Genomic DNA, 144,179 nt, shown 5'->3' with positions numbered 1-144,179 from the left:
AATTTAAGCTCATAAAGACTTATCTTTGATTCTTGAAAAACATTGAAAAATGTATTGAAGTAGAATTCACAGAACATAAAATTAACCAACAAGTGAACAATTCAGCAGCATTCAGTGCATTCACAATATTGTACAGCCACCACCTCTGTCTAGTTCCCAAACGATGCCATTACTCTAAAGTAAAATCCCATGTCCTTAAGAAGTTTCTCCCCATTCCTACCTCCCACTAGCCCCTGGTAACCACCAATCTGCATGGTCTCTGGACTGATCTATTCTGGTTACTTCATACAAATGCAATCAAACAGTTTGTGACCTTTTGTGTCTGGCTGCTTTCCGTTAGTTTGTAGGTCGATCTGCATTGCAGCATGTATCAGTACTTAACTCTTTTTTATGGCCGAATAATGTTCCATTGTGTATATACACTACTCAGGTGGTTTCCCTTCTTGGCTGTTTTGAATAGTGCAGCAATCCACAGAAGTCTGCGTGTGTTATCTGAGTGCCTGTTTTTAATTTGGAGGGGAGATATGCCTAGAAGTGGAATTGCCAGTTCATGTGGTAATTCTTATTTGACCTTTTTTGAGGAACCACAAAATGGTTTTCTATAGTGGCTGAACCATTTTTACACTCCCATTGCAGTGTCTAAGGGTCCAAAATTCTCTCTAGCCTTACCAATGTTTGCCATTTTCCACTTCTTAAATTATAGCTCATCTTTGGTTCTACATCCTGATTTCTACCCACGTCTCCAATCTGGTGATCCTCCTTTTGGTAATTCTCTCCAATTAGTCCTGTAATTAAACCAGATAACCACTTCCCAGGTTATCTCTGCTCTTACTGAGCCTCCACCCTCTCTAATGTGGTAGCCCTCAAAGAAGCCGTTGGCAACTTAAGATATTTTTCATTCCTCTTCAAAGTTTTTATATTCCTTTTGTTAATCTCCTTGCCTCCTTCCCACAATAATATCAGATAATAATTTCCTGATTAGCAGACAGCTCCATACACATAAGTAATACCAGGCTGTAACCTGTACTTAGCACATTGTGTCTGCATAGCTTTGAAGGTGGGAGTGGTTAGCGGTGGCTGTCAGGGGTGGGAGATGAGTAGGGACTGACTGGTATCAGTCAGTATCATCTCTCAATGGTGGGGACCATGTCTAACTCATGTTTGTATCCCTTTCACTTCCACAGCAGTTTGTTATAATTGAAGATCTCTTGAAATCGAAGACTTTTAAGGGTGACAGTGGTATTGGGTTGGTCAAAAAGTCCATTTAGTTTTTCTATAAAAGATACATTTTTAATTTCCACCAATAACTATTGATTTGGATATTTTGAGTATGTCAGCTACCTCCCACTATTTGCTTCCAGTAGGTAGAGGACAGGCGTGCTGCTGAACATCTTCCAATGCATACAGCAGTCCCACAGCAAAGAATTATTTGGCTAAAGTGTCAATAGTACCAAGAAACTTAGCAAACCACTTATGACACATTCGGTCAGTCACAGCACCTTCTTCATACACTGCCCAAATCTTTTTTTTGGAATTCCAGTTGCATTTTTACCTTTCTTGAAATAATAAAGCATAATATACCGAAAATGTTGCCTACTTTCTTCCTATTCAATATTAACATGGCTGCACAAAAATTCACCAATTTTGATTTTTTTTAACATGCATGCTGATGTGACAGGTGTCACAATGCAATCTAACAGAATTTTTTCAAATGAAGTTGAAGACAAATAAGCATTACTAGAGCCATTGTATGGAAAAAGCTAAACGAACTTTCTGGCTAACCCACTACAATATTTCCCTCTAATTATCCCTTCCCATACACTGACATTTAAAATTTAGCTCCAGTTTGTCTGTTAGTCAACATTAGGAAATCAAAATTTTAACTAGGAATGAGTGGATCAAAGGATGAAAGACCATTTAGCGGGCAGCTAAATGCCTACAGGTGCTGCCTGAAAGGTCAGGTTCAGGGGTGATATTCATGGCACACTTAGAAATTAACGTTCTGCATTTCATACTGAGCCCTGTGTGGCTAAAGATGATCTGACACACCTCCATAGTGGAAGTACTAGAAAACTCTGCTGAGGATGTGTGTGGAAATGTGGATGTAATCACCAAATTCTTTTGTCTTTACCAGGAATAAATGCCACTTCTCAGATACACCTCAAAAGATGTCACAGTATTAAAAGTAATCAGAGATGACAATGACATTTTATTTAAGGTTTCATTTTTATTTTCAGAGAGAGGGGAAGGGAGGGGAAAAGAGGGGAGAGAAGTATTGATTGGTTGACTTTCATGAAACGTGCAATCCAGGCATGTGCCCTGACTGGGGATTGAACCAGCGACCTTGAGCATTGTGGGACGATGACCAACCAAGCCACACTAGTCAGGGCAACAATGAAATTTTAGGTTTAAGAAAAATTTGGAAATGTTCTTATATTAAAGATTATATAAACTTGGGTTTTCTTTACAGGTGCCAAAGAACGTTCTGAGATCTATGAAGCATTTGAAAACATCTATCCTATTCTAAAGGGTTTTAAAAAAGCCTGAGTATATCATTCATCTCACAGTATATTGGTTTGAGTATGTGCATAAACCCAGTACAGAAACAACTGGATATTTCTACCTTTAATTGTAGATGTTCCACGCATATTTTGACTTTACTTATTAAAGAGTGATTCTATGTGAGTAACCATGCCTATGAAGAAAAGTTCATATTTAAACTGACTTATATGTTATTTTTAAAACTCAACAAGTAAACGTATTTCAGAATGTGAGAGATTTAGGGCCTCGCTAGAGTGATTTTGTAGCATCATTAAAATTTAACACCCTGCTCTTGTTAAAGATGTAGTGCATGAAGTGTCCTCTGAAAATGCACAGTGCTTTATAGAAATCGCATAAAACAGATACTATCTGTAATATCTAGGATAGAAATTAATATGTCTGTTTTTTTGCCTTTTAAAATACTGAATTAGATGAGCCCAGCTATTAGGTGTAGGCACCGTGAAGGGTCCTGTCAGAATACAAATGAAATATGAAAGTCTGAAACCTTAAGAAAAATCAAATTTTAAAAAAATGATCAGAGAAAGTTATTTCTCTCACTTAAAAAATTAATCTTAAAACTTCCAGGACCCATTCAGGTTTAGTGTAATCTGTATTTTAAACCAGTATGGGGAATTTTTGTTTTTTGTATGCCTTTATAATCCTATGTAATTGTATTAAAACAGAACAGGTAAGACTAAGGGGATGAAGCAAAGGGTTTAGATTCAAAACCTAATTAGTCTGTGGAATCATCAGCATTTTACCGAGAAGTGGAGGTTAACAAGGAAGGATGAGGCTAACTTGACTTGTGGTCCCAAGTGGTAGTGATTCTATCTTTCACCAAGAGGAGGAAACATTTGTGAGGAGGGGGAGTTCTGTTTCCAACACGCTGAGCTTATGGTGGCCACGGTACATCACTTGATGCCTAGCAGGCAGTTACGAATCTTTAGGTATGAAACCGGGGGAAAAAGTCCCTGCTAGAGAGAGAATTCAGGGCAGGAGCCATTCATTGACACCCTACCAAAACAATCTTGAAAATCACTGGTCTAAGTAATTTGACCTATACGCCCACTTTTCTCTTTCCCTTCTGTGGGTTAGAGGCGTATTCAAACACTGATTACTCTGACGAAATCTTCTGTCAGCCTATTTTACCCCTCCCTGAAAAAGAAACTGGGATAATCCTATCTACGGTATATCCTATCCAATTCAAATTCTTCCTCAAGAGCGTGCCCCAGAGTAGTCTGGGGTGGGAAGGGAGGGCAGAGTGTTGGCCATTACTTTAACTAAAATTCTCTTTTCAGAAAGATACAAAATTCATTTTCACATTCAGTAGTATGGTTGTTCCCACTGGTTAGCTATTAAAGTATTTATTGGATTGCTATTCAACTATTTGCTCAGGAATTCTCACGACGTTGGCTAGGTAGGTACTTCCACACTTAACAGGTGAAAACACGGGCCAAGAGAGGTTAGGAACTTGCCCCCAATCACTCAGCTGTTAAGGACGTAGGTGAGCCAAAATTAAACTTCATTCCAAAACCCAGCTGTAGTTCTAAAGAAATTTTAAAGCATCCATAGAGAATCAAAGAAAGTCCCTTCTTTTGTTCCCAATACGTTTTCCCGGAATCCTTGAGGCACAAGATTAGAGGCGTTAACCTGTAGCCTTGGCGTAACCCAGAGGTGATGGCATTTTGTTTGGCTGTCTGGCCCTCTAACAAGCTTCGCCTTCGGGACGCGCGGCCCCTGCGCGAACAGATACAGCAACGTCGCCGCCCCCCCCCCCCCAACCCCCGGAGGGGAGGTGGCTCACCAGGACCCCCCGAGCCCGCGCGAGCTCCCGCCGCTTCCCCAAGCCCCTCCTCCTCGCCCAGGATGCATCTGGTTGAAAACAAAATCCCACGTGACTGACTCTGTTCTCAGGCTATCATGGCGTCTCCCAGTGGGAAGGGAGCCCGAGCGTCGGAGGCTCCTGGTTGCGGGCCTCGGCCGCTCGCCGCAGACCTGGTGGACTCGGTGGACGACGCCGAGGGGTTGTACGTGGCGGTCGAGCGCTGTCCGCTGTGCAACACCACCCGCCGGCGGCTGACCTGCGCCAAGTGCATTCAGAATGGCGATTTCGTGTACTTCGACGGCCGCGACCATGAGAGGTACGGGGGCCGCCACGGCCCTATTGTTTCTTCCCGGGGTGTCTCCTCCGGCTCCGCGCTGGAGGCTGGAGGCTGGAGGCTGGAGGCTGGAACTTGGAGGCCGAGGCCCAGGTGTGGACCGTGGAATCCCGCGAGAGGAGGTGGAGACAGCGTAGCTAGTTTGCTTCCAGGGAACAGGGTCGGAGTTGGAGGCTAGATTAAGTTGCCATTGCCTCATAACCTTCTCGAGAAGAGCCTGACCCCACCGTGCTCCTGGGTACTAGTGAAATTGGATAGATAGTGACTCTAGACAAGTTCCCCCCTGTTGCCGCCTTAGAGTTGAGTTCTTGCCACTTTGCTGCACACCCATTCAAGGCTTGAGTTAACCTTTCCCTGACATGGAAAACACATTCATTCTCTAGAGGAGAGACCAGAAGGGAATCAAGAGGGACTCGAGCCCCAGGGCCCTGTGCCCCAGCTGGATCTTGTTATCAGACTTGCTTACTCTGTGTGAACTGGGACGAGCCAGTTCCCTGACTTTTGGGGGGATGTTAAGGATTTTGGGGATGCCTTCTGGCTTTGTTTTAAACTTGGGACGAGGAGCTGTAAGCCCTTAGTTAAGAGAATTGAATTTACGCACCTGTTTCGGCCTTGTTTGGGAATCAAAACAGAGCTGTAAGTTAAGATAGTTGAAGAGTTAGTGTGTCAAATTGAAGGGTCTCTCCTAACTTTTGTTTCAATAACTTAGCGTCAATAATAGTAAGATAGCTAAGTTTTTGATCGCGAAAGTTCAGGTATTAATTCACTTACAGTAACCCAATAAATTATCCCCAATTTATTGCTGAGGAAACTGGTCTGTAAGTGCCTTTACCTAGGTCACAGAGATAAGTGTAGAGGGAGAATTAAGATCCAGTCATCCTGAACCCATATACAGTGCACTTAACCACTAGTTTGTACAACCTCTATATTTGGAAATGTTTTGAGTTCCTAGTATTCCTCTAATTATGAATGGAGTTTGCTTCTTTTTTTCTCTTGAGATTTGTAGGATATAATCGTTGGTTTGTTGTGTCTCTTTAATGCACTCGATGACTTTAGAAAGTAATAAGTGGTAGCTTTAAAAATTAAACCAGTTTTTTCATTTAAAGAATACTAGGTATGAGATGGAAATGTCTACCTGATGGAGGTTTTCAGTTATTCATTTCTGGACCCTCTGTCTATGTTTTCCCACATCCGTTCTCATGACTTAAATAGCATCTACATGCTGAAGACTGCCACACTGTATCTCCAACCCAGACCTCTCTGGAATCTAGAAAAAAGCTGCCTGCTCAAAATATGTATTTAAATTAGTAATAAGTATCTCTGTCTTGGCAAACTGAGCTTACTATTTTCCCTCATACATCCGTTCCTCCCGTGCTCCTGCCAACCCAATAAATGGTAACCTCATTCTTTGGTAAAGTCAAAAAAAACAACTACCAGTCTTCTTGACGACTCTCTTAAAGTCACCCTAACTAAAACAAATTCTGTCCACTCTTCAAAGCCTAAGTCCTTTTCATCACCTCCTGGGCTGATCCACCAAAGGAATATTGCCTCTTGAGCCCTCGCTTCCACTTTTGCTCCCTCCTGCTTTTACTTCCATATTGCAACCAGAGTTAACAGTTCACCATCATTCCTCTTTGAAATCTTTCATGGGGTTCCTGAAAATTTTTGCCAAGAAGTAAAAAAGCCAAAGCCCTTAACCAGAGTTCTATATTACCTGTTCTCTGGTCAATTAAATAATAGTTTGTATTTACTCACACTGCTGTACCACCTTGGCCTCTTTGCCAGTCCTCAAACACACCAAGAACACTTCTGCCTGGTGGCATTGCAGTCTTGTTCAGACTGCCAGGAGCTCTTCTCCCAGAAATCTTAAGGGCTGCCTTCTTTGTCTCCTTTAGGCCTCTGCTCATTTATTAAAGAAACTCTTTTTGACCATTAAAAATAGTTACCTCCTTTATTGTCTTCCATAGCATTGATCACCATCGATGGCTTACATATTAATACGTCTAACTGCCTTCCACTCCAGTAATGTAAGTTCTATGAGGGCAAGACTTTTATCAGTTTTGTACTCTGCTGTATCTTCACATAGTAGGTGCTTATAAGTTTTGTTGAATGATTGAATGAATCTCTCCCTCCTTCCGAAACTTAGCCTGATCCTGAAGCATTTCATTTTTATTCATTGTGATCCCTTTGTTACTAAGGAGTTCACTTTAGATTTTCCTCTTCTCTTATTCCATGGGATCCAAATCATAGGCAGGTCTAATTTGATTTGCTCCAAAATAGATCTTGAAACTACTTTTAGTCCAGACTGCCATCCTTTCTCTCCTGGCCACTTTCTTGGTTCCTTTTATTTATTTTTTAATGTTTTATTGATTATGCTATTATAATTGTCCTGACTTTTCCCCCCTTTGGCTCCTCCACCCTATTCCCTCAGCAATTGCTCTGCCATTTTCATGCCCATGGGTCATGCATATACATTCTTTGGCTACTCCATTTCCTTTACTGTACTGTACATCCCCACAGCTGTTCTGTAACTACCTATTTGTACTTCTTAATCCCCCCCCTTCTTCACCCTGTCCCTCCCCCTCCTCATTCTGTCCCTCCCTCCTCTTATGTGGCAACTATCTGGTAACTAACTTTTCTCTTGCTGCCTTTAAGAGTCTCTTTATTTTAAACCTTTGGCCATTTAAATATGTGTTTTGGAGTGAGCCTCTTTGCATCATCATAATTGGGACTCTGTGCTTCTTGAACTTGCATGTCTATTTCCTTCACCAAATTAGGGAAGATTCCTTTCACTGTTTTTGCAGATAGATTTCCAATTTCTTGCTCTTTCTCTTTTCCTTCTGGCATCCCTATCATACGAATGTTATAACGCTTGAAATTGTCCCAGAGACTTTTTAGAATATCTTCATTTTCTTGGAGTCTCTTTTCTTGTTTTGCATGGTTGTTTTTTGCTTCCTTATGTTCTAAATCATTGATTTTATTCTCAGCTTCATCCACTCTACTGTTGTTTCCTTGTAAATTGTTCTTTATTTCAATTAGTGTATCCTTCATTTCTGACTGGATCTTTTGTGCTGCTGAGGTCCTCACGAAGTTATTTGAACATCCTTATAATCAGTGTTTTGAACCCTGGCTCTGATAGATTGCTTATCTCCATTTCGTTTACCTCTTATTCTGGAGTTTTGATCTGTTCTTTCATGTGGACCATGTTTCTTTGTCTCCTCATTTTGGCAGCCTCCCTGTGTTTGTTTCTACATTTTTAGGTAGAGTTGCTTTGACTCCATGTCTCAGTGGTATGACGTAATGTAGTAGGTGTCCTGTAGGATCCAGTGACACAGCCTCTCCTATCATCCAAGTTGGGGACTCAAGGGACACCCTTCATGTGGGCTGAGTACACTCTTCTCTTGTAGTTGAGCCTTGGTTGCTGTTGGCAGGTCAATGGGAGGGATTAACCCAGGCCAGTCAGCTGCAAGGATTGGCTGTGACCACTGACCACCACCCTCTGCCCTCCGTGGAGGATCAGCTGTGTAGGGGCAGGGTGGTGGTGCTCCGACGTGGTCTGTGGCTGTCCACTGGGTGTGCTGGTCATGGGGTTTCTCAGGTGGTGCAGGCTAAGATCAGCCCCCAACTCTGTTTAGCCTGGGATGCCCTGTTTGAGCTATAAAGCAATCTGAGATAGCTGCTACTTGTGTTGGGTTTGGAGATTCCCAAGTGAAGCTAAACTGAGACTCTAATCTGGCTGCCTCTGGGGCTCACTTAGGCCAGCTGTTACTTGTTTGATAGGACTTAGGAGCCAAGATCAGCCATTCTTATGGAAAAGCAGCTTGGGTGGACCTGTAAGTAGGGTGGGGCATAGCCTCTGGTGATCTCCAAGGCAGGTCAAACAATGTTAGCCAGGTTGATGGAGTCTCAGATATGGCACTAGCCTGCCAGCTCTATGGGGAGAGGGTTTAGCAAAGGGACAATGGCCTCTGCCTGACTTGATGCCAGTTTCTCCCTGTGTACCACTGGTTTCTTTCAAGCTGCTACTGTGGGACTGGAGCTCAGAGGGAGTGAGTCTGAGTAGGTGAGTGTGTGGGTTCTTTAACAGGAACTCTTGGGGCTTCAGCAGTTTCTTCCACTGACTCAGTCTCTGCTGGTTTTTGCAGCCAGAAGTTGTGGAGACTTACCTTCCTGGCACTGGAATCATAATCTGGGGGACCTGGTGTGGGGCTGGGACTCCTTGCTCCCAAGATGTTCCTCCTGGATTTTTATCCACCACAAGTGGGTGAGGGACCAGCCCATTCCATGTCTGTGCCCCTCCTACCAGTCTGGATGGATGTGGTTTCTTTAATTCTGTAGTTGTCAGACTTCCATTCAGCTCAACTTCTGACATTCCTGAGTGATGGTTCTGTATTTTAGTTGTAATTTTGATGTGGTTGTTCAAAGAGGGGAGCCATGTCTGCCTATGCTGCCATCTTGACTGGAAGCCTTCCGCTCCTTTTTTTAAACCCGTCCATCTCCTCCCCACCCTCCCTTGGGCCTCCACACGGCAGCCACTGTAGAAATGTAAATCAGATGATGTCATTGTTTTGCTTAAACCTTTTAATGACTTTACAGTGCATTTAAAATAAAACTCAAAATTTAATTAATAAAAAAAATTTAAGCTCCTTACTATGGCATAATAAAGCTACGTGTGACTGGGCCACTGCTTACCTTCTAGCTTTGGCTATAAGGTTGAGTTAAAAATGTCAGCTTTTGGATTCATACTGCATTCAATTGATTCCAAGCTCCACCACTTGCTCTGTGGTTTTGAACAAGTTTGTTAACCCTGTCTATGCTTGCTGATTGCATTTGGAAGATGGCAGGGTATCTAACCCCATAGGCACCTGGTAGTGACTGCGTAAGAGCATGCATTCCAGTCCGTAGGATGATGTCTGGCATGTATTAACTACTCAAAATAAATTGTTGCCATGCGTTCTCCCTCATACTCATTCGCTGCTTCATAGTCAGGGCCTCCTCTCAAATCCTCAAACACATGAAACTTTCCGACCACTGAACTTTTCTCCTTTCTGTTCCCTCTGCTGGAACACTGTACCTCCTGCCTGGCATCTTGTCTTTCTGTCTTAACTTAAATGACTTCTTTAGCTAGGCTTTCCATGACCTTCACTAAGGTAGGTTCACACTTCCACCTCCTCCCCACTATTTCTTACTGCATTACTCAACTGCTTCTGGTACTGAGCACGCTGTGTAATGTTATTTATTTCATAAAGAAGATCTCCACGTCCAGAATGTAGTTTCATGAAGGCATGAATTCTGGTTCTGTTCAGTCAGATCACCAGTGATTCATGTAGTGGGCATATGGCTGAAGGAATAGCAAAGGTAATAGACCTTTAAAAATACAAATTCTTTGCTAAATCTGAGCATTAGAGGGTTTTCAGAATAGGGATGTGTTCTGGTGGATTTCTTTTTCTGACTATGAAAAAAATAAAGAACAAATACCAGGAACATTCAAAATTGAGAAATAAAAAAGAAAATCTAGGGTCCAGGACAACAAAACTGCCCAAGTGCGCTTGCCCACAATGGTGTTTCCCTTTTCATTGTTCCCTTTTCTGAACTGTCTATTCTTTGAGAAGAGGTGTTCGTTTCCATCATTCCCAGAATAATGCCAAGCATCTACTAGGAAGAAAGAATCTCTCAAGGCCCAGGACCGTTATCCTAATAGCCAAGTCATTTTTAATGAACTCTTCACTGGGTGCAGTTTTCTGCGTAGTCTTACAGAGGAGAAGGGTTGGTCTCTGCTCTCAAGGATTTATACTGACTTACTCATAGGCCTTAAGTTCTGTGGGTCAGAGAGGTACATTGTGAGGTATTTGGTCTGTATTTATGAAAGTTTTGTATGCTGTGTTTTGCTTTCAGACTCTATGAAAAGCTGCTTGCTAATTGGGAAATCACTCTGAATAAAATATGGAGACTTAATGGCAGTTTAAAAACCCTTGTTTATTCTCTTCAGTAACTTAGCCAGGTCAGCTGTGCCTACATGGGTCGTGAATGTGGCAGTGCACATGCAAGTTCCTGTGAAGGCATTTTCTTACAGGTTTCATTAGTGGACTAGCTGAATATATAGGTTTTAATGGTTTAACACTTCACGGACAATTAGATATTAAAGACTAAATCTCTCTTGCAATCATTAGTTCCTTTGCTCCTAAGAAAGGAGCATGTGTCTTTATATAATTTTGTGAAAAGTATGCGTTGACAGATAGACTGTTTGAAAAATATCTAAACTCACTACTTCGTTGTTCTGTGTTCAGTAGTGGGAAGACTTCCTTATATCATGGTATCCTCACCAACGCTTTGTTTTCCTTATCTCCCACTTTGGGTCCAGTTCATACACAATGCCCACTTCTCCACCTTTTCATCTGCCTTTTAACTTGTGTGCTTCTTTAAGAGATGAAGAGGAGTGATATTAAGCAGTACTGTCAACACAGTCTTTGGATCGTGTACGGGTGAACATTTTAAACTTGCAGCTCTTTTGATAGGAACATAATTCTCTGCATTATACATTTATCTGACACCAAAAATAGCATTGTTACTCAGTAGAGAACTGACAGGTTGAAGTCATCTTTCCAGTCAAAACTGGAAATCAGTCGGTTACTGGTTTATAGTAGGCGTAGGGATGGGATGGGGAACATCACCTGAGGACACCCAGGAACCGCAGCTACAGGAAAATCAGCCTCCTGGTTTTGGAACCAGTTATTTTATTATTTTTTAAAGATTTTATTATTTATTTTTAGAGAGGGGAGAAGGGAAGAAGAGAGGGAAAGAAATATCAATGTGTGGTTGCCTCTCACACCCCCTGACTGGGGACCTGGCCCTAGCCATTTCGGAAGCAGTTATTTTAAAGTGTGGATTAAAAAGGCAGACACATTATTATCAGCATATGGATATTGCTTTTATAGATACATTTTCAGGAATGAGGTACCACTGCCTTCACTGATGAGTTATGATTACACTTTTACCCAAAAAAGTAGAAATATGGCCACTAAACAAACTGAAGTGGGATAAAGGATGAGCAAGAAATTTAGATGTTAGTGAAGATTTCAAGAGGAAGACATCCAAAAAATTACCTTTTAGATATTTCTGTTCTGCCTGTAGTATTTTGGTTGTCAGTAACTATAGCCTCTTGAGAATTGAGTTCCGGGGCCACCTTCGTCTGCCCCAAGCAGCGGGACAAAAGCTCTGGGGGGGGGGCTTTAAACACGAACTCATGGGCCTTACTGCTCTTTGACTGTCCGGGAAGAACCCCCATCCCGTGCAGTTACTGATCACACACCTACATTTGTGGGGCGCCTAAGAAAATGTGACTTTTGTTTTTAGTCAATATCACTGGCTACTGTCATCATTATACCTTTTAGAATTTATAAAAGGTTTTCATATTTATTATCTGCCACTTATTCCCTACCATAAACCCCAGCATTATTAACCTGTTTTGAAAGTAAAGAAACAGAGGAATATGTCTTAGTCCTGGACAACACTAATTCTTAAATTCACTTCCAGATCCAAACTCTGTGTGTGTGTGTGTGTGTGTGTGTATAGTTCAGTTTAATTCATTAGTAAGATTAAGTGGTAAATCACTCATTACAATGGAGAAAAGGGAAATACGAGTATGTGCTAAGTGCCTTTACCTGATGCTTTTGCGTTTATCTTGTTCAATCCCCGTAACCAAGTCACATTCTTCCCATTTTACAAGTGAGGAAACCAAACAGTAGCTCGTTTCTGTTTTCTGTTAATGACTTAACCTTCATTCCTGCCAGGGGGTATTTTTCTGCACTTTCTCATATTCTGAATATTCTGACAAAGAACCATCCTGGTAAGGACCATGTTTTTTCTCTATTGCATTTGTCCATAAACATCACACCCTTGTATCCCTAAAGAATTTAAGGGAGAAAAATTTGATGGAGAGTAGTTTTGTTAGTATCCTAATTTAAGAAATACTTCGTTTTTTAACTGTCTCTACCGAAGTAGGGAGATTGCTGTGTCCTCTTCTCCCGGGAGCATCTGTGTCCTCACCTCCCTGAGAAGCCTCACTGCCTTATTTCTGTATTTCTATATGATGTCTGTCTGATGAAATTGTGTGTGCCTGTTACAGAAGGAAAAACCTACAAGATATTTTGTGTGATAAACTCAGCGTGAAAGTGCCTAAAATATTCCTTCCCCCCTCCTTTTTTTAAACACAAAATACGTGTCGTTAAGTGTTGTTTGAATATCATGGCTATGATGAATCTTTCCACTTGTGGGAAACCATATTGAGATAGCACAGACTTGTGGAAAGTTTGATCGCCTTTCCGGGAGTGGCGGGGTAGAGCATGCTGAGGATGGATGAGCGCGGCTGAGCAGTTGAAGTGCTGCCCCAGCCACATCGCTTGCTATCATCTGTGTAGCTTTGTTAACGCCACTGAATTTTAACTTCCTTCGGGAAAGATAATGTGACTCATGAAGTGTTTGGTACAGTAGGAATTTCATCTGTTTATTATTCCTGTGTCCTCTATATATTTGTTTTAAATTTTGATTCTTCTGTCTGTTGTTTTTAACAAGGCCCAGGAGGATCAGCCAGCTCTCTACAGAGCTGGACAGAGTTCGTCACCATCCCAGTTGGTTTGAGTGCAAAGTGGAGTGTGTTTTTACGACAGGTCTGAAAGGAGGTCCTTTATAGCTTCTGAAAGCGAGGTTTGATCCTGTCAGTGCTGTGTGCGTCTGGGTTGATGAGTCTTGTCGGTCTGTCATCAGGGGATGGGAATGGGAATGTGAATCACCACACTAAGTAAAATATCCCAGAGTATACAGTCAGCTGCCGAATACGTCATTAGAGTCTTAATATTCTTCATACTACCTCATTAATTCCTGATATTGTGGAAGATCCTTTGCTGTGCAGGCACATAGGAAAGGTCTGATAAGCTGACTGATGAATATGTGAGTTACTCATCGGCAACTCACTGGTTTCTGAGTTTTCTAATACCATTTCATGCAGTTCCCACCATACTGGCCACGGCCGTGCTACCCAGTAGAACTTCTGCGGTGATGTTCTGTAGCTGCAACTACACTGTAACCATTTGGGGCTAGTGAAACAGTGGGTAGTAAAACTAAGGAACTGAATTTCTAATTTAATTTTAACTCAGTCATATAAGTATATAATTGTGTCACATATAACACTGCTTCATTTGCTTTTTTGTTTAATATATCACGTATTGTACCTTTTCAGTGACTGTTAAATGATTATAATTAGACCGTTTTAATCCCTTCCACTTAGAAGTAGATATTTTTGTGTATGTTTCAAGCATGGGGTTATAGAAATAGTATTTTAGAGAGACTTCTAGATCAGCAATTTTCAACCTTTTTCACTTCATGGCACACATGAACTAATTACTAAAATTCTGCACAACACCAAAAAATGTATTTTTTACTGACCTGACCAAAAAAAATAGGTATAGAGTTTGAGTTATCCACACCAACAGCTACTGATGTGTTGGCTATTGTCATTTTTTATTTGACAATCCAAGGGAGAGAGATCATGCCCTGACTGGGTAGCTTAGTTGGTTAGAGCATTGTCCCCATACAGCAAGCTCGCAGGTTTGATGCCCAGTCAGGGTATATACAAGAATTGACTGATAAATGCATAAATAAGTGGGACAACAAATTGGTGTTTCTCTCCCCCACCCCCTTCCTCTCTTTCCTTCAAAGCAATAAATAAAAAAGAAAAGGGGTCAGTGCCTCTGAATATATAAATAGGTATTGGATGTTTTAAACATTCTTGCAGCACACCAGTTGAAGATTGCTGTTCTAGATTATTATAAGGAAGAGATTTTTAGGTTCTGTTAAACTGTTTTCAGTGAGAGAGAAATTAAGGAGACGGGTGAAAGCTTGCTCTCAGCCTCCACACCCTGTTACTGTGGCATGTGGCGTTACCCTTGTTTCCCTGTAAATAGTGGGCCACTGTCAGCTTGGTCAAAGATCAGTTGCACAGTGTTAGCCCTACAGTTTTTTTAAATCGAACCCTTATTAAGCAATAAGCCACAGTTTAGGTGTTCAGTAGCCACGTGTGACCAGTGTTTACCACATTGAACAGCACGGATCTAGTCTGTTCGCCTCCATTAGCTGGACAGCATTTGTAGAACACTTCCCAGCAGCTATGCAATACATGTTCTTTCGAATGTACATGGAACTTTCACCAAGGCAAACCAAATTCAAGGCCATAAAACAGTTTCAAACCGAAAGACTGAAATCTCATAGTATATTCTGTGATAACATCAGAATTAAATAAGAAAATAATAACATTAAGTTATCTAGCAAAACCAGTATATCTGGAAATTAAACAACACACTTCTAAGTAATTTGTGAGTCAAAGATGGAATCTTTGGAAAAAGAAATCTCAAGCTAAATGGCAATGAAAATACATTGTATCAAAATGTTCAATTTAGCTAAAGCAGTACTCGGAAATTTATAACTTTTTCAAAAAAGGTTTTATTTATTTTTGGAGCGAGGGGAAGGGAAGGATAAAGAGAGGGGAGCAGAAAACTTGACAGAAAATGAGCTGCAGTATGAGATCCCTGCCCTTTGATAACTTTTACAAAGTATCCCGTTAAACTGCAATGACCAGCAGTAAAATCAGTGAGAAAAAATAGTACTTTAAAAATTATAAGGAACAAGTTGGTAGTTGAGAGCAGGATTAAATTAAGCTTTAATTAAATTAAATTAAATTAATTTTATTTTTTATAACAAGCCTCGGTTTCTTTTAATTCGGATTCGTGTTAGTGCTCAGATGTGCCCATTTGGAAAATAATTTAACCTAGGGGTGGAAATCTATAGACAAATTTTATAAACCCATGAAAGAATTTTAAAGCTGAGAATTTGAATTTAGTTTTGAAATAACCAGCTGGTACCCTGGCTGGTGTGGCTCAGTGGATTGAGCACTGGCCTGCAAACCAGAGGGCCACCAGTTCGATTCCCAGTCAGGGCACATGCCTGGGTTGCGGGCCAGGTCCACAAGAGGTGCACAAGAGGCAACCACACATTGATGTTTCTCTTTCTCCTCTTCCTCGCTCTCTAAAAGTAAATAAATTAATCTATAAAAAAATAAAATAACCAAGTGGTAAGCAGCTGTGTGCATCCCATTGAGAATTGTACAGTACTTACTTTCAAGACAGACATTCCCAGGTGAGTCACAGAAATGATTGGCTCCCAGGAGTTTATATAATTTCATTGAACTGAAAAAAAAAAGAATATTTAAATCATTGAATTTTTTTCTTACAGGTTTATAGACAAGAAGGAGCGGTTAAGTCAACTTAAGAGCAAGCAAGAAGAATTCCAAAAGGAGTGAGTTTTCATTTTGCTTTTTAATCTGTGGAGGTATCTAGTCACCATGTGGATTAATTCAGTGCTATGGTATACAGATATATGGATTACTAGCTCATTAAATTTAGTAGCAAAATAGGAGAGTTGTGAGTTTCTAGGAAATACTGGGATCAGTCTGGGGCTGGTACACAGTAGGTGCTCAGTGATGGGGTGGGGTGTTGAGTCAAGGCCCAGCCCTGACCCTTGACGTGTGGCAAATGGGCCCGGGAGAGTAGGCGGCTTAGACGTGAGTTAATGGCTCCTGCAGGACGTCACTGCTTTCATTTATCTTCTTCTCTGTCAGTGCATTCGCAGAGTGCGGTCATCTACATCAGAATTCAGTAACTGAGGTCATGGTTAAATGCAGATTCTTAAAACCCCATCCTCAGATATTCTGATTCAGTAGGTCTTGGGGGAGGCCTGGAAATCTGCGTTATTACCGAGCACCCCGATGCACCTCTGTCACTCTAGGTTTGAGAATTTTCATTTAGAACCTTCTGTCCCAAACTGACCCAGTCACTGTTCTGCAGGCACATACAGCCCAAGTCCAATAACACATTAGTACGTGGATTAAATATCTGAGATGCCTTGGCATTAGAGAAACCTACTTGGATTTATTTAGCTCAGTTATTTCTCTAATTGATTTGATCACGGAAACTTTTATGTTTCCAGAATACTTTACTCCACGAAAACAAATTTTTAAAGATACTGGCTTGTGCCTTTTCTTTGGGAGATGATCATAGCATTTTCAATCATGCATTCTCCTGTAACTGTCATCATTGTTAATTGTGACTGATGGGAATTCTTGTGACTGAGGACAAAGGCTTTGGCTGTTACGGAAGTTTACCATGAATGTATATCGAAAACTCTGGGCTGTGTCAGAAGTGCAAAAGGAAGGAGGTGAGAAAGAATTACAGAGAACGGTATTTGGAACATACTTTGGTATTTCCAGCCATTTACCAGAGCTTATTTTAAAAGTTGTTGATTTTACATTTTTGAGCTTTACAAAATTGAGTTATTTTAAGAGCTTATTCTGTATGTCTCTTTGTCTCTTCTCCATACAGAGTGTTAAAAGCTATGGAGGGAAAATGGATAACAGATCAGTTGGTAAGCTGTAAGAGCTGTTTCAATAATATTCTTTGACTTGAGGTTACATATTTTTAAGGTGGCAACATGTTTTTAAGGTGGCAGAGCTTAAAAAATCATTGTGAATCTAAATTTGTTTTTGCTCATTTTTCAAAGTCCTCTCTTTGAGTATATTTGTAGTGTGGGCTTTTCAAATATTTTATCTAGATACCAAAAATGGGTATTGACAGCCGAGTAGGGAGCCATCATCATAAAGGTTAGTTAGGAAGTCTGGTACTGACTTAGAAATACAAGAGCAGTGGGCTGTCTATTTTGAGAAAACTTAGGCATCGTAAGCACAGATATTTTGGGTGGGTTAATGATTAAATGTGAAAAAAATAAACTCAAAAATATTAAAGTATGGGAAAGGTTTATATATTCTGGGGATGGGAGGACTTTGACAAGCCATAAAGGAAAACATTTTGACAGACTGTGTAAAAGGTGTTTTATGTTAAACACTCCAAGCAAAATTAACATAAACTGGGAAAAATTGAGTACAACATATGAAAATAAGGAGTTTGGTTGAAAACATTTTTATTCACTGTCGGTGGGAAATACACATTGACATACTTGGGGGACAGTTTCGGGGGGGTTCCTGATGCACGTGTGGTGTGTCTAGCAGTCTTCCTCTTAAGGAGATGCACACGAATGCAGAGGTTTATGGATAAAGACGCTGACTGTCTGCAGCATGAGGAGTCAGGTTATGTGTAAATAAACTAAATGCTAAGCAGGAGGCACTAAGTATGACAGTGTGTAGCTGTTAAAATGAGTGCAGTCAATCCATGTGTATTGATGCAGAGTGATGTCCAAGGTAAACTTCTTAATGAAAAGTAAAAAAAAGTAGGCCTAAGTGTGAATCCGTATTTCTGAGTACGTGCTTTAAATATAAATGTGCTCTAAAAAGTCTGGAATTTCCAGACTTCGATCCCTTAAGGAACAGAAGGAGTTAGGCTAGCAATCACTTTTTTTTCCTGTGATATCTAATTTTTTCACAATAATAAACATCACTCATAGTTTTTAACTTAAAAGAATATTTTTGATAGAAGTAAATTCTATTCATGCGCTTAATGTTATAGAAACAAAATATTCCATAGAAAAAAGATCATAAAAGGCCATTTGTAAAGAATCCCATCCCCATTTTTCTACATTCCTCATACCATTTTCTAATTTTTCTATCAAAAACTTTAATATCGATTCTTAAAGACTAATACCTTTTAAAAGTGAAGGCATTTTATTGCCAGTTCTCCCGAATCCACCAATTCCTAGGAACCTGTGTGCAGATATCTCTCACCCACTGGGGAGGTTGGCATTTCACCCACTGGGACATCCCTGTGACCTGCTGTGTATCTCATACTATCAAGCACCACAAACCTTTGAATGTTGTGTGAAGTTTCAATTGGCCACATTTATGGAGATATTATAGAATAGATAGTTATACTTTTTAACTGATTACTAAGTCACGTTTTTACTGATGATCCTTTATTTACCTTGGGGGAAGTAATACCTAAATCCTGGTAAGGTAAAGAGGAAATTTCAGGTTTCTTTTTTTGTGGTGGTAGGGGGGTAATTTCATGTTTTGTATAATTGAGACTTTTCAGGAAATCTTATATGAGTTATATACTTGTTAAAAAACTTCTGTTTTACTGAAGTTTTAATTATTTTAAAAATGTTTGTTGATTATGTCAGAGAGGGAATACAGGGATGTTCGTGGTGTCCTCGGTAACTAGCACTGAGGGTTTAGGGCAGGGCATTGATAGAACTTTCTGGGGTGATGCCCATGCTGTGTCTGCACAGATCAACATGGTGGCTGTTAGCCATGTGTGGTGTTGAGCACATGACATACAGGTAGTGTGAGTAAGCAGCTGAGTTTTTTTTTTATTTTATGTATTTTAATGGACTTTTAAATAGCCATGTGTGGCCAGTAGCTATACATTAGACAGAGTATGTTAAGAGAATATCCTTTAACATTTTTGTCTGTGATTTTTTTTTCTCTCTTAATTTTCTAGCAGCTTCTGCATGGAATCAAATAACTTTTTTTTTTCTTTTTGGTAATCTACCATAGTTACAAAACTATAATAAATATAATGGTCTTTTTTTTCATTATGTTTTCTAAGATATACCTAAAAATAGGTAATGATTACATGTAGATAATCATTAATTATGAGATCAACATTTCTGATACTTATTGTATACTTTTTAAGAGATGGAAAATAATGTCCTGCAAGATGAGGATTGAGCAGTTGAAACAAACAATATGTAAAGGAAATGAGGAAATGAAGAAAAGTAAGTAATTTGACCCCCTCCCTCCAGCCCTCATAAGGAGCTCCTGAGGAATTTCATGGGATTAGTGAACTAGAGAGCCAGAGAGAGGGGCAGGGTGGGGGCCATAGCAACCTGGGAGGTTTACTGCTTGCCTTTCTCTGCTTATACATGTTTGTGTAAGGAATTCTTATCTAAGGACCTTTAAATAACCTGCTGTCTTTCTCATTTACTTCGAAAAGTTAAGGAATGCGCCCTGACGGATGTGGCTCAGTCGGTGGGTTGGGTCTGGCCCGGTAAAGCCAGTGTTTGCCAGTTGGCTTCCGGTCAGGGCCTGTGCCTGGGCGGGTTGCAGGTCTGGTCGCTGGTTGGGGAGCAAGCGAGAGACAGCCCAGTGTTTCTCGCACATCAATGGTTCTTTCTTGGTTCTTTCTTCTCCCTACCTCCCTTCCCCCTCCTCTCTAAAATGTCTTTTTAAAAAGAAATTTTAAAAATCATTAAAAAAAAGGTTTTTTTTAAGTTAAGGAATGTCTGTTTTCCATTTGCCTTAGCTAACAGGAGACTCAGAGTCTAACTTGGTAACCGTTTATACTTATTCATACCAGAAGCACAGAATATTGTTCTTTTTCTTCTGTAGTGTGTCTTATACATATTTAAATCTGTATTAATCTTACATTATATTTTTACAAATACTCTGTCGTGGGTGATTAGCAAAGTTTAGGAGAATCCTCTTAGAAACCCCGTATCCTTAGAAAAACGTTGTGTATTTCTGAAGGTCATTGTTTAAAGTTTACAGTGAGTCACCACCACACCTTGTGAATCCCTTTCCTCTCTATGCATTGCTTTCAGAAGCAGTGCCCTCCAGTGGTGTGCAGTGGTGTAAAAGCTTGAAAACATTTGTCCTCTACAGTACCCCTGGGAGTCAGTCTCACGGAGGTCACGAGCTAGAGAAGCAGGGCCACCCGATGGAGGGGCGCTCAGAACGACAGGCAGCCGGTTCTCCACTGAGTTTTGCACGCATTCTCCAAGGACTCGGGTTCAGCAGCAGTGCAGTGACTTGTCACTTCACCTTGGTTCACCCTCTTTGCCCATCCTCCCATGGTGTTTATACCAGGAGTTTGCTCCCAGGCATCTGAGAACCTCCGGAAATTGCTGAATTTACTGAGCTTGTACATGTGTCTGATGAGCAAGTTTAAACTTTGGTCAGCTCTAATAGATTTGTAATACCAGAATACAAAAGCAACCACAGAAGATAAAGAGACGTGGTTCTAAAGCAGTGGACTTATAACAGTGGCTTCCATCCCTAGCAGAGTGACCTGGTAACCTTTTAAAAATCTATGGAGAGAATCTTGGGACCCACCCTAGGTTTGGGAAATTACAGTCTCATTCAGAGGGGACTGGGTTAGTGGTTCTTCAACTGTCTGTAGTGGAAGGCCAGTCTTTTTCTCGTTGATTTCCAATCTGTCATAAACCAATACCAGTACCTTTATAGAGTACTATAAAATTAATCACTAGAAAAATGACTGCGTGCTTCAATATTATGACAACGTCAAAAGAAAAGTCCCCAAACTTAGTCTGTGTTTCTGTACTTCGTCTGGTTGGCAGAAGTCGGCGGATGGGCCATCATACCCAGTGCACAACTGTGGGAGGTTCTGGTGGCCTGCGGGTTGGGAACCCTGCTCTTCGGAACAGAAACGCAGGCTAGTTGCTGTGCCCGTGACCTTTTGCAAACAGATCTTAAGGAAGTTAATGGATTCCAGAACTGTTTTTAGAGATAACTGTTGGGTGTGATTTATTTTAGCTTCTGAAGGCCTTCTCAAAACCAAGGAAAAGAACCAGAAGCTTTATACTCGAGCAGAGCGGCATCAGGAGAAAAAGGAGAAGATCCAGAGACACAACCGCAAACTTGGTGACCTAGTAGAAAAGAAAATCGTTGACTTAAAAAGTCATTACGAGCGTCTGGCGAACCTTCGGCGATCTCATATATTAGAGCTCACCTCTGTCATTTTTCCAATCGAGGAAGTAAAGACTGGTGCGAGGTACAGTAAGCAACTCTTTGGACTCTAGAGCAAATCGGGTTCCAAAGATCAAGTATTTTTCAAGTATGTCAGCACCTCATTCATTTGAGCTCATTCTGGGGCCACTGGTTTTCCTGGTAATTAAACTGAATGAAGTCTTATCTGCTTCAGCAAACACCGCACACTGCATGACGCAGGAGGCAGCCAAGGTCGAGGGTGGAGGCCTCAGAGTGGGGCCTGGGCTTGTGTACTCTTCCAACTTCCAGTGAGGTGCTGACTCACTCCTGATCAGAAACCGTCTGCTGGCCGGTGTTGGCTGCAGTCCCAGTTGGGCTGTTTATTAGTTATCTGCTGTGAGGCAGGTCCTTAAACCTCACATTTCCTTGTCTGTTTGGGGTCATACCGTCAATGCCTACTTCCCAGGGAACTCAGTGCACTAAACTGGAAGAAAACATCTGGTGCTTGGCGTCTCTTACTTGGGGACAGCCTTTTCTGGGTGACTAGCTGCTGCTGAGCACTAGGTGTCCTAGGTTTGCTCTTAAGCAGTAGTACGTGGACACCCTCAGGAATCTGTGGGTGGCAGCACCGTGGTTCCGCCCCTGGCTGTTCCTCAGAGTCTCCCAGGAGCTTTTGAAAAATGTAGGTCCAGAGGACACACGTTCGGCCCCCCAGTCTGTCTCATAATACTTTTTTAAAAACTTAAAACTTGGCCAGACGATGCTGATGAGCAGCCAGGGGTCTGGAAACGCTGCTGAAGAGTCTCATGTTTCCCCTCGCTCACCACTAGGCTGTCTCAGCTGGGGCTCTTCCTGTCCGTACCGTCACCCTCGCTTCCCAGTCCCCGTTCCCCGGACAGTGGGTGGGCTACCGCCAGCTCTGTGACTGTTCTTTCTGCCTCTGCTTCAGTGGTCCGCTCGTCTGTTGCCAGGCTTAGCTCCCTAAGCTTAAAAGTCTGTTGCTTCTAGTTTGAAAACCTCTCTGAGCTCTTACCAAGTAATACATCGTTCATAATAGCTGGTAGTAAACTAAAAAGGCGCATTCAAAATGCAGTAGAATAGAACTTTCAGAAATAAACTTGTATGGTGGCTTTTTGGATGAGTGAGGAAAAGTTGGATTACCCCGAAATTGGTGTAGACAATTGGCCAAGCAAAAGGGGATAAAAAAAGCTGACAAAGTAGAAACATTAGGCCCAATTAAACTCCTAGGCCGGGGCCTGCTGTGAGAGGGTTGGGAGAGGCTGTGGATTCCTTTTGGAGTTATTTTTGGATGCGCTGAGTGGTCACCAAGAGCAAAGCTCACCCTCCCGAGTTAAAACATTTAGGGACAAGAAGTTACCATTGAAATTAAATGGTGGCAGACACGTCCAAGGACTACTGTGGGGGGGTTGGTGGCCCCTTTATGAATCTTGTGACACACGACTGTGGGGACGGCCCCTCGTGGGCTGCAGCACAGTGTTGGAGTGGGGTGACAGTTCACATCGTCGTGTCAGGGGCCCAGGGATGGCTGTGTTCTCCAGAGAAATCAGCTGCTGCCACACGTCCCCTCCGCACAGCCCCCGTTTTACTACAGGGCAAAAATAGAGTTGTGTACATTTGCACATTGACCTTTTGTTAAATAAACTTTGGTAATGGGCAGAAAAAATTCTCACGGGCCAGGATATCAGTATTAAGCATTGTGGCCAACAAAGACCAGTGTCTGTTGCAGATTTTAGGGCACTGACACCAACAGCTGCTCACACAGCAGAGGAGCAGCCATTGGGGAAAACTCCCTCCTTCCTTCCTGCGCCGATTGAGTTTCTCTATTAGAACATAATCACGTGGTATTAATTTTTCTAAGCTGATGGTTTTGAAGTTCACCCTATAATAAGGTTTCTTGTTCACTCACATTTCTCAAACTTCCTTCAGTGGGAGAAGAAAGGAGTAGCGGGACAGCTTAAAACTGGCCGTAGCCCTCACCCCGTCTTGTCCGTGACAGGCGGTAGGAGTGATGCCACATGTGTGTTGTGGCAGAAGGAAAAAGGGTCAAGAACCACTGGGCAACAGAACAGCGTCTGGACGTAGTGCAGCACAGCAGGCCCCGGCCAGCCTCCCATTTCCTGCCTGCCTCGCCACCACCGTCGCCGGGCGCTTCCTTACGCACGCTGCACACAGCCCCTCGCCCATCTCTGCTTCCAGACACGTTGCGTTCTCCCTCCTGCGCATGTGCGCCCGCCCTGACTTCTCGTTCCCATCCACTCTCTAGACCAGCACTTCCCCAAGTACAGGGACTCCGGTGGGCCTTTGCAGCCTTTCAGGGGGTCCCTGTGCGGGCAGAGCTGTTTTTACAGTTCTGTACTAACACTTGATTGGCCCTGGTGGCTCACAGGTCATGGTGGGTGAAGCCTGTCCGCCTTGGCACATTCAAAGGCAGTGATACCCAACTACAGTAACAGTCACGGTATTCCACCACGTGCTTGCTTTAAAAAGAAAGCAGTTTTGCAACAAGAATGTTCTTGATGAAGCAATAGAAACTATTTGTGTTATTGTCTTGGCCCTGCACACACATCTGATGACGTGGGAAGTGTGCAGAGACTGCTTCTGCTGCAGACTGACGTGTGTGGTTGGCTCAGGGAAAGCACTTGATGGGTGAGCTGCAGGCAGGAGTAGGTGTTTTCACAGGACACTGTTTTTCCTTGAAAGAACAACTGAAAGACTTGGGTACCATAGAGATTTTCAAAAAAAATCTTGATCAGTGTTGCATTTTACTGTGTGACTCAGCCAGTCAGTATTGTCACTCTTTACTAATGTTCTTGGTTTGAAAAATACAGATTTTTTTCATAAAGACATGCTATGTTAACATTTAATAGATTTATTATTCTTGAATAAGTTAATAATTTAAAATGTTCTCATTATTTCTAATACAGTAAATCTCAATAGATCTAACCCATATACACAAAAGCTTTTTGGGGTTCTCAAGTGGTTTTTTTTTTAATCTATTTATCTTTAGAGGGGAAGGGAAGGAGAGAGGGAGAGAAATATCAGTGTATGGTTGCCTCTCGTGAGTCCCCTGCTGGGAATTGGCCTGCAACCCAGGCATGTGCCCTGACTGGGAATCGAACCGCGATCATGTGGTTCGCAGGCCCTCGCTCAATCCACTGAGGCACACCAGCCAGGGCTGGGGTCCTCAAGTTTATAAGCACATAAAGGGACCCTGAGACCGAATCATTTGAGAACCTGATATTTGAGGCCCTGACTCTCGGGGTCACCTTCCTTATAGTCGTTGGGCTTCTGTGCCACTGCTGACTCGATCTTCATCTCTGATGGCAGTCACTTATCTCTACATATTCCAAGTGACTCTGGTCCTGTTTCCAGTGTTCTGCATATTGGCAGGTACGATACTGTGCACTCCTTAAAATCCAGTCCCTTGAAATCCATACGCATCTTCTGATTTTCAGAGATCCCGCGGATGCGTCTTCAGAGAGCGACAGCGCCATGACCTCCAGCACCGTGAGCAAGCTTGCCGAAGCCCGGAGGACGACGTACCACTCGGGGAGATGGGTCTGTGATGACCACAACGGGGACACCAGCATCAGCATAACAGGGCCCTGGATTAGCCTTCCCAACAACGGGGACTACTCCGCCTACTATAATTGGGTGGAGGAGAAGAAAACCACGCAGGGTCCTGGTGAGAGGCAAAGTGGTCTTTGGAAACTTTTGTAAATATGCCCTTTTTAGTCGAGATCAGTCTTACATAACAAAGCGAACAATTTTAAAGTGCACGATACTTAGTACACTTACAGCATTGTACACCTTTGTCTAGTTCCTAAACATCTTCATCACTTCAGTTGGAAATTCCAAGGCATGAAGCAGTCACTCCCGCATTCCCCTCCTCCAGGCCAGACCCCTGCTTTCAGTCTCTAAGGTTGTGTCTGTTCTAGACATTTCATATAAATGGGATTGTGTAATATGTGGCATTTTGCATATGACTTTTTTCACTTAGCACGTTTTCAGGGTTTGTGTATATCCAGCATCTCATTCTTTTTATGACTGAATAATCCATTGTATGGATAGATTATATATTGTTTATCCATCTGTAGATAGTACTGAAAACATATTTTAGACATCTCACATTTTGGGAGTCAGTAACTTCTTTATTTACATAAGATCCCACTATGTAAAGAAGTGTATCTACAGCTTGGATAGCAGTCCTGACTGGAAATTGAATACCAAAATTGCAAAACTCTTTAAAACTCCTGTGGCTTTTCTTTGGTGGAAAAGGACTGCTCAATTAGTCATTCAGCAAGTATTTTGTGAGTATGAGCTTTCTGTCGTGCACAGTACTGTGTGCTAGTGATACGGAAGTGGTGTCACCAAGACGGGTGCAGCCCTTCGCCTTTCTGTGGGGAGGGCAAGGGGCAAGCAGTGATGAAAAGCACCCACACGGAGTGTGCCGTGGGTGAGTCCAGCAGGAACGCAGGGCAGGGCTGAACAGGATGGGACTGCTTTTCCACAGGGAAGCTAAGGGAGGTCTCTCTGGGCATTGATTGTTCAGGTAGATAATACATTATCAGGTTCGAGCAGTTCAGACTTTCATTATGCTGGGCCAGATTAATTTCATTTATGCTGGGCCAGTTTAGGCCCATTTACTTAAGTTATATTTCACTCAGTAAAAAGCATAAACAATGCAACATGGACCTTTTATTAGTAAGGAGTAAAACATAACCATCAGTGAAGTAATGATAGAGCTAGAAATCATAAAGTATAGGTTCATTCGTATTTCCATTGAAATTAAAGCTGTTTGTGTGTGTGGTTGTTTTTACCCCTTAGACATGGAGCATAACAACCCTGCATACACGATCAGTGCTGCCCTGTGCTACGCGACTCAGCTCGTCAACATTTTGTCTCACATACTCGATATAAATCTTCCCAAAAAGCTGTGCAACAGGCAAGTAATTGAAGGCGGTGATGTCTGTCATGGATCTCTTTTGTTCTTACTGTCTTCTCATTCATTCCAATTAAATCAAAAGAAAAATGTAAGTATTATTGAGACAGAAGCAGTCCAGCCATAGATATTGAGATTAATTTCAGATAACACAAATAACACTTGTGTTATCCTGCAATTGCACGTGCAATGTTTGGGAAGACCACAGAGAATCCTGCCACTTGTAAAAAGAATTGAAGGAAAAAAACAGGTTATTCAGAGGGTATACTCATGTGCAAGAACTAGCTAAATAGAAACACTTGAAATTTTTTTGATTTTCTTAACAATTAAAATATGTGTTTAAAATTTTTTTAAATGTAAAGGTTTACAGTCTACCCAGTTCCTACTAAGACCATCCTACCGCCCTCTAGTTATCCTTGCATTTCAAGCAAATATAAACATACATGGTTACCATCACATGCACTGCTCCCCCCAGCCCCCGTTTTAAACACAGAAGGTATTAATACTGTACTAAGGTGTTTTGCACCTTCCCTTTAAAGCTTTTATTTAACAAATATTTACTAAGTGCCTCCTAAAGTGTTAGGCACTGTTCCAGGTGCTAAGTGGGTACAGTGGTGATACAAACATAATCCCTGCTCTCTTGCCACTTGATTTTAATGAAGGGACAAATAATCACAGTACATCAGATGGTGACAAATGTTGTAGAGAACATTCAAGCAGGGTGAGCGAAAGGGGACGTGGAAGCAGGGAAGGGCTTGCTGTGTCTGAGTGGGCAGGTGTGTGGTCACGTGTGAACCCGAGGGAGGAAGGGAGCAAGCCCAGGGGACCCTGGGGAAGGAGGCTGTGGCAGAGGACAGGCCAGTGCGAAGCCCTGGGAAGCGTGAGCTGCGAGGAGAGCAGTGGAGACCGAGGGCAGCAGGGAAGGCAGGGGTGCAAATCCCACGGAGCCTTCCACTGTCATTCTGCATAGAGTGGACAGTTGCAGGGCTTCCCTCTGTGTAAATGTTCTAGGTCTTAACCAGTCCTCTGTGGATACTTCAGGGCATACCCTATGTATTCATCATGTTATTAGTTTGCAAGTATCTTTGTGGAATGAATTTTCAGAAGTGCAGTTGCTTGGACAAAGAGTATGTGCACCTGTGACTTTTGTAGATGCAGTGCAATTGCCCCATGAGGGAACAGTTCATTCCTAGAAAGTTTCTAAGGACATTTAAGAGGCAAAGTCCACAAGGTAGGTTTTATGCTGAATTGTAGTTTAAAGTGTACTCTTCAAAATAAACATCTTAACATAGAATTTCCTTTAAAAAACACAACTTTATATGTTTGTTTTACAGTGAATTTTGTGGGGAAAATCTCAGCAGACAGAAATTTACTCGAGCAGTAAAGAAGCTAAATGCAAATATTCTTTACCTGTGCTTTTCTCAGGTATGGAAAATGTGCTGTGAACTAATTTTTAATTTCTTAACATGGTTGAAAATAGTAATCAATTTTTCACTTTTTCTAGCACGTAAATTTAGATCAATTACAACCACTGCATACCCTCAGGAATCTAATGTACCTGGTCAGCCCGAATTCTGAACACCTAGGCAGGTAAGGAGGGTGTTTATTGGGACCACCCTAAAATGGGGTTGTTGTATGTGTTGGCAGTATACAGGGCCCAGTTCCTCATCACCAAATTCTCACACGGGGACAAAAATAGTGCAGTTCTGAATAGAAGGAGACGATGGTTAGTCATACTTGAACCATCGTGGTCCTTACATAATCATTTCCCAGAGAAAATTAATAGCAAGCATTTTTTTTAAATTTTATTCATTTACCTTTAGAGGGGAAAAGAAGGAGAAAAGGAGAGAAATATCAATGTATGGTTGCCTGTCATGAATCCCCTGCTGGGAACTGGCCTGCAACCCAGGCATGTGCCCTGACTGGGAATCGAACCATAATCGTGTGGTTCACAGGCCCGAGCTCAATCCACTAAGCTACACCAGCCAGGGCATTTAGCAAGCATTTTTAACACCTACAAGGGAGCAGAAGAGCCCAGGTGTTCCTGGAGTGGGGCCTGTCTTGTGCTGTCTTGGAAGCTCACATACCATCTCTTTGAACCACATTTGTTTCCTCTCTAGCCTCGTCTGGTGTCAACCTGGTTGCTTGTGCATTTTTTTTGTGCCTGCTTATTCCTTCCCATCATAACAGTTCTTCACAGTTCACTTCTTGTCACCGAGTCAGTCTGACTACCAGTTGGACAAAGGCTATGAGATGTTTATGGGATGAAGTGGTTTAAAATCTCTAGCTTAAAAACAGGACTCGGTAACAAAAAAGACCATCCCCGACTGGTCTGTGGGATCTTTTCAGTTTCTCAGCCCATAAACGCATGACCTTGACGAGGCTTAACTTTTGTACTGTCCAAGGGCCCCTTCTCTGGATGTCTACCTCTTTTCCTCATTCTGAGCACTCTGCCCGTACATTTCTAGAGGTACGGCTTGGTTAGTATATTTGCACTTTGAAAGAAGACAAGAAAGTTAAAAGGTGCAAAGATTTGGGGGGTTCCTCCCCATCATCCACTTGCGTTGGCACTGAAACCAAGGCTCAAGGGGAGTCCCCTTCACGACCAGGGTGCCTGGCTTCCTTCACATTGCAGTACATTTTCTGCGACAGTCTGCCCTTAACCGTTGTCTTCCGTTTCTCCCCTCATCCTGCTGAAAACAGTGGTTAATTTTGGAAGAAGTTGCAAACTTTCTCCAGGAAACTGCATATACCCCCAGAATTCTGTGCCATTTCATGGGGGGTTCATGCCCCTCACCCCAAATCCCATTCCTTAGTTTAGGAGCCACAGAAACCCATTGAAAATCTACCCCAATTTTAGTGGTCAATGCTGTAGGTTGGCATGCCATCCTTTCTGTACCTTATCTGTGAAAGGTTCAACATTAGGAAATTTAATACTAATAATAAGAACTAATATTTATTGAGCCATTATTAATTGACATTGGGCTAAGTATTGGCATGCCTTCAATCCAGGTAGGATGATGACTCTTCCTTACACAGGGAGTAACTGAGGCTGAGCATGGCCAGGTAGCTCATGCCCGTGACCGCAGGGCCGGGAGAGGTGCTGGGGCCCAGGGCCCAGCACACCCCCGGCTGACGACGCCCCATAGTGGATGCTCGTGCTTTTCACCAGCACACATCGCTTTATCACATGAACGTATTAAAGAAGAAAAAACAAAACATCGACCCGCTAGATGCCAGAAATCAATGAATAAAATTGTTCCCATTAATTAAAGAAAACTATCAAGTTAAGAGATTATTAATAAAGGATATCTGCCATAAGCATAAGGCCAAAACTATACTTAGTGACGTATTACTTAAATAGATAATAGAGGCAGTCCCGGCAGCAGGGAAGACCGAGGGTGCCCTACCGTCACTGCCGTGTTAACCCTGCTCTGAAGGCCCAGCCAGGGCAATAGTACATTTTAACAAAGAAATAAGGTGTGCTTTATGTTGGAAGGAGGGGAGCTAAGGAGACACTGTTGTCGTTGGTACGGTTGTTGAACTGGAGAAACTGTTAGAAATGATAGTTCAGGGCGGTGGCCAGACATAGGATCCACACACGTAAAAGCAGTTGCTTTTTTATGTGCCCACAACAACTTGCTGGAAGACGAAGTGAGGAAAACGCCCCATGTACTTCAGCAACAAAGGCTATAAATTCTATATAGAGGAGTAATCCTTACAAAATACATGTAAATCTATGTGAATAAAATGAAACTTTTTTAAAGGATTTTATTTTATTTTTAGAGAGAGTGGAAGGGAGGGAGAGAGACATCAATGTGAGAGAGAAACATCAATGGGTTGCCTCCTGCATGTCCTCAGTGAGGAACCTGGCCCGCAACCCAGGCGCGTGTCCAGACCAGGGATCACACTGGTGACCTTTTAGTTTGCGGGGCGACGCCCAGCCTACTGAGCCACACCAATGAGGGCAAATCATGAAACCTAAAAAAAAAAATCAACGTGTAATTCTTGAAAGGCCACCAGGCACCATATGAGATGTGGCATCGAATGAAAGAAGGCCCAACGAAGTGAAAACCCTTTTGATTTTCTAGGAGGGGAAGGCTCAGTTGTAAAAATGCCACTTTTCCCAAAAAGGAAAGCTGATCAGAATTTCCATAGGTACGTCATGGGACTTAGACAAGCTGATTCTAGTGTTTAACTAGAACAGTCTGCAGAGAAATTTGGTAGAAGAGTAACAGGGGATGGTCTTTGTCCCTTTAAAGCAGTATAAAGGTAATTAAAATAGGGTGCTGTTAGCATGCAAATAGGAAGAGTCCAGAAACAGACTCGTGTACGTGTGGGAATTAATACATGATCGGGTGACATGTCGAATCAGTAATAGCAGCTCAGTGGTGGTGGGCCAGTCGGGTAGTCATATGGGGCGAAAAGTTGGATTCATACCACATTCCACATACAAAAATTAATTCCAGATGATATAAGCAACCATAATTTAAAAAAAAAAAGAACTAAGAGAAAAGACTGTTTTATAATCATAGGGTGGGAGGGAATTCCCAAACAAGCCACCAAACCCAAAAATCATAAAGGAAAGGAGTTACACATTTTAATGTGTAAAAACTCTGTCTTTGTTAAATGATACTATAAACTGTTAAAAGACAAGCAACCGATAAATTTTGCAGTACTTGTAAGAGACAATGGATTAAAATCCAGACTTAAATCGGGTCAATGAAAGAAAGGCAAACAGCCTCAAGAAAATAGAGAAGTATTCAAGCAGGCAGTTCACACAAAAGAAATGCAAGTCAGAATTCAAATGGAAAAGACTTTAGTCTCAATCAAGAGGAAAGAAATGCACTTCAAACCGGGTTTCTGTTTTCCATCTATCAGTTTAGCACAAAGGGAAGGACTGATGATGTGCGGTGTTGATGGCTTTTACTTCCTTAGAGGATCTGCCGTTTTTTCCCTGGGTGTGCCCTTGAGTCTGCCCTCCATCTGGAGGGCTGTGCTCTGCAGGAGGACACACACACACACACACACACACAGCCAGGCTGTCACCACGTCCACGGCCTCCGAGCCTGTGAACCCGGTGGTCGGGGCTTTTGGTGCCTCCCTCAGTCCGGCCTGGAGAGATTGGTAATGGAGCTTGTATGGGACGTCTTGTTTCCATTGAGACTGGCTGAGCTACAGGTTCTATCCTGAATCCAACATGGCCTTATTTCTTTCTTTGAAATAAATTAAAACTTACAGGAAAATTCCAAAAGTTAAAAATAGTATAAAGATGCATTTATCCTTTACCCAGATTCACTTTGTTAGTGTTTGACCCCATTTGCTTTGTCATTTGTGCTCCCCTCTCCCTCTCCGTATTCCACTCCTTAGATACACAACAGTATGTTTCTCTGAACTCTTTGTGGATAATTACATATATCGTGGCGCTTGACCCCTAAGTATTTCAATGTGTATTTCTTCTAAATAGGGAGTTAGTTTCTTATTTAACCACAGCAAGTTAGCAACGTCAGCCGATTTAACACCAGTGTGACACTCTACTGCCCATGTGCACATTTTGTCCATGCACCAGGTGGACTCTTTCGCAGCGTTTCCCCTCCAGGATCCAGTCCAGGGGCTGCTGTTCCATTCAATTGCTGTGTCTCTTTAAGTCTGAAACATCTTCACAGCCTACTTTGTCTTTCCTCTTACAACATTAACATTTTTTCTTTTTTAAGTAGAATTTTCATTTTGAGACTGGGTGTCCCCGTGCAGTGAGAATCAGGCTCTGTGTTTCAGGCTGGGCAGGCGGGTCTCCTGGTGTCACATCTGGGGACCCACAGTGGCCCTTCTTATCGGTGACGAATTCAGTCACGTAGGATACTGTGTAATCTCTCCGCTGTATAATTCCTCTATTTCTCCTGCCAGGCTGTGTGTGGGGAGACACCCTGAGACTGCAGTTATCCCTCTAATCACGCGCCCCCACCCCCCCGCCCCGGGATTTATTAGTCTCTCTGCTGCGATGGCAGCTGCATTGACACACTGCTATCATTCAAAGTCCAGAGGTTACAGTAGGGTTCACTCTTGATGTTGTATATTCTATAATATTTTTGAAATAAGCTGTTTTGTGAAATGAGACTTTTAAAAAGCCAAAAAGATCATTCTGTTGCCTTAATAAGGGTAAGTCCCTGTATCATGAGAAAATAAGTTCTCTGGCTTTGTTTTATAATCTGTATTCCCCAAAGACATTACGCAGAAAGACTTAATTTTTATGCCAGCTAATTTTGTGGGGGGGGGGGTAGCACAGATGTGCTGGGCAGGTAGTAGATGATGCTGGAAGTGACAGGGGAAAGGCGCAGAGTGGAGGCCTAGTTTGAGGGGCTGTCTGGAATGTAAATTGTTCACTAGCAACCGACAGAAACCCTGTGGCACATCTTCCAGTTTAATTAATACTTGCGAAGCCTTAAAATCATTGGCCATTCCTGTTGCTGTGTTCCAACTGGGAAGGAGCGTGGTTGTCTTGGAGGAAGGAGGCTACTCGACCCTGGAAAAAGTGAGTCAGCAGGTGCAGGTCTGGTGAGGTGCACAGGGGGCGAACACTAGGCCTTCATCACTGTAAAGACTAAGAAGTTTGGACCAAGGACTAAAAGGGCAGGCTGTACAACTCTAGGACATTTCTCAGCTCTCTTATTTTTGTTCTCCTCTGTCATTTTCCTCAAAGTAGTTACTAGCGAAACTTTTAAATGAGCCAAGGCATTGGACCATATTATATTGGGGGCAACAGTGGATAGATAGGGCCTGCTGGAGGGACTGGTGGCAGGGAACTCCCCTGGAGGGACTGTGGTGGGGGGTGACTGCCCACCTGAAGGAGGTGCAGCCTGGCTCCTGTGAGGCAGGAGCTAGAGGGCACTTGAACAGGGAGAAGCAGAAGGCCTGTGACAGGGAGTGAGGCCTGAGACAAAGGTTATTGAATTTGGAGCTGAGGACATTATAAGGAACCTTTGGGGAGAAAAAAAAATTTCCTGACAGTATAGAAATACGCACTATTCCAGATGAATATATTTGGAATAATCCTATCTCATTCTGTGCCATAAACATGTCCCTAGAAAATCATGCAATGCCTTGAACGAGTCCAGCAGCTGCTGCTGACACCTTCCCCAGGAAGCCGTGCCAACGTGCACACAGCCGGGTCATTTAGCTCGTTTGAGTCTTGAGTGTAATAATTGGGGGCTTTCATGAGCCAGAGAACATCTTACCATTTTCTTTGTACGCCATTTGATACTTGCTCCACTAACTAACATACCAAGTATATACATCAGGTGACTTTTTGTCAGAATTGTGTCACTGGAATGCATAGATAATGCAGTTGTTTAAAACAGAAGATCGTACTTTGGACCAGAATTGATGGTACCGATGGACGGATTTTTCCATCTAGGGTCTTACAAATTAAGTAGGTAGAACTGAGAAGTCTGGTATGGTGCACTGGTCATTTCTTGGATGGGAGTTATTACTTAGATTAAAAGAAAAAAAAACAACTCAGACCAACAGCGACTGAATACAGTGCAGACTTGGGAAGCAGGTGCAGCCATAGCTCTGGGTCTCCTACATGCCATCAGGTCTTCCGTCACCTGGTGTCACACGTTGTGAGAATACTGGTTGTCTTAAAGAGGCCCGCACTGTCTGTCTGCACCCAGGTCGGGACCCTTTGAAGTGCGAGCAGACCTGGAGGAGTCCATGGAGTTTGTGGATCCCGGAGCTGCCGGAGAATCAGATGAGAGTGGAGAGGAGCGCATAAGTGACGAGGAAACGGACCTGGGCACAGACTGGGAGAACTTGCCAAGCCCCCGGTTTTGCGATATCCCTTCCCAGCCTGTGGAAGTCTCTCAGAGCCAGAGCACCCAGGTGTCCCCGCCCATCGCCAGCAGCAGTGCCGGCGGGATGATCTCCTCTGCGGCAGCCTCGGTGACCTCCTGGTTTAAGGCTTACACTGGACACCGTTAACAAGCATGGATCAAAACATGCCAGATTTGCATCAGGAAAGTAAACTAGCAGACTTTATGTATTAGGTAAGCTCATGCCTGGAACAAAAAGGTTTTAAACTTTTTTTGTTTTGTTTTAAAGCAGGGAGGCAAGCATTTCTGTTTGTCAAACAGCCAGTGGTGGTGACCGACAGACATCCTTATGGTAGCTAACAGAACAGAGGGGTCAGAGGTCCTGCTACCTGGACTAGTGTTGGTGGAGGAAGGACCAGAGCAGGACAGTTCTGTTGAGGCAGAAATCCGTTGGGCTTCCTCTGGTCATGGCCAGGGGCCCACAGAACACAGGCTGGTGTGTCGGTCCTCGCAACGCCGAGACTCCTCCTGCACACTCTGCATTTTAGAGGCTGAGTCACAGGGAAGTGATTCTACATGATTAGGACTTGAAAGATTAAAAACTGTTTAATATGAATTGTTTTTATGCGATTGGTTTTGTACAGAGAACCAGCAATTTGAAATACTTGATTTCTTTATAATTTTGTCATGTTCGCTTTTTAGGTCAAGGATTTTGGTTTTGTTTGGAGAAGTGTTTTGGGGGAAGATGGGTAGTTTAAAAATTATTTCACTTGTGCTGCTCTGTCGTAGTCCGTGAGACATTCCTGTTTTTCTCCCCACACACCAAAGAAACTAAGGTCTTTTCTTTAGGACCCTTATCCACGAACAGAAGAAATTCTAGCTGCAATAATGTCCTAGAGATTTTAAACCTATTTTCCTATATTCTGAGGGGAATTAAGTTCCTTCTTAACTAGATTATTGAATTCCTACCATCTACACTATGTGCATTTTGAAATTGAACTTATTTTCTGCCACTGAAAGATGAAGTCACTAAGGTCTTCGTTAATGTAAGCTAAATGCCTGCCTGGGCGCAGGTTAAAAGCCACTGAAGTAAGTGGCCTTTGCTGTCTTTGGAGTCCCAGTTGCTTCCTGAGGGGTCTGGTAGGTGGCCGGTTTCCAGGGCAGCCCACCTGCCTGTTGGTTTCCTAAGGTCTCTGCCGCTCTGAGGACACCGCCTCCCCTCGCCAGGGCCGATGGTACTCTTCTCTCTCCTGGGGAGAGGTCTGGGGGAGGAGTTGTCCTCACCAAGAGAGTATTTTCAGCTAATGTGTCTTGTCATTCTCTTAGTGACAATCTTACAAGAAAACTGTAGAGAGGCATTATGTACAAATATGTAAGTAGTTTATTTTTAATAACTGCAAAAAAATTCTATGTAACAACTACAAAAAGAAGTCCTAAGAAAAATTCCCAACCGGCATTATCACCACATCTTATTAGTGTGACTAGCATGGTAGTACCTCATTGGGAGGTTTGCCCTGCCCTCGCTTCTTTTCTCGTCGTAATTATTATGGGTGATACTTTGCCTCCCAACCCGAGGTGCTATGTAGCTCTTGCTGCTGGTGTGGTGTCGGGCGAGTTCTGGGTCGAGTTGCAGCAGGGCGTCTGTTCCTCTCCAGGAGCCCCAGGTTCCCCCGCTCTGTGAACTGCCCATCTGGGGAGGAAACAGGCTCTCCTGTTTGAACCACTCAGCGTTATGATTGTGGGCCTGCTTGCGCTGTCCCATCCAGCCTGTAGTTGCTAGAGTGGGAGACTTGAACAAATTACCAAATGAACCTAAAAGCCCATGAGGTGGCAGTTATCCGGGTACTTCCAGCCCTTACAAAGAAGAGCTCAGTCTCCAGAGTTGAGAGACGGGCGTTGGGCCACAAGGGCAGAGGCTGGCATCGGCCGCAAGGCGCGCTGGTCGTGCTCCCTCCCAGGTGAGCCTCCTGTGGAACCGTGACTGAGCCGGAGCTGGAGGGCAGAACCCAGAGATCACAGGCACCTATCAAGAGTAATTCTACAAAACTCGCAAGGGTGTGGGGAATTTGGGGGTGGACAGGGGACGTTTCTGGTTGCCATCACCTAGAGGCACTTTACCTCTGGTTAAACGATCAAACCCCTTAGTGGTCGTGAACACCAGCCTGCGGGCTTACGCGGCCGAAGTGTTTGGGTTTCCTTATATTGCACTGGACCCACCCTGTAAATACTCTGAAGTACACATTTCAACCACTGTTTTCTACTCTCTTTGCTGCTCATTAAAATCTATCATGTAGGTGCCAGAACCATGTGTAAACAGCTTTTTTTTTAATCGAAGCTGGTTTTTATTTTTTAAACAAAAAGCCATAGAACTTGGTCCTTTTTTTCCATATTAAAATGATGTGTTGAAACAAGGTATGCTAATAAAAACTCGGCGTGTCAGCACTGGGTGGGGCGGGCAGGATTCGTTTAAGGACGTGCGTGCTGCCGGTCTGGGAGGACAGCCCCTGGTGGCTGTTAAGAGAACTGCGGCATCTGAGAATCTCCCGTGGTGTGACGTTGCAGAAACTGCCCACTGCTCCGCAACTTCCAAACTAGTTTGAGTCATCATACAGATGTTTTCTAAACTTTTACTCTATGATTGTAATAAATTTTTAACAGTACTTGGCTAATACATATGTCTTTTTCTTAATACTGATACATTACAGGTAGCAAGAATGAGGTCTGACACTGGAATATTTTATCTAAGTTACAGGATAATCGTTTGCCAGGGGAGAAAATACGCCCACTAATACTTCTTAAAAATTATTATCGTGGTGGTTGCTCATGATAATGGTCCATCTTTAGTAATCTGGGAAACTGGCTGCTGACTAGTTACATACTTTCTTGAAAGATGGGTTTTTCTTTGGTGGCCATCGCATGATGCCTGTGCCCTATAGTGACTTGGTGTCGTGACAGCCGCCTGGGGAGGGAAGGGCAGTCTCTAGGATGCCCATATGAACCCGCCCAGATTTTCTTCAGGACAAGAGAGAAGGAAAAATGATAAAGATTAAAGGGAATCTGTCAAGCCAGTTATGGGGGGCGGGGTTCTCCTCCCCACCCGCTGGTAACTGGTCTCTCCCAGACGGATAATCCTGCAGGCTCGGGGGTACCAAGACTGACTACAGGGGAACAGTCAGGCCAACCTGGAGAAACGGTGACGAACTGTCGCTGTGGCCGTCCTACTCCTCACCTGCTGCAGGAGGAAAGCAGGCACAGAGATGGAGGGGCCCGAACGGGCTGTGTCCTCAGTTCATGTCCCTCAGTCTCCGTGTGAGTTACAGACATGTTCCCATCCAGTACACATACAGAAATTTCCAGCCCCCAGTGTTACGTTGTGGTTGATGTAGAAATCAGGTTGAAGCAAATGGATAGAACTAGGGATGGGTAGTTTTGTCCTTTGTGAACAAAGAGGTCATTTGAAAGTTGCTTCAACAAAATGTACCAGGAAATTGGAAACTGGGCTTTTGAGCAAGTCATCTAACTTTAGCAATGAAATGCTTAATGAGAGAAAGCCAACTCCAGCCCCCATTCTGAGGTTCTGGTGAGGAAGCACCCTGGGGAAGGAGCCCACAGGGTGGGCTTAGAGTTACATAGATGAAGTGGGGTTTTTTAAACCAGAAACCACCAGTTTCTTTTCTCTAGGGACAATCTTTTCTGGAAGAAAGGGAGAGTAAAACAGCAAGAGCCGCATCCGTGACTTTTTTGCTGAGTTTTGTAGGAATACATGAGGGTGAGTCTGTGGTGGGGGGAACTCTGGTGGAGATTTTGAACAGTCCCCTTTAAGGAGTAAGAAATAGGCAGGAGATACTGGACAGCACTAAGTGCGTGTTGAAAGATGGGCTACAGCCAGCTGAGTGTCAGAAGCACAGAGTCATTAAGAGTCCTGTGTGTGAGGCAGTAACATCTCCAGATCCACATCCGCTTGTTCTTTACCTCCCCCTTTGGGTGTGGCGTTTTAGCCTTTGCTGTACAACTTCAGGAGATACCTAGATTTTGAAGGGGCTTTCCTATCATTCCCAGGGACTTATTTCCCCAAATTTAAAAACACCATCTGGAAGACATTTGTAGAGCATGAGCAAATACGTGGGTCACGATCTGGGTACGAAAGTGCCAAGTGATCTGAAAGTAGTAGGTGGGAGAGGCACACACCCCATTCCAAGGTTGATTAAGGAACGACAGACGCAGAGTGTATCTTCTGTGTCGGGGTTAGTATTTGCCTTCATAGCTGGGAGAGCTTCGCCAGCACCCATGAACGGGGGACCTACCAGGGCATGGACACTGGCTTCAGCTGGAAGTTCTGCTACCCCCTTGAGGGCCTTTGAGATAAAACCTGCTAAGAGCTGAAGGACTACATGGTGTTCTCTGTGAACACCATGCCCAAGACCCTTTAGCTCCTAAAATTCTCTATAGCCTTGCCGCTACTCGAGGAGTGATCTTTGCACCTGCAAAGCCAGCATCACCTGGGAGCTTGTTAGAAATGCATGATCTTGAGAATGACTTCAGCATAAGGGCAGAATGAGAACACCTGTCTGTATCTCCCCTTAAAGTTACAAGTTAGACACCCAACTACAATTCAACCAAGGATCCTTTGCTCGACACATAAACGTGTCTGAAAGATCCACATGTCGATACAATTGAAGGTGGGCATATTGGAACGGCACAGGAGGTCGGGTGGGGGAAGGACAGCGATGCAGGTAGAGACACAGTTTGGCACCCACCGCAGCCCCAACTGACGGTGGATGTGGATGTGGAGATCTCTGGCTGCAGTCCTCACACCGCAGCTTGGAGGGTGGGGTGGGGCAAAAGCAACATGGCTGCCCATTGTGCCTAAACCCAGTGACAAGTGGAGACAATACAGTGGTGTGACTGCTGAGGACTAGCAGCCACCATTGTTAGTGAGAAGGCAAAGCCACCAGACTCACGAACCCTACTCTCCTCACCCACTCACCCACTGCAGCAAACCTACCAGAGGCCGTGGAGATGCCTCACATGGCCCAGCACTGGGGCAGCCACTGGTAACAAGGAGGTGGTGCTGGGAACTCCCAGCATGGAGGCCTGCTGCCTGCCACACCACACCACGGGGTGGTGCCACGTCTCTAACCTGGGCCCAGAGGGAGTGCTCACCAGCTGGGGAGCACGGTGCACTTTCCACAGCCATGGTGACACTGCCCCAGCGAGACTGCAGGAGTGCCAGTAATGCAGGTAAGAGAAAACGAGGCTTGCGCTTTCACAACGTCCACTGGAGCAGGAAGGGCTTCTACTTGTCAACATGCTCATTGTAAAGAGCAAAACAATACCGGAAGAGGAAGAGTTCATACCTCCAATGTGTTGGCGGAGAAACAACGTATCAAGTGTCGAGAATAACCAAGGTAACAGAGTAGCCCATGAAACAAAAAGTCGGGGAGCATTTGTGATCTAGGTCCCTGATGTGTCATCAGTTGGGCTCAAACTTTTATAAAAATTGTGTCCAGGCCTGAATGTTTCCTGCGTTGACCGCTGATAGCCAACCTGAGTCACAATGCACAGTAAGTAACTGAGTGTCTCTGATGTGACCTCGAGCCCTCGGCGCAACCAGATTTCACACTACCACAGAAGTGCTTTGAAGATTTGGTCCTCATAGGCCCATTTCCAAAGTGAGAGGTACCTGCTGGAACTGTTGCCCAGGTCAAAGGAAAACCAAACACCATAAGAGTTCATGACTTCAGCCAATCAGATGCTGCCAAACTGGAATCCCTTTGTACTAAGGTTTGGGAAGACTTTGTACTTTGTCTTCCCAAACCTTCCCTTAATTGGCTAAGTTTCCAAACCATTCAGTCAGAGCCTCCTGAATTAGAATTTATGAATATATGTAACAGTTTACTAACCTCACCTCATAAAACTTGTCTCAAGCCTGAGTTCAAGGAGACAAATTTGAGTTTTGTCTATTTTACCCTTGTCTGACAGCCTTTCAGTAAATTCTTTTTTCTGCGAAAAAGAAAATGAAGAGTCTCCAGAAACCAAACTCAAAGATATGGAAGGCTGTGATTTAAATGACAAGTGAATTAAAGATTGCAGTTATGAATTACAAGTTATAAGATACAAGAAAGAAAGGCAGTTCAGTGAGCTCGGGAATAAAATCAATGAACAAATGGTGTACTTTACCAAAGAGATTGAAACTACAAGAAAGAACCGAACAGCCGCATCAGTGTGGCTCGGGTGGTTGGGCGTTGTCCTAAAAAGCAGGTCACCAGTTCCTAGTCAGGACGTGTACGACAGGCGTCCACTGACATTTCTCACATCGACATTTCTCTCTGTCTCTCTGTCTCTCCACCCCCCCACCCTTCCTTCTCTCTAAAAAGCAATGAAAAAAATGTCCTTAGGTGAGGATAAAAAATAATTCTGGAGCTTAAGAACTCATTGAGATGACCAATGCAGTAGAGAGCACTGGAAAGAAATGAAGCAGGCCAGATGGAAGAGAGAATTAGCAAGCTCCAAGATAGAAACCTAGAAACGGCTCAAGTGGAAGAAGAGACTTAAGAGTTTAGAAAATGAGCTCCCCAGGAACTGCCTGACTTCATCAGAAAGGGCAACGCACGGGCAACGGGTATATCAGAGGAGAAGGAAACAGCATACTAAAAGCAGTAACCAGTGAGAAATCCCCAAACCTAAGAGCTGGACCCTTCTAGAGTCCAGGAAGCGAACAACACTTCAAAGCAAAAAGACCTTCTTCATGACACATTATACTATAACTTGCAGAAGTTAATGACAGAATTCTCAAGGCAGCTGGGGCTGGTGGGTGGGGAGTGGCTGTAAACCACAATAGAAACCTCATTAGATAATCTTATTTTTCAGGAGAAACCTTATAAGCCAAGGAAACATGGAATGAAATATTGAATGCACTGAAAAAAAGAAATAACCAGCCAAGAAGAATATATTCAGTGAAGTTATCCCTTAGACACAGAGGAGAAATAAAGGCTTTTCCAGAGGGGGGAAAAAAAAAAGCTGGAGTAATTTAACACAAGAGCTGCATTATAAGAAATGAGAGGAAGCCCTGGCTGGTGTAGCTCAGTGGATTGAGCGCGGGCCTGCGAACCAGAGGATCAAGGTTCGATTCCCAGTCAGGGCACATGCCTGGGTTGCAGGCTGGTTCCCTGCAGGCCAACTCCCAGCAGGGGATGCACGAAAGGCAACCATACATTGATGTTTCTCTCTCTCTCTCCTTCCCGTCTAAAGATAAATAAATAAATAAAATTTAAAAAAAAAAGAAATCAGAGGAGCTTTCACCTGAAACAAAGAAGTCTACAAAGCTTGAGTGATGACAGAAACGGGAAATTACAACTCTGTTTCGGAACCTATTGTTGAATAAACTTGATGAAGGTTAAAGGAGACGGTTTTGTTTTGTTTTTTTAAGACTAAGTTCTGCAATTTGGAGATGAGCACACAGCACAGAGGGATCATTTGTGACAAAACATCAAAAGGGGAAGAAAAGGACTGAACTTGCACAGGTAAATGAAAATATGATGCAGTCAAAAGAATAGGGACCATGTGTGAAACATTTTTTAACATAAACCTAATGAGTCACAAGGGGAAAAAAACTATGGAAACACAGGACAACCACTAAAGATGAAACGGCAGTAGTAAGTCCTCCTGTGTCAATAATCACCTTAAATACAAGTGGACTGAGCTTATCGGTCAAAATGTACGGAGTAGCATGATGGGTGAAACCAAGGCCCAACCATGTACTGCCTTCAGAAGACCCGTCTCAAAGACAGACGCAGGCACAGCAATTTTGAGAGAGAAAAGGTCAGAGGTATTGTGCTATATGATATCGAACTGCTACAAAACTATATATAGTCATCAAAATGGCACGGTGTTGACCAAAAAACAGACCAGTTGAACAAAACTGAAAGCCCAGAAATAAACCCACACATATGCAGGCAACTACTTTTCAACAAAGGAGCTGAGATTACACAGGTAGAAAAGAAAATCTCTTCAATTAATGGTGTTGGGCAAACTGGAGAGCCACATAGAAAAGAATGAAACTAGACTACTATCTTAAATCATACACACAGGTTAACTTAAAATGGGTTAAAGAGTTGGAATCTAAGACCTAAACCAATAAAATACATAGAAAAAAGCAGACGCTGAACGGATTTTGGTTTCTGAGGTGTTTCTGAACTTGACACCAAAGGTGAGGGAAACAAAGGCAAAAATCAAACTAAAAGGCTTCTGCACAGCACAAAAAATAAAATTAAAAAATAAATGAAGAAAACAAAAAGGGAACCAATGAAATGGAAAAAGATACTTATAAATGATACTTCCAATAAGAGTCTGATATCCAAAATATATAAAGAACCCATACAACTCAACAACAAAATCCAACTCAAAATTAGGCAGAGGACCTGTATAAACACTTTTCCAAGTAAGACATACAGATGACCAACAGGTAAATGAAAAGATGTTTAACATCACTAGTTATTAGAGAAATTAAAATCAAAATCAAAATCACAATAGCACTTCACCCCTGTTAGGAGGGCTGTTCTCAAAATGAGAAGAAAGAAGTGTTGGATAGGATGCGGAACAAACAGGACCCTCGCACGCTGCTGGTGGGAATGCCACTGTGGGAAACAGAATGGAGGTTCCTCTGAAAACAAAGAGAACTAGAACTACTGTATGTTACCCCCGAATGTAAAAACATTTACTTAGGAAGATATGTACCCCACGTTCCCTGCAGTATTATTTATAATAGCCAGTACGTGAAGACAACCTCATCGTCCATCCACAAGTGAGTGGGTAAAAATTGTGGTATATATATGCAAATGGATACTACTTTGCCATAAAAAGCCGAAATACGGCCACTTGAGACAACATGGATGGATTTGGAGAGAATTATGCTAAGTGCAATAAATCAGAAGGAAAAGGACATAAACCACGATTACAGTCATTTGGAATAGAAAACAAAAGGTAACAAAATCAAACTCATTAGATACAACAAAATGTCACCAGAGAGGAAAGAGGTGGGTAAAGGGGGTTGGATATATGTTAATGGAAGGAAACTAGACTTTGGGTGGTGAGCATGCAATAGATAGAGTTAGACAGGTGTCAAATTATAATCTTCTATACTTGGAAATTATATGTTATTAACCAGTGTTATCCCGATAAACTTAATTTTCTTCTAAGTTTCACTTTAAAAGAAGAGATGCAGGATCTTGGGTACCATCTCAGACCCACTGAATCAGATTCATTTTGATTAATTCCTTAATATTAATATTAATTCCAACATTAATATTGAAGCATTGATCTGGAACAGCACTGTCCAATGGAAATAGTGACCCACATGTACATTTTTCTTTCTTTTTTTTGTTTTTTTTGTTTTTAAATATATTTTATTGATTATACCATTACAGTTGTTCTATTCCCCCCTTCATTCTCCTCCACCCGCACACCCCCTCCCCCACCGTTCTCCCCCCTTAGTTTATAACCACATGTCTCAAGTTCTTTAGATTCTATATTTCCCCTACTATTCTTGCCCTCCCCCCATCTATTTTCTACCTACCATCTATGCTATTTTCTGTACCTTCTCCCCCCTTCTCCCCCTCCCACCCCCCTGTTTCTAACCCTCCATGTATTCTTCATTTCTATGGTTCCACTCCTGATCTAGCTGTCCTCTTGGTTTGCTTTTGTTTTAGGTGTGGTTGTTAATAACTGTGTGTGTGCTGTCCTTTCACTGTTAATATTTTTCATCTTCTTTTTCTTATATAAGTCCCTTTAGCATTTCATATAATAAGGGCTTGGTGATGATGAACTCTTTGAACTTGACCTTATCTGAGAAGCACTTTATCTGTCCTTCCATTCTAAATGAAAGTTTTGCTGGATAAAGCAATCTTGGCTGTAGGTCTTTGGATTTCATGAGTTGGAATACTTCTTTCCAGCCCCTTCTTGCCTGTAAGGTCTCTTTTGAGAAATCCGCTGACAGTCTGATGGGTACTCCTTTGTAGGTGACTGTCCCCTTATCCCTTGCTGCTTCTAGGATTCTCTCCTTCATTTTGGTCTTGGCTAATGTAATGATGATGTGCCTTGGTGTGTTCCTTCTTGGGTCCAACTTCTTTGGGACTCTCTGAGCTTCCTGGATTTCCTGGAAGTCTATTTCCTTTGCCAGACTGGGGAAGTTCTCCTTTATTATTTGTTCAAATAAGTTTTCCACTCGTGGCTGTTTCTTTCCCCCTTCTGGTACCCCTATAATTCAGATGTTGGAACGTTTAAAGATGTCCTGGAGGTTCCTAAGCCTCTCCTCATTTTTTTGAATTCTCATTTCTTCCTTCCTTTCTGGTGGGATGTTTTGTTCTTCCTTCTGGTCCATTCCATTGATTTGAGTCCCAGTTTCCTTTCCATCACTATTGGTTTCCTGTGCATCTCCCTTCATTTCAATTAGTTTAGCCTTCATAAGTTCCTCTAATTTGTGACTTTGTTCCTCTAATTTGTGACTATAATCTACCAGTTCTGTGAGCATCCTGATAAATAATGTCCTGAATTGTGCTTCTGAGAGGCTGGCAATTTCTTGGTCGCTTAGAGTTATTGGCTCTGGGACTTTGAGTTCTTCTCGCGCCATCTTTCGGGTTGTTCGTGCCTGTTCCATAGCAGGATCAGAGCTCTAAAGAGTTCACTAGAACAGGGCAACTAAGTCGCTGGGTTGTGACGCTGTATGTGGGGGTAGGGTCAAAGAGGGACTATGGCGTCCTGTCCGCTGCCTTCCACCACGGCCCTCACCGGTGCCACAGTTGCTGCCGTCACCGGGCCCAGGCGTTTCGTCCCACTGCACGCGAGTGTGCCACCACCGTCAGTCCTCGCCCCCTGGGGCCTGCGTGGTCTGTCTCACTGTGCGCGAACATGCGCCCTCGGTCTGCCCCACACCCCAACTGGTTCCCGTCTGCCTGCGCGCCTGGGTCGGGGGCCCTGTCCTGCCTGACCCTGCTCGCTGCTGGCTCCGCCCCTCTTACCGTCCCATTTAACAGTTAGATGTAGTCGGACTTCCGTATAATTCAATTTTCTGTCCTTTGGTTGTGTCTTTGTTTCTCCAAATCTTTGTTGTATTCAAACTTGGTTGTGGGAGAAGGCACAGTGTTTCCACCTATGCCTCCATCTTGGCGGAAGTCCTCCTACATTTTTCTGATAGGCTCACTGAAGAGGTAAAACAGGTTAAATTAGATCCAATGTCATGTCTCAAGTGAGCAGAGTGGGAAAATCCTTTGTGCCCATTTTACAGATGAGAAACCAGAGGGGTAGAGAACAAACTAGAGAGACCCAAAATCATGCAATAGGAAATAAAAATCAGAACTGAAGTTTTCTGACCAGGGGCACACTGATGAATTTTACGTGGCCTGGCTGTTCATAAATGGACATGTGGGATGCAGTCATGTGGCCAGGTTCAGCCGGTCAGACACGCCTGAGAGAGGGACTCACAATGGAGCTTGTGCCCAAGGGACCTGCACATGGAGGTGGTCCTCAGCACCAAGGTGGTGGTTCTCCCAGGGGCTCAGCCGTGGCTGAGCTTTGGGTCCAGAGCCAACTTCATCAGAACAGTGTTACAAAGCAGTCCCCACCGTGTGACTGCAGTCTTTTCCTGCTGCTTAGCTTTGGAGCCTGCCTTCTAATCCTCCCACAGATTTGGGAGAATTTACTATCTTTTAACAAATCCCTTTCTTGATTTAAGTAGACTAGGCATGTCTGTTTACAGCTGAGTTCTGGGAGACATGGTGTGTGTCACTCACCAGTCTTGAGTCGCTCTCTCCAAGGTGAAGGGGACAGAGCAGGGTGAACCGGCCACACCGCAGAGGCCTCTGCTGCAGTGCTGGTCAGCAGCCCAACCCTTGCGGGCAGCAGCGCCTGCCAGAGCCACAGACTAGATATAACACAAACAGATGAATCACCAGGAGCCATCACAGGATGCCATAACCTTGGGTTCCAAGTGGCGGAGATTCCACCAAGCCTGCAGTGGCCGACGCTGTGACTGACAGGAGGCAGAGCAATGGGGTGGGGCAAGGTCCTGCTGGAAGGACAGCAAGGGAGTGCTTCAGGAGTCCAGACAGAGATCAGCCCTGGACACCGAGCAGACAGAACAGTCTACTGTGCCAAGGCAGAAAGAGAACCCCTGGGTCCTTCATTCTCTTCTCTTGCCCCACTGTCTCAGGTGGTTATTTCACCTTTCTGGCAAAAGTGACTCCCAGATATCTGGCTCTGGGCCATGCAGGGGGTCTTGCATACTCCCCACCCCACCCCAGTTCCCATCCCCCACATCCCCTCCTAATCTCCAGCGGAGGTAGGAAGTTTGGACTCAGGGGAGGCACAGGGTTCTTTCTCCTTCCAGGTGGAAATGTGGAATGTGCCCCCTATTTCCTTGTCCCCTCCTCCCTCCCTTTCCCAGCACCATCCACAGCCCGATGGACCTTTCTGGTCCCAGCCTGGGCTTCCACAACCCATCTCACCGGTGTCCTTCGTCTCCCCACAGCCAAAACTGCCCCTGTGAATGCTCATTTACATTCTTTTAGATTCCACTCACATCTGTTTCCGTGTCGGCTAGGTGCCCCAGCACCTGGGCCACCTTATGTCACTCTCCCATTTCCCAGCCACAGGATAGAATCACCTGGGGATCTTGAAAACAATCCATGTCCACAAAGGGATTGTATTATGAAGGGTGATGACAAAGTTCTAGACCTGGATTGTGGTGACTGCTGCACAGTTCAGGAAATTTAAAAATCTATGGTACACTTAACAGGGGTGGATTTTATGGTATGTAAATTATTTCTTAATAAAGTTGCTTTTTACAAAGTAAAATTTATTTTTATACTTTTAACTCAAGATATCCAGAAATATTTGGACATGTAATCGATATGAACAAAGATACGGGCCCTGGGCCACAAAAATACTGGAAAGGGCTCACTCCTTTGCCCCTTGTAGTAAACCCTCCTCGAATTCGCTCATTTGGGTGAGCCAGCAGTTTCCTGTTGAGACCCTCTGCAATAAAAAGCCTCTTCAGGGCACAGAATGGGAGCAAGTTGAGGGACCCAGAGCCAAGACTACTGGTCATCGAAAAGAGGTCATACAAAAGGTCCCAGCCTGGGTCCTAGTGAAGGCAGCCAAGTCACCGTCTCTGCTGAGAGAGGCATTCAGGCCTGGAGGAGGCGGACAGTCGACTGTGCAGGCCACGCAGCCTGTAGCAGAATCATGCCCGGCTTCCTGCACAGCCGGTTCTGTGAGGAAGGACCACAGCTCAGTCCCAGAGAGGGGAAGCTAGGGAGCCAGGCCTGGCTCCATCCATACCCTCCCACCAGACCTCACTCCACTGGGCCAATGGAATAACTTAATGGGCAGGAATCTGACAGTTTAAATACAACCTTGCTCTATCTTTTACTGTTGGGTAACTAATTGATTTTGAATTTATTTTTTTAAGAACTAGATTGGTCCCTTTATACTACTTAATAGACATCTGAGAATTCCAGATTGTAAAGCAACTGTTCAATTTCCTAATGGGCGGTGTGTATACAGAAGGGAAATCATTTAAATAGCACAGGTCACTCTGTCAGCAAACTGGCAGGTGGGATGTTCTGTTCCCCAAGTCTGTCCCCACACACCGCTCACACTCCGCAAGAACACTGCATCCCACCCGACTTCCGCATTTCCCACCACTGTACAGATCATCCTCTACTGGTCGATGGGCACAAAGGATTTCCAAGAGTAATTTTAGCTGTATGTCATTATCTCCCAAATTGCTAACTTTAGAACTTACTCTCTGTTGGCAAAACATTTAGAACTACTAATTTTTAACTTTTTAAAAAGATTTTATTTATTTATTTATCTTTAGAGGGGAAGGAGAGAGGGAGAGAAACATCAATGTATGGTTGCCTTTCATGTGTTCCCTGCTGGGAGTTGGCCTGCATGGAACTGGCCTGCAACCCAGGCATGTCCCCTGACTGGGAATTGAACCACGATCCTCTGGTTCACAGGCCTGTGCTCAATCCACTGAGTAATTTTTAACTTTTTGATAGCCCACCTTAATCAAGAAATTTTGAGTAAAGAGACCAAAATTTTGAGAAAAGAGACCAAAAATTAAAAAGTGGGTGTGGGGCCTTTGGGGGGGTTAGGTTTTGTTTTGCTTTTTGAATAGAAAACCACCACCTCTCACAAGGGTTGCCACAGTGTGTGCACCCCGCCTCTGCTCCCACTCCCCAGCTACCAAGGCTGGTGACTCCTGCTCTGAAATAACACCAAGGTCAAACAAATGATCTAGAATAGGGGTGCTGCCTAACTGGTTTTGCTTAAGCCAGTTAGGTATAAAGACACTGGAAGTCACCCAAGGGTGCACGACCACAGTGGTGCTTACTCTTCCCACGAGGCTGTGCAGACACCAGCTATGGCTGCAGATGTAAGAACAGCGTTTATTTCGACGGGAGAGGGTTTGTTTATTTCCCACACAGGTACTTACAGCGACTCAGAGCCTGCAACACTAGCTTGTTTGAACCTGAAGGAAAACAGAGACAGAAACTATCTGAGTCCCCAGTGTCCAGTGCTTAGCATAGCAGAGTGCACTTAAAGGAGCATGGTCCCCAACAGACACTAAGAGCTAAGTAACATCAGCTCATTATTGGTGCAGTCCGCAGTACACAGCAAGACAGTTTTGGTACAGCCTGGCTTTACTGTCCTCATTTTTGTGGCGGGCTGTGGGATGAAGGAGAGAATGAATAACCAGCCTGCTGAGAGGAGGAGGAATGAAGTCAATTAAAGTGGTGGAAACCACCTGGGAATGCCCATATAATAAAAACTGTCCAAGGCCAGTCCAAAGGAGGCCCTGACAAGTCCAAGTTAGAAAGGGTCATTGGGCAAAGTCCAGGAAGGAACTCCTAGATCATGGGTAACCCTCACCTTCTTCAGTCAGGAAGCCCAAAGCAGGCTGCCACCAGGGAGTCACTGGCAAGAACAGAACCCAGATCATACCAAACACACACCTGACAGTTGCTGCCATGGAGCATCCCTAACTAAGAATGCTCCCATGGAACCAGCTGTGGCCAAAGGGAAAGACCTTCCTAGATCCCTTCACTCTGCTTTAGGTTTCTCAGACTAGATGGAAAATTCGGGATAGCCCAGAGCAGTAAGAACCTGCTAGCACCCCTTACATTAAGACGGTCACGAGAGAGGAAGAGAAATGTCTTATGGGCCATGTGTTGTTTCTGGCACTGGGGACGGCATGACCAAGCTGTCCTCTGAGCCCAGATACAAAAAGGGCGGTAAACTGGCCGATACGCAGGGTAAAGCCAGCCAGACAAGGTGGGCAGGATGAGGTGGGGGTCCCCCAAAAAGAAGAGACTTCCTGAGCAGAGCTGTCAGTGTGCTAAGGCAGGGTATGAGGTCAATTTTGAATGATCCTTTGACATGGCTATTTTAAAGCAAGAGTTATTTTGACAAGGTCAGAACTTTTAAAACTTAGCCCTTTGTACAATTCATCTCTTCCTTGGACAGCTCAACCACTGGCAAGGGACAGAGCCAAACTGCCCCAGAGATGGGGAAGATGCCCTCTGATTCTTCCAATTTCTCTGTTTCTGTTTTTTCTTTCAAATTAAGTGAGGGATGGGAGATAAAAAGTAGATAGACCAGGTGCATCAGAGCCTCTGAGCAAAAGCCAAGCGGAGGGTCCCTTCATTTGGGCAGGGGAGCGGGAAGCAGCTCCCATCCTGATGCCCACACTGTTTCAGCTTTGTAAGTCTAAGGTCTACAGCAAGGCAGGAAGGCAGCTCGTGTGGAGCTGTTGCGGGAAAGAAAAGTGGGCTGGTTTCCCCAGCTTGGCACTAGGGGGCTCTGCAGCACAGCGTCTTTCTCCTAAGGGGAGCAATGAAGACCAGGGAGGGGCCACCCCCCATGCCACCTGCTAAAATCCTGTTTCGGTCACACTCACAATACTGGGAACTGGGTCCTGCCACACCGTTCAAAAGAGAGAACTACATGCCAAGATGAGGTTAGGCCATTCTTAACCGTGTCCTCTGCTCCTGGTACGTTCAGCCCTGCACAGTCACAACTTTGTGTCCCACTGAAAACCGGCCCGGAAAGGCTGAGCTGGGAAAACCAACCAAGGGTGTTGTTTATCCTGTGTCCACCCTGGGCAAATACAGACCAAGGGCCAATAATAATGGTAACTAACATTTACTGGGCACTTGTCACACCCCAAACTGCACTCTAAGTCCTGTCTATCTCCTTTAATCCTAAATTAGGAAGCGTAACAAACCTATGAGAGGAGGGCACATTGATACCGCCATTGTGGAGCAAACCGCAGGGGAGGACCAGCACTGGAAACACCCAGGGGACTCCGAGGTGGAAGAGCATTTCCACCATTCAGTTACATAAGTTACATACTTCATATGTCACATGCATGTCTATCACTTTCACACCTGAAACTAATGTAACATTGTATATGAACTGTAATTACATTTGTTAATTAAAAAGAAAAAGCATTTCCAACATACCTCAGCTAGGGTGAGTCATGAGGAAGAACACTGATAACATTACTAAAATCCAGTGGGAAAATAAAACAGCATAAAAACAGGCAAGTTTGCAAAGCTGTAACCCTGATAAACCCCTGGTCACACATGCTTCAGGGAGCTTATCAGCCCCAAATTCCCTCCTCTGTGCTGGAGCTGGGCTGGCTCAGCAGGGTTCAACTGGGTCAGACTTGGTTTCCTGATTCTTAAGAGCTTGTTAGATAGCCTGGCCCCAGGCGAACACAAAATAGCCCTTCTTCCAACCGAGAAGGGTTGTGTTTTGTTTAGCTTTGTACTCTTGACCCTGACCTATCCCTCACATACCCTGGGTTGTGGGATGTGTAAGATTCTTCTAGTTCTTGCTGCTGGTAGCCAAAGTCAGACGGATACCAGAGCAACAGCTCCTTCCTGGTGCATGGATGGCAGCACTAGCTTCTCACGGGGTAAGGACAGGACGCCACGAGGGCCTCCGGAGTGGCTGAAGACCAAAGCACGCTGTTCCCACCCTCTCCTTAGTCCTGTGTCACAATCAATGGGCCTGCAGGCTCCAGCCTATCAGAGGTATCATTATCATGTGTCTGACAAGGGCAGAACTGTTCAGCATCAAGAAACACTTTTCAGTTTCAGGGCCCTCTTCCCAGGGAGGAGCAGATACTGCCTACGGATAAGGGGAGAGGAAACCAAAGTGGATTCCAATGTGGAAGCTGCTCTGTGGCCACACACTGCCTGGGCCACCGGCAACCCCGGCTCCACCTGGCTGCAGTGCGGCCCCACTCTGCATGGCAGGCTTGGCCAAAGCCTAAAACCTCCACTTCTCCTTTGGGCCCATCACAGCAGTGCCCTCACCCACCACTTCCCCATCAGCCCCTCCCCTGGTCATTTACCACTGCTTTCCACAGCCCAGAGCTCACACAGGTTGCAGTTTTTTGGTGGGTACTTAATTTCAAGCCGCCTAGTTTTAGATCCTCTACAGCATCTTTCTGGGGCCCAGTATCTCCCAGCCACACCAAGCATTACATGACCACAGGCCTGTATACACCCTCAATGACTGCTGAACAATTAACTAATTATGCCCAGGGAAGCTGTAAGAATCTCCCAGATAATGCCTCATCCAACAGGAAATACTGGGAGGATGACAAACTCCAAGTAAGTGTTAAAGGGCTGTGCAAATGCAAGCTTGTTAACATGGTCTCTTTTCAGTAGCAGAAAAAATATTCTCTCCTCCTTTCCATAACAATTAAAAACCAGTTTTAAATCCTACACCTCAATTTACAATATCCTTCATTACTTCAATAAAGGAGGAAAAAAATCTGCAACTCAGGTCCCATTTAAGATGCATATTTTTATTGAAATTAAAAAAATTGTAACCAGACAGAATAAAGTAGACAGAATGTTATAATCTGACTATATAATCTCTCATTCTTGTTGAATCACTAAAATATAACAAAGAATTGCTCTCTATGCTAATTTTAAGGTTGTCCAGTTAAACCATTATTTGGTATCTTTTCAACAGGTTAGCCTCTTTACTATTTAGAGTTTCTTCTCAGAAACATTCATATATTATACAGGAAACATTCATAGTTTATTTGGGAAACATTCATATTTTATACAGGATATACAAACTTGAGACTAAAAAAACACACACACACAATTATAGCCGCAACACTATCCTAGCTGCATTGTGGTGATTATGGTGTTCAGCCAGCTGTCCACTGTATACAACCAGATTTTTAAGTGTTATTTACAGAGGGGCCAAAAGCACTCATCTCAGGTAAAGGCGCTCGGGTTTAACGTGCACTTTCACAGCCCTATGAAAACGCAACCATTATATACACTGTAAACACCACAGGGCATGGAATCCACCTCCAATCGCAACATCAGTCTCACAGGATCAAGCATACAAGGTCTAAGGTAAGGTGCCTGACTTTTCCTTCGGAAGCAATCTTTTCATAGGACACTACTCTCTTCAAATACACTGCCAGTGCTCACAACATTTCTGGAGCCCCTTTTGGGGAACTGCCTGCACAGTCTGCAGTGAACTTTTCTAAATGTCCTTGACGGTGGCAAGCCTGCATCCTCTAAAGATGGACTTCATTTGGGAAAACAGGCATAATTATTCACAGCCAAGTGAACCAAACTGTGGGCGTCCACCTTGGATCGAATGTGAGCGCCACTGTAAAACAATGAGGCCAGTTTTCTTGTACAGCTTGTACATTAAAAAGTGCCCGAGCAATGGCGGTCCCGCAGGAGTCAGCCCAGACTCTCCTAGAGTGAGGACTCAGAGAGGCAACACTTGAACGGTATGTCTAGGTGGTGGTCTGCAGTTTTAAAAGTCAGTCATTTGGTCACCTCTCACACAGACTTCAGTATTCCTCTTCAGTTTCAGTCCCCTTTGCTTTCTTATGGATCGCCCGGTTAAAGCTGTGGCATGCAGGGACCCAGTGATTGTCGTGAAGACCCAGCTTACAGCCAGGGAAGCCCTTCTGAGAGCGGTGACAGCACATCCAGTATCCCGGCCCGTAGGGCAATGCCTGGCAATAGGGCTTGGGGTGCCACCGGCACAGGGACACGTCCCCTTTCACATATTTCTTCTTGCACTGCTTACAAGGATCCTCTCTGTAGCGTGGGTCTCGAACCCAGCGAGAATCTGCTGGCCTGATGTTGTAGTATTCAATGATAAACTTGAAATAGCAGCAGGTACACTTAAGAGCCACTAAACTCTTGGTGGGGAGTAACCTGAAGATTTTCACCATAATGTGGTGGGGCAGGAAGGCCATGTACTGCTGAGGCTCCAAAAGCTGCTGGATTTTAAACCTCGTCTCCAGAAAGTCATGAGACACCTGCTTCTTCCAGCTGGACACCTCAAGGACTGGCACTGTACCTCCCACAGGGGAGGCTGGCGTTGGCCCGAATGAATCAGCGGAAACACTTTTTCCCTCAGACGCTCCACCACCCTCAGCAGCATCTGCAAGCTGGCTGGCCTCTGAAGACTCTTCTGTTGTGCTCTCATTCAACTGGGCACAGTCCGACTGTTGCTGACCCAGGGGCAAAAAAAACAGCCTCCCTGGAAGTGGGTCTTCACAGGACTCTAAATCAGAAGGCTGGTTTTCCTCCACCTTGGACACAGTGATGCTAATGCACACAGACTCTCTTCTTCTCTGATCAGGAATTTGTGGTGCGAGCTTGCCACTCATGCAATCAACAGCCTCTGTGGGCAACTCAATGGCTTGGGGACAGGTTCGAGGAGGAAAAGGTGACTCGATTTCCTCTGTCATTTCTACATCATATCGACTGCTGTGTTTCACAGCAGTGTGCTGATCTGGCTCTAATTCTGCTTTATCCATGTGGAAACCCACACCTGCTGGCAATGATGGACAGCCCCGAGGAGCCCCATCCCAGGCCTGCTTCCCCTTAAGAGAACAATGGTCAGCTCTAGACGGGCCACAGTCCACAGATACAGACCCCACAGGATTCACCCGAGTGCCAGGTGTCTCCAAAGCACCTTTGTTTGCTTTGTCTTCATCAGCTTGAGCGCCATTTGCAAGCAACACCCGGCCTACATTTCGACGGAAGCTGTTGTTCCTCGAGAGGCTCCCAGGCTCACGCTGGCTCTGTCGCTTCAGGCACTCAGACTCCAGCCTGGCTACCATGTCGAGGACACGCACTGGCTCACTCTGGGGTCCACCTCCCTCAGGACTTCCCCTTTCCGTGGGTTCTTCACAAGCTCCTGGGGCAGACAAGGGCTCAGAGGCTGGCGGCACACCTCTGGAGTGCTCAGAAATCCTAACCACGGCAGGTGAGTTAGTGCAGTTTTTCGCACAACCAGCTAGCAGAGCAGCGCTGGCTCTTTGCTCCAGGAAGGCAACCATTTGTATGACCGACAGAGGCCTCCCAGCACAGACACCATCCCCACTGTCACTCACATAATGTACAGAACAGTGTTCAATGCCACATGCGAAAGGCTCGGGCTCAAAGCACCTGCTGCTGCCTTCCCTCATCCTTTCTAATTGTGTCTTGGCTTCTTTAAGATCTGATTTTTTCCTTCTTTTAGTAGCTCTCCCATCAATATCCCAGGAGCTTTTTATTTTCATAGATCCTACCCTATTGCTACACTGGTGAGCTGCAAAGAATGCAATTTTCTCCTTGGTATTTCCTGGTTTCACCACAGCCCAGATATCAAGTGGCCCTTCTCCTTCTTCACCCTGGTGGATTGTTGCAGGTGGTGCATTCTGCTTGGTTTTAACATTCAAGTTGCTCTCTACAGGACTCTTCCCACTCATACTGCACAGAACATTTGGAGAAAGAATCCCAAAAGGCTTTCGAGATGATGCTTTACCAGGAGAGGTGGAAGGAAAGACACCTGATGTCATGGAGAGAGCTTTGCATTTTTCATCATGAATAGGCTCCTGGTGGCTCATGGGAGTTCTTCAAGTTTCCTTGCTGATTTCCAGAGGTTGTGCTTTCTTCTGCAGATTCCAAGATGGTTTTAGGTGCATAACAGAGGCTCTACAGGAAAGAAATACACATTTAATTATGATACTCATTTTGTTTTTAGGAAAGTTTTTTTTAACTCACACTCAGTTCTAGCAAGTAATAGAAACATTTTCTATCAGTTCACTAAATCATTACCAACTCTCATTTCAGCTAGTGTTTAATGATCAAACATAACAAAAGCAAGCTAACCACTTTCCACACTGTATAGGTCATGGTGAATTTCAGACTCAATGAAGAGAATGAGAGAGAAGAGTGACATTTAGTTAATATCCGATACCTAAAATTACGACTTAAAATAAAAAAATTTGAGCTTACTGAATATAACCCAGAAAGTAAAAGGCACATAACAGAAGAAAGGAAAATAGATAAGGAACTCACCCAGAATTCCAGGTAGAGTAACACTATTTCTAAGTCACTACAACTAGCGTTTTATTGGTTGCAAAAATCTATCAAAATTGTTATATTGTTTCCTAAGCTATTCCTACATTGTTGCAGATTTAGATGTTTATAATTTTCATTTGTTTATGTACTTTGCCCATCTATTAGTCTGGATTTTCTAAATAATCTATTTGTATAAGCTCTTAACTGCCATTTTTTCCTGAAAATATCATAAATCAAATCTGGAACCCATAATCCTTACTAATTCTAAAACTCATTTGGAACTAGTTCAGAACAAGTGCCTTCCCTTTTCTGTTCCCTGACCTGGGGTGGCTGGGAGCCATTTTAGAAATTAAGACAGAAAAACAATTACATGCAGAGGTCTGAGATCTAGTACTTGCCACATCACTAACTGACTACACAGGGTGATTCTACCTTGAACTGGTCACTTCCTCTCTAAGTCTGCATTGAAATATTAACTGAGGAGTTAGACTACTAGATCATCTACCTAATGATCTCATCAATTTGTACGTCAAAACAGCCCACTGCTACACAGAACATCCTGAAGAAGCTGTACCGTAGGGGTGGAGTGGTCTCCCACAAAATAACACTACAGACCAACATGGACATCTTCAGCCTCAGAGTTGGCGGCAGTGAGGCAAGAGCGGTTAAGAACATGACCTGTTACCTACTCTCAGTCACGGGAACACGGGTCTAAGACACACGTACTGGGCAAGTCAGCACACGCCTCTCTCATTCGCTCCTCAAACGTTACCGCAGTGGGTCTGGACCGTTACTGCAGTGTGCTGCATGTCTACGGTAACTGCTCTCGGTTATCAGTGTCAATCACGAGGAACGACAGTGATCGTCCAGAACAAGTATACCTTTCATTCCAACTTTTAATTCCTACAGTCCAGCCTCTGCTAAAAGGAGAAATGTGGGAATGAGTATCTTTTAGCTAGGTAAAGAGAAGTTTTGCATTTAAGACACACAAAGTATATTTTGAAAGTTATCCCTGAAATAGATCTTTGGCAATTTATACCTTAAACCTATAAAGATGTTCCCCCTTTCTGGACTGTAACATTTAGTTTCTATTATATATTCTATAATTTGGTCTTACAAAAGAACCAGTCAAGAATTCTTCAAGAACAAGATGAAGATATATAAATAAAATAGAAAAAATGATAAAATGAACAAGAGATGCATCTAGTGCTATCTATGGGTCAACAATTTTCTGGTTTTTCCATATCCCTTTAACTCCTCTCTAAGTGAAATGAAAATGGAGTTTGCTGAAAAAATCAAGTACATTCTCACATAATGATCTCATTACAGAATGTCTGTGGATAAATTTAAACTTCAGCAACGTGTGTACCATTCTGCATTGCACAATATGTTCTTCTATTCGCCTTCCTCCCCCACACATTATTTTAGGTGCTAAATTGATAGACAAGGACTTTAGGAAGAAATGAAAGTGACTATAGCAGGCTTTGTTTGCATTTATTAACCTGTGAAGTCAGCTCAAATGATGCATTAATAATAGATAAGGTTTTAGCAGAATTAAATAGGAGATGATCCCTGGGAACAGAAGGGAGGGAAGGAAAGGTACAAGAGAGTTAGCTAATAAGATCATTTGATGCAATCAGAGTGACTGCTGAAGGCTGGGGGGACAATTCTGTGGGTCCCTTGAGTGAGAAAGAACATTTAGGCTCAAGTTCCAAACTCGCTGAAGGTGTCCTGGGTTAACCTCTTTCCTTCCTTTGCAAGCCTTGAAGGCCCCCAGGGAGGAAATAGAAATATACTGGCAACATTTAAGAGTAAGAAACTGGGTTTTGGTTGAAATCAGTGGTGGACCCCACCGACATGAGCAGGGCACCAGGAGTATCTGCTGCAAAACCCATAAACTAAAAACTTTCCATCTCTAACAGACTACACCAGATGGTAGCACCTTCCCCACCCCCACCTAACGCCCTCAAACAGGCACTGCAAGAAGCTCCAGCCAGGTTTCCATGGTTGCCAATCTCTTTATCACAATTGTATTTTTAAAGTTCACCATAAAAAGTTCTGCTGTCTTGCAAATAAATGTAGGGTTATAGCACCTACCTACACATGACTGTTCTGATACGCTCAGAAATGTCCTTGTAAAAATTTAAGACCCCTGGGCCCACTGAGTCAGAATTTCTGGGACTGGGCCCAGGAATCTGTTTTTAACCTTGGATTTAATTAGGACAGAACGTTAAAGCTCATTTGTTAGACCTCATGTGGGAGTGTTGGGGGTTCCAGATTTGGGCTGTGGTGCTGGGTGGTCCCCACAGGGGTGAGGTGGGACTGCCCAGCAAAGAGCCAAGCAGAAGTCCATGCTGAAGCATTTATATTCCGACAGCTGACAGCTGGGTAAAGACAGACCCATTTTCTTGTTATTCTCTTTAAAGCAGGAAAAGTTTTATGGCTTTTTCTTATCACTGAATTTCCCCTTCAACTTCAACTCCTCGGTTTCTTTGACACTGCCCTTCCTAGCTCTCTCCTCTCTGCCCTCTGCCCTTAATCAGTGTTCCTCAGAGTTCCTCGTTTTTCTAGGCTATTACTACTCTTAAGCCAAATAGCTAAGTGATCTCTTGAAGTTTTTACCACCACAAACTGATGACCCTCCACTGCTGGGCTCTGCCAAGCTTCCTATCCTCCTGCCTGCCTAGCAGACACACTCACCTGGATGTCAACAAGAATCTCAAAAATCAACACAACTAGTTGATGACAACATCAAGTACCTAGTCAACTAAGCCAGAAAGCTGAGTCACTACGAGTCCTGCTCCATGACCCCACGCCCGTTCACCAGGTCACTCATGCACTCCCTTCTCTTCATCCGGGGCAGAACCACCCTAGTTTCCACAGCCACCTTATCTCTGCTACACTGCTGTTACCTACAGGAAAGCCTAGCCTTCCCCACAATGCCAGGTGGTGGAGCTCGCCCCAGCCAGCCGATCGATCGGCTTCACTCCTGCTTTGTCCCACTACCATACTTCACACTTTGGAAGCTTGTTCACACAGCCATCACTATAGGGACAGATGAACAAAGGCCAAACGCACCGCTTTAAGACACAAAATTTAGGGCATCCAGAACCATAAACTAGCATAACAGATTCAAAATTTTTTCATATTAACTGCCACCCATTTCCTCCTGTCCATTTATTATCCAAAATTTACTGAATACTCTGGGCTGATTATTACTGGTACAATTATGAATAAGACCTAACCTCTGCTTTAGAGGAAAGAGAAAAGTAAATAGGCGATTACAACAGAATGTGATATATGTTACAAGGGTAGTGGGGTGCTGGGAGACCTGGGGTGGGCTACATGGGGGGATACAGAGAAGGAAGGAGTGTTTAAAAGGAGAAGAAGGCACCAGCTGCACCAAGCTCAGTTCTGCGGGTGTAGAAAAAGGTCGGAGAAGCCCTGATTTTCTAAACTCAGCGCTGAAGGGATATAATGAAGACCTAAGAGGTTCAAACGTAGATGGTGCTTCTGGAAAACTGAGGTCAGTGAGAAGCAATCAGGGTCTACGCTAAGGTGCCCTGAGTGGAAAGACAACAAGTAAAATGGATCAGCAAGGAAGAAAAAGCAGAGTTTTAGCCACTAATTATACACAGGGACCGAAGGAGAGGAGTCAAAGACGGGTCCGCCTCTCTTCGCTTCACCACTGGATGCAGAGTAGCACCTGTGACTGCGACGGCAGCAAAGGCAGCAGAGCAGACTTGGACCAGGGAAAGCAAGAGCAAGCTCCATTTTAACAGATGTTGCTTGTGAAGGGAACCAAAATTTTACTACCCAGAAGCTTCTTCACCCCCCTTTGGGGATGGTTTTAATGTTTATTAAGAAACAAAACTCAGAAAGAACCCTTGACCTTCTCCCCTCCTATTCCTGCCTAAGCCATTCAGACAGAAAAACCCGTTTCAGGAAGGAAGTCTTATTGGGATGTTCACCTTAGCCCAAGTAGCCTAATTTGAATTAAGCATGGGGAAAAAAAGAGGGCTTTAGGAAGGGGCAGGCTAGCTAGATAGCCTCTGTGTCCCACTGTCTTTGAGTTGCCTAGCAAAAAGTTTCCTGCCATACAGTTGGCGCTTCCTCAACTACCTGTAAATCACTCGTTCTCGCTTCAGAAATCTAATACCAGCCCCCACCCTGCCCCTCCCTGCTGCCTTTTCCTCCTTTGTCCAAAATGCCATACATACCCAATGTTGCCTGTCTTTGGAATTTTCATGCATATGTTGAATTCCCTGTGCACAAGTATGAAAATTTTTTACTTTTCTCCTGTTTATCTGTCTGTGTTAATTTGAATATCAGTTCAACTAGAAAAACTTCAAAGGTAGAAGAAAAAAGTACTAATTTTTTTTAGCCCCCACACCTGCAAAATAGAGGTATCCAGCAAGTAAACTGACACAGGAGGAAAGAGAATAGGAGGAAAGGAACAAGACAGTTGTCTTAGAAACATTTCAGTGTGGAAAAAGTATTATGGACTGAGATTACTGGTGTCTTTTCCCAAAATGTTTACAATGACCATATACAACTGTTACAATCAGAAAAAGATATGCATGAAAGGAAGGTGCAGCCCCTTTTAGACCTGACAGCAAGGTAAATACAGAACTGTGTCTGTTAGCAACGAGGATCCCTGGAGACCTTGCTGCGAAGCTCTGTGAGGAGGGCAGAGCCAGAGTTCAAGGTGGAGGAGTAAACTGGAAGGTGAGAAAGTGAATCTTAGCAACTGTTTCACAAAGCCTGGGTGTGGAGAAAGTCTTGTACCTACCTGTCACCTTAAGTCCTTTCCAGGAATAAGGTGAGATATAACAATGATTCAATTAAAACTTCAACAACTTTCCTCCAACAGAGGCCAAAATCCTGCTTTCAAGTAATTCCAGCATTCCTTTTAGTCTGTAACTTCTGATTTCAGCTCAAAAAAACCTGGAAAAACTCTTCACCTAAACATATTATACAATCCCAAAATGAAGACATGGAAGAGAACTTAAGTTTACCTAGGAAAATAAGTGCTTGGGTAAATCCCAAAGTCTAAAGAATCACACTAACCGTCATCTGTGAAGGGGTGAACTTGATCAATGAGCAATCAAATGGCAATATGGGGTTAGAATAAGGAAACCACAGAATTTCTTCGTGTTAACAAGAAGCCTAACATGAAAGGCAGATGCCGCTTTCTAACTTGTCAATCTATGGTACCTTGCCTAACAAAACAATTTAGAAGGTAAGGTACTTTCTGTTTCTTTCTGCTACATTAAAGGTACATTTTGGAATGCTAATTCCAAAAAGGAGTTATCATTTATTAGCATAAGAGCTACTCTTTATTTACACAAAGTCAGAGGAATAAAACAGAACAGTCTCTGAAAGACTCCTCCCCACATGATACTTTAGAGTGGAAAAAAGTTCACTGTTTCTTTAAAAATGTAAAAGCTTCCAAAGAACATCTTCTGTCTTGCCTTCTTCGCTGGACCACCACAGAAATGATTAGCAACTCCAGTAAGGCATACAGAATAAAAGTCATTGTCTTTGCAAATGAAGTGACAGGGCTAAAACAACTTTTGAAGCTCCGTAGCTAGACAGTGGTAGAATTAAGATATGAATTAGAGCCCTGGTTGGTGTAGCTCAGTGGATTGAGTGCAGGCCTGCGAACCATACGATCCTGGTTCAATTTCCAGTCAGGGCACATGCCCGGTTTGCAGGCCAGTTCCCAGCAGGGGACTCATGAGAAGCACCATACACTGATATTTCTCTCCTTCTCTCCTTCCCTTCTAAAGATAAATAAATAAAATCTTTTTAAAAAAAGATATGAATTAGATAAGAATCTCCAGGAGCTATCCTTTCCTTGCTACCAAAAAATAAAAAAAGGCATATAAAATCTTAGGTTCAATTATGACACAAATAAAATAATTCTGACAGCATCTACTTCAAGAGCCTTTGTCTTTCAAACTGGGTCAAATTTTTCTTAGGTGCCGCATAAAACTTCCACAGAGAACTGTGATGAATTAAAGTAGACATAGCATATCACATAGGAAGCCATACATTCTTATGTAAAAGTGGTATAAGTGCGAAGACCAGGAGGATGTGAATACAGGCAAAGGCATTAGAAAAATCTAACCCACAGGCTCTAAACACTGACAGAACGCACCCAGCCCCAACGAAGCACCTTAACAAAAGAACAAACTCTAGGCCAGAAAAGATGGTATTTCTCAAACTGAGCTCCAAAATATTGGGGGCTTTTTTCCAGTGAGTTAGCTACTTCATTCCTTTTTTTCTTTTAAGGAGTATTCTCTAAAGCTAGTTCATAGGAATTTTGAACTTCGCCTCAGGAGATTTGGATGGTTAGTAATGCACAATTTAATGAGAAAACCCTTTACAGTTTGTTAACAGTACTGAGTAAAACCCAGAGAACAGCATCATGAAAGGTTTTCAGGAACTCACTGCTCACAGCTTTCATCATTCCTGGAATTCCCAATGGTATTTAAGTACAGCACATACCTGCTTCACAATTATCTATATCATGATTCACAAATTCTATATCATGATTATAAACCAAACAAAGCTAATTTCCAGAAAATAAAGGTTATGATAAGCTTTCAAAGTATATAAAATATACTGAAAAGGAGTATTACAAGCTGGGAATGGTAGCCACTACTTTGCTATTCTATCATGATCACAACAGAAGTGACCCCTAACACAATTCAACAGTATTACAAAATACTGAATTAGTGATATGCTAGTTTACATGGGTTCCCCCTCCCTTCTTTTCCCAGAGTGTAGGAAGAAAAGGGGAGGGACTGGAAGAAAGAATACTTGTTTAGGCTGTTACAAATGATTAAGTAACAGCTAGGGACAAAGATGAAATATTTCATTTTGGTTTAATGTACTATGTTTATCTAAGTTAACCTAGAGAACAGCAGTTCACAAAATTATTTCCTATTGCTCCTGTGACATAATGCCAAAGACTCACAAAACGTGCTACGTCACAGTGTATCACTACAAGACATCTACAATTTGGTAGCCCCCGCTAGAATAAACACCAAAATCCAAATGAAACCCAGTAAGAAAAGTTTGGTCACCCTTCCTCCCCTGAAAAATCATTACTATATTTTGAAAAGTATATTACCAAGAAAACCCTGCCTCCACAGATTTTGAGATATTCAGCATCCCTGTTAAAACCCTCTTGCTTATTTTCCCTATCCTAATAGTTCTTACAGAAAACAAAGGAAAAGAAAACCTTTAACCTTTCACATAACAAACTGTTAACTTCCTTGAGTGAACTGATGCTTTTTTCTACCTTGAAACCAATCATTCTTCCATATACGAGAGAGAACCCCCAAGTGGATTTTATTTATAAAAAATTGTATATTCATCCTTACTTGTTTAAATTTCAGTCACCTTCAAAGTACTCTCCATTTGATGTAATACACCTATTGAGACATTTTTTCCACTGCTCAAAATAGACACGTTTTTTAAAAAATATATATTTTATTTATTTATTTTTAGAGAGAGGAGATGGGAAGAAGAAAGAGTAGGAGAGAAACATCAATGTGTGGTTGCTTTTCATGTGTCCCCTACTAGGGACCTGGCCTGCAACCCAGGCATGTGCCCTGACTGGGAATCGAACTGCGATCCTTTGCTTCACAGGCCCGCGCTCAATCCACTGAGCTACACCAGCCAGGGCAAAAGAGACAAGTTTTTGAACTTGTCTATTTTGATGTCTCTTAGTGCTTCTGCCATTTTTTTGTTTCACCTCTTCCATGTGGGCAAAACGTTTCCCTTTGAGGACCTTCTTTATCCAGGGAAACAACAACAAAAGTCACCGGGGGCAGGATCAGATGAATAAAGAGGGTGAGGCATGGGGGTCACAGTGTTTTTGGTCAAAACGTACTGAACACTCAGTGCAGTGTGGGTGGGTATGCTCGTAAATCACCCATCATGAAATACGCAAACTCAAGAGTTTTCCCAAAAAGTTCACTGAAGCCGAATGCAGCCTCTCACACCACCAGCAGATACACTGATACAAATGGGTTCTAGAACACCCACCTACCAGGGGGAAGCCTATACTACAAGGGCCTGTCCTCCATGAGATAATTCTGAGGGGGGGGGGGGTGGTTGGGTCCTCCCTTATATACTGTATTTAAGTTTATATATATATTTAAGGCAATTTTTGACATGACTTGTATGTGAAATGCAGTACTTTCAAAGGGCTGATCAGAGCTTTAACCATATGCCCTATTTGACCAAAATGTAACTCAGACATAAGGATGTCATCTTTCCTAGGAAATAAATGTTAAAGATTCTATAATAATACTAGCCATGAATAGATCAAAAACCCACAAGGAGCCAAGTAGAGTATGCTATGAAAAATGAGAGAATAGCTACTAACTCTACAATGTCAATGCAAAAACATACTGTGCTTGTCTGCCAACATACACACACACCTCTAAACTGGGTGCCTCAAACTTGAGCCAAGTACCAGGCTGGCCCATTAGCACCATTATAAGTAATTAAACTTTAAATTAAACGGCTTATCAAAGAAAAAAGGAGATGGAAAGGTCAAAATTCAGGGTAACAAATATTAAGGAACCAAGCAGAACAGTTTGCTTGCAGTACCAATGCAGACAAAAGAGCGGGCAAGACTTCATCAGCGGTCCTGGGTAGGGGTGGGTGGAGTCGGGGCATCACTTCGGAAATCAGACTCAGGGTGTTCGCCAAGGAAATAAAGCTTATACCGACCGCAGTCCTGACTGGGCCCAGCTGTCCAGTAACTGCTCACTCATCCTTCCACCACATTCCTCTAGCATCTGTTGAACCAAGGAAAGAAGTCTATGTACTGGCTGGTCAAGGCACACTTTGTTAAGGATCACCACTTGAAAAGAAATGAGGTTTATGGTCATCAGAAAACTGGGAAAAAAACCCCTGCTACTTTGGGCCTGTTTGTATAACTCACCAAAGCCAATTTAAATATCTGAGTTAAAAATTAGTATTTCTAAGGGTAAATGTAATGAATCTACACGGCAGAAAATTAATCATTTGGCACCAAGAAGCCCAAACTGTCATGTTATTGGACCAAAAAAAAAAGAAAAAAGAACCTAACAATCACATAGTGAGGCTCGTGTACTCATGTTGCGTCCCATCGAAAACGACCCCTCGACTACACGGAAGGTCTGTTTTCTTCTTTGCACCCTACGGCCAGGCCAGCCCACTCTGCAGATTTTGACTCAACCCAGAATTCTTAACACCAAATACGAAAGAGGAATAACAAGGTATAAAGAACTCTCAATTCAGGGTAGGTTTGGGGCCTTTAGAACTGGCTTTGCATAAATCTAGACTTTAAAACGAAGCCATGGAGTTAAAAAAGCTCTTACTAAGTCTTATCCTCTGAAAATTCCTAGGTGATATATTTACTTAACATATTGTAATCACAGTGCACATACAATGCTGTACTTTTCATAACAAGTATTTTCCATGTAATTACACGGTCTTCAAACCCATCAATAGTAAATGTGTGCAAGAATTTATTAACCATTCTCTCCAACCCTGGACATTATAATGTAACATCTTCATGCATACAATCTCTTGTGCATTTAAGGGTATATCCTTGTAAGTCTCCCAGTGTGGAATTCCTGAGTCATGGGTGTGAGTATTTTCATGACCAGATATATCTTGCCCAATCACTCTCCAGAGGGGTAGTGTTAACTTACACTGCTACCACCAAGAAAATCATGTTAGTTTTATGGCAAAGGTTTTGTTATTCTAAGAGAATTGTTTTTATACCTAAAGAAAGAACCCAATGTAGAACTAGAGATAGGAGATACAAATAAGTGAGAACAGAATAGCTATTTCTGCACTAGAGTAACAACAATTCTAATGGCTCTAAAATGCTTACTGTGTGCTCGGCACTGTTCTAAGCTCAGAATATCCCCCCAAACTTGAGTGCATACTCTATCTCCAACTGTAGATGAAGAAACCAAAGCAGAGGAAAGCTGAGGAACCTGCTGAGATCACACAGCAAGCACATCAAGGAACCTGGAAGCAACAGGTGGTTAGGAGCCAAAGCACATCTCACCTACCGCATTATGCAACAAAGGCAGCAGATGAAGAACACAGGAATAGGGTACTCCTTAGCAAGGTACTCCTCAGTATCGTAAGTGAACACTTAGAAATCTAACTGTGAAAGGAAGCAGAATCAGGCTATGAGTTCAATTTGGATGCTTTGAGTGATACTTTATTTAAAATTAATTTAGTGTTTATCAAATATTTAACAGCCCACTAAGTTTCAGGCATTGTGCTAGACTCTGGGGCTTCAGCATGAATAAAACTGATGGAATTCCTGCCCTTATGGAAAACTAAACATACATTCATCCCGAGCCTTTCATTGATCTCCAAATCTAAGTTTCCAATTCATTGAATCAAGTTAGCAATAGAAGCAGACATCATTAGAAACACTCAAATTTTATTGTTTTGCAAAGAGAAACTTCAAGAAATGAATATACAAGTCTACTTTGTTTTATTGTGCTTCGCTTTATTATACTTTCTACAAATTGAAGGCAAGCCCCTGCCTTCCACCAGCAAAAAGATTACAACTCGCTTTACTGTTGAGACTTGCTTTATTGGGGTGGTCTGGAGTCAAACCCACAATATCTGAGGTATGCTTGTATTGTCAAAAATGAAGTCTGGAAGAGGCATGAGGATAGGTGACATCACCAGAGAATAACACTGGGCTGGAATGACTGTACAGAACATACAGGGGAGAAAACATGGGGAAACCGTTCTGGCTGGCGTTGATTTATAATAGACTTATTTACAAAAATTAGTTCTATAGAATGAAAAGTGCTAGAGAAGACAAAATATAACCACAGGTAAATGGAAAACTGTAAAATGATAAGTCCATAAAGAATAAGAGCAGTAAGAATAGGAGTTAATATTAATATGCTATGTCTAAATTTCATAGGTCCTACCATCTCTTTCAGGTACTAGACTATGTAAAGCTATATACAACATTTAACATTTCCCCCAAAATGTACTGTGGCCAAGAGAGTAAAAGTTACTTTGCTACACGTTTTAATGTCACTCAACTGCTACTTCATCATGAGTGCATCAGTTTGCTAGGGTGGCTTGAACAGCAGAGAAGTTACTTCTCACAGTTCTGGAGACTAGAAGCCCAAGATCAAAATGGCATCGGTTTGGTTTTCCCACCACAGGCCTTTTTCCTTGGCTTGCAGGTGGCGCCACCTCACTGTGTCCTCACATGGTCTTTCCTCTGTTCATGGCCCCTCCTACCTATCCTTGTGTTCAGATTTCCTTTGCTTCTAAGGGCACCAGTATTAGATTAGGGCCCACCCTCTCTCTATCCAAATCAGTCACATTCCAAAGTACTGGGGGTTATGACTTTGACACACGAAGTGGGGAGAGGCATACAATTCAGCCCACAACAATGAAGTAAATGCAAGAAACTCACAGGTTCAAGTTTGATGTTTTAAGACTATGTGAAAGAAAAATAAAGTTTTTTTTTATTTGACCTCTATATCATTTAAATTGGCTCAAGAGAGCACTTCAAATGGTTCAAGGACTTGCTGCCCCAATAATAATAAACAGCTGGGCAGTAATCTAAGTTTCTGAAGAATATGTCTGGAAGGGAAAAATTGTTATTCCTATTAATTAAAATCCCATTTATACACAAAACAGAGGATTGTTAACTCTTTTTTTGCAGCCACCAAGCCCTTCGAAATTCTGATGAAAGCAAATGAGGCTCGTCTGAGAAAAGGGCTCCGGCCTACCAGGCTTGGCGTGCCAGGCTTGGCGCCGGTGATCAGGAGAGTCACAGCTCACCTCCCTAAAGCTCGGCAGGGTCCCCAGACTCGGGTTAAAGAGCAATGGCGCAACGGACCATTCATTATCTAAACTAAAAACTAAGCGTCAAGAAAAATGGAACAAAGTATTGAAATTAAAATTATCTTGAAAAATACAGGGGGGCAACTTTTAAAAATTTTTTTAAAAGAAAAGAAAAATACAGGATATGTGGTAACCATATTCACATTTAGCTACTTCCCAAATGACTGGAAGTTGTTAACAATCAACCATATAATATCAGAATAAACTTTAATCCTACCCTCCAACAATAAAGGTAGGGAGACAGGAGAAGTGAAAAGAAATACTATTTCAGAAAGTCTACACTAGAAAACCAACCGCAGTTCAACACAAAATCTCAGAATAAAAAGAGAAAATAACAATAGACAGAAATCACTACGAGGTTTCTAATTTACTTGAAAAAGATCCATTATTTTCTACACACCAAACTCAAAGCCAACAAACATAATGTTATGTTATGAAATTTTAAAACCTGGCTTGTGTTCCACTCTCTCTACTCAAAGGTCATCCGGACTCTCCTCAAACAGCAGCTCTGGACAACTGGCGAGAGGAGAAACTTAGGGTATACAAATTCCACTATTCCACTAGGGAATTCCACAGACAAAGCTCAGGAGGGTGGGAGCTCTCAAGGACGGGGGCCTCTGTCTGCCTGCTTCGCCACTGCTACCCTAGAGCCTCACACACAAATGTCTGCTGACTTGAGTGGATGATGTCTTATTCCAAATGAAACAACCTGAATCTGAAAAAGAGGGTAAAACTGTAACATCCAGCTCTACTGCACAAGCACCTCAACAGATCACTCTAACCTTGTGTTGTTGAATCTAACAAAGTACAGGGTCGGGCAAAAGTAGGTTTATAGTTGTTCACATGGAAAACAATACAATTAATAAATAGTAATACAAAAATACACTGTTTTGTGTACTCACAACTGTAAACCTTCTTTCCCTCCCTTTGTTAGCAGCAGGATGAAGCCCCATAAAACTGCTATTCACCAAAGAGATTTATTATACCATTATTTTCTGAAGAGTTACCTAAAAAATAACTTGCTGAAGACCCATCTGGCACACCACTGAAAAACTTACATTTTATTTCCTGATCTATCATTTTAATTGCCCCTTTATATCCATTTACATATCAAAAGTCCAAGTTCATCTGGAAGACAGACTGACAAAATCCCCCAAAGAAAAGTGAAAATCAGGTTTATTCCACAGCAGATGTATCCAAAGATTCAATCTGACCATACTTACTAGCTCTAACTAAAGAACACTGAACTTGAACAAGATCTGAAGAGAGTAAAGAAGAAAGGCAGTAAGAATATATGAGGGGAAAGAAGTCAACTATTTGGTCACCTGAAAATCTCCCATTAATCCTTCTACAGACGTTCTTATTGAACCTGACTGAGCTGGTCAAACCCTAGGCTTAAGAGCACTTTCTAATGCTCCAGCTCAGCTGCTTGCTTTAAAATGAAATACCAATCAAGCCCTGGCTGGTGTAGCTCAGTGGATTGAGCGCGGGCCTGTGAACCAGACAATCACGGTTCGATTCCCAGTCAGGGCACATGCCTGGGTTGCAGGCCAGTTCCCAGCAGGGGCCAGTTCCCAGCAGGGGATGCACGAGAAGCAACCATACATTGATGTTTCTTTTCCTCTGTCCTTCCCTTCCCCTCTAAAGATAAATAAATAAAATATTAAAAAAAAAAAGAAATACCAATCAGGTGACTGGGTTTTTTTTTCTTCCCCTAAACAAATTAATTCTTTCCAGAAATAAAAGCATATTGTCATATTATAAATATTAATAGGGAACTATTGGCAAGGTCCTTAAAGATACCAAACGGACCCCTTTAGATAGTACTCATATGCAAAATGCTGAAGTTATGCAATGGGACTTACTGTAAACTAGAAAACTAGGGAAAAAATCAGATTATCTTCCAAGCCTCTTCTATAATTTCAGACAAAATATAACTGCACAGTTTTTTTTACAGAGAAAGGGAGGGAGAAAGAAAGGGAGATAAACACTGATGTGAGAAACATTGACTGGTTGCCTCTCATTCATGGCCCAGCCACCAAACCCACAACCCAGGATGTGCCCTGACCAGGAATTGAACCCAGTGACCTTTCGCTTTGCAGGACCACACCCAACCAACTGAGCCACACCTGTCGGGGCAAACTGCACAATTTTGAAACCTAGGTCATCAATAAATAACACCAAAGCTAACTGTACTAAGGAGACATATTTTAGACTTTTTTTACTCTTAATCCAAATCGAGCCCAGAACTGACTTTTAGAAAATCAAGTACATTAGGCTCATTAAAAAATAATAATTTACAGCCCTGGGCCTGCGAACCAAAGGATCGTGGTTCAGTTCCCAGTCGTCAGAGCACATGCCTGGGTTGCAGGCCAGTTCCCAGCAGGGGACACACAAGAGGCAACCATACATTGATATTTCTCTCCCTCACTGGTTCCCCTCCCCTCTAAAGATAAATAAATAAAATCTTTAAAAAAAGAAAAGCACATTATGTAAAAATAATAATAATAAGTTGCATAACCAGGCAAGACTTTAATACAGCACTTTATATTACACAAGCAGGGAAGTTACATACTAGAGTGTATACTTAACCCTAACTAGTATTCCTAGCTAGGAAATAAACATCAGTAAGCGCTCTAAGACGATTTCCTAACTAAATGAACTAACTCTATGGATGTGAAGTCATTCTGCAGTAATCAACTACCCAATAAAGTATATTGCACATCTTAACACCAAATCATGTACTATGTTTTAATCACTGCTACTAAGTCACAGAAGAAGAATACTAATTCAAAATAACTTAAAGATATTAAATGACTCAAATACAATTTTATTTCCTGATAGGTTTCAATTCAAATATAAATGGATGGCATGAAAGAAATAGACGGCACCACTTTCCAACTTTTAGTGAATTAACAGATCAAGGTATCAATAATCATCAGTCCCCGCTACCACCACAAAACTGAAACACAACCAGACATTACATCCCCTGGTGAGAGAAAAAAGGCACCTAAAAAAATCACTTCTTATCTGTTCAATCCTCAGAGTCAGCTACCAATTTACAGTGAACACAAGAGAGAAGTAAGCTGAATACCTGAAGGATATAAAACAGCAAAATCGCCCTGGCCGTGTGGCTCAGCAGATTGATTGCGAAGCAAAGGGTCACTGGTTCCATTTCCAGTCAGGACACATGCCTGGGTTGCAGGCCAGGTCCCCAGTAGGGGACACATGAGAGGCAACCACACATTGATGCTTCTCTTCCTCTCTTTCTCCCTCCCTTCCCCTCTGTCTAAAAATAAATAAATAAAATCTTAAAAAAAACAAACAAACAAAAAAGACAAAAATCTAGATTGGGGAGGAACTGTAGAACAATATAATAAGGCTAGTGTCTTCAAGCAAATTCCAAGAGAAACAGAGATAGAGTAGCCAGTACATTAAAAGAGATTTAAGAAACCAAATGTGTATCGTGACTCAAACAGATCATATATAAAAAATTAGTATATGTGTATATATACATGTACATATGTGAATTTTAAGTCCTCATCTCTTAGATATATATCCTAAAATATTTTTAGATTAAATTATATGATGTCTGAGATATCCTTCAAAACAATACAAGAAGAAGAAAAATAATTAAATAAAAAATGGGAAAAAAAACAATATGAGAAGAAACGTTAGATCAAATGAGAATGACCACGAAACTAGGTAATGGCTAAATGAGGACTTATTACTCTACTATTTCTGTGTTTTTATACATAATTAAATTCTCCCATAATTATTGGTTTAAAAAGAGAGAAATAAATAAATGGAAACATTTGGAAAACACTGGATGAATGAGCTTAGAAATGCCCATTATGCACACAGTGTGCAGCTGCATCCCATTGAATCTGGAGTGAAGAAACTGGAATTCTGTAGTTCTCTGGGCAGGGCAGCTCTGTTGAACTCACTGTAGTTAAGTCCCTCCCCTACAAGCCACAGGCGGTCTCGTATATCCACTCCTTCCTGGTTCAGACACAGGGCACTAACCAACACAAGTTCTTGTCCTACTCCACACCCATTACTGAAAACTGGACAGGAAATAAATCAGAAAGCAACAAGAAAGATGAAATGAAAGGGAAACAAACTCACAGTCAAATAAAAAAGAACAAAGCCAACAGTGCTCAAGAACAATCAATCCATTTTTTAATTACACATATGGCTTTTGATCCTTTTAATTTAATGAATATATTACATTTGTGAACATAAATACATATTTAATGACATAATTTAATGAATATTTTAATTTAATAATCAGATATACAAGTGGCAGTTCACCTTAGAACACCTTAGAACGGCTGGGTCCATTTTTTAAATGTGCTTTAAAGTATTTTAAATGAGCAGTGTGTGTACTTTTCTGTGAGGCAGTAAGTAGTTTGGCCTGAGTAACAGCATTTTCCCAACACTCTAGTTACTTAAATCATTCCTAAACAATATCATATTTTAAAGAAAATCCTACTCACCAGCCATGTGCAAACATTTTCCTTTTTCCTAAAAAGTTATTTAATTTAAAACTGTCCATTTAACTAAGGTAAAAACAATGTTCATCTGCACAGTAACCTCCAGGACAGAAGAGTCTACACACGTAGCCATTCAGTTATGAGTTATACAAGCCCCAAGCCATATCCTTTAAATACTAAATACAGAAAGAGTCTACACACTAAGTCCCAAACAGAAACACTATAAAGTCTCCCCAGGAGTCTTTACTATACTAAACACAGCTGTCTAGGGTCATGTTTACAAAGATAAAAAAAATCAGCACTACCAAAATTTCTGATAAACAGACTCCTACATACCCTAACTAGAAAGGAGGAGCACACCAAGAAGTTTAAAAACACTTCATCTTTAAGGGTTATAAAAAGAAACTATGTCCTATTATCAAGTTTTGGTTATTACTGTAAATTTTATATATGTGTATATAAAATGTTACTTTGAAGCCACAGTGCTTCATTAATTACTTTAACAGAAAATTCTAACTTTCCTGGTCCTAAATTACTTATAAAGTATGCAGAGTTCACACTCAGAACCCTTAGGTACTTCAGCTATTAACAAACTAAACCACAAAGGAGAACTTAACACCCAAGATCAGATTTTAGTGACAGGTTTATAGATGGCAAAACCATACGTACCAAACAACAAAGCCAAATACTGTAAGAGTCAGAAATGATACAAAAACTCACTCACCCAACATTTCTAGTTATAATTCTATTCCTCTCTTTCCTATTGCCCATCGTATAGAAAAAGACTGTTAGTACAAATAAAGTAACAGTTGACATAATACACAAATTGCTGAAATTTGTGAGTCATGGGTCCTACTCTTCCTTTCCATCCTCAAGGCAGGCACCTACTCCCCAGGCAAGGTGGCCCTGTAGCTAACAAACCATAGCTCAGTGGAAAAAGAAAACACAAACACTCACATCTTCCCTAAGCCTCACAGCACCTGAGTTGTACAGGATTGTTTTGTACCTACAAAGCACTTTCACAAACATCTCTCTCTCTTTTTTAAATAATTTTTTAATTTAATTCTTGTTCAAGTACAGCTTTCTGTCTTATATTCCCAACCCTGCCCGCCCCCCCCCCCCGCCCCATGCTCCCCGCCTTCCTCCCATTTCCGCCCCCCTCACAAACATCTCTTTTGGCTCTCTTTCTCTTCCTAAGCTCATCTGCATCTTGGGCCTTTGTACCAACTGCTTCTTCTTTCTCCCCGTCTCTGCATGCCTATCTCCTTATGGTCCCCACATCACCACAAATCTCGAATCCCTCAATACTTTTGTATTGCAACCTCACAGTCTGCAACCACTGCGCCAAAAAGCGGATAAAAGCTCAGAACCTGAAATTTGCTCAAGTTCACGGGAGTGTGGAGCCATTGCTTCAAACTGACATTTTCTGACACATTAAAGAATTCAAAACACAATGTATTCTGAGTTACAAAGGATTTAAACAAACAGACACACCAAGTTCTCCCTGTGAAAACATTTTGCAGTATATCCTACTGCAGGAACTAACTTGCACTTACGCAGACCCCTGCAAAAACTTAAGACAGGTTGAGACAATACAGGTTGAGGGAAAGAGGGAACACCCAGAAATTGAGTTCTAAATTGGTAGATTATTCTTGAGCTCACCTCACTGTTAGCATAAGTATTTCCTAAGTTTTCAATACTGAAACTAAATTTGGAGGGGAGGTGGGAGGGGATAATGAGGGGAAGGGTTTTCAGGAACCATAAAGGACACATGGACAAAACCAAGGGGGAGGGTGAAAGCAAGGGAGGGAGGTGGGTTTGGGTGGTGGGGGAGTGGTGGGAGAAAAATGCAGATAACTGTAACTGAACAATAAAATAGTTATTAAAAAAATAAATTTGGATGGATACAGAAAAGTGACGTCTTGCCCATCTGAAGCCATTCAGCTCTAAATTTCCTGCATGGTTACAGAAAACACACAGATCAAAACTAAAGGTAAATGCCTATCACAGGCTCTCATTTGGAAAGATGGGGGAAGGAAGGGAAAAAACATCAGTAGAGGAACAAAAAACAGGCAAGTCAAAGAGGAAAAAAGTTATCTTTGAACTTAACATGAAAACAAAAGCTAGCCATAGGTAAGAAAAAAAAGAAGAAATAAAAAACAACACTGAAATGAACAACACTGTTCCTAACATAGAACTAGGAATAGAGGAAATGAAAATCTCCTTAAATATTAGGAATATTTTATCAGAAAAGAGTCAAATTACTGTGAAATTTTTTTGTCTTAAGAAAGGACTTACTATATCCCAAAATGCCTTTAAAAAAAGTTTGGTTTCCTGAATAGGACGTCTTTATAGCTAGAATTAGAAATCTTGAGAATCATAGAGAAATCATGAGATAACCATGTAGCCATGACTTCATATACTAATACAGAATCAGAAACCCATTTTTCACTGCACTCCAAGTTAATGAGGCTCCCAAAGTGAGTTCATACTATAAATCAGTGTGCCTATTTAAGTCATAATGGGGACTCAAATCCCAATTTCAGAAATTAGAATGCCTGAATCTTCCATTCATATTACCCCGTCTCCTGGTATTAAAATTATTCAACTAGAAAGTTTGGGTTATGCAAGAAAAGCAAAGAAAGAAGAATCATCTTAGGAAGAATTCAACCAAGCTGTAATGACTCTTGAAATACGGCTTCTGACCCAGAACATTATACCCCACCCCCAAGAACCAAAGTGCTCACTCAATACAATGAAGACTGAGCCTCTTCCACCCATGCCCTCTCTTCTAAAGGCAGAACAAACATGGTTTGAAGTTTTTGTTTTCCAAAGCTCCTCCTAAAGGGCCTAGTCTTCATTTTATTACATACTTTCTTCAGCTGATATAACTAAATGTTATTTAACTTCCTAGGCATTCATACTCTTCTGAGATTAAACTAATTCCCTTGACTATTTAAAAATCTCTCTAGCACTCATTTACTAGACGCTGTTCTTTCTAAAGATAGACATCTGACCTTATCCATTATGACTCAAACCTCCCCAGTTTTCTAAGAGCCATCTTATCTCATAGTAGGGTAGGATACTCACTTTAAAGAAAGCAGCGTCCTTACCCACTCATTCTTTCAACAAATGTTAATCAGTGGAGTTGCTTTTAAATATTTTTAAGTTTTAAGAATAGAATACTGTATTAGAGCAAGAATTCAAAAAATGCATGTATTTTAGAAATGAACTGCTTTTTGAAAAAGAGACTGCACAAATCTCCATCAGCCCTTTCCTGTGCCCGCCGGCCGCAGTTCTCTAGTTTCCTGGGCAGATTCTCTACCAGCACAATCAGTTCTATCTGGGGTCGACTGAGAACACTGGGGAATCATCTGAGTAAAATGTGAATCTTGTATTTGCTTATATGACTTCTTCTGTAAGAAACACTATTATTACATACACAAAACTGCACCAGGCTGACCTCAGACGCGCAGGAACATACAAAACACATGTACACACAAAACTTTTTAAAAACACATACAGATGTATGACAAGCATACATACAATCCATGCTGTTTTCCTGGAAATTTTTAAATATCCTTCAGCAAACCCTGTGAGTTTGCTAGATGCCCGAGAGCTCCTCAAATAGTTCAGGAGATGGCCCCTAAATGCCCCACCTGCCGCCCATCTAATGGCTCTAAATGACACCTACATGCTGTGCCAAGTGGTCAGTCTAAAACCTCTCTTCAAACTTCATAGGTACAAAAATAAAAAATAAAAACCTCTCTTCAGGACTCCAGGTTTGTATACTGTGAAACTGAATCAAAGAAACATTATTTAAAATAGAGTGGGAAGTCCTAAAGGGAAGCTCTCATGTACTACCACTCACCACCCATTGCAGACTCCAACAGGAAGCAGGGAGATTTTCTCCTTGCCTGGCAACAGACCCAGCCAATGAGAAACTGCCATGGCTCAGCCAATGGGAAACCAACACACTTGAACTCCTGCTTTCCTTCAATAAACATCTTGTTTATAAGAGCCTCTCCTAACTCTCTCCTTTTTTGTTATAATGATCCTCTTCTTTGTTTTCCACAGGCTTGTGTATGGTCTGCCATAGTTTGAGTGTCCCAAATTGCAATTTCTCTACATTCCTGAATAAACTCAATTTTGTTGGTAAAATAACTGGCCATTTTATTTTATTTTTAAGGTTGACAATAGTGACTTTTTAAAATCTCAACTTCAGAATATGCATGAATTCAAAATATGAATGTCTAATGAGGATCTCAAACTCAACATGTCCAAAATCAAACTCCTGATTCCCTGTGCACAACTTACCACTACCCTCCCAAAATCTCCCCTATTTTAGTAAACAGCAACCCTGCTTCTTCAATTGCTAAAACCATAAAACCCTCAGTCACCAAAATATATTCAGAATCCAGCTACCAGTCACCCCATCACTGCTACCATCCTGTTCTAAGTGACCACCATTTCTTACCTGCATTAGTCTCCTACCACTCTCTCAATGCAAATCTTGCTCCCCACAGGACCTACTCTGAAATTCAGCAGGCAGAATGGTCCTGTAAGAAAAGAAAAAAGGGACGTCCCATCACTACATTTGCCACACCCTCCACTTGTTTCCCCTAAGATGGCCCTCCCTATTTCTCATTTTCTACTTGTCTCTCTCCCCTTCACTTATTCTGCTCAAATGAGACTGGCTTCTTTCTCTTCCTCAAATGAATATAGAACCACCTCACCTCACAGCCTTTACAGTTGATTCTGTTTCCTTTGTCTTTCCCCTGACATTTACCTGTGTCACTCTGAATTTCTTCTACATTTCTGCTCAAATGTCATCTTTTTAGAGAGGCACTCCTGCTCATCCACTTAAAGGAGCCCTATTCCCCGGCTCTCCCTATTCCCTTTGTCCCTTCTTTACATTCTCTGCAGGACTTCCTTCCTTCCTCCGGACATTCCATGTTGGTGCATCTTCATAAGTTGGTGCACGACTCTAGGGGAAGACTTAGTTTTGTTTACAGCTATATCTACTGGGCCCAAAGAGTATACTTTAGACACAATATTTGTTGAATAAAAATTATACCAATTTTTTCTGAGGTCTTTGATTTCTAATTACCCCCCGAGTTTGTATTATCGGGAATTTTTCTATACTGTATCTCAAAGTCTCTTATTTTCCTGATAGCAAACTTATTAACTTTTGGATAGTCCAAAATCATACTGTGATTTTCCTAAGCTCTTTAATTCTATTACTAAACTAAAAATTAGATATATTTTGTAGGTTCCTGAAAATGTAATTTTACTTCTAAAGTCCTCCAAAAATCCGGGAAAATATTTCAGGCAAAAAATCTCAAATTCTGGTCTATTTTTCTCCCCACCAATCCTCTCCTCAGATCCTAGCTTTAAACATAACTGTTAAGAAAGGTCTTTAAGATGTAGATCCCAAACAACCTTTCCTCAAAGCAAGATCTAAGACAAAGCACTTCAAAATGTAACTGAAATATGTTTAAACCAAAGACCATCTGTGGCCCCTACTTATACAGTCTGACCCAAAGGTAAAATCACTTTGTTGCCTTTGCCTCACTGAATTCTCTACGCCCCCAGACCAGTTATCTTCAATGTGGATTTGGGGGAGAGGGAGCTGCTGATGAACCTTAATAGGAAGCTACATGATTAACCTCAGGCAGAAAATAAAGGACATCTGGATATGTTTTGGAGTCTTTGAAATGTGATGGAACCTCAACTCAGTGCATTTTATTTCCTCTGCAAACTACTTCAGCTGTTATCTCGTACATGCTGAGGATGTTAAGATACACCTTGCACAGGCCTGCTATCTCATCTACAAAGGGGTATTTGGATTGTTGTAGGTCCTTTAGAAAAGCAACGGATCAGCATTATGCCCCACTTCAAGTATGAATTGGCTCCTTGTTACTATGGTGATGAGCACCCTAACACCTAACAAAAAGATAATTTGCTACTTCACTGAAGCTTTGTTGTTTTTTATTTTCTTTATCAGGAATAAGGTGGGAGAAACAGAACCAATTATAGAGTGTGTTTCAATACAAATAGGAAGAATTTAAATTGTTTCACTTACAGGAAAAAAATGAAGGGCCTAAGAAGACTGAAGTAAATAAACATGTGGGGCTACATGCTAACATGTACAGCTCTACACCATCACTGAACGGGGCACTACAGATGTTCCAAAACACATGTTCTCACATTGGTTTTCAGAGTTTGTATATGTGTGACCAACAGTCTGAATGTGAAGAAAAATCCACTGAAGTAATCAGGAAAAAACCAAGACAAATAGGAATGCAAGCTCCTGAAACACCAACAATTTAATGGGAAGATGTGTATCTCATATTCTTAAAAAGGAAATAACATTTAGCATGTGCTCTTGATTTTTAAAAAAATTCTTAGCAAACTAGAGGTAGAAAAAAAACTTTACCCAAATAAAAGAAATCTACCAGAAATGTATAGAAAACAGCATTCACAATAGCAAAATACTAAAAACATTCCCAAATTAGAGCCCTGAATAAAACAGAGATACCAGCCATCGTATCACAAAAAGATTAAAATAGTTAAAAGGAAGAAACAAAAATCTGTCATAATTTGCAAACTACATGTTATCTGGGGCTTTCAAGTTAAACAATTTAAAAATTATTTGCTCTAATAGAAAAATTTACCAGATAAAATATCAAAATTAAATATAAAACAAAAAAACATTTAACAGCATTAACACATGGCCCAGCAGTTCTCCTAGATATACAGCCAAAAGAACTGAAAACAGGCAGTAAAATACTTGTACATAGAAATTTATAGGACTTCCGCCAAGATGGAGGCGCAGGTGGAAACACTGTGCCTTCTCCCACAACCAAGTCTGAATACAACAAAGGCTTGGTGAACAAAGACGCAGCCAAAGAACAGAAAATTGAACTATATGGAAGTCCAACAACAATGAACCCTTCAATCAGACTGGTAAGAGGGGTGGAGCCAGGAGCGGAGCGGGGACAGGCAAGAAAGATCCCCTGACCCCAGGCACCCAGGCAGCCCCGCATCAGGCAGACCCAGCGGCGGGCTGGCTGCGGTCACACATTTGCGTGCAGATAAACCAGCAGAGGAGTGAGCAGTGAGACGGACTGCGTGGCCCTGGCGGCAAGAGGCAGCAGAGGGGGCCGCCATTGCTTTCCTTTGACCCCACCCCGACATACAGCGTCACAACCCAGTAACTGAGTGGCCTGGCCCTGGTGAACACCTAGGGCTCCACTCCTCATACATAACAGGCAAGAACAGTCCAAAATATGGCTCAAGAACTCAAAGCTCCAGAGCTGATAACTCTAAGTGACTAGGTAATAGCGAACCTCTCAGATGCACAGTTCAAAACACTGGTGATCAGGATGCTCACAGAACTGGTTGATTTTAATCACAAATTAGAGGAACATATGAAGGCTAAACTAATCGAAATGAAGGGAAATGCACAGGAAACCAATAGTGATGGAAAGGAAACGGGGACTCAAATCAAGGGGGTGGACTAGAAGGAAGGAAGGAATGACCAAACAGGAAAAAGTGAAGTTACAAGAATTCAAAAAAATGAGGAGAGGCTTAGGAACCTCCAGGACATCTTTAAATGTTCCAACATCCAAATTATAGAGGTACCAGAAGGGGAAAAGAAACAGCCACGAGTGGAAAACTTATTTGGACAAATAATAAAGGAGAACTTCCCCAGTCTGGCAAAGGAAATAGACTTCCAGGAAACCCAGGAAGCTCAGAGAGTCCCAAAGAAGTTGGACCCAACCAAGGCACATCATAAATACATTAGCCAAGATTAAAATGAAGGAGAGAATCCTAGAAGCAGCAAGAGATAAGGGGACAGTCACCTGCAAAGGAGTACCCATCAGACTGTCAGCAGATTTCTCAAAAGAGACCTTACAGGCAAGAAGGGGCTGGAAAGAAGTATTTCAAGTCATGAAATCCAAAGACCTACAGCCAAGACTGCTTTATCCAGCAAAACTTTCATTTAGAATGGAAGGACAGATAAAGTGCTTCTCAGATAAGGTCAAATTCAAAGAGTTCATCATCACCAAGCCCTTATTATATGAAATGTTAAAGGGACTTATCTAAGAAAAAGAAGATAAAAATATGAACAGTGAAAGGACAGCAAACTCACAGTGATTAACAACCACACCTAAAACAAAAGCAAACCAAGAGGACAGCTAGATCAGGAGTGGAACCATAGAAATGAAGAACACATGGAGGGTTAGCAACAGGGGAGTGGGAGGAGGAGAAGGGGGGAGAAGATACAGAAAATAAGTAGCGCAGATGGTAGGTAAAAAATAGATAGGGGGAGGGCAAGAACAGTAGGAGAAATATAGAATCTAAAGAACTTGAGACACGTGGTCATAAACTAAAGGGGGGAATGGTGGGGGAGGGGTGTGCAGGTTGGAGGGGAGTGGAGGGGGGGAACAGAACAACTGTAATGGTATAATCAATAAAATATATTTTTTAAAAAAGAAATTTATAGCAGTATTATTGAAAATAGACAGTGAAAACAATCCAGGTGACCATCAGTGGATAAATGGATAAACTGTGGTATGTACATACAGTGGGTTATTTAGCCATAAAAAGAAACGAAATACTGATACTGATATGCAGTATAACATGGATGATCCTTGAAAACATCACGCTAACTGAAAAAAAAATCTAGACACAAAAGATCACATATTGTCATGATTCCAAATGCAGACTAACATTCAGAGCAGGCAAACCTATAGAGAGACAGAAAGTGGATTAGTGGTTGCCTAGGGACAGTGTTGACAGGGGAGAGCCAGACATGCCACAGGGACTGTGACTGGAACCAGGGCGGGCAAGACAGGAGGAGCAGAGATGAAGAGTGACTGCTAGTGGGTACAGAGCTTGTTTGGGGGGCAATAAAAATGCCCTAGAATTACAGGTTATGACTGCACAACTTTGTGACTATATTATACACTTTTAAAAGGTAAATATTATTATATGTAATTTACATCAAAATTAAAAAGTAAATAGGAAAAACCAGTCAATATAGTATATGCCCAGCAAACTAAATATTTGGAAAGGAGAGTAAGAGGTATTATTTTTTACATCTATTTTCAGTGCTGTTTGAATTTTTTACCACAGTATATATGTTAATTTTATAAAATAAAAAACAATTTTAGAAGGAAAAAAGTCTTTAAAGTAGCTGAGGGCCACTGAAAGATATTTAAAAGGGAAGCAGCATGGCTGGGTCAGTATTTTTTACTACCTTTACTGAGAATGAATGGATATGAGAGGCACCAGTAGAAACAAGTATTGATTAATTCAACAATTGCTGAATGCCTAATGGGGCCTGGCTCTGAGCTAAGTAAGCATTGGGACCTGTTAGAAATGTTCTAAGTTGTCTTGGCAGAAGGTCACTTATACCTACTTTGAGAAATGGTGCAAGAAATAGAAAGAAAATCATTTATTTTTTGTTAAGGTAGCAGATACAAGGGGATGTATGTTAAAGCCCTTGCAAGTTTAAGGCATCTGTGGATAATATGTTTGATATTCCTTGTATTATAAGAGGACCAGGTATTTCTTAAAGTTATAATCTTTTTTTTTTTTTTTGACAACTCGGACTTGCTCTTACAAGTTACTGTCTTATTTCAAGATTCTCTGACTCTGGAAAATCCATTTCCTAAAAATCTCTGAATGAGTAAATTTCAAAGCCACTTGTGGTCATTTGTTCTGTGTTCATTTTTTTCATTCTTTGGTTTTTTCAAAAGGTAAATGAAAAGAGAACACAGTATTAATAGTTAACCCAAGGAAAAAACATTTTAGTGAATCTTATTAGTGATATTTTAAATTATGATTCAATCTGCATTGGTTTCTTTTTCACAGTTCACACATTCCTATTTTATCACAGCCATCTGCTATCTCAACAGTAAGAGAGTTTCAACAAAAGTTTTAATAAATACTATGACTGTGCATAAATTTTTTTAACTTTCTCACCTTAAGACTTTTTGAAAAATAAAAATGTCCCATAAGTCAAAGGAGGCAGAAAAAAGAACCCGCTGGTAAGTTTGGCAAAAAATTCACCCTACCGTTTAGCTTAGGGCGGCTCAAAGATGTGAGAGACGCGGCAGGGCAGGGGCTCCCGGTGATGCACCGCCCAGGGCTGAGAAAAGGAGCTCCTCTGCGGCCGCTCATCAAGCAGGCATCCCTGCCACTTCGATGGTCAGCTGCCAGAGTGAGCATTTCTTACACCTACGTAACACCACCGTAACTCTCCCCAAACCATGCCAACGAGGCCCTTATTTATGGATTTCCTATTTCAAATGCACACTGTGGAGCAACACCAAGGTAAATGCAGGTCGGCTTCTGAGGAAGAAGTTACAGCAAGCATGACCAGCACAGAATCTGGATACCCCAAGACAGTCTCAATATTGCAGGGTTTTTTTTAACATAAGGTGATTTGTTAAGTAAGTGATAGGAGGTAATTTAATAGATAACAAAAGTCTCTTGAAAGATTTTTTGCATGGACTTTATACAAAAAAAGGTGAAAACCCAGAAAAATATTCTTTCAGACTACAGAATATTGCTTCTGAGCATAGAGCAATATGGAAAAACCTGGCCTAACTCACCATTCCTCCACCCCCATCCACCTATATATCCTGAGATGGAGAAGCAATTCTTCCCAGGCAAGAGCTCATCAAAAATTACAAGGAATTTAAAAATAAAAAATAAATAAATAGCCATTAGCACATACAAAAAAGTCTGACCTGGGCTTCATTCTATGAAGTGGAGGGTAGGGGGTAAGAAGGGTACCTTTATTTGTAACACAAGAGATGATGAAGGAAGGAGACTCTAAGGATGAACAACAAAAAGTAGTTGCCAGAGCCCCCCTTTTTTCCAGAAATGTTTAATTCAGCAATTAAATGTTCCGTCCCGCGGAACAGTCAACGGGGGTCCCGAGTCTACCTGAAACGGATGAATAGGGATGGGAGCAAGAGGCGCGTAGAAAGGCAGCAAGACAAAGGATTCTGATCAAGCTGCGAATTTTATTTTGGGCGGGGCTGTTATATAGGGGGCAGGGGAAAAGGGGAGGTGGTTCTGATAGGTTGTCCTGTGCATGCTCACTGCATGCTCCTGGCGACGATTGGTAGGTGGGCGCGTGATCAGCATCTTGATTGGTAGTTAGTACTCGTGATCAAGGGATGCCCACAAGGGTGGGGGCTACCTGGCTCGGCTGCAGCATCCTGTTTGGGGCTGCCTCAGCCAAGCCCTCCTGGTGCGATTTTCTTGATGGATTGCATTCACCATCTTTAGGCCCCGACAATTAAATATTCCTGCACATTAGATCTTTAGAAATAATTACCATCTTCACAGCTTTGAACAAGCAGCTTTAACTGACCATCTAATCTATCTCACATGTACAGTGTCAAACAGAACTTGATCAGATATCTATCTTTTTAGCCATAGCTATCATTGTCTTGAAGCACAAACATTTTTAAAAAAAATATACACAAATATATACATTCCTCAGAAAGAGGGATCCGGGAGTTTCTTAAGTGCTGAAGGCCCACACCCCCCTCTGAGAGATAACAGACAACTTCTTCCACTTAAGCTGCCACCCTGGTATATCCTATGAGTTTTCTACTCTGACCTTAATCAAAAGTAACCACCAATACTCCAAGGAAGCCTTGGCTGGTGTAGCTCAGTGTATTGAGCACAGGCCTGTGAAGCAGAGGGTCGCCAGTTTGATTCCCAGTCAGGGCACATGCCTGGGTTGCAGGCCAGGTCCCCAGTAGGGGATGCATGAGAGGCAACCACACATTGATGTTTCTCTCCTACTCTTTCTCCTTCCCTTTCCCTTTCTCTAGTAAAATATTTTTTAAAATACTCTAAGGAGAACTTAGTGGACTATGAGGTGGCCTGCTGTGAAATGAAGGGTAATGAAGAGCATCTAACCAACCCAACCAATCACATTGAACCTAATGGTGGAGGTACACACAGAATTTGAGCAGAAGAGGCTAAGAGTGAAGACAAAGTCACAAAATCAGAAGATTCATTAGTTGAGGAAGCCTGCTTCAGAAAGGATTAGGTGAACAGGTCACCGGATCTAGCCACCCATGGGCAACTGGAATTGCTACAGAACCTGCAACAAGTAGATTCTATTGTTCCAATTGTCCTCAACACCAAACTATGTGACCTAAAATTGTTTCACATGTGTCTTTATATCCCCCACACATCCATATGAAAAACTACAATGGATCATCTGGTTCAACACCTGATTACCATGGGTTACTTCTCCCTTTATGGAAATAAAAAATATTCTAGAATCAGTGGGATTGTTTTCAGATTGTACTTTTTTGTGACTTGCAAATCAAGAGGAGAATGGCTAAGCCTATTTAGAACCCCTTTAAATTGTTGAGGCTATTTATCCTCCCCGCCCCCCCGCCCCCCCCGGCCCAGGAATTATATCCTATACTTCTGAGTAAGGATGGTGGACTTAAACACCAAGGAATTCTTTTTTAAAGATATAAACCCACAGAGATGCAGAGAAATGAAGATTACAGCTACATTTTTGAAAGCTGGAAAATAAGTGGACAAGAGGTAAAGGTCTCAAAACACCCAAGAAAACCGAATCCTAAGGTAAGCGTCAGGGAGCACTCCCCCAAAAGATCCAGCAGGGATAAAATGGGAAGGATTGACAAAGATCTTTCTGCAATGCATTTCCCAGATCCCCTCTCTCGCTTTCTTAGGCAGGCAGTCAAAATGCCCTTTCCTCGCCCTTGCAAAAGGCTGAAGGTAACTTAAGGAGGGTTAAATTTAAAGAGGGCTAAGGAGGGTCTCTAGACTAGAGACCACCAGGTAAGGGGAAAGCAGTTTAACACGGTACTAGATCCCAGCCCATGGTGCGGTGGTAAATAAATGTTTTACTTAAGGGTGGGGGTGAGGGCATGAGGGCAAGGACAGTACAAGGGCAATATTATGTGTAATATTTGCTCTTTCCTGTGGTATAAATACTGTTTCTTTGGCTGTTTCAAGCTACCAAATAATGTCACTGAATGCAGAGTTGAGAAAAAATACACATATTACCACCATACAGACAGAGGCACCTAATCTCAAGATAACTAAAAAATGATGTTATTAGTATTTATCACATCTTGATTTTTAATATAACATTTACGTATATGTTTGTATAACTTTAATAATTATTGTATTCAGCAAGAGGCTCACAAAGTCCCTGAAATTTAACAACTGGCTCTGATGTGCCAGCACACGCCATCCGACCTCATTCCCTTCTATCAGTAGTCTTCCCAAAAGGCTTCACTTCCGAGCAGGGGAGATTAGAAGAGACTTCCCTGGGGAACTGGATCGGTGATTAGTCTAAGAGGAAAAAGATAAAAACACCAACAAATTCTCTAAATTTGTCCAGCCAGGTCATTTTACACCTCACAAGTTTAGCTCACACATGATAAGCTCTACTTGCATAGGCAGAGATTCCAATTAGTTTTTCAGGATCTCACTGTTTTCTTTTTTATTCTGATTTATTAATTATGCTATTACAGTTGTCCCAATTTTCCCCTTTTGCACCCGCTCTACCCAGCACCCCCTACTCCCTCAGGCAATCCCCACATCATTGTTCAAGTCCATGATGCAAGGGTCATGATGCAAGTTCTTTGGCTACTCCATTTCCTACACCATACTTTACTTTCCGTGGCTATTCTGTAACTACCTATTTACACTTCTTAATCCCCTCACCTCTTCACCCACTCCCCTATACCCTTCTCTCATCTGGCAACCATCAAAATGCTCTCTCTATCCATGATTCCGTCTTTGTTCTTGTTTGCTTAGTTTTTTTTTTTAGATTCAACTGCTGATAGATTTGTATTTTTTGTCATTTTATTGTTCAGAGTTTTGACTTTCTTCTTTTTCTTAAGTCCCTTTAACACTTCATATAATAATAGTTTGGTGATGAACTCCTTTAGTTTTTTGTCTGGGAAGCTCTTTCTCTGCCCTTCAATTTTAAAAGGTATCTTTGCCAGGTAAAATAGTCATGGCTGTAGGTCCCTGCTTTTCTTGACTTGGAGTATTTCTTGCCAGTCCTTTCTAGCCTGTAAAGTCTCTTTAGAGAAATCAGCTGACAGTCTAAAGGGAACTCCCCTGTAGGTAACTGCTTTTCTTTCGCTACTTTTAAGATTCTCTATTTATCTTTAAACTTTAGCATTTTAATTATGATGTGTCTTCGGGTCCGACCTATCTGGGAATCTCTGTACTTCTTGGACTTGCATGTCTATTTCCTTCACCAAATTAGGGAAGTTTTCTCTCATTTTTTTCAAATAGATTTCCGATTTCTTGCTCTTTCTCTTCTCCTTCTGGTACCCCTATGATGCAAATGTTAGAATGCTTGAAGTTGTCCCAGAGGCAGCTTCCACTATCCTTGTTTTTTGGATTCTTTTTTCTTACTGATCTGATTGGCTGTTCTTTTCTTCCTTATGTTCCAAATCATTGATTTGACTCTGTTTTATCCACTCTACGTTGTTCCCCTATAAACTGTTCTTTATTTCAATTAGTGGACCCTTTGTTTCTGACTGGATCTTTTGTATGCTGTCGAGGTCCTAAGTGCCTTGAGCATCCTTGTACCCAAATGAAAGTAAATTTTATTTATTATAAAAAATTTTCCAATTTTTCTAAAACAGAAATGTTTTGTCAAAACATATTATTTGACAAAAATATATATGTTTTATTGTCACTCACTACTAATCATCTTACTACTATCTGATATTCAAAATCATCTGTAACTCCAGCTATTATTTAGGAATGTTCTTATATCATGATAGCCAATCTGACCTAGCTAAGGAAAAGGCAGTTATCCTCCAGGGGTCACCTCAGTAGTTTAGAACAAATTACTCCATATCTCACAATGGATTTCCTTTTGCTAGCCCTCATTCTTCCAGAATAGTACAGACTGTGGACAAAAAGAGGGTTCAACTTCACAGAGGAACAGGATCATAAATTCCTGACTGGGCAGGTCACAGTGGGTAGTCATGCCCCGGGAATATAACTTCTTTAGTAAAGCAGTTATGACTTAAGTAAGCCCTGTGCATTGTTTCTATGCAACTAGGTAAGTGCATGTTTGAAATTCCTCTTTTCAGACCCCTCAGAAGTGAAACCACCTAGCTTGACACACCTTTGAAATGTCTTTTTCAAAGTAACCACCCTCAAGAGAATGCATAATTCCTTAATTCCTGATGCTACAAACTCTCAGTCTATTGAGATCTTGCCTCCAGGCATATGGTCAGTTTGGCTCAAATAAAATCTTACAAAAATTCTCTACAGATTTAGACGTGGCTTACTTCAACAAGCCTTTCCATTTAACCTCATGAAAAATTCAATGAATAGCCCTTGCTGGTATGGCTCAGTGGATTGAGTGCCAGCCCATGAATCACTGGGTCACAGGTTCAATTCCCCATCAGGGCACATGCCTGGGTTGCAGGCCAAGCTCCCAAAAGGGGGCATGCATAGGCACAACCACAAATTGATGTTTCTCTCCCTCTCTCTTTCCCCATCTCTAAAAATAAAAAAAATCTTTTTAAAAAATTCAATGAACACAATAAACTCCACAGCGCATCCTCTAAGGATGCAACATCTTCAATATCTTTTACACCTTTATTACTGTCGACACTAAATTAAACCCTTTCAGTATACATAAATTGCAATATAATATATTATTTTAAAACAATTGGATAGAATTTATTTTTATCCTTTATATAGCTGTCACATTGACTCTCATCTACCTAGAAAAGTAGTTATGGTCAGAGTTTACAAAACAGTTTAGATAAGTCAATGCTGTCATCTGCTTGGTCACCTCCATATTGGATGATGCTGATGGCCATCACAGGATATTTAAGAAGGAATGTGCTTATTAGCACAGAGAACTGACCCATCTGCAGACAGATGTAGTCCAGCCAAGGCAGCTACACATTTTCAGTTATTTCCTTAAGAGTGATTTGATTTGTTTGGATTTGGTATAGAATCACTTCTGAACTTAAGAAAAACCAAACAAAGTTTTACAGCTTGTTACGTTGGCAGGCAGGCAGGCAGGTAGCTATGAAGAAACCATAATCTTAAAAAAGATTCCTTTTGCACTTAAAATTGAGATGGAATACATACCTGAAGGCATGATCTACAATTCTCATCTTAATTCTGCCTAGTCACGGAAAAGATTACCTGGTCTTCACCAACCTCAGCATGGTAATTCGGCCTGCATGATCAGGGACACTCCCCTCACACACACACTAATGCCAGTCAAATATCCTCTTGGCATAAAACGAACTTTTCTCAAACTGGCAACAAAAATGAGTTGCTACCAGAAGAATTTTTTTTCTCAAATTAAATTTTGCCAATGTACACAGACAATATAATATACTCCAGATTAGTGGCTGTTAACCAACTTAATCTTAGCACACTCAAACTTCCTGTTCACACTAGAGTGCTTTAGATAAATAGTACTAATCTTTCCCGTCTTCTAAACAGCCTGCAGACTTCAGGGAAGTTCATCTGGTTTCTTGTCACCTCCATCCATCCTCGTATCTCACCCTCCCCCCAAATACAGCTTGAGGGGTTTTTTTGGTTTTGTTTTGTTTTGTTTTTGAAACAGCCTGCTTTTTCCACCCTAAACTTTCACAGACTATTTCAGGGTTCTGACAAATCTGCCAGTGACTAAGTCTCCTCCTGGGAATAGCTGCCTCATTATCACCACTAAAAACAGTCACTCCTAATAGTAACTGATAAGGATCTGGAAACTCATTGTAACTTTGGGAATGCAAATCCCACCCTACCCAAAGATAAACGCATTACAAATGGAATAACAGCCTCATGGCAGGACAGAACTCCAGCAGTCTTTGTGTTCCAATTAAGCTATTGAGTTTTGTGTATACTCCTACTTCGTACGAATATGAAGAATTTACTACTTCCTCCCTCATACTCAATTAATACATAAATTATATATTAAGGGCCAAGCAAGAAAAATATGAAAAAACAAAACACACACAAAAACAACAGCAAATAACAATAATATTTTTAAAGTTATACAGCCTTCCACCTGATCTTTTGTTTCAGAAATATTTTTGTACAGTTGTATGTGTCGTGTGGGGTAACTTTTGTTCTCAGCAAGCTAGTACTCCTGCTCACAAAAATCAATAGTGGATAACCTCAACAGGTCTTTCCTATATACCTCAAACAAAACAACCTGGAAACTTAATTCTTTGAGAAAGAATATGCAAAACAGAGATGATCATAAACTTATTTCTATCATCACCATTTTGCTGCTGTTGAGCTTGCTCAGTATTAGTGGAAAGCCACATAATGTACTCCATCATCGAAGAGAGACACAGAGGCAACTCCTCCTCAATCCACACTCAACTCCCCCCAAACTGTCCAGAAAGTTCTTTCACTCACAACTAGAATCAATCCGGGCCATTTTGCAGTCACTGCAGGCAACATGCTGCTCGAGGGTAGTTAACGTTTTTTGTGCTATAACCTCTTTTGGCAGTATGTGGAGATTACAGCTCTCTTCACTTTTTTTAAAATTTGTTTTTATTCATTGATTTGAGGGGAGAGAAGGAGAAATTTGTAGTACCACTCATGTATGCATTCACTGGTTGATTCTTGGATGTGCCCTGACTCCCGGGTCAAACCCACAACCTTGGCATATGGGTACGATGCTCTAACCAACTGTACTACTTGGCCAGGGACAGACTCAGAACTTTTAGAGCAAAAATACCCACACACAATGTAAACCAATACATTAAAATACAGTTATCAAAATACTTTTTGAAAACTTACAGTATTAAACACACTTTCTTTAATATATAAAGTAAACTCTAATGACAAGTCTATTAACTATCATAATTTCCAAATTGTAACCATCATAAGTGATATTTTAAAAATATCTGCAACAATTGCGTGTGATATAAGAATATTTGTGATTTCAAATAAAGACAAAGTCACAGGGACTGCTGATTTGCTGTGATTTGAAGAAAATGATAAATTTCAGTTAGAGATTACTGAAATTAAGTATCTAACAATCTCTCATTTAAATTCATGGCCCCTGAAGCTTTTAAATAAAGCATTACCACTTAAAAGCATTTAAAGAGACATTCAGAGAGCACTTGGTTCAACCTCTTCATTTTAAAGATAAGGGAACTAAGGAGGACTGATACTGCCTGCCTGAAGTTATCTTGATTCCAAATCAATGGGTTCTACTTACAGCAAAGCACTGTTTTCTTCTGTAAACCTGAACCTCACCTCTAGCACTTAACAACACTTTGGGGCTTCCACCTCAGTTCCATCATCTGTAAAATGAAGACAATAACCCAAATACGGAAGAACTTTAATGTAAAAATCTAATTTAAAAATCTATGTTAAGGTACTACAGCAGAACCTTTAAAGGTAAGATTATTATCAATGAATTTTATGATAAATTAAAAACAAGTTATTCTTGTTCCTTAGTATATGAAGGGGGGCTCAAAAACCCCTAAAATTTATTTTAACAAATTGTATGTATAGTCTTTTTTTAAAGATTTTATTTATTCATTCATTTATTTTTAGAGAGGGGAAGGGAAGGAGAAAGAGTGGGAGAGAAACATCAATGTGTGGTTGCCTCTCACGTGGCCCCACTGGGGACCTGGCCTGCAACCCAGGCATGTGCCCTGACTGGGAATCGAACTGGCAACCCTTTGGTTCGGAGCCCATGCTTAATCCACTGAGCTACACCAGTCAGGGCCTGTATGTATATTCTTACATGTTTAAACTATAGACACCTTCAAAGTACTGTCCATCTAATGAAATACACCTATCATCATTTTTTTCCACTGATAAAAACAGTTTTTGAACTCATCAATTTTTATGCCTTTTGGGGCTTTTGCCATTTTTTTGTTTTACCTCTTCTACATCAGCAAAACATTTCCCTTTAAGTAATTTTTCCATCAAGGAAGCAATCGGGTGAATAGGAAGGTGGAACACAAGGGTCATGCCTTTGGTCAAAAACTACTGAACACTTAGCATGGTGTGGGCAGCTGTGCTCGCAAATCACCCATGATGAAATAGGCAGACTCATTCAGAGTCTTCAAAAAATTTTTTCACTGAAGCTAAACGCAGCCTCTCACAACAATGTCAGCTGTTACTCTGATACAGATGGGTTCCTAGAACACTTACAACGTGGTGGAAGCCTGTACTACAAAGGGCCCGAATTCCAGAAGATAATTTCAGGGTTTTTTTGCGGGGAGGGCCTCCTTATACTTTAAATATCATCAAATTCTGGTTTATTTATTTAAAAATGTTTAACTTTAAAGATTTTATTTATTTACCATTTTAGAAAGAGAGGAAAGAAGGGAAAAAGAAGAGAAGCACTGATGTGTGAGAGAGAGATACATCATCAATCTGTTGCCTCTTGCATGTCCCCACCTGGGGACCAGGCCTGCAACCCAGACATGTGCCCTGACTGTGGATCAAATCAGTGGCTTTTTGGTTCCCAGTCCTTTGCTCAATCCACTGAGCCACATCAGCCAGGGCTGATTTATTTAATACATTAAATATTTTATACTATCCAGTGGGCCTCCTGAAGTACAAACTGACCCTAGAAGTAAGCCACTTTAGGTGGACAACGATACATTAAAAATGAAAGGTATTGGCTTTGGAGTCAGTCGACTACAAGCTGTGTGCTTGTAATTCTAGGCAAATGCTTCTTTCCTCTGATCCTCCACTTCAGAGGTGACTGAAGGGTCACCATGAGGGTGATTTTCAGCCTCATTTTCCTAAAGAGGTTAATGAGGAACACATGATTCAAAGATAATCTCATAAAGCAATAAGAAAGAATTTCTGATTTCTGCATTATGAGTATTTACTTTCTCATCCTACATCACTTGATAAAGTTATTTATAATAGAATATAGTATGGCGCAAATAATATCCTTCCTTCATGGTCAGCACAGAATCTCTCAGCAATCTAAAACAGCCATTCAAACAGTCAGCAAGTTTCTTCTATAGAAACTCCTTATTTAAAAAGAAACCATGCAGTAAAGATATTACTATTGTGCACTGAAAAAAGAAAAGAATTAAAACCAAAGGGCATCCCTAAATTTCTAAACCAAACAGAAGTAAACAAACATTTGAAGGACAAGAGTCATATGAAATAATTTAAGCACAGAAGTATTAGAGCATACAATTGGGGGAAAATGCCAATAGAGGCAAAGCCACTCAACTTCTTGCCATATACTGTTTTGTAAAACAATCTAAAGGGGTCAACTGTAGACATGTCAAAGTCATAGTGACAAACATGAGAACACTGGCTGACTAGGAACAACATACATAAAATACAGTAGGTAGTCCACAGAACACAAAGGCTCATAGTACAAAGCAAATTTGTTAAACATTAGCAGTGGAAAAAAGAACCATCATCTTTCATGCCCTCTGTCGCACCCTTTATTTGGAGTCATAACTGCAAGCTGCTTTAAAGACAATGGCAATGTTATTAAGGGTACCTTCATGCTGTGCCAAAGCACATACACACAGCAATTCAGAACAATCGGTCTTACTTTCATGAGAGCAAAGGTTGCAGCCAAATGAAATGGGTGGATACCATATTAAACAATCTTGGAATTAGCTAATAGGATATAGGAAAAAATGATCCTAATGTAGATGCTAAATTCTCTTCCTCCTTAACACAATAAAAATTTTTACTATTTGAAAAGCACTAGTGAAGAAAGTTTCCATTTACTAAAACCTAAATATGGCCTGTTTTTAAGCACAAAGATGTGTATTACTTACTTGTATAATCTGTAAATTTAAAATATATGCACTGGACATCAGATCTGACATCACATAATTTTCAAAAGGATGCTTTGTAGAAACAACTTTGGTGGAAAACTTTAAATACCAGCACTGCAACTCTGGAGGAAAAACAAGTGTCTCCGAAACATTTAATAAAAGTGGAAGTTAAATGAGGCAATAAATAGCACCACAGAAGCTAAATGCTTGGTTCGTTGTGGGTATTCAACTGCTGTTATTCCTCAGGAAGCAAATTATTCTCCCATAAGGTTTTCCTGACTCCATGTTCCCTAATCATAATAAAGTCCAAAACATTAAGCAATTGTTTGAAAAAGTATGGTGATAACATAATTGAATTTCATGGCCTACTCTCAAGCATAGTATAAAACTGTATTTGGCCCTGGCTGGCATAGCTCAGTGGATTGAGCACAGGCCTGTGAACCAGAGGATCGCGGTTCGATTCCCAGTCAGGGCACATGCCTGGGTTGCAGGCCAGTTCCCTGCAGGCCAACTCCCAGCAGGGGATGCACGAAAGGCAACCATACATTGATGTTTCTCTCCCTCTCTCCCCTCTCCTTCCCCTCCAAAGATAAATAAATAAATAAAATCTTTTTAAAAAAACCTGTATTTGTCTTTTAAGTGGTTACAAAAAGAGAACTATGGATTATATACATGCATACATATTTAAAAGTAGGACCTTTAGCTGAAATGTAAAGTTTATTTGCTAAAACACTGACCTCTCTACTACTAGACCACATAGGTTTAAAACATGGCATTTTATCTGTCCTTGTGGCATGTCAGTATTTTATCCAATGTATTGTCTTAATTACATTAGTCAATACTTTACTGACTGACTTTCAGGCAAAAATCACAGAGGAAATGAAAAAGAGCTTTAACAAACATAAAATACGACTTTATAATCATATCAATCTCACCTTATACATAGATATAGTACCTAGTAGCAAGGTGAAAAATGGGAGATAAAATTCAGGTCTTGGGAGAAACCCCACTACTGAACTGATTTAGTAAAAAATTTTATAAGACAATTTCAAGAGCTTGCTTTTAAGACTCATCTTTTAAAATTTATTTAATTCTTATTCAAGTACAGTTTTCTGTTTTATATTCCCTGCCCTGCCTCCCCCCCCTCCCCCCGCCCAGTAAGACTCATTTTTAAAGCATTCTTTTCAGTTGTAATTCCAATACATCAACTACAACTTATATTTTAGGTCAGTTAACTGCGAGTGTGAGAGAAAGCTATTTCTCAAACTAAGCTGAAAGGGAGTGTCTTTTAAGACTGGCTATTTTTAATAGAACCCCAAAGAGTTTTTAAGCTCTCTCGGGCAGTTCTTCAGTAGATTCAGCATCTACTGCCCTAGTTTGCTCTAAGAACAGAAAGCATTTATAATAATTTCCACCAAAAACCACAAAGTAAAAATCGGAATTCTAAATTAAAAAGTATATATTTAAAAAGCCAACCAGTCTCACACACAGCTCCAAGCCTAGAAAGATGATTACAATGACGATGGGCTGGCCTCGAAATTACTTGCTATTTACAGCGTATTTTAGGTAATATCATTTACCATTATTTAAGGCTGAAGCCATACTTTTACACTTCTCGAGCAATTAGGTGACAATGAGACAAGAAGTTTAGCGCTTGCATCAAGCACTGCAAAAAACAAGAGGTTCATCTCGTGTCAAAATGGCATTTCCAAAAAACTGCCAAAAGTAAAATTTTCTATCATGGCTTCTATTTTCCTCTTCATTTCTAAAAATTAGACTATGTAATCCTTTCCCCTTTGGGGGGGGAGGGAAAAATATGGTCATACATAATAAAAAAAACATGTAGAATATGTTGCAAACCTTTTCTAAATCATATACAGAGAGGGAGGCAATTATTTTTAAAACTAACAAAATAAGAAAATACAAATGAGAAAATTCAATCGATTTTATGTATTTTGGAACCTACTTAAAAGTCAAAAGGAAAGATTAAACATAACTCAAAAGACTAATAAGTGATTCATTTAAATTCAAATCCACACCTTCACTACTTTGAAGTATGGGAACTCTATCTCCTGTTACTTGTGGAAGCTGAAGCTTGGGGTATTCTGTTTTGTTGCTTTTGCTTTGCAATTAACTGACTGCTATGGATCACAGAAAAAAAAATCACACAAAAACAAAATTACTCAAGTTCGCAATAAAATTAAGTGGTAGGTAGGTATGGGAAAATAGAAAAGAATTCAATGAAAAATTTTATTCACAAAAAATGACTTAATATTATATCTAGTTAGTACCCAAATTTATCTGAAGGATATTTTCATGGATGAGAACGAAAGTGACGGTGTTAAGGAGACAGGGGCTGGTTGTTTCATTTACTGTGCTATTCTCAACACAGAAAGTCCAGCACTCAATGCCGCAGGTTTTATGAGAGGTTACCATAGTAAAAACTAAAAGCACAAGCATAAACACAGACACAGAGCCCATTGCTTTAGAAATGAGATATATACTAACTCACATCAAGCAATTTTGACACTTGAGCAATAGACATGTCACTGTAACTAAGCAATAAATCCAAATACTATTATTTCCCTTGTGTATCCTTAAAAGGTTCATATTGCTTCATTTTCTGATGTAAAATCCTGAATTTGTTTAATGCATACAAATGCATATACATTTTAAATAAATACCCATTATGAGGCCATCTTAAACTCACATTATTTTTTTTAATGCTAAATGAGGTAGCATAGTCCTCGCAATTTTCATCCTAAAAATTCTCCACCCCAGTTCTTTCTGAAGTACATCTAGCAATGCACTTTCATTTGGTTAAAGAACTAGATTATGATACTTCCCATTAAAATCATACTATCAATCCCCTGAAAAAACAAAATAAAATAAAAAGGACTCTTTGTCGAGTACTTTATCAATAAAATCACTCATTACCAAAGTACAAATTCTCGCTCTTCAAAAAATTAAGTGTATAGTTTTACAGTGATAAAAGTCTACATTATTCTTGAAAGAAAGTCATGACAGATCAATTTATTTTATGTCAAAGCCCTCAATTTAGATGGCAGCCTAACTCCAAAGCCAGTATTACAGGAGGGGTAACACAATCTATGGCAGGAAAACCCCACAAAATACTCTTTACTGGTAGAAATAATCAGAAAACAGGCTGCTCTCCCAATACACACAGAGGGTGATATCAGATTTCTGGAAAGTGGCATGAAATTCTTGTTTATGACAAAGAAACTTGGGATTTGCACACTAGTTCATTCTTTAAGAAGCAGTGATAAAGAACAGAATAGTAAACAATACTCTCTAAATCTAAAAGCAAATGCCTTAAATATTCACCTACTAAGCCCAATTTTGTAAAGCTAAACAGACAAGTTTTGAGAACTAAGGAGGACAATCATAATAAATATACTTGTTTAGTCTCCTAAACCTAATCTGCAGTATTAATTCAATTCGCGAACAAAGGAGAATAGTTCAGTTCCTAGCTTAAAAAAAACAAAGAAGGTATTTCAAGAGTTAAAGATATTCATTTGTGCAGAAAGCCTCTCTAAATCCTTCAGAGATTTAATGTTTTGATAATAGCTCCTTAAAATGCCTCTCCAAAATTACTAATAATCCTTATTGAACACTTAGCATTTCCCAAGCTTCAAACTAGGCCCAACGGAAAAATAAGTGAGACAAACACCAGCCCAGCCCACCTATGGTGCTGACAGTCTAACAGGGAAGACGAAAATAGTTACCGGTACATAACATGTGAGAGGTAAAAATATAAAACTCTTAGAAGAAACATAGGCATAAATCTTCACGACTTGCATTAGGCAATGGTTTCTTAGATTGACACCAAAAGTTCAAACAAAAGAAGAAAAGATCATTGGACTCCACCAAAATAAATTTTTTTTAATTTTACCCATAAAGTAAAAACACCACAGCCTCCCCGAATGAGAGAAAATACCTTCAATTCATATATCTGATATGAGATTGTACCTGAAATATACAATAAACTCTCATAATTCAAAATAGTAAGACAACCCAAATAAAAAATGGGGAAAGTATCTGAATAGGTATCTCCCCAAACACAATATACTTGAAAAGATGCTCAACATCATCAGCCATCAAAGAAGGCAAGTCAAAACTACAATGCAGCCTTGGCTGGGGTGGCTCAGTAGACTGAGCACCAGCCTGCAAACGAAAGGGTCAGTGGTTCGATTCCCAGTCAGGACACATGCCTGGATTGCAGGCCAGGTCCCCAGTGGGGGGCACACAAGAGGCAACCACACATTGGTATTTCTTTCCCTCTCTTTCTCCTTGCCTTCCCCTCTAAAAATAAATAAATAAAAAATTTTAAAAATAACTGTTGGCAAGGATATGGATAAACTGGAACCCTTATACAATGGAGCTGGAAAATGTACAGCATAGCTTTAGAAAACAGTTTGGCAGTTCCTCAAAAGGTTAAACATAGCTACCATATAATCCAGCACTTCCACTTCTAGGTATGTTCCCACATGAAATAAAAATGGGTCTACACACAAACTTATAAACACATCTTCTTAACAGCATTATTCATAAAAGCCAAAAAATGGAAACAACCTAAATTCCATCAATTGATAAATAAATACACAAATGTGGTATAAACATACAATGGGTTATCTAATCACAAAAAAGAATGAAGTTTTTATGTTTTTTAAAATATTTTATTTATTTATTTTTAGAGAGAGGAAAAGGGAAGGAGAAAGACTGGGTTAACTGTGTGGTTATGTGAAATTATATTTCAAGAAAGCTGTTAGTATAAAGTAATAATGTTTACAAAGCACTGTGAAGAATTACAGAGCATTAAGGAAACATAAAAATGGAACCCTGACTGAATTTGGGGAATTGAAGGATAGTTACATAAGACACGATGAAGACCTGACACATAAGCATTTTAAAGCATAAAAAGGCACGGCATGTCTGAATAACTACTAGTAGCTAGAAGAATTCAAGAACGACTGGATAGAGTGATGAGGTGGAAGAGAAAGTAGTAACAGCTTATACTTACTGAATTTTTACGTATGTAACCAGGTACTGCTTACTCCAAACTCTTAAATATATTATATTTAATCCTAATAACTCATTAAGGTATGGATCGTTATTATCCATTTAAGGAAACTGAGGCATAGTGAAGGAAAGTAACCTGTCCAAGGTCACAGCAAGTGGTGCTATCATGACTTGAACCAAAGCATTCTGGCCCCCGAGTCCCACAGTCTTTAACACTTCATCACACACCCTTTCCAGGAAATTGCCTATCAATTACAGCAGACGTAGTTTTGTATATTTGATCCCATAAAGTAAGCAGATACATCATACACTTACACAGAAGTTTATGTGGTTGAGCAAATAAAGTACTTAACTTGAATTTGGAGACCAAGTCTTATAAATACCCAGCTTTTGAACTCTGGAATCACACTCGGCAGGGCAGGTTGATCACTTAGTAGTTCTGAGAACTGAGACTTCCTCAAAGATATTTCCTGTCCCACACTTAACTGGGGGGGGGGGCATTTACTCATTTTGTTATTTAAATTATCACTGTATCATTTGTATGTATGTATGTCTGTGTATGTGTGTGTGTGTGTGTGTGTGTATTCTGAACCCATATAGTGGAAATGTACTTAGAATTAACCAGTATTTGTGTAACAACGTGGCTCAAGCTTAGGTTTGTAGTGTAAATATCTGCAAGGATGATAGTGCCTGAAAAGATGTTTAGGAGAAAAATTCTGAGCTCAGTTTTGGACAAGTTTGGACAGTTTTATTCAAGATGAATAAAAAGACAGAAGAATCTGTGGACCTGATCCTCAGAACTGGACCAAGGAGGTAATTTTGGAAGTTTGGGCACAAAGCATGGTAATTCAAGCCATAATAAAAGACTAAATGCCTAGGGAGAAAGCACAGACAAAGAAAAGGTCTTAAAACACTGATTTTTCAAATTTCAGCAAGCATCACAATTACCTGGAGGGCTTGTTACAAGAGGTCCCATGCCCAGAGTTTCTGATTCAGTAGGTCTGGGTGGGCCTAAGGATTTCATTTCTAACACGCTCCAAGGTAATGTTGATGTTGCTGGTCTGGAGAACCATACTTGGGGAACCAATGGCCTGTAAGCAAAGCTCTACTGAACTCTAAGTTAAAATAGAGGATAATGAACTTATAAAGGAGACTAGGAGCTGCCCAGACTAAAGTAGGAGAAATATTACTTCATTTAAATTGTTTTTACCAAGGTCACCAGCAACTTCCTAACTGATAATCCAAAAGAAACTTAAAACTCTTTAAACACTCACTAAATTCCACTTGCATAAGTTATTTATTGAGCACCTACCATATGCAGGTGCATCTGTCCCCTGGCACCTGACTATCTTCTCCCTTGGCTTCTGCAATACTTTCCTTGCTGATGCTGCTTTTTTGAACATTTAGATCTGTGTTCTCTCCTTCCACCCACTCAAAACATTTCAAGTTTCCCCACGATTCTGAAGTCTTCATCATGCAACCTCTGCCAGGGCAATTTCACCTACTCCTAAAATTCTGAATAACATCTAGCTGCCAATAATCCCCTCTCTCCACCCCACCGCACCTCTAGTACCAACTGTGCCACTGAGCTTCAGATCCTATTTCCAACTGCCAACCCCAAGGAGACATTAACACACGAAGCCTCTTTCCAAATTTTCTCCCCCAAAAGCTCAACCATCCACACAGAGATCCAAACCAGAAATCTATGACTCTTCCTAAAGCAACCGTTCTCAACCTTAGCTGCATACTGGAACCTCCCAGGGAACTTAAACAGAAGAACAGCACTTCATTCGTAGGTCTAATGATATGACAATGATGATCCTGTTCTGCCTTTAACAACCATGAATGTGAAGTGCTTAGCAAAAATGCTAGGAACACTCAATAAAAGGAACCTATTTTATAATTACTTCAAATTTCAGCACTTCTGAGATATTTTCTGAAGTTTCTGATTAATCAACATTTTAAAAGCTATTTCATGAACAAAAAAGAAACAAAAACAAAAAAATGTATTTGTAAGTCTAAGGTAAATTTACAAAATTTAGGTTCAAATTCCTATTCCAACTTTTTCCAAATTTCCTTTGGTATAAATGCTTATAGTTGATTTATAAAGGAATTAATTGTGAACTTCTAGTTGAAATCTGGCCCATGTGTAAGAGAACATAAACCAGTCAGTGAAGTCTATCGTTCACAAAGGCATTCACAGAGACACTGATGAGCCATAAATGGAAGAGAGAGAGATACCTCAATATATGCAAACAAGCTAGGAGGTGAAAACCACTATACAACATTACTTAAAAGTGCTTGCAAATGAGACATTCAACTATGTAGTGATATCAAAGCACCCCTGCACCTCCCCTCTTTGGTGCTATTTTGTATTTTGAGTATTTTCAAAAGAGAATGACAGGATTTAAAACAGCCACTATCTTCCCAAGTATAATGCTTTGTTTGTGCCCCTTGCCCAATGATGTTAGCAAATCTGTCTACTTTCTCCTGAAAAGATCTGAAGAGATTGGCAAATCGTGAGTCAGTGAGTTAGTTCACTTAAGACTATAGAAGTCTGCCATTTTCACCCAAGATGGCCAGTTTCTCTTAGCTTGAGCACAATAGGATAGTTCACAAATAGCCTGAAATGTGTCAGAAAACCTAAAGAATAAAAGCTACCAAACACTGAGACTGGAATAAAGGGTAAGGGTTGGTTTTATTCGGTTATTGTGTTTGCCTTTACCTAAACAATTAGTATATTTGTGTTACAAGTAAATGACAATTAAATCATATATTTTAAAAATAATGTGTATATGTAAATACTACTAGAGTATGTAAACATACTAAAAAACCATCATCAAAAAAATTGACTGTCTGGTAAATGGAGAGGGCTTACAGTTTTTAGCCAAAATAGACTCAAGGGAGGTAAGCTTTATTTAAGTTTACAGTATAGTTTTAAAGGTGTGTGAGTGGTGGGAAACAGAGGGTATCTGCTCTCCCCCCTTTTTAAAAAATTTATTTAAAAATTTATTGTTCAAGTACAGTTTTCTGTCTTATACTCCCATCCCAGCCCATCCCACCCAGTGCTCCCCACCTCCCTCCCATCCCCCCCACCTTAGTTTTTGTCCACATGTCCTTTATACTTGTTCCTGTGAATCCTTCCCCTTTTTCCCCTGAAATTCTCTCCCCTCTCCCCTCTGGTCCCTGTCTGCCTGTCTGTATTTCAGTGTCTTTGGTTATATTTTACTTGCTTGTTTGTTTTGTTGTTTAGGTTCCTGTTAAAGGTGAGATCATATGGTATTTGTCTTTCAATGCCTGGCTTATTTCACTCAGCATAATGCTTTCCAATTCCATCCATGCTGTTGCAAAGGGTAGTAGCTCCTTTCTTTCTGCTGCATAGAATTCCATTGTGTAAACGTACCATAGTTTTTTGATCCATTCTTTTACTGATGGGCACCTAGGTTGCTTCCAACTCTTGGCTATTGTAAATTGTGCTGCTATGAACACTGGGATGCAGGGAATTCCGCCAAGATGGAGGCATAGGTGGAAACACTGTGCCTTCTCCCACAACCAAGTTTGAATACAACAAAGGTTTGGAGAACAAAGACACAGCCAAAGAACAGAAAATTGAACTATATGGAAGTCCAACAACAATGAACCCTTCAACCGGTAAGAGGGGCGGAACCAGCAGTGGAGCAGGGTTGGGCAGGAAAGATCCCCCGACTCAGGCACACAGGTAGCTCGAACCTAGTCGGGGTGCGGGGCAGACTGACCACAGTCGCACATTCACGCACAGTGAGATGGACCACACAGGCCCCAGTGGGCAAACCCAGTGGTAGAGGGCTGACGGCAGTGGCACATTCGCGTGCAGTGGGACAAAATGCGCAGGCCCAGGTGACTGTGGCAGCTGCGGCGGCAGAGGCAGGAGGCAGCAGACGGAACTGCCATTGCTCCTCTTTGACCCTGCTCCCACGTACAGCGTCACAACCCAGCGACTGAATTGCCCTGCTCTGGTGAACACCTAGAGCTCTGATCCTCATACATAACAGGCAAGAACAGTTCAAAATATGGCTCAAGAACTCAAAGCTCCAGAGCTGATAACTCTAAGTGACCAGGAAATAGCGAACCTCTCAGATGCACAGTTCAAAACACTGGTGATCAGGATGCTCACAGAACTGGTTGATTTTAATCACAAATTAGAGGAACATATGAAGGCTAAACTAATCGAAATGAAGGGAAATGCACAGGGAACCAATAGTGATGGAAAGGAAACGGGGACTCAAATCAAGGGGGTGGACTAGAAGGAAGGAAGGAATGACCAAACAGGAAAAAGTGAAGTTACAAGAATTCAAAAAAATGAGGAGAGGCTTAGGAACCTCCAGGACATCTTTAAATGTTCCAACATCTGAATTATAGGGGTACCAGAAGGGGGAAAGAAACAGCCACGAGTGGAAAACTTATTTGGACAAATAATAAAGGAGAACTTCCCCAGTCTGGCAAAGGAAATAGACTTCCAGGAAATCCAGGAAGCTCAGAGAGTCCCAAAGAAGTTGGACCCAAGAAGGAACACACCAAGGCACATCATAAATACATTAGCCAAGATTAAAATGAAGGAGAGAATCCTAGAAGCAGCAAGAAATAAGGGGACAGTCACCTACAAAGGAGTTCCCATCAGACTGTCAGCTGATTTCTCAAAAGAGACCTTACAGGCAAGAAGGGGCTGGAAAGAAGTATTCCAAGTCATGAAATCCAAAGACCTACAGCCAAGATTGCTTTATCCAGCAAAACTTTCATTTAGAATGGAAGGACAGATAAAGTGCTTCTCAGATAAGGTCAAGTTCAAGGAGTTCATCATCACCAAGCCCTTATTATATGAAATGCTAAAGGGACTTATATAAGAAAAAGAAGATGAAAAATATGAACAGTGAAAGGACAGCAAACTCACAGTTATTAACAACCACACCTAAAACAAAAGCAAACCAAGAGGACAGCTAGATCAGGAGTGGAACCATAGAAATGAAGAACACATGGAGGGTTAGCAACAGGGAAGTGGGAGGAGGAGAAGGGGGGAGAAGATACAGAAAATAAGTAGCACAGATGGTAGGTAAAAAATAGATAAGGGGGAGGGCAAGAATAGTATGGGAAATATAGAATCTAAAGAACCTGAGACACGTGGTTATAAACTAAGGGGGGGAGAATGGTGGGGGGGGTGCGGGTGGAGGAGAATGAAGGGGGGGAATAGAACTGTAATGGTACAATCAATAAAATATATATATAAAAAAGAAAACAAAACAACAACAACAAAAAAAACCACTGGGATGCATAGGTTCTTTTGGATTGGTGTTTCAGTGTTCTTAGGATATACTCCTAACAGTGGAATTGCTGGGTCAAAAGGCATAGTCATTTTTAGTTTTTTTAGAAAATTCCATACTGTTTTCCATAATGGTTGTACCAGTCTGCAATCCCACCAACAGTGGACCAGCATCCCCTTTTCCCCACAACCTCTCCAACATTTGTTGTTTGTTGCTTTGTTTATGATGGCCATTCTGACTGGTATAAAGTGGTATCTCATTAGGGTTTTAATTTGCATCTCTCTGATAGCTAGCGATATTGAGCATCTTTTCATGTGTCTCTGGATCCTCTGTATGTCCTCCTTGGAGAAGTGCTCTCCCTTTTTTTAAAGAACTCGGTATGTATGTAGTTACTATATTTCTAAATGGAGAGAAACATATATATTAATTAGAGCTATGAAAGCCTAATAATATGGGTGAGCAGTGAGGAGAGAAGAAATTTAAAGATATTTTCTGGTTTTGTTATTCTAGATTTGGGGAAGTCTTTAAATCTTACATTTTATAAATGAACAAAATGTACATATAATCTGAAGTTTACCTATTTCCAATATGATATTTGATTCCTTTTGATAACCCATCCCCAAGAGGTCACACAGTCTAAACCTCTCCAATGGCAGAGAAGTCATTCCAACAAAGACTTCAACCTCAGAGAACAAAGGACAAATAAATAGCATGCTTTTCAAACTTTAAAGCCTAGTGCAAAAGGAAGTTTATTTAATACCATCATAGTACTGGACCCTGGTAAGCTCCAGGTCCCAAGTCCATGCGGGTATTAGAAATACATCTCAAGTGTTCTTCAGTAGATTGCGAAGTCAGGTGACATAACCAAGAACCTTCTTCTCAAGAGTCCACCCACATTCCCAGTAAAGAAAGGAACAACCAAGCAAAAATTTGCTACTTCAATTCATTTATAAATATATTATTCACTCTTACAAATGGATCTCCAAACAAATTGCTGATATTTAAGGAGCTGAGAAATGTTTCCGTTGTTCTCCTCTGTCACATCGAAGAGTGATTTCTACTCTATCGAAATAATCCAGGCCATTGTGGGTAGCTTTTACTCGAGGAAATGAATGCACAATGTCCTTGACTATTTCTTATACTCTGTTCTAACGTGCTCAACATACAGTTTATTCCAGAACAGGAACATGAAATTACCTGCTTAAATTAAGGAACAGTTGGAACAAATATTGATGGTAAGATTTTGACTCAGAATCTCTTCATAAGCTCTGACAACTCTTAGCCTCTTTACCACTTCCATCATTCCCAGGAAAAAGAAAATGGATCTTGTTCAAATCACAGGCAAGTTGCTTACTTATACTTTGACATATTTGCCCAGAGTAGTTAGCCTGAATTTAGAAAGAACCTTGCCAAAGAAGAAAATACAACTTCTTAGCTTTTAATCAATTCTTCTCTAAACCCAAGAAAAACCAAAAAATGATTTTTCCATGTCTAATAAGTAACCACTTAGCACTACTTTCTTTTTATAAAGTCTCTTCTATTATTCAGATCCATATTTTTCTATTATGAGAAAAATAACTACTAAAGGAAGTTTCCTTGAGAAGACTCCTTCTATTCCTACACAGTAAGTCTTCACTTAACATCCTCAATAGGTTCACAACATATAACACAGCCAATTTTGCCATATGCTAATTAATGTAAACAAGAGTTAATTTCCTGCATCTCATCACAAAACAATGCTAAACAAAATGACATTAGTCAAGGACCTGCTATACTTTCCCCCAATCAAAAACTACAGAATCACTTGGTGTGAGCAAGGGCATTTTAATTTCTATCCTACTAATTAGTCTAACACCATACTAACTTCCAGTACCACCAAGCACAAGCAAACTAGCAGATGACCATTATCCAGGTCCAAACTTCTGATTCTACCTGATAAAGAGATGTTTATCATCTCTGATGTTCTAAGGTCTCAGGAAAGAAACTACTGTTTAAGAAACCACAAAGTACTCCTTTACTCTGGTTCTTATTAGACTTTCTGCATGCAGCTTTGCAACCACCCTGCACTTCCTTGCTGCTGGAGCTACATCTCACAGCCAGTCTACTGCTTGGTCCCCAGCTCCCAATGGCCCCACCTGCTGCTCTGTCTTCCTAGTAATCCAATCACTGTACTTCCTATATTCCAAGAACTGATTTAATGCCTATTTTCTGAACTGTACTATCTGCCAGTCAGTGACCAGAGGTGGGGAACAAGTAATGGTGGACTATGAGTACATACGACATGACTAACCTGCTGTAACCAGCTGTTTCATAACCTGTCCTGACCAAGTGGCTCAGATTGTACACCCTGGCTCACTCTGACAGATTTGTTTTTGACTCAACCTAACCCTTTAGAATGGGTATGGTTTCCCTGGGTACCTGCCTTATACCTAAAACTTTCTACTGAAGACAGAAGAGTAACATGACTAGATTTCAATGATTTCTTCCACTCCTGTAGGAGAAGGGGGAAAAAAACAAGATAAATAATATAAAATAAGCCCTGGCTGGTGTAGCTCAGTGGATTGAGCTCGGGCCTGCGAACCACACAATCCCCATTCGATTCCCAGTCAGGGCACATGCCTGGGTTGCTGGCCAGTTCCCAGCAGGGGACTCACAAGAGGCAACCATACATTGATATTTCTCTCCTTCTCTTCTTCCCTTCCCCTCTAAAGATAAATAAATAAAAAACAAAATATATATATAATATAAAATAAAACACCCCAGTTCAAAACAGGGTCACGTCTGGGGGAGTGGGGAGGGCAAAAACCACCAAATATGAGTTTTACTCATTAACTCATCTAAATTTTACAAATAGTCCGCAAAGAGTGTATTAAGGAGAGTCTCAGTGTTCCACCATAATGGGGCATTCCCTAAATGTCTCTTTATAAAGAAACTTTCAACATTTCTGAAGTGCAAGAACTAGGACTATCAGCATGTGTTTTGTATGGGAACAACGCTTCCCTAACATCCTGAGCACATATGATTCTGATTGTACACAGAGTTTCTGGGCATGAAAATAGTATTTTTTCATTCCTAGTTTCTGGCTGTGCTCCAGGACTGCTTTCCTTATCAAGTTATCTTTACTGAGATCCTTTATGGGGAGGAGGAAGGAGGGAAGAGAGGGAGCTTTTAAAGACTTCTGTGAAAATATCTGCACATATACATTTCAATAATTTAAGTAGTAATACCAAATACTCTGAGGTTCTAAAGAGAAAAACACAATCTAAACCTACCCAATCCCAAAATTTTACTTTACACCAAAATTTCTGCTGTGGGCAATCACTACCATATCTAAATCACATAATTTGTATTACTGACAGGGAGAAAAGAAAGAATTAACAACTGAGAATTTACTATATGCCAGGCATTTAATACACATATTTTCAATGACATCCTCCTGACACCCCTGATAGGTAGGCAGTGTTATTGTCCCAATGCTGCAGATGAGAAAAGGGGCACTGAGAGGCTAAGCAGCTCGTTAAGTAACTCAGGCATAACTAGGCGGCAAAGCCAGACCTGAGCCCAAGCAGTCTGGCTCCAATGTCTGGGCTGCTCTCTGGAATACTATGCTCTACCCTAAAACATTTCCCTCTGAAACACAGGGAAGATGACTATTTGAACATTTCTAAGACCCCAGATCATTCATCCTCTTCACAATCCTAGTTATCTTGGAAACTTTACATTATTTATGAAAAAAACTGGCAGGTCCTTCTTCAATGAAATTAAACTGTCTGGAGAGAATTATAGGCACCACTCACCAAGAATAATGGGGCCCCTCTACCTGCTCACTCTGATGCAAAGCTCACCAGTTGAGAGACCCTGTGTAGGTACAGAGACCCCGGTAAGCTTTATATTGCTTCATTCTTCCATTTGATTGGTTAAATCAGAACCAAACATCTGTAACATGAAAGAGACAAAGACGCTGACAATGTTAGAAACAATTCATAAAACAGAATAGAACTTATTAAAATGAATAGAGGCCCACTCCAAGAGATTGGGAAATTTCAGACAACAAAGATAAAAAATATAAAAGCTTTCAGAGAAAAGGCAGCTTATCTACAAAGGAACAAGAATGAAAAGGCTAAGACACCTCACCAATAAGGACACTAGCCAATGATGGAGCAATACCTTTGGAGTGATACCTTTGAAGTTCTGACTGAACCTTATGTCCAATCTAGAATTCTATTCCCACTTTAGAAATAGAATAAAAATATTTTCAGAGATGGAACTACTCATACTTTACCTCCCATACATCTTACCTTAGTATGTACCCCATGAATACAAGGCAAAAAAAACCCAAGAGGAATATATGGGAAATAGGAGCATAATGAAGGCAAGTGATAGGTCGTCAGCTGAGCAGCAGTTCTAAATAAAGCTCAGACTGATGGAGGGCCTCAGGAGGAAGGTAAGTATGAAAAAAGGAGACACCAGAAACTTGATACCATCTTTCAGAAAATGGACAAATTAAGGAAGTTTTAGCAGCAAGTAATACAAAAAGAAAGAATACAAGTGAAAACACTGAGGTGGGGAGGCAACCTGTGTTAACTCTGGAGAACCCCATTCCCCCTACAAGTGATTCAGATGGGGCTGATCTCATACCCATCTCCGAGGGCAGACATATTACCAGGCCCTACCTATTCTAACTGAATTCTCTCTATCTTGCCATAGTAACTTGCTCAGAAATAACCCACAGCCTAGAATCAGTACTGGTGGGGGGAGGGGTAAAAGAGGAAGATCTGAAAATAAAGCTAAAAGGAGGAAAGCAGCCATAGTAAAAGACCAACTCTCCACAGCAAGGTTTGAGCACCTAGACCCAATCCTTCTTCATCCTTCTGAATTCTTAAGTTACTGGAAAAAAACTTCCTTTTTCACTTAAATTATGTTTAAGCCAGGTTTCTAACACTGACAAGGATCCCTAACTAAAACACTCCTCTTTCAAAGCAAGAAATCTAAAGATACCATCTACTGTTAGTGAAATCAAAATAAATACACAGTATTTATCAAGGTGACCAGAGAGCTACGAATAATGATATATCAGACAGGAGGTGGTGAATGGGGTAGTGGTGGTGGGAAATAATTCTTCACGGGTCTCTATGTCTAACAAGCAAGGCACTGTTTGCTCTTGGTTCTGGACGGTATTTTCACGGATGTTCATAGAGCAAACAGCCTTGGGTGAAAAGGAGAGTTCCTCCAATGCAGAGACCAGGCACACTTACTACCTCTTGCTCTGGAGCAGCAGCAAAGGACTGCACTGTAAAATATTTGAAATCCCTAAACTCGCAGTTTTCTCAAGTAACAAAGCCCACTAGGTGAACAGGTGTTACCTGGCCCTCTCTGCCATGCCCTGTGGGCACTGAGTCTCGGGACACTGGCACAAATGAATGCTGATACTCTGGCCACTGCTATGGCTGAGTAATACTGTATGTACTTCATCTCTGCCTCTGCGCCGGCCGCCAACAGGAGTCTATGTCTCCTACCAGCATCCATAAAACTGTGACAGGCTAACTTCAGGCAGAGAGTAAAATCTCAGACCCTTCACAATTCTTGACAGGTGGTAAAGGGGAGCTAAATCTTTACGATCACTGCAGAAAAGTCAATAAATAATGCTTAAAACTGATAAATGGGGAAATGGAGGAATAAGCACATGAAAATGGGGGATTATCTCTAGAAGACTCAAACACAGAAATAACTTAACCGGTCCCCCTAGGAGAGGGAACTGAGGCGGGCGGTGGGAGTGGGACGAGGGGATTACTGCTTTCATCATAAACTCTTCTGAACCATTACATTTTTCACCCACCATGAACAGGTATTTGAGAAAGTGTTGCTGGCTACTTCAAAAGCAAAAAAAAAAAAAAAAGAAAGAAAGAAAAGAAAAAAGAAGTGTACAACTGGATGTGAGCATCAAGGAAAGTACCTAACTAACTGATGTTCTCATCCCAGTTCTAGAAAGGTAGACAGGAAACACTCTCTCACCAACGATCACCTCAAGCCAGAGAACAGTCTCAACATTATCACCAAAAAAGTACCTCATGTCTTGCCTTGGAGAATGAAAATAAATAAATAAATAAACGATTCTAATAGCCATGTACACAATAGTGTCCTACAACCTCTCCTACACAAAGCACATTACTGGCTTCAGTGTGTAAATGTGTGTCCTTAAGCATAACTTCCTGCAATTGTAGATTCTGACTTATCCATCTAAATCACCAGTTTTAAAACTTAATGAAATTAATTTACGATACTGGAGATAATTAGGTATAGTCTGCCATTCCTTAGAACAGAGCAGAAATATTTTTTATGGCAGGAGAAAAAATCTGCTATTTTACAAGAAGAAAAAGACAAACAGCTCATTAAGGTACAAAAAGCAATTCACATTAAATAATCAAAAATTTCCTAATAAAATTTTGCAATTAAATTATTGTGTGTGGTAGGTGGTGAATGACTGTTTCCATTAGTATAATTTTATACAAATTATAGAGATGTTTTTCTCTTAAAAATCTAGAAGAACAGGAAAACCTACCTACTGTCCACCTCCCTACTCCTCCACTAAATTATATTTCCTATACAGCCACATTACAACTTTTGCTTTCCTGCTGAATCTTACTGTTAGGGAAGATGAAGGCAGAGCAAACAAATTCTGCCACAGAGGTAACCTGAATTGTTTTTGAGCTAAACTAAGTCTAAGTAAGAAGATCTAGTTAGGAGCCAGCTCTAGTTCTGTTTAAAATATACTTTATTTAAATTAACACCGATAAAGCCCACTTACTACGTATAAGTAGTTTTTTCCTGTCCTTTGTTGCTTTCAAAAAAATACAGAGATTTACAGAAATCTGACTTCCAGATGAAATGGCATGATACCATACTGAAAGTATCTCAGAGTCTCCACCTTCAGAGCACAGAGATTAGCCCTTGAGTTTCTTTAGCTAAAGACGTAATCATTTCAAGAGCATTCCCCCAGGCCCCCGAGGGACCAAAACACTGCTATCAGCAGTCTAATAATTTTTCTACCACATTCCCAAAATTCACTTTAATTACAGAAGAAAATGTGATCTATCAAGCACAAGGTGCTATGCTGTGCACTGTGGTAGCAAAGGCGTCTCTGCTCTCCAAGGTCTCAGGTCATGTGGTACAGGAAAACATAAGCACATACATCCCTTTTAATGCCATTTCCTACTCCAAAATTAGGTACAGCTCATAACACCTGGTTGCATAGAAAATTACTATGAATTTTTCTTCAACCCCCAATCAAATCTTATAAAATTAATAAGCACATTTTAAAAACACTTACTATTCTATAAAAATTACAACTTTAGCAGAATGTATTTTATAAAATTTATCTGAGCCCACTTAGCAATGGAAGTAAAACGTTAGAAAGTTGAGAACCGCAAGAAATACTTTATAAAAGGAACCAGATAACCATACAAGAAAAAGCTGAAGCTCATCACCAACAAACCAGTACTATAACAAATGTTAAAGGAGCTTCTTTAAAAAGAAAAAATTTTTTAATGAATATGAAAATATTGCAAAGAAAAAATTCTCATTGACAAAAGCAAACAGGTTATAAGAGCAGAAGATCAAGGAACACTAAAGCTACTACAAAGACTTAAAGGCAAAAGTAGGAAGACCATGTGTAATTTACAACAGTAAATTAAGGGAGACACACACACACACACACACACAAAAGTAAAAAATGACAAAAACATAAACGTTGAGGGGGGTGAGTAAAAATGGTAATGATTTTAGACTGTGTTCAAACTTCAGTGACCATCAACTTAAAAAAGACTTCTATCCACATAGCTTAGTAAAATAAAGAACATAGTAATCATACACCAAAAATCTACAAGATAAGCCCCTGGCTGGTGTAGCTCAGTGGATTGAGCGTGAGCCTGTGAACCACACGATTGCTGTTCGATTCCCAGTCAGGGCACATGCCTGGGTTGCAGGCCAGTTCCCAGCAGGGGACTCATGAGATGCAGCCATACATTGATATTTTTCTCCTTCTCCCCTCCCCTTTCCCTCTATAAATAAATAAATAAATAAATAAATAAATAAATAAATAAATAAATCTAAAAAAAAAAAAGACTGAAATCTTGTCACTTGATACAACATGGATGGAACTAGAGGGTATTATGTTAAATGAAATTAAGTCGCAGAAAGTCAAACACCACATGATCTCATTTATATGTAGAATCTAAAAAAAATAAAACAGGAACAAACTCATAGATAGAGAATAAACTGATGGTTGCCAGACAGGGGTGTGGGGCAGGGAGGGAGGAGGATTGGGGCTGGGTGGAAAAGGTGGAAGGGTTAAGAAGTACAAATTGGCAGGTACAAAACAGTCATGGGGAAGTAAAGTACAGCTTAGGGAACACAGTGAACAACACTGTAATGAGCACATAGGGTGTCAGCCGGGTGCAACACTTCGCCAGGGAATCCCTTTGTGAGTTACAAAAATGTCTAACCACTGTGCTGCATACCTGAAACCAATACAAACGCTGAATGTCAACTGCATTTTTTTTTAAATTTAAAGAACCAAATGGAATATATCTGTTTACTAGTTTCTTTCCTCCCAAGGTAAGGGTAAGTTAAAAGGTACTTCAAGATTACCCTTTACCAAGTTGAAAACATGGGTTCAAAAGGTGAGTGGATTAAGATGTACAAATTGCCAGTTATAAAAATAGTCATGGGGATGTTTAAACTACAGCACAGAGAATATAGTCAATAAAATTGTAATAACTAAGTATGGTGTCAGATGGGTACTAGATTTATTGGGGTGATCACTTTGGAAGTTATATAAATGTCTAATTACTATGTTACACACCTGAAACTAATATAATACCATACATCAACTGTAATTGAAAAAATGTTTTATTAGTTGAAAACACGTTTCTAAGGAATGTATGTGATAATGTATGTGAGAGAAAAGGGAGGACAAAAGTAATGAATTTTAACCTTATCTACTTTTTAATTGAGAGAGTAGCTCCTGAAAAACACAGTACTTGCTGTCTTTCTGTGAAGTATTTACAGGTAGAAAGGTCTCTCTTTTCACCTTAATAATCTCCTCCTCTTGGTATTGGCCTAAATAAAACAAAAATATGCTGTGATGTGCTTCACCCAAGGTGGCATTATATTAGCTGGTTGTGTAATCCATGTTTTCAAGGCATCTTGAGCTAGAGTAGGGTCCTTTCTCTCTACCTATCAGGCACATCCAAGCTTCCCTCTGCCACCACGTTTTACCAGTTAGCAAACATAAAATCGGTGCCAACAAAGATGTGAAATATAATAGGTGTATTCTCAAACTACAAATGCTTTTTGACCCAGCAGTTCCATTTCTAGAAATTTATTCCTCAAGACAACCTATGGACAAGGTGATTCACTGCAGTGCTTTTTCTAATAGTAAAGACTCCACAATTTCCCTTGCATTCAGATGCGACACTAAATTCTGGCTAACACAACATGATTGGAAGTGTTGTGAAGTAGTAGCTTCTAGAAATCTTCCTGCTAAAAAGAAAAAAGGAAAGGCTGGCATGTAATCTTTGCCCTTTCTTGCATTCTGCAGCTTGGAATGGGTTGCAAAAACTGAAGATCCAGCTGGGTTGCATGAGAACGTCAGCAACACACAGAAAGTACGCAGGCAACTGAGGGAGAGGGGCATGAAGACAGACTAGCGGGCTCTCTCCCTGCTGCAGCCTTGGTTGTGTACATTTGTCAAAACTCATCAAACTGTCTACTTAGTATCTGTGCATTTTACTGTAATTGTTAGGCCTCAAAACAAGACAAAAAAAAAACAAGAGAAAGCAACACCTCGAGTGCTTATACTAGCCCTAGATCACCTATCAGACCTTAAGACTTCCTTTAGCCCGCTGTTGGTTTAGGTTTTCTATCACTAATACATTTTTCATGTACCAGTATATATATTTAAAAAAAATAACACAATCAATTTAAAAAGATAAGATCCGAATACGTACAATATGCTACCATTTGTTTGTGTTTTGTAAGGTAGGGAAAGTAGAATTGGTTGCCTCTAGTTCAAGTATGGCTGAGGAACAGAAGAGAGAGAACTCACTCCGTGCACCTTCTGCATTTTGAACCATGTTGAACACACTAGCTACTCAAAAATAAGTAAATAAATGTTCTTTAATCCTGTTAAATATTCTATTTTTTTCAAATTTTAGTACATGGAGATTTTAATGATTTGAAGACTCATACTGACTTTAGTTTCAAGATGATCCCACACTGAAATAATTACCCCAAGAACAACGAGGCAAAAATGTGACAAAAGAATAAAAAAATGTTGGAAGGGGGAAAAAGGGACAGAGAGTGCTGAGAACTCTTTTTTTATGGTTAAAAGGCAAGAAAAGCATTGGGCTTATTCTACTGCTAGAAATATATATTACGTATCTTTAACTTTTCATTATCTGCATTACTGTAGAACAAACAAAAGCAGCAAATCAACATGGCCAACAAGGCTTTTTCTTCAATTAGTTGAAAGAATCGTACAAAAGGTTCTTTTTCTCATTAGAGGAGTACAGCTTATGAAGAATTGTTTTAAAAAGTAACATGAAAGTCTACGAATCAGATTGTAAATTGAAATAAAACAAGAATTTCTTAGAAATTTATCAAACTGAACTTAAGTGGTTTTCTTAACATTATTTTAAATACTGCTTATGTAAAAACCCTCTTACCTTTTTCATGGTATAAGCAATATAACAAAAGAGTTACTCAAAATCTACTGCAGTCTTAAACACGCCATTTAATTTTATATTGGTTGCCCAAGTCTCAACCTGTACATACATGTATTTTATATGATTTATTTTTATGTATGATTTTGTATGATTAGTATATATTTTATATCTCATTTTCTCACACTTACTACTATGTAATAATTAAACTGCACAAAATCTAAAACTGTTCACTTTATAAATATCCATAAAATTTTAGATTTTCATTTTTAAAAGGTAACTCAGTAAGAAAGCCCTTTCTCACACCAATGCCAGATTATGGCTATCCAGGTCCTAGAGGCCACCAACCATCTACTGATCCATTTCAACTACAACCTCTTATGTGATAAATACAAATATTCATACCCAGAAAGGAGACATCATTTACATCCTCTGGCTAATAATAGTATATACAAACATCAAATTGTTTTTGATGGGTTGGAGGGTTACAATCAAATTCACTAATCCTTTAGAAAGTCTAGTAACGAGTGTGAAAATTTCATTTGGGGTTTCTGAACACCTGTAGGCATCGACAATAATCATTAACCCCTTCAAAGTACCGGTAAATGCTCCTAAGGGCAAAGATTATATTTTTCAATACAGTTCTTTGTGTTGCCCTATAAAGCAGAATTTTGGCAACTTAGACTAAACGAACATTCAAATGCAAAACTGGCACACAATTAACACCTGGTGAGTGAACTGAACACTAACAGTTTAGAAACAATACAAGGCACAGGGAAGTAAAATTAAAATTAAGCTTTACTTCTCTGAATAAGATGTCTACACTATAAACATACAATACAAATGGCAAATTTCTTACAATGAGCACTCACACTGAGGGTCACTGATAAAGGCTTGACAGGGGGTTTTTTCTAAAGGGGAATAGTATCACTGTTACTTTAATAACCCATAAGACTAACATGCTTTGCAAGTAGAAAGGTGGGAAATTGTGTTCATTATATTTTTTAATAGGAAAGGGAAAAGGGAAAGATTTTCTCCTAGCTTCTAAATGATCAATCTGGAGGTGAAAAAAAGGACTAATCAAATTAATTTCATATGGTATTTTACAAAAAATACTAAATAAACAGCATGACACAGGGACAGGGATTACTCAAATTTGATTCTAACAAATTTTTACTTGATTCCACAGGAAACAAAGATTAGTTAACTGTAAGACCTGTCCTTAAGGGACTTACTCGAGAGGCCAAAATCTTAAGATTTTCAACAGGAATTCCCCCTGGATAAAATGACTGGTCAAGACGTAAAATATATTTAAAATCAGAGCCAATGAACAAGAGAAAGATTCAACAAGAGTCTGGTAAAACAAATGCTTGGACACATTGGGGGCTCATAAAACTAATATTCCAGTAGTCCAGGTGAGTTGGCAAGTAAATATTTTTTTTAATTTTATTTATTTATCTTTGGAGGGGAAGGGAAGGAGAGAGGGAGAGAAGTATCAATGTATGGTTGCCTTTCGTGCATCCTCTGCTGGGAACTGGCCTGCAACCCAGGCATGTGCCCTGACTGGGAATCGAACCACAATCCTTTGGTTCGTAGGCCCATGTTCGACCCACTGAGCTACACCAGCCAGGGCAGCAAGTAAATATTAATCTCCAAAATTAATGATACCTTCTATAGAATCATGTCCCCCTTTTTATGTCCCTTAAAAGGAAGGGAAATCCGTGAGATTTCCATAAAGGAAGAATTCTTATAAGAAGCTTTATGACTCTTAATTCTCTACTAAAATAAGATAATTAAAATTCAAGCAGGAAAGACAAGGCAGACTCACAAAATAAAACAAGATAATAACTACAGTAAGAATCAAGTGACTTTTCTGGTAATAAACCCAAGAATATCTTAAGTAACCAAGAAAATTTTCAATACATAGGCTGAGCCCCTGGGTCAATTAAAGAAGGAAGAAAATATTTGATTTTTTAGATTCATAAATAAAATGGTAACTAGCCTGGCTCAAGTTTTCACTTAAATTTCAAGACCATCAACCTTAATTTTAAGTGTAAAAATTCTTTATATTATAGTTTTAAAAATAAATATATGCAACTAGAATGTAATCTTTTAATTTGAGGGAAAGTTACAACCTCTTGCCAGTAAAACAAAAGGTAAGCTTTCTAGAAATGTTAATATTTGTTTGGACTAATAATAAATTTTATTAATAATATTTGCCAAAAAGAGAGGAAAAACCTGCAAGGCATTAAATAATACAAAATATGAAATCTTTTTTAAAATTTTATTTTTATTTCTTTTTAGCGAGAAGGAGGGAGGGGGAAAGTGGAGAAGGGGTGAAGGAGGGAGAATGGGAGGCGGGGAAGACACAGAGGGAGAGAGAGAGAGGGAGAGAGAAGAAACACTGATTTGCTGTCCCACAATTCATGCATTCACTGGTTGATTCTTGTATGTGCCCTGACTGGGGATCAAACCCTCAACCTTGGTGTACCTAATATTAACTAAATGAGGTACCCAGCCAGAGGTAAAAAATAAATTCTTAAATAACGGCTACTACTATTTGCCAAATAATACACAGAAGATCTGTAAAATAGTGCTAAGATGAAAAGTGACACAGGTGAACTAAAGCATTTAGCATGGTGCCTGGCATATAAAATATACTGTACTTTTTTTAGTAAATGAATAATAGGCCTTGAAATTCCACAAGTTAAAAAAGGTGGGTATATAACTAGTTTATTAAGCTAACCATATAACACATTAAACAAAACACAGGCAAAGAAAATGTCAAATGAAAGACAGGACTCCTAAAGCATAAAGCCTATGACCTTCTCTGGACTTATTTTCAGGATCCCTTTTCACAGTCCTATCTGCAGTCTCTCGGGCTGAGCTAAAGCACAGTGGTGATGGTGGTGGTGGTGGTGGTGGTGGTGGTGGTGGTGGTGGTGATGAGGGTGGTGATGAGGGTGATGATGAGGGTGATGATGAGGGTGATGATGAGGGTGATGATGAGGGTGATGATGAGGGTGATGATGAGGGTGATGATGAGGGTGGTGATGAGGGTGGTGATGAGGGTGGTGATGAGGGTGGTGATGAGGGTGGTGATGGTGGTGATGCGCTCTTCACATAGGGGTAGGGAAAGGCCGCCTAAACTACAGAACCTCTCCCCTACAGCTACACCGACTGGTGGGTAGAAAGTAAAGAGAACCTCCAGAGAATAATTCTGATTACTGAACTTGAAATAAAATCTCTTGCCCTACTTTGGAAACAAGTTTACCTCTCCCAGTTCCTGGACAATAGCGCAAATGTGTCCTCTGAGACTTCCTTGTCAAACTCAAATTTCACATTCAGAAACTCCAGCTAATCAATAATTTCCTACTGTAGTTGCAACAGTGATTTTACAATTACAAAGAGACAACTTTATAAACAATACTAACTTCAAAAAAAACTTAAAGCTATAAATTTAAATAGCCCAGATATGTCCCTAAAGAGGGAAAAAAGAAGCTAAGCCTTTAATTAATTATGTGTCTATAATTTAGGGACTTAAGATATGAAGCTTAGAATTTAGTAAGGGAGATAAGACTAATACACAGAACGTAATTAGCAGTAACTAATGATACTTCATGAAGTGCTAAGTGGCTGTGTACTCAATACACACCCACAGGAGTTCAGAAAATGGAAAGGCTCCAGAGGGATTGGAGACTCCAAGGAGGTTTTACCAGAACAGACTTCTTACAAAGGATGATTATATTTAGGCAAATGGGAAGGGCAAGGCAAGGCAGAGGGAACCGCCCAACCGAGCACCACCAGGTTTGTGGCCGGCAGTCCCAAAGTCACGTGAAGGAGGAGGACGGGATGCACCATTTTACAGGAAGTCTAAAAAGTTGTTTTTAAATGTGAGGCCACAGAAACCTAGAGCAGGATAGTAACATCCCAGTGGAATTTTTATTCAATTAACCAGGCAACTACACAGGTAATGTAAGACAGCAGGTAATGGATTATTAAAACTGTAACACAGACAATTATAGAAATCTAAATTGAGATTTATCACTGGTCTAGATCTATGCTACCCAATACGGAATCCACTAGCCACATGTGGTTTTTGAGCTCCTGAAATATCACCAGTTTAAACTGTGATGAGCCATTAAGTGTAAAGTGCACATTGAATTTCAAAGACTTTATATGAAAAAAGAATGTAAACTACCTCCATTTTTATATTGATAACACTGAAATCATGTTTAGGATATATTATATTATATAATATATTATTAAAATTATTTTCAGATATTTCCTTTTACTTTTTTTCCCTTTTTTCCTTTTACTTTTTAAAACGTGGCTAAAAAAATTTTTAATCACACGTAGCTCATTTCTATTGAACTATTCTCTGACTAACTCTACTTTCCTAACCCTCCCCCCTCCCATTCCCATGATTTATTACAATTTTAACATGTGCCCATAAATACACACACACATACACCACTGTACTAATATATTTTACACACAGAATAAACTTATGCAAAAATAAATACTGAAATGATGACAAAATAAATAGAAGTTCTAATATTTTTCTTTTTGCAATCCAATGGACTATCCCATAGCCTCCGCTGTGGGGGTCTAGGATGTTACCAGAATGACTGACTAGGAAAAGACAAATCCAAGCGAAAGATTCACTAAAAGTTTAGTAACTGGTTAACTGCGAGAGCAAAGGAGAGAAGATGGACTAAGTATGACATAATGGACATCTACCATTTGCTACTCAGCATCCAGCAGCCCCCCAATTTCCCTGTGGAATCCACTTCTCTCTCATCATGCCACTGAGGTAGCAATGACCCAAGCCCCTGCTCCAGGAGTAGGCCCATGCTGGCTAAATAAATTAGGTATCTGTAGTCTCAGTGACTGGTTCCAAAATGTCAGAAATGTAACCCCAAATCATTGAGAGATACAAGACATTTCCCGGAGCCTCTGGGAAGAGAAATGAATGCTCTTCTAGCAGGGCTTCTAAAACTGAGTCTCAAAGACACCCCACCAAGAGGTTTAGGTATAGAATTCAGGACCTATAAACTCAGATGAAGGGGTAAAATTGTATCTTTACTTTCACTTACCTGCAACTGAAATTTAGTATTTTCTTCCACTGAATTCAGTCAACCGTCAGCAATATTACCAATATGTGACCTTATCACCAGCAGAAATCACAGATACTTCCTATCACCTGATCACCAGTTATACATACCTCCAAACAATGTTCACTGCTACCTAGAATTTACTAGATTTATTATTAAATAAATCTTATTTAATAAAGCACATATTAATCTTATAACTTAAAAGATATTTTCACAACTATGTTTTTTCCTTATGTTTTTTCCTTTTTTAAACATTATAAATCCAGGAATTTTTTAATCCAAAAGTTCAAAACATTTAGATGATAAATACCATCACAAAGCAAAGATAGTTCTATCATTGGGAATTTACTCAAATATTTTACATACTACTAAGTCAAAGAGAAAAAACCGTATGGTAGAGGATAGCTCTCAGGTACTTTCTCCCTGTAACAGACATGCAACTCTCTAGCCCAGAAGAGGTCAGCCATGAGATCATGGGAAGGCACCTCACCCGACAGGGGCCACCTTCCATGTCCAAGGCCTGCGTCTTGATTGTCTACCCTTGAAATTATTAGTGAAGCTTGACACTGGGGAAGATCTCTGATTCATGTGATTCTGATTTGTTATACTCGATTATAGATAGTCAATTTTAAAAATCATTTTAATTTTTCAATTACAGTTGAGATACATTATGACATTAGTTTCAGGGGTACACTCCAGTGATGAGACATTATATAACTTAGTAAGTGATCATCCCAATAAATCTCATTCCCATCCAACATCAGTTATTAGAGTATTATTGTCTATATTCCCTATGCTGTACTTTACATTCCCATGACTATTCTGTAACTACCAATTTGTACGTCTTAAACCTTTCATCTTTTTCACCCACCCTCCCAAATCTCCCTCCCATCTGGAAATCATCAAAATGTTCTCTGTATCTGAGTCTGTTTCTGTTCTACTTGTTTACTTTTTTAGATTCAATTGTTGACAGATATGTATTTATTGCCATTTTACTACTCATATTTTTTTTTGCCTTCTTCTTAAACAAGATGCTTTAACACTTCAAATGATACTGGTTTGGTAGTAATGAGCTCCTTTAGCTTTTTCGTGTCTGGGAAGCTCTTTATATGTCCTTTGATTCTATTTTTTAAGTGTATTTTATTGATCATGCTATTACAGCTGTCTCTTTTCTCCCCTTTATTCCCCTCCGCCCTGTACCCCCTCTCCCACAATCATTTCCCCACCCTACTTCATGTCCATGGGTTGTACATGTAAGTTCTTTGGCTTCTACATCTCCTATACTATTCTTAACCTCCCCCTGTCTATTTGTACCTACCATTTATGCTTCTTATTCCCTCTACCAATTCCCCCATTCTCCCCCCCTCCCTCCCTGCTGCTAACTCTCCATGTGATCTCCATTTCTATGATTCTGCTCCTGTCCTAGTTGTTTGCTTAATTTTTGTTTTCATAGGTTTAGTTGCTGACAGTTGTGATTTTGTGGTCACTTTACTGTTCATATTTTTGATCATCTTCTTTTCCTTAGATAAGTCCCTTTTAACATTTCATATGATACAAGCTTGGTGATGATGAACTCCTTTAACTCAACCTTGTCTGGGAAGCACGTTTTCTGCCCTTCCATTCTAAATGAAAGCTTTGCTGGATGGAGTAATCTTGGATGTAGGTCGTTGCCTCTCATTCATAACTCTGAACACTTCTTTCCAGCCCCTTCTTGCCCGTAAGGTTTCTTTTGAGAAATCAGCTGATAGTCTTATGGGACCTCCTTTGTAGGTAATGGTCTCCTTTTCTCTTGCTGCTTTTAAGGTTCTCTCATCTTTAACCTTGGGTAATATTAATTATGATGTGCTTTGGTGTGTGCTTCCTCGGGTCCAATTTCTTTGGGATTCTCTGAGCTTCCTGGATTTCCTGGAATTCTATTTCTTTTGCCAGACTGAGGGAGTTCTCCTTCAAATAAGTTTTCGATTTCTTTCATTTATTTATTTATCTTTAGAGGAGAAGGGAAGGAGAGAGGGAGAGAAGTATCAATGTTTGGTTGCCTCTCGTGTGTCCCCCGCTGGGAACTGGCGTGCAACCCAGGCACGTGCCCTGACTGGGAATCAAACTCAATCCTTTGGTTCGCAGGCCCGGACTCAATCCACTGAGCTACACCAGCCAGGGCATACGTTTTCAATTTCTTGCTCTTCCTCTTCTCCTCCTGGCACCCCTACGATTTGGTTGTTGGAACATTTAAAGTTGTCCCAGAAGTTCCTAAGCCTCTCCTCACTTTTTGAATTCTTATTTCTTCATCCTGTTCTGGTTGAATGTTTATTTCCTCCTTCTGGTCCAAATTGTTGATTTGAGTCCCAGTTTCCTTCCCTTCATTGTTGCTTCCCTGTACCTTGTGCTTTATTTCACTTTGCATAGTATTTACTTCTTCTATTTTGCAACCATACTCAACTATTTGTTAGCATCCTGATTACCAGTGTTTTGAACCCTGCATCTGATAGGTTGGCTATCTCTTCATTGCTTACTTCTATTTTTGGAGTTTTGATCTGTTCTTTCATTTGGGCCATATTTCTTTGTCTTGGTGCACCTGTTGTTGTAAGGGGTGGAACCTTAGGTATTCACGAGGGTGGGGCAACTCACTTCCCTGTGTTGTAGTGCTATATGTTGGGGAGGGGTTCAAGAGGGACCAGTGCCTCTTGCTCAGCCCTCCACCAGCTTTCAGTCACTTCCCTTGCTACCCACAAGTAAACTGAGCCCTTCTGGTGCTGGCTCTTGGATGGGTGGGTTTGCGTACATTCTAGGATCCTGTGGGTATCTCCAATGAACTCTGTGAGGCTGGGAGTTTTTCCAACTGCTGCAACCCCTAAAGGTTTTATATCCAGAGGTTTTGAGGCTTTCTTTTCCCACACTGGAACCCTGAGTTGTGCAGTCTGTCTCACTCCCCAGTTGTTCCTCCTGGTTTATCCACACACAAATGTGGGTCCAACTAATCCACAGGCTGACGCCTCACCTGCCCTAGTCATCCAGTTGCTGCCTTGCGGCATGTTCTCTCCACCTTAGCAGCCCGTCTCTGCCCCTTCTACCAGTCAGTCTGAATGTTTCTTCTTTAACTCCTTGGTTGTCAGACTGCCACAGAGTTCAATTTTCTGGCAGTCCTGGTTATTTTTTGTTTTTAAATTTGTTGTTGTCCTTTTGGTTGTACGAGGAGGCAAAATATATCTACCTATGCCTCCATCTTAGCCAGAAGTCTACTATGTCCTTCAATTCTAAATGACAGCTTTGCTACACAGAGTAATCTTGGTTGTAGGTCTTTGCTTTTCAAACTGAATTATTTCTTGCCAATCCCTTCTGGCCTGCAAAATTTCTGTTGTGAAATCTGCTGACAGTCTTATAGAAGCACCCTTGTAGGTAACTAACTGCTTTTCTCGCTGCTTTCTATCTTTGTCTTTTAACCTTTTGCATTTTAATTACATGTCTTAGTGTGAGCCTCTTTGGGTTCATCTTGTTTGGGAACCTCTGCACTTTCTGAAATTGTCTATTTCCTTCACCAGGTTAGAGAAGTTTTCTATCCTTTTTTTTCAAATAGGGTTTCAATGTCTTGCTCTCTCCTCCTTCCAGCACACCCCCAAGATGAAAATGTTGGTATCCCTGAAGTTGTTCCAAAGGCTCCTTACACTATCCTCATTTTTTGATTGGTTGTTTTTTGCTTCCTTACATTCCAAATCACTACTTTAATTCTCAGCTTCACCTACTCTGTTGATTCTCTGTAATTGATTTTACATTTCGGTTAGTGTTTCCTTCATTTCTGACTGGTTCTTTTTATGGTTTCCATGACCGCTGTTATGCTGTTGAAGTTCTAAGTTCATTTACTCTTTCCCTAAGTTCATTGAGCATCCTCATAACCAGTGTTTTAAACTCTCTACCTAGTAGATGGTTTGTCTCCATTTTGTTTAGTTCTTTTTCTGGAGTTTTGTTTTTTCTTTTATTTGGGATAGCTTGTCTCCTCATTTTGGCAGCTCCCCTGTGTTTGTTTTATGCATTAAGTAGAACTACTACATCTCCCTGGCTTGGCAGCAGGACCTAATGTATAGGTGCTCTGTAGCATCCAGTGGCACAGTCTCACTAGTCACCCGAGCTGCCTCCACTGCACTGTGGGTTATATACACCCTCCTGCTGTAGTATGAGCCTAATTATTGTTGGCACACCTATGGCTGGGATTTACCCCCAGGCTAAGCTACTGCAAGGACTGGCTGAGACAAATGCCCACAGCCATGGGGCCCACCCCATGGAGTAGGACTTAGAAGCTCTGAGGCCACTCTTGAGTGTGTCACCTGTGGAAGTAGCTCAGTGATGCTACAACATGTTCTGAAGCTCTCCACTCAATCTGCTGGTGTGGCCTCTCAGGAAGTGCGAGGCTGGCTACCGCTAGTGCTGGGGCCACTTAAGGAGAGGTCTAGAGCATGCTGAGGCCAGATGATGCTTGTTTGAGCAATTTTAGAGAAGTCCGAAGCATAGGCCAAGATAGGCCATGGGTATAGAAATGCCACTGGAGTGCACCTGGGTGTCAGCATATCATCAGGACAGGTGATAGCCAGGTTGATGGAGACTCATGGCACTCCCCAGCTGGCTCTTTGAGGGAAAGATCAGAAAAAGAACAATGGCTTCTGCCAGCACTTCTGTCTGGGAGAAAGCTGCCCCTCTAGCTCTAGCCCTGATGCCAGCCAGGGTACCTCCCTGTATATCTCTGATGCCTTTCAAGCTGCTACAGCAGCACTGGAACTTGTAAGTCTGTGGGAAGGCTCTTTAGGAGGAACTGCCTGGGACTCCAGAAGCCTACCTGTCGGTCTCAGTCTCAATTCCTGCTGGTTTTTACAACCAGAAGTTATGGGGACTTCTCTTCCCGGCACTGCAACCCTGGGTTGGGGGATCTGGTGTGGGGCTAAGACTCCTTGTTCCTCAGAGGGGACCTTTCAATTTTTACCTGCCACATGTGGGTGTGAGATCAAATCATTCTGAGTCTCCACCCCTCCTGCCAGTTTCAATGTTGCTTCTTCTTTATATACTTAGTTGTAGATCTTCTGTCCAGCTAGATTTCAGGTGGTTCTGAATGATGGTTGTTTTGTAGTTTAGTTGTAATTTGGATGTAATTGTGGGAGGATGCTAGTATCACATTTACCTACACCACTGTCTTGACTGGAAGCCAACTATATTTCAGTATAACTGGTTTTTAGTCCTATGTATTAAAAAATATTACTCAGAAAGGGGTCTCCCATCCAAGTACTAACCAGGCCTGACCCTGCTTAGCTTCCGAGATCAGACAAGATCGGGCACGTTCAGGGTGGTATGGCCGTAGACGGAAAGGGGTCTCTTGAGCAAAATAGTCAAGAGCCCTGCCCTATATAGCTTCTGCAGAAGCTCTCCTTCCCCTCCTCTGGACTTGATGGCATGAGGACATAGGGCTTGAGGTGTGGACAAACATGCTGTAACCACAAAGGAACCAACACCTTAGAAGCAAAATTCATTAAGAAAAAAAAGGAGGATGAGGTTCTGATCACATAAATAAAAGTAGATCAAGCTTTACCTCTGGATTTTTCAGTATAGTCAGCCAATAAATTTGAGTTGGGTTTTCCCTTATACTCACAATATAAAAAATTTAAATGGTATGGTTGATTTCTATAGTATCTATCTCAGGAAACTATAACTATATCCCTGTCTTTGTATAGAAATAGAAAAATTAGAAAAGGTATAACTTTGTCACATTGATGGGATCTGGGGAAAATTAGTTTTCCACAAACTGAGTGTACTGAACACTCAGTACTCACTCCAATCTATTCTCACCAAACTTCTTGCTTTATAGAAGATGGAAAACCAGAAGCTGAGGTTTTACATATGATCTAAATGTGGCCAAGCAGGCATACCTGCAAAAGACACGCACAGTATCAGCCACATCTATCTGCCAATCACATGTACTAAATTTATCTTTAAGAAAAAGGACACGGATGGTAGAAAGTAATATACAATAATGGCTCTGCCCAAGGAAATTAAACTGCCGTCAAGTGTGGCGGCAGCAACAGTGTTCTGACTCAACAACCTGGCCCATGGCAGCAGTGTGCAAGTTCTGTCTGCAATGGCGTTCTAGCGTTTGTTCCAAGAAACTCAGTCTAAACTGTCTATTCAGTCCTCTTCAAGTTTACCTATCTTCCTTTCCCAGTAAGTCCCATTTGCTACAATTACTTAGAGCAAATGCTCTTGCTACAGATTCCTGAACAGTAAGTTAAGTACAAAGTAAACAAGGATATACAAAAAGAAGCATTTCATTAGCAGTTAGAAACCTAACTGTTAACAGCTTATGGTTTCAGATGTAGGCATGACCTGGAAACAACTACAATTAACAAGCCCTAAGAGGCAAGGCCAAATTATAAGGAGTACCACAAAAAGCCAAGAACAGAACTTTGGATAGTTTGGATCTAGAAGAGTTACCAACAACTTTAAGAAATCAGAAGAAAACAAAAACAAGCAAAGAACCAAGAGAAGAGAACTCAAAAGATGATGAGGTCTTGACCTGGCTGGTGTGGCTCAACAGACTGAGCACCGGCCTGTGAATCAAAAGGTCACAGGTTCGATTCGCAGTCAGGGCACACGCCTGGCTTTTGGAGCAGGTCCCTGGTTGGAGGCAGACAACTGATGTTTATCTCTCACATCGCTGTTTCTCTACCTCTCTTTCTCCCTCTCTTCTCCTCTCTCTGAAAATAAAATATTTTTTAAAAAGAAAAGATGAAGAGGTCTCCTATACAACTAAATACCAAAGATGACAAAGAGGATAAGAATGTAACTAAAAGATGTTTTTCACATTACTCCCTCCCTTAAAAACTGTTATTGGGTGCTAAATAATGCTCAAATTCCTCCCAAAATTGGGTCCCAACCACCCTGTCTGCACTCATTCCTTTATACCATAACTTCTAATTGCAGTCTATTAAAAAAAAAATCTGGATCCTAAAATAAAGGCCAATTCAAGACCCACACCTAGGAAGCTTTCTCTGGCAATAATCAGTTGCATTCTCTGAATCCATGTAACATTTATTTTTCTTTGGACATCTAACTAAAGCCCAAACTAATTTATAAGCTTAAAAAGAACAGGGACTGTGTTTTTGATTTTCTTATGTTCTGTACCCCTAACACAATGCCATTCAAATGTGCTGCTAACAAGGCAGGCCCTTTGAAAAGGTAGTTTCAGAAAGAACAGGCAGTAGTGGAAGTAAGATTGCAAGAAATTAAAATGTTAATTAAATTGATTAGGACAGGCATGAAGGAACTTTCTATAGTGACAGTAACAATTCTATAGTGTGTCAAGATTATGGGTTACACAGCTGTACATATGAACTTAACCCAACTAAGAGAATGATACACATAAGATCAGTATTTCTCCTACATATAAATTTTGCCTAAAAAAGAAATGTTCATGATAGGTACACTGAAGTATTTAGGGATAAAGTATATTTACTCTGAAATACAACAAAAATATGAGACGAATTAATGAATGGATATAAGTAGTAAGGGAAGATAGGATGGACAGATAGATAAGCAAATACTATAAAATATGAATTACAGAGCCATGGCCACTGTGGCTCAGTTGGCTGGAGCACTGTCCCATAAACTAAAAGGTTGCAGGTTTGATTCCCGGTCAGGGAACATGCCTAGTTTCCAAGTTAGGTCCCCCATCAGAGAGCACACCAGAGGCTATCAATTGATGTTTGTCTCCCTCTCTAAAATCAATTAAGCATATCCTCATGAAGGAATATATATACATATGTATATGTATAGGTGTGTGTGTATATATATATATATATATACTCTGGTTTCTCTTCAGATCCCCTATAATTATATATATATATATATTATATATAGTTCATATATATATATGAATTACAGATTCCAGGTTGTGGATATTTAGCATTCAATGTACAAACAATTCTTGCAACTTTACTGTAATTGCAAATTTTCATTATAAAAATAATAAGAAAAGAAAGCAAATAATGAAAATGAAGGCTGTGAAAGGCTCATGTATTTCAGAAGTTTACCAAAGGACTGACAAAGAAGGTATATACCTGCCTCTGAGAGTGTGATGTCTAGACTTTCCCTCTTCTAACTACCTCAAATTAATTGTTTTTATTTATTTATTTATTTTAGCTTCTTCCAATTTTAGACTGCATATACAGACTAGTTCTGGCCTTAAGTACTTATTCTTGCCTCAGAGAAAGAGCTTATTCTCTTAAACTCACTCCATTTATTCTAGGGCTATCCAAATCTGTGGATTTTAGACCCTCTGATAATCTGTTCCCCAATCTTTTTACCTGAGTTTCTAATACTTCCTTAAACCGACCTTTAGACAAGGTCTCTGGGCAATCTGGCATAACATAAATGGTTTATCCTCTTGGTCCAATTCTGGCCCCTCAGACCCACGGCCCTCCATAGCAAAGCAATGTTAAAACAAAGAGTCCTTACAGCAAGGACAATTCATCTGAGTGCCTGGCTAAGTACCTGGCATAGAGGTACTCAAGAAATGTTTGTTGGATTAACGAACCGCATACCTGACAATACACATATACAGCTTAGTTTCACATTTATACCCACATTGTACTGAGGAGAGTAAATATATGCTAGGATTCTGAAGGTGAGTATTTATAAAGATCTGAAGCTTCTCCTGTGGAGCTAAACAGAAGATGCAGTTGGAAATGACAGGCTGATAAACTCCCTCAACTATCATTAAGAAACACCTACACTTTAACCAGGAATACTTTCCCTGATAACACAGTAAATTCATCAGCTTCAAAATACCATAAGCATGAACTAAAGGAAAGAAGAGAAATTATGCAAAGATAAGGATTGATAGGAATTCAATTTCCAAATGACCTAAATGTATTCGGAGTTAATCTGGTCTTTTTTGTTTTTGTTTCCAAAGGACTGCAGATTATGCACTTGCTGAATTTTGCCTTTGTCACACATGACCTAACAAGGAAGGCATTCATTATACCACAGCGGCTTCCCTCAAGTATCTGGTTCTAAACAGCTGCAAACTTTGGAAGATAACACCAAATGATGTCTCTAACGATTAGTATGTTCTCGCCCCAACAAATATTAAAACAAGTTATTATTTACTGTTAATATGTGTTTACATCAGGAACATGGTAAACTGACTCAGTATAAACTTTAAATTTAGAAAATAAAGTAGAAAGTCTGCATAAGAATTTCAATTGTATCTTCAGAGAATAATGGATCCAATAAACACATCCTAAAGAATCTCCACAATTTGGCGCTTTCACTCTTCATATTTGTTTTTATCTGTCAGAGAAAATGCTGCATCACTAACTGGCTGATTTAGTCCCTTCATACGCTATAACTGGATAAAATGACAAAATATTTTAAAATAATAATAAACCTGACCTCAAATAATTTCCACTTATAACAAGTAAGAGATGCTTCCTAGGCCCAAAACAGCAAAGCTGAAAAATATCCTGTGGAAAGTAGAAACAAACTGTAAAAATGTTTCAGAAGAGTTACGGCTTGTTAGCTACGCAACTATATGCATAACCTGGCTTTTTTACAGCTGCCATTGTTCCCTCGGCCACATCAAAATACACAAAGACGTTTATTCTCTACCTATTAACTCATTTTCCATGAGGAAAAATGAAAGTCCCTCCTACTTTGGCCGTGCATTTCCCCCCTCTTCGAAATGCACTGCCAAGGAGGAGCTATTTTATTATCATCATTTGTTTATCTTCCAAATCACATTCAGTTTGACTTTCATCCCTTCCTATTTACACTAAGTACACTTCATTTTACACAGAGACATGTAGCCCCAGAAAGGCCACCTAGAAAAGACACACACAAGGGTCCTTTTTATACCTCCTTCGATGTCATCATTACATATCTTGTCACGACTCTTTCATCTTAAAAAGTAGGTAACACCCTCAATAGCAGCAGTACCTATCAGCCTTGAGGACCGAAAGGCTCAAATATTGTCTCAAGAATCTTCACTCAACACTGTCATCATAGAGTTCCCAATTTCTTTTAAAAAAGAAGTATAACTCTCAGAAGTACACACAATGCTGCTGAATTTCCAAGGTATGGTGAGGATCAAAATGGGATTTACAGGAAAGCTTTGTTTTGTGAACTTCCAGTCAAATCTAATTAATGAGGGTAAATTTTTGCTTCCATTTCCTGCATTAAAAGGCACAGCATAACTTTCACCTGCAGGTTGATACAAAATCCAGAGAGATGATATATTATCAATTATCTATAAAAAACAACTGGGGAGTAAGGAGTATTAACCACAACAACAAAAAACCTACCTTAAAAGTCAAAGGTCAGTGAAGGACTGAAGACTCCTATCCAAGCTTCCTGCTGAAAACACAAAATTGTAATTACCCTTCAATTGTAAGCCATCTACCTTTCAAACTAGATTCCAATAAATGATTCTACAGAGGAAGAAATGATAAAAGTATTGACATTCTGGACCTGAAGAGGCAAATGACTAGCTTCTCTTCCTGTCTGATCTCTTGAAAGGTTTGGAAGAAAACCAAGAAACCTTTTTTTAAAATTCTGTAGTTTCATATTTGAAAGCACCACAGACAAAAATTTTAGTTACATGTCCAAACAAGCAGCCAAGAGATGTTATTATATTGCAGGGCCTATCCTTAGTAAGTGAGCATGAAAAAGGCTTGTTGCTGAGCTATAACCCTAGGAAACCCTCAATTATCCAGGGTAGCATGAGGCAGAGACAATCTGGATAAATTAAATTTACTTAAGAACTGAATTAATTCAAATATCATGCCCCTTACAATAGAGAAAGTTCACTTAAGATCTGCTCCCCCCCTTCCAGGCCATTCTCCACAAAATTAGGAACTAGCAGATAGATGATCTCCAAACTATCTAGGAAAAAAAAAAAAAAGTAAAGCAACTGAATTACCAGCACTCAGATTGGGTATATTTTTTCCACAATTCCAATCTCAAACCATCCAACTATGAGTTTAGCTTCTTGAAAGACATTTACATTAAACCCTAACCCCCCCGTCCCCCCCAAAAATCCCTCATTATGTAGCTGTTTCTAAATCAAATGCGTCTTACATTAAAATTCACTAACAATGCCTGTTTGAAGTTAAAGAATTTGACGACTACTACATTAAAATTGTAAAATGCAGGTAGCAAACAACTTTCGATTCAAACCCTCAACGATTCCAGACTGAACTTCCTTTCTCTTCCCTCCGGAACCAACAGGCCCTTCCGCGCCAAGGTCCCGGCCAGGGCCTGCAGTGACATCACAGCCCAGCTCCTGGAACACCTGACGTCACAGACACGCGGACTCAGAGCACTATGACTTCATTACCAACTGGGGCCGACCCACTGTCGCCTTGCGCCTGCCAGGAGGCTGAAGAAGCTTCCAAGCCTCCGTCCTGCCGGGTCCCGAGACAGGTTAAGGACAGACTCCAGCTCACCTGCGCCGGGACAGGAAGAACTGGGTGGCCGAGCCCAAGCGGGCGCGACCCTGCGAGGCGACCCCCCCCCCCCCCGCCAGGGCCCGACTTCCTCACTGGCCCTCACTGGGACCCGGAGTTGGGAGACCCGGTCCGCTGTCTCACCACGGCCTATACGTAATCTGCTAGGCTTCAGCCCGGACCGGGGACCCCGCTCCCGCCCGCCGGTCCGCCCGACCCTCTGTGGCACGCGGGGGCGCGCAGTGCCCAGCCCGTGTGCGGGCCGAGGCCCGCCCGGGAGGAGGTGCTGGCCGCCGGCTCCCTGCCCCAAACGCGCCCGCAGCGCCTCGCGCTCCGGACTCGCGGGCGGTGCCCCCGCCCCCACCCGCCCCGCGTCCCCGGAGCTCAGGAGAGCGGCGAGAGGGGGGCGGGGAATGGCCACGGTGGCCGCCGCCGAGCTCCAACCGCGCTGCCCTAGCGCGACGCCTCCCGGCTCCGACCCACCTGCGCTCCTGTCCGGCCCCGGCCTGGCCCGGGGCTGCACACCGCGATGCAGCGGCGGCTGCGGCGGCAGGAGGCCTGACTCGCTCCCTACTGCTGTGGCCGACCGAGCGCCCACGGCGGCGCGGCGAAGCCCAACGCTCGCCCCGAATCCCATTTGTTTGGCTAAAACGGCGTGACGTCACGCGCCGGCCCAACCGACGGTTGGCCAAGGGAGGGGCCGCGAGATTGGGGGTTGCACCGCCCCCTGCCGGGCACTTTGTGTATTTCGGCCGCTGAGAGCGAAGAGTGAGGAACTTTGAGGGAGAACTGGGTGAAGCATCTGTGGGCCATCAAATGGTGGCGAAAAATGAAACTCCAGCACGGTCTGTAGGGGAAGCAGTCAAACCCTGAGGCCAACCGGAATGGCAGTAACACCAGTGTTCAGTCAATAAACTTAACAAGTGTGTTAATACTCATGGGTAGACCTGGAGCTATAAATGCTGTTAGATTACTATTATATACCGCAGGTGACTTGGGTTCCAATTCTGATTCTGCTACCATGCCTGGAAAGCTGGGCTTCAGAATTCTCATTTGTAAAATGAGGGAGTTGGGAGAGTCCCTCTAACTCACTCTCTTCTGCGCAAACCATGGCAGAAATACCTAGCAGCACATACATAAACTTTGAGATTGACAATAGACTGGCTGTACAGCTGGCCAGCAGGCCACACTTAGAATAGCACTGGTCTAGGAGAGAGAAAAATAGGACTAAGAGGCAGGGAAACCACTTTAGGCAAGTCCTTCCCTTGATTCTGTTTCTCCATTCATCACTGGGTATGATTCCTGAGAAATAAAGCGGGTAGGACCAGGGCAGTGTGCATTAGGTCACAGGCCCTGTGACATGACCTCTGGAGGGAGCACCTGGCGGGGATGGTGTGGCACCGTGAGGCCATAGGACTCAAAAGGAGCTGGAAGAGGGCCAAGATTAAGGTGGCCCGCTCCTAGGAGAAGAGTTTTTCTAGTGGGGTTTTCCCCAGGAGATGTTCTCTCCACAGTCAGTGGAGTTAGATCAAATGTGATGAGCCAGATGAGGCCACAGACCCTGTAGCCTGAAGCCACTCAATGTGGAAACACTAGGTCTAAAGCTAGAGGTTGGAACTTCTTAGAGGACCAGAAGGGCTAAGAGACTGGAAGCCAAGACAGCAATGTTACCTTAAGAAATAGAAGAAAAAAATTACAAAAGAAGAATGCACGTTGGCAAACACCAATTGTTGTAGCCCAGAAGGAATTAAATCCAGCTGAGAATCCTATTGCATTCCAAATACAAAAAATACACCAGGCAAAGGGAAGCAGCGCATCACACAGCATCCCCAAGCCCATCAACTCTTCTTCCCGCTCTTATCATAAAATCAGAACTCTACAATAACCCGTTACAACCAGACCTGCCCCTGCTTCAATCCCATTCTCCCCCTTGTCTTGGCTGAAACGTTACCTCCTCAGAGAGCTTTCTCTAAGTCTCCAGTATTCCAGCCTTGTCACCTTCCTTCACATAATTGGCAACTGATACATTTTTATTGAATTAAATAAAAATATTCATACTTCTTCTCACCAATCGATTTAATCCAGGATGCAAGAGTTCACCAGTATATGACTAATAAGAGTCACAAGAGTAGAATGTCTTATACAGTAGAAATAGGACATAAAGGAAAAATCTAACGTACTGCTGCAAGAATATGACCAAAAGTAGGAACATCTGACCTCTGAAGAACACAACCAATCAGTCATGATTGTGGTGCTTCAATGCAAATTACCCTTCATTAAATTTTCAACATCACCAATTGATTATGAGGATACTAACATTACCCATTTGGCATTTAGATAAGAACTAGGTTTTGCTGAGTAATACCAGGCAATTCATTCTTACATATTTCATATTTTTAATAAGGTCCTGTGGTCTGTTGAAAATGGCAAGAAAGAAAGTGAAGTGGGGAGGATTACTGCCCACTGGCTGTATGTTTCCTTTTTCTTGCTAACAGAATCCTGATCTCCAGCACATTCTCTGTGCTTCAGAAAAAGATGGGCCCCGTTCATTTCTGAATGTCCCCTTGGGTGTAAGTGCTATTGGCACATAGTAAAGAGAGGCCAGGGATGCTGCTCAATATCCTACAAGTACATTTAAGTCCCCATAGCAAAGAATTATCCCTCCCAAAATGCCAGTAGTGCCAAGGCTGACAAACCTGGCTAATCAGCATTGTCTTAATCTCCTTGTCAGTAATTGGTTCAGGCACATGTGCGTGATGCAAATCTAGCTAATAAAATGCAACAGAAGTCTACTGAGATACTTCTGGGAAAGGTTTTTCTTACTCTTAAAGAAAGAATTTCATTTTCTGTTGAAATGCATCACTTTCCAAAATAAAATAATTACCCACAATGAGAGAGAGAGGAACACACAAGAAGAAACAGTCCCTCCCCTGCTGCTAGATGTCACTGTGTGTGTGGTGTCTGGTACTGGGACTGCCTCCTTAGGACCATGAGAGTTGTTAGCTGAAGAGAACGTAAAAGGATGGTTAAGCAGAAAGATGGAAGTTACCTGCATCCTTCATGATATCACTGAAACTCTGATACAGCCAATCCTTGGGATTTCTTATTATGTGGGATAATAAATTCTATTTCCATTTAAGTCACTTATAGGACTTTCTAAAAAAATAGAAAGTAGCTGAAGATATCCTGATACACATTATATGTGTGTGTGTGTTTTGGGTTGTTGAATAGGAAATAAAACGGAAGGGGAGACACTAACCTACTCCTTTGGAGGCAAGCTCTACAATAGTTTAGCAATAAGATAATGTTGTTGTGCTATTCTTCCAGAGTAATCTTTAACTAAGGATACCAGAAGCTGATAAAATCACTGGGAAAAGAATCTTTGTCTATAAATGCATAAATGAGTAGGAACTCATGTGACACTTGAAATATTTCAGGAAATGACATTTTCCAACCATTAAAATTTAATGTGGGGAGCCTGCAGCATGAGAATGAGACCAGCAAGCCTGTCCTTATTCTCCCGAAGCTCTAGCACACTAATTCACAGGCACCTGCTAGAGCAGAGGAGAGGCTGCCTGGCTAAAACAACTTAGTTACATCATCCTGCTAAAATGGTCCAGGGGACAGACTTTGCTCAGAACTGAGTTCTGTAAAAAGGCCACCAACTTGTTTTGCAGTTTTAGAATTCGCTGATATTTTCTACCAGGCATAACTATGCTTTCAATGCCAAGTCTGGCTTTGAAATACCAAAGACACTTTTCAAAAAGTACAGAGCTCAGCTACCAGCATTTCCTTGCAAAAGTCTGTTGTTTTATTGATTAATAATGTACCCAAACTAGTTATTTTCTTTGGAAGAATGAACAATGGTCTGGCTTCTTTTGAATGCACCACCATCTGGTCACGCACGCCGCTGTGTTAGTTTACCGTTACTCTAACAGCGAGTCCCCGGCATCTGTCACCACACCTCACTTTGTGCCCCTTCCTAAGACTGCAGAGCTACATGTAACTTTTTGTGCGCCTTCAGCAAGACACCATCTGTGTATTAGTAAGGTAAATTGAGCCTGTTTACCTTTCCTCTAGATCAACGATTTTCAACCCGTGTGCTGCGGCACATTGGTGTGCCACAAGAATTCTTTAAACAGGCAATACATACCTATTTAGTGAGGGGTACTGGCCTCTTTTCCCTTGGATTGTCAAAGTAAAAAATGATAACAGCCAACACGACAGTAGCCATCAGTGTGAATGAATCAAAGTTTTACCTATTTTTTTAGATAGGCAAAAAAGATATTTTTTGGTGTGCTGCAGAATTTTAGTCATTAGTTTATGTGTGCCATGAGATGAAAAAGGTTGAAAATCGCTGCTCTAGATGCTCCCTCTTCAACAAAGCCAAGGCGTGCCTCCAAAGTAGCATAATGATGACCTTGTAAAAGAGCGAGGGCATCTGATTGCTCCCCCTTGCTGAGAGCTACTCAGGTTTTCTTGTACCTCAGAGCCAACATTCTCACACACTGTATGCTCCTTAAGGCCCCGTGGCTCCTGTGACTTTGCCGTCTGTTCCTTTTACTGTAGTTGCACTTTTCTAGCTTTCCGTACACTTTCCTTCTCTCTTCTGCTTCTGTCCCCGCTATCTCTCCCATATTTCTTGAATTTCTTGCCAAATGGCTTGAACTTTATAGTCATCACCAGCCAAGAAATAGACTGATTCTGGTCCATCTATGACATCTCTAGAGTCTCTGCACACTGAGTATAGACGTGCATCCGCTCCCTTTCTCAGTTATTTCCTCCATCCCCTGCTATTCAAGGGGTGCTTTTGCGTGGCTGCATGCATTTTCCTTTTTCACATTTCCGGTACTGGGAAAGCTCTCGAGTTCCACTCTCAGAACAAAACCGGTATGTGATTAACATGTGTGATAACAGCCCCATTCTTAAATTCATTAAGTACTTCTTAAAAACGCCCTAAATGTGTTTTCACATACGTGTTATTTTGTATATTGGCACAGTTGATTCCTAATTTCCTGCCTTGAGAAAGAAGTTGTGCTCTGATATTTAAAGCCCTGTTAAAACAGCACAGAAAAAAAATGTGTTTCAAGTTCTAAAATGATTGGCTAAGCCACTCTTCCTTCATAAGTCTATACAGCCCTGACCAGTGTGGCTAAGTTAGTTGGACATCGCCCTGCAAAACCAAAGGTCGCCAGTTCGATTCCTAGTCAGGGCACTGCCTGGGTTCTGGGCCAGGCCCCTGCTTTAAGCGTGCAGGAAGCAACCAATTGATATTTCTCTCACACATCACTGTGTCTCTCTTTCTCTTTCTCTTTCCCTTGCCCTCTAAAAAATAAATTAATAAAATGTCTTTAAGTGTATACAGAGCACGAAATGAATACAATTAGTAGACTTCATTTTCTACCCTTTGCCATTTCTCTTACATTTGGCTGCCTATCAAGCTGCCCAGAGAGAAGGTGACAGCTGAGGTCCATACAGACATGTCACGCACCTACCAAATACCTCTGCCCTTGAGTCCCTGTGCGAGTGAGTCATCCCCACAATCTATGACCTCATCGTACTTTGTTCCACTTCTGCTATTTCACTTACAACATTTCAATGTCATTTATCTACGTCTTGTCCTTTGTGAGCTCTTTAAGGACGTGTATTACTGATTTGTTGAATCCGTGAATGGATACATGATCTATGAGAACAATTCAGTGACTACACCAAAATACTCGGAGGAAAAAATGCCTTTCCATTACTTGAAATATTTTAAGCTGCCAAATTTATTTAGTTCACATAAATGGAACTAAATTGAAGAGCGTGGCCTTCTCCAGTGGGCAAAGCTCTGTGATTCTTCCCTGGGCGGTTAACTAGTTTACAGGACTGGAACGCTGCTGGAGCAACTCTTGCTGGCCTTTCAAAGGGCTCGCGTTCTCCTTATGCCTCCGCAAGGGTAACATGACTCCAGGTTCTCTCTGGAGAGTCTGAGGCCATCAGTTAACAGACTGGGCCTTATCCTGGATGGGACTGCAATTTGTACACTATCATCAAAGATAAATGATATAAATCTCCTTAAGTATTATTAAATTGTATTTTAATAAGTTTGTAGCAATGGTTATTTTTATTTGACTTTAAAGGACAATTTAATTGATTTAGGCAGCAGTTGAATCTGCAAATGTAAAATTTTATTCCAGCTTATGCTGGAATAAAAAAAGGAGTTCCTACTCCTTTTTTCCCCATCATTCACACAAAACTGTCAGTCAAGTGTAAGTCCGGAGCAGGATTGATAAGCACCTAAAGATGAAGAAGAAGAAGGAAAAGAAAAAGAAGAAGGGGAGGAGCAGAAAAAAAAGAAGAGGAAAGAGGAGGAGGAGAAGACGGCAGAGGAGGAGAAGGAAGGGGGAGGAAGAGGCAGGAGGAGAAACCTGTTTTCAAACACTTAAGGAAAAGTAAATTATTTTCTTTCCATATATTATTTGCCCCTATTTATTGACGGAAAAGAAGAAAACAGGATCTGGACAATAGAGGCCAGGTGAATACATGGAATACGGTACAATGGAATAAGAAACAGCATTTAGCCCTGACGGGTGTGGCTCAGTTGATTGGGCAATATCCCGCGAACAAAAGGGCATCAGTCGGACGCCCCATCAGGGCATGTGCCTGGGTTGCAGGTTCAGTTTCTGGTCAGGGCTCATAGGGGAGGCAGCTGATCAATGATTCTCTCTCACATCGATGTGTCTCTCTCTCTCTTTCTCCTTCTCTTCCCTGCTCTCTAAGATAAATAAGTAAAATCTTTAAAAACATAAATAAAAGGAGGCACTGCTAAAGTTGGTGACTCAAAGTAGTGTGACCTTTGGAAAGGTAATCACTACTCCTTAAAAAAAAAGAAATGGCATTTAAAACGAATCATTTAAATCCATGTGTACTAACGTGGCTAATCTCAGAAAATACTTGGGTCAGTGATGAAAGCACATGGCAGATGGACGCACACTGTACATTACCATTCACATAAACCTTAACAGGCAGACTAACACACATTCAACAATGCCAGGTGTGGCTTACAGACAGCTACAATTACAATAAATATATAAAGCCATGGGTGAGAAGTGTCCAAAGCAACTTCAGAATGACAGTTACTTCTGGGGAAAAAGAGAAAATAAATTATTAGAAAGAGGCACAGAGAACTTCAATCATATTGGTAACATGTTATTTACTTAAGAGGGAGATATTTGCATCAAATATAGCTGGTTCACTGTGCATTTAAAATCTAAGTGGTGAATACATAGGTGTTTGTAATATTACTCTGGAATTTTTTTCACCTTACATGTACCATACTTTTCAGACTATAAGACACATTCCTCCTCACCAAATTTGGGGGGGGGGGGTATCTTATAGTCTGAATGTAGCTTACCTGGTTTGCTGAGGGTGGGGGGCAGCAGTGGAGCAAAGTCACAGGTTGTTAAATATTTTACCACATTTTTTGCTTCAAAATTTTTTTTCCTATTTTCCTCCTCTAAAACCTAGGTGTGTCTTATGGTCTGGGGTGTATTATAGTCCTAAAAATAGGTATTTCATAAGCATAATGATTTCAATACACCTGAAAATTTTACAAGAGGTTGCGATGTAAAGAATACCCTCATGAAGAAAATCAATATTTTTATTTATTAATAATTTAATAATTTAAATTATTACTTGTAATATTGATGCAAAGCAAAAAAACCCTAAGTTTATTCCTATTTTCTTATCCCAAAGCATTTTAAAAACCTAGACTTTACTAGCTAATGCCATAAAAGTCTTACTGTACAAAAATAATATTTCTTTGTCAAGTAGAGGAAGTGAAGCTAAAATTTCTGTCTCTACTTATCTGAAATTTCTACTCTGATTTTTCCAGTGAGAAGACCATAACAAATTCCTGGCATTTATAAGCCAACTGAATTTGAACTGTAGGGGCAAATGCTTCCATATCGCTGTTAAATGCATACAGGGAACTGGCAGTGAGACAGAATAACAAAGTTCTTTTCTCATCCCTAAATCATCCTCCTATCAGCATTTTTTTCTGGTTTGTTCCATATCCTCCAGAGCTATACACACAGAAAGCACAGAAACATATGGCTAACCTTGAAGTGGTAGAAAGCAGTACCATTCAATGGCTAAGCACAGTGAAAGGCACAGGGAGCCAAGATGTACATAAGGAGAAAGCCACACGCTTCTGTCATGTGTCTTTATGGAACGACGGCAAAGATGGTGTCTATGGCCATCACCACCCCCACCCAAGCACCCAAGTCCTTGACTCCTGTGCTTCATGCAAAATAAATGTTCAATATATTGTTAGAAATACATAATGAAACCTCAACAAACTCTAAACAAGAAGCTGAATAATCATTAAAACCTTTAATACTTGTTCCTGAAAGATGTAAACATCTTATGAAAAAAAAGAAAAAGGTACCATTTACTTAAAATGAGTTAGTGCCAGAAACCTATGTTAAAAGCAATACCCAATATAAAGAAACTGGTCTGTGATGATATTAGACACCTGATGGGAAGGAGAGCTAACAACACCCACGTATCCTCAGGAGCGACTTCCGGCTGAGAAGAGAAAAGCCTCTACAATGTTTTCCCAAACCTTCTTTACTGGAGGGGTCCCAGTGGATGAGATCTCAAGACTTGATAAGGTAGGTTTGGTTTTCCCTAAAGAAGTATTAGAGAAACATCTAAAGGTCTCTTTCACAATAAACAGATCAAAGGCTGGTTGAAAGCATTAACAGGCAGCGTTTCTGAATCTTGGCTACACATTAAAATCATCTAGAGAGCTTTTGAAAAGTAGGATGCCCAGGTGCCAACCCAGACCACTCGAATCAGAATTTCTGGGAGGAGGAGTCCAAGCATTTGCGATTCTGACGCGCAGTGTCAGCTAAGATTTACTGCCTTATGGCCGGGATTTGCTGGTAAACTGGCTCTCAGGAGTGGGGTGAGTTATTCCTGGGAGTTCTGATTTCTATAGCGGGTGCCTATTTCTTGGCGTAAATATTCCCACTGTGGCCAAGTTCAAACTACTGCTGTGAAGACACTGAGCCCAGGGTTGGGAAGAGAGGTACAGAAGCAGTCCTCATAAGCTCCTCAGGGCTAACTCCCGCACTCCATTTTTAGGGGCCTTGGATGACAACGTTATAGTAGGGGGTGAGAAAGCAGTATATCGTTTGTTTGAGCCTTTTTACATACTACAAAACTTTAAGGCACAGTTCAAGCTTTCTCAGCTTAAAGACTGTATGGAGAAATTCAATTAGATTAAACAATGATTTAGCTACCATTTCATTAGTTTTCGCTTGTTCCACTCTATTTTTAAAGCCAAAACTTATTTCAAAATATTAGTTTCATAAACATGAAACTAATGTTTATGTTGTTTTGTGTCTGGCTGGCCTTTCTCCCATTTTACCAATAATGAATATTTGGAATAAGCTCATTTTTAATTAAAAAACTTATGTAGACATATCAGTCTTATAACCAGAGCCAATTTCATCTTTGGCATACAGAAATAAACTATGAGTTTCAAATGTCTCTGGTTGTGAGACTTCTCACGTAGAACTGTTACAACATTTGGAGTTACGAGTGACTGGCCGAGTGACTGGCTAAACAGAAACAACTAAAATGTTGTTCTTATGACACCGAGAAATAGAACAGGAAACAATTCACTTGTAAATCACTTTTAAATAAACTACATTTCTAAAGCACTATCCTGTGAATTATAATTTTATTAAGCTTACATCTGAGCAATTGTATAATCACTTAACTATAGTGGAAGTAAATGAGAGAATATTCAAAATCACTTTATAAAAGAGACCCAAAAAATGCTGTTTCTGGATCAATAAAAGACACTTGTTAGATAGCAATACAAAAATAGAATACACTACCTAGAAGTCAAATAAGATGAAAACAATTTACTAATAAGATTCACATCATGTAGGGGACATTTAGAAAACCTGTCAAAGAAGTATAGTCCTATTAAATTTCCATTTGTGCTATTGTATAATCACTTACACGATAAAACCAAAAGAGGAAAAAATATTTTAGAAGACAAAAACATGTGTTTCTTAATTATTTTAATGAACTTATTAACAAAAACACGGTTATTATACTATATACAAATAAAAAGGAAGCAATGAATTTTCAAGGTTCACATTATTAAAGTACACTGTTGTAAACATTTATTATCCTAAAAGTTTATAATCCTATCAAGCTTCCATTTGAACCATTATATAATCACTTAGTAGCAGTAAAACTAGAAGCAAAAAAATCTAATGTAGCGTAGCAGTGAGGGAGAAAAAACCCTGCTGTGGTCTTAGATCTTCAGAATTAGAGTCATGGAGAGAGAAGGCGGTGCACTTTGTCTGCGGCTGGGTGGACAGAGACACAGCCTGGCCTCGGGTCCGGGCACTTTTTGTTGCCAGTGGAGGATGGGCTGGGTCAGGAAGTGCCCACGGAGAGGGTGGAAAGGATTCCTGCGGAGTGTCAGCCTCCCTTTCCAGGATAATGGAAGACTGGAGGGACCTATGTCACAGGAATTGTCCTCTGTTTCCTCTGCAACACCTCTCCTCGGATAGGAGAATGAGAGAGGAACTGCTTGCGTCAGAGGCTCCCAGTTCAGGTGGAAAGTTGAACCAAAAAAAGGTTCTGAATGACACGACCAGTGTGAGGAGGACCTGGACAAGCTCTGTCTTGCTCCTGCAGAAAGAATCCGTGTCAAGATGGAGTTGGCCTGATGGAGGGACTCTTTTTCTGGGATCCTACCCCGCCCCCCCGCTGTGGAAGTGGTATCTAGTCCATATAAGACACTGGACACACACACACACACACACTGGACTTTGAGTCTCCATGACATCATTATTGGATATTTCTTCCTTCTCGGGGATCTGGTCATCCCTAATGATCCCCCTGGGCCTCTGTCAAATTTGGAATGTCAGGAACATTAGGATCTTTTCCCAAACACCCCAATGCATGTATTTTCTTTTTAAATTATCAAAGTTTCTCTCAGCCAACAACACTCTTAACCCATTATCATATCCTTTCTTTCATGGGAGAATGAACGAGATTTGATACTAGCCAGCAGTTCTTTTGAATTCTTCTGAAAGAATTTAGGTTTCTGTTTTAGTACTTCACAAGCACAACTAATCATATCTGCTTTGGACAGGTTGTCCTCTATCTTCACAGAGTAAATTCTCTCCAAATTGGTTATTAGGTAAAATTCATTTATTTTCTTTTCATGCAAAAATATGACTATTGATATAATTACATCATTTCCCCAACAATCTATGAAGATCTGGTCCTGGTCTTCTATCTGCTGTCTGTGTGGCCACCACCTGGCACAGTGTCTGCAGGACAGATGTGACACAGAGCATCACAGCCATCACTATGGACCCTTCAGGTTGCCAGGGCTCTGCCTACCTCAGACTACAGAGAACACTGATGAACATTCAGTCCAGAAACAAACCAGCATCCAGCAATACACACAGACCTCACTGAAGGTGGGGAGGGAGGTCAGTAAGACCCTGCCCAATGGCTCTCCCTTTCTTGAGTAAATATTTTGTTCTGAGGCTTTGTTGTACCCACAAAGGCCACACACACACACACACACACACAATTCCCAAGCCTTAACTCCTCTCCTTGTTTTGTGTCTGGCTGGCCTTTGAAGTGAAGAGGGGTGTTATAGGGGTTATGGAAGGCTCTACAAAGGGTTTCACTTGGCAAATTTTACCTTGAAACTCTAAGGAAGCAGTGAGTGGCATTTTCAAAGCCTTCACATTTCAAGCAAGAATGTGCAGTCCAATTGGGAGCGAAGAAAGCGTGACTTTCAAACTGTTTCTGCATGTAGAGGTGAAATGTTTGACAATATACAAGACCCTCTGGGTGCTGTTGTTCAGAATGAGAACCTTAAGGGATACTGGGTGGTGGCTGGAGCTCCCCTCACAATGGCAGGAGTATTGGGCTATATGAGCATCTGTTTAATGGAGAATCTGGTGCTTGAGCCATGGGGGATCCAGGCCTCATCCAACTCAAATAGCAATTCAGTCTTGTTGGCAATGAACCTGTGGGGCGGCTGGGGATTGGCTTCCTTTAGCTGGGCAGGGATGGGTAGGTTTGCTGTCCTCAGTTTGCCTTGCTCATGCGTCTCAAGGTTACTTGTAGGTTAGCTGCTCTGAGCTGATTTGGGCAGCTCTACTAATTTTGACTAGATTTGTTCCTGTGTCTTGGGGTCAGCTGATGTAGGCTGGGCTGGGCTAGACTAGCTCAATGTCTCTTGGGGCTAGCTGGGTATCAGCTGATGTAGAGTGAACCCAGCTATGCACTGGGCTCTGCCCTGTCTCTCATCTTCTCCCTAAAAGAGTAGGAAAGCCCAGGCACAAGTGAGCCTTTGCATTTTTCAAACTTTCCCTTGGCTGTGAGGTGTCCACCCTGTTTTGACGGCCTTTTCTTTTCTTTCCATAAAGTTCTCATCCTCAGGAAGACTAAACCCTGTTTGGACCTGGGATATAGAGTAAGAAGAGCAATGTGGATACCCATTTCTTCTTAATTGCTACAGCTCCCTTCCCCAGCTCCAGAACCGCACTGCCTTTGCCAGAGCTGTACCTGCAAAGTGCATACCCTACACTCTCCCCCTTTCCCTATATTACCCCACTCTGAAACAAAGTCTTGAATCTGATTAGCAGAATCTACATCATGTCTTTACTCTCCCGAGAAGGAACGCTGAAAAGGGGAAATGGTTCTACTCAAAGAAGGAAGGATTTCCACTGTGAGGAACTGTGATTATGGGGGGAAATGTTCAGAAGATTTGGGGCAGCCGCGAATGGCAAATGCTCATTACAGGTGCCATACTTGTGTCACGTGACCTGGTTTCTCAAGGCATAACTCTTCATCTATAGACTCACATAAGGAAAATATTTACCCTGTGAGGTGCCTCGTGGAAGGACCCTGTCAAATAGTGACAGAGGAGAGCAGGCTGCCCCAGCTGAGTCCTCTCTCAGGGAATAGAAGGGACCTACGAAGAGGTCAGCAGTTAGCAGACAGAAAAGTTACAAGAGTGGAGAGACAAGAGCAGGGAGAAGAAAGCCACAGCCACCAGATCCAGAGATGATTCTTGCAAAAGCCACTGTGGTGTCACTAGATTTACCAGTGTCTGGGCTGACATCTGAGTTTTATACGGAGCCTGACATATATCTCTGCTCCTGTAATCCGAAACATGCAACCCCCAGCACCCCCCACAAGCACAGCAAACTCTGAGTGTCCCCTGGATGACTGACAGATTTGAGCTTCCAAAGAGACCAATGTTCCAAAGAGATCATTTGTGTGTCATTGCAAAGCATCTAGTACTTATGGAAAGCACCCAAGAAATGTTTGTTGAACATCGAAATGAAGGTATAAGCAGTAAGAGCTAGGGGATTCAGAATAGAAAACACTCACAGTTATATAACCCCAGTGTGCTAGTGTTCTGGGTTTGCCCCATCGCCACAGATTCATTCATTACCTGCTCTTCTCTGCCTTGTTCTGTGCCTCAGGAGGATGACCTCCAAGGACTGCATGTCCTACGCCCCCTTATCTGGTGGCTTTCTGCTGGGAATGGCCAAAGAGAAGCACTGCTCCTGAGAATGGATGGGAGGGAGATACACGGGAATCTATTCCCTACCACCCTATGTGTTCTGGCAAGGGCTATGTTAC

General features: G+C 41.2%; 3 protein-coding genes across 4 annotated transcripts in view; 2 read left to right on the top strand and 1 right to left on the bottom strand.

Moving 5' to 3' along the window:
* TBPL2 (TATA-box binding protein like 2) overlaps window positions 1–2,600 on the top strand; it is a 24,349-nt gene extending 21,749 nt beyond the window's left edge. Inside the window, exon 7 of the mRNA XM_037054452.1 lies at window positions 2,471–2,600. Within this exon, the coding sequence (XP_036910347.1) occupies window positions 2,471–2,547 (77 nt within the window). The 3' untranslated portion in view covers window positions 2,548–2,600. The remainder of the gene's footprint in view (window positions 1–2,470) is intronic.
* Window positions 2,601–4,444: 1,844 nt separating this feature from the next.
* On the top strand, window positions 4,445–34,437 carry ATG14 (autophagy related 14). Its single transcript, XM_037054357.1, has 10 exons — window positions 4,445–4,682; window positions 15,984–16,046; window positions 17,129–17,171; window positions 19,391–19,472; window positions 21,250–21,487; window positions 24,900–25,129; window positions 26,272–26,389; window positions 27,721–27,811; window positions 27,891–27,976; window positions 34,057–34,437. Exons 1-10 carry the CDS (start codon window positions 4,462–4,464, stop codon window positions 34,361–34,363), a joined length of 1,479 nt encoding a protein of 492 aa, XP_036910252.1. The 5' UTR covers window positions 4,445–4,461; the 3' UTR covers window positions 34,364–34,437.
* Window positions 34,438–52,057: 17,620 nt separating this feature from the next.
* On the bottom strand, window positions 52,058–131,058 carry FBXO34 (F-box protein 34). Of its 2 annotated transcripts, XM_037054355.1 has the most exons (5): window positions 130,971–131,058; window positions 129,345–129,396; window positions 76,497–76,578; window positions 64,405–64,497; window positions 52,058–55,241 (listed from the first exon to the last, which is right to left on the bottom strand). In XM_037054355.1, the coding sequence occupies exon 5, from the start codon at window positions 55,151–55,153 to the stop codon at window positions 53,099–53,101; it is 2,055 nt and encodes a 684-aa protein (XP_036910250.1). In that variant the 5' UTR covers window positions 55,154–55,241; window positions 64,405–64,497; window positions 76,497–76,578; window positions 129,345–129,396; window positions 130,971–131,058; the 3' UTR covers window positions 52,058–53,098. The 2 variants fall into 2 exon arrangements, with proteins under 2 accessions (XP_036910250.1, XP_036910249.1); XM_037054354.1 differs by lacking the exon at window positions 64,405–64,497.
* Between the last annotated feature and the right edge of the window lie 13,121 nt (window positions 131,059–144,179).

The sequence above is a fragment of the Sturnira hondurensis genome, unplaced genomic scaffold, assembly GCF_014824575.4.
Source record: "Sturnira hondurensis isolate 20B ecotype Veracruz unplaced genomic scaffold, ASM1482457v3 Scaffold0008196, whole genome shotgun sequence".
Lineage (NCBI taxonomy): Eukaryota > Metazoa > Chordata > Mammalia > Chiroptera > Phyllostomidae > Sturnira > Sturnira hondurensis.
The sequence above is the reverse complement of the archived record's forward strand: the minus strand, read 5'-3'. Positions and strand labels throughout refer to the sequence as shown.

Bases quoted from the DNA above. Each gene is read 5' to 3' on its own strand.
- ATG14 (XM_037054357.1), top strand. From the start codon at position 4,462: ATGGCGTCTCCCAGTGGGAAGGGAGCCCGAGCGTCGGAGGCTCCTGGT. The intron at 4,683-15,983 runs GTACGGGGGCCG...TTTTTCTTACAG, and splicing joins GACGGCCGCGACCATGAGAG to GTTTATAGACAAGAAGGAGC. The intron at 27,977-34,056 runs GTAAGGAGGGTG...GTCTGCACCCAG, and splicing joins AATTCTGAACACCTAGGCAG to GTCGGGACCCTTTGAAGTGC.
- FBXO34 (XM_037054355.1), bottom strand. From the start codon at position 55,153: ATGAGCCACCAGGAGCCTATTCATGATGAAAAATGCAAAGCTCTCTCC.